Source organism: Argiope bruennichi, chromosome X2 (genome assembly GCF_947563725.1).
Source record: "Argiope bruennichi chromosome X2, qqArgBrue1.1, whole genome shotgun sequence".
NCBI classification, from domain to species: Eukaryota; Metazoa; Arthropoda; class Arachnida; order Araneae; family Araneidae; genus Argiope; species Argiope bruennichi.
Window position 1 is genome coordinate 101,744,119 of NC_079163.1, and position 144,179 is coordinate 101,888,297.

Below are 144,179 nucleotides of genomic sequence, written 5' to 3' on the forward strand. Positions count from 1 at the left end.
ACTGATTTAAATGTGAACACAAAGTGGTAATTAAATAAAAATCTGCAATATTTTAAAGACAAACAAAGATAAAACACAAAAAAAAAGAAGTTAAATAAGTTAAAGCAAGTACTCTAATTTAAAATTCGTGTTAATTATTTCTGATCTATTATATAAGAAAACATATAAAATCTGACACAAAGTTGTTATGAAACAAAGGATATCATAAAAAAGTCTAAGAAAACCAAAAATATATGGGCTGCATAAATGTGACCAAAAAATGAAGTTGAAAAACAAATAATAATGAAGGACCATTAATTAATATTGATGCCTATGAAGAGAAATAGTAAGTATATATAAAAATAGTCTATACAGCATTTGAAAAAAAATATGCTAAAAAAAAAAAAAAACAACTTTTGCTTTTACCTTAAGAATTTAGTCAAATAGACATAGTTTAAATAATATACACATAAAATAGTCAAATAGTTTAAAAATATATACATAAAAAAAAGAATGAGACTTTCAGAGAGTAACATTATTATCAATAAATAAGTTAAATTAAGAATAGAGTAAAAAGAAAAAAAGCTGAATATGGTACAAAATCAAAAGTAAACAAAAATGCTTTTGCACCATTTCTTCTATCTTCGACACAGTTTAACACTTTCTGAAACTTTTGAAACCAAACAAAAATAATTGAAAAGAGAGTGTGCACTGGATAAAAACTTTTAGCTTTAAAATAAAGAAGGGAAAATGTATGACGCAATCAGGATTTTATAATGAGAAATTCCAAGGCAGATACGATAGTGAAAACAAGCAGTCGTATTTAAAATCATTTCGTATTTTTACTGCTATTTGGTTTAAGATCATAATTTTGACATTAAAAGAAAACATTATTCAAGAATTACAATTTCCCAAAAGAATTCCAAAAATTATCATTAATTTTCTAAGAAGTTATTTGCCTTTGCATATGACTCTTTGAAAGGCTCGTGATCTACATGAAATGAATTAATAATTATTTACAAATCATGTTTACTTTATTTTAACAAAAATAAAATGAAATATATATATATATTGGTGAGCATTTGAAACTAACATCGGAAATGAAAGGAAAAAATAGGGAAAATATGCGTACGCTCATATGGCATTATGAAATCAAACAATTCTGTAATTCGATAACGAAAACGATAGGTTCTTCTCTATGTTAATCAAAACTCAGTCCAATATTGAAGAACTCATCTTTAAATCCCCAACCTTAATGGCAAACGATTGCCACAATTTTGGCGAACGTACTCTGTTTTGAAAGAAATATTAAGCAAACCCAATCTTAATATCACTGAGATATTAATTACTAAGCTAAAATTTATAACTGTCATAACTGCAAGATATAAAAATAATTTGAAATTGTAATTGTGTACAAGTAGTATTTTATTTTTCAGTTCAATTCACTATCCTGAAATGAATATGTTTGACCACAAATGTTGGTTACATATTTCTTTTCTTTTTTTTTATTCATCGCTTTGTACCGTATACATTTGTATAAATTTACTTATTATTTTTTTAGCTCATTCTCTTCAAGTTGCTGTTTCAAACTTCACCGTAAATTATTAGTGCTTATAAGAACCTTACAACTATGAAAAGTAATAACGACCTTTGTTGCTTTTCCCATATTTCACCATTTCAGGGAAACCACTGAGAATATGAGGGTATTCAGCTGTCTCCTTATTCCCCGATAAAACATTTAGAGGCTCTTAACTGGTAACGTAATTTTCTTGGGCCTTTGTTTTGGCAAATTCGAATCTCCTGGAAAGTTATAGATTAGACCTGACTAACTGAAATGGAAATCAGGTAATTTTTTTTATCTTTATTATTTGTGTGAGCTGTTTTATGTAGCAAATTCCCATAATCTGACAAAGCATTTTATTATTAATAGTTAATATAATAATGATATTTCAGTTGATAATCAATAAAAGAGTTTGTTAAAATATTAATAAAAAACAATATTATTATATTTAGATCGAAATTATTTGCATAATTTCGAACTAAATTTTGAAAACTTTAAAATGAAAAAAAAATTTAAATGCCCTCTTTGTTAAATAAATTTCAAATTATTTAAGGTGATTAAGGTTTCAGTCAGTTCCTATAATCAATATTAGCAGGTACTAATTGTTCTAATCTTCTTTCTAGTCAGATTATAGTTATTGGCATTTAGCAGGAACTTTCGTGCCGGAGCAAGAAAAGATTTTATTTCGTTTTTTACACATAAAACAATGAAAGGAGTTGCTTAGAGGGGGAAAAAATAGGAGGCCCAACTCACAAATATTCCTATTACTCTCGTTTTTAGATAACATTAAATAGTTATTTAGACCGTACAATATAATTTTCGATATTAATAAGTTCTCTATGAAGTGCGGTGTTCCTGTGGTATCGTTCTAATCATTTAATTACGGTTCAAAATTCCTATGTCCATATAACAACATACATAGGATCAATACTAAACGGGATGTTATATTTACTAAACGAATATAAATCCCTTTCTAAATCGCGAAATTTTCATAATCCTGTTCTGGTGAAAAAGAAAATAGTAGTCTCTGTGTCCTTTCTTTCTTTGGAGAATTTCTGATTAAAAATTTATTGAAATTTCAAGAGGATGATCCATCACTTACGGAAACATATATTTAAATTATTCAGTCCAAAATTTGTGATACCAAGACGCCTACTTTAAAGGTTGAGAACATTGCGAATCTGGGAAATAATTATTTCGCATTATCATATACTATTTAGTACTATTTGTTTCAGGTATGCTTTTGTTGTATGAAATTATATCAGTTTTGGCGAAAAAGAAATTATAAATTTTGCGATCCTTCTTGGTATTTGTACTTATAATTGAATAATCCCACATCTAATGAGTTAAATATCGGTTTGAATTGAAATTAATCATAAATGCTATAATTATGAAATTCAATTAAAAATAAATTTTTTTCTGAACCAAACTATAGTCTGTGTAATTTCTGTGGGCATTTCAAGGAAACTCGTTTGCCCTGCTATTCTCCCTTTCTCCTTGTCCGTTGCCATGGTTTGTTTGTTTTGCTTGTTTTTTTTTTACCCACACCAGTACGTTTCAGTAAGGACATTAAGCTGGCGGTGCCTTAACAGCTGTGGCAAGGAAAAAAAAAAAAGAGATACTGAAGAAAAAAGACACTGTTATCTGCCACAGCGTTGCGACGCAAACAATCAGTAACGAGGTAAAAAACGTGACCTTGAACCGCCTACAGAAAATACATAGACTATAAAAAATGATGCATTGTATATAAAGAGCGCTAATGCCTGAGGGTGATCCTTGAGGAAGTCTTCAGGCTGGATTCATCATTTCTTTCTTTTTGAATTAAACGTAATGTTTTTTCTAATCAGTTTGAATTGAGTGTTCTTAAAATGCGCAATCATTGAATTGAAGGTGTATTTTGTATTAAGATTATATTAACTTATAGATAGAAATTTTCACGGAGAAATTATTAGTTAAAACCTTGCTTTTCTGTGTAATGCAGCATTTTTTGAAAGAATTTTTTTTTTTTTTTTTTTTTCCAGTTGAAAGGAACGCTATTCGAAAAAAGAAAATGTTCATTGATTACATTTCTTTCCTTCATCATAGTAAATATTCTATTATTTGACTATGTTACTTTTCATCATTGTAATATTATATTACTTAAAGTTGAAAATGTTTGATTTTTTTTACCATATTCAGATAATTGAGATTTTAATTTTACCTAAGATTGGACGCAACTGCAACATTCTAGACAAATCCAAGGACAGAGTGTATTCTCTATGGATGCCAGTTATTACGTTGAAATAAATTCTACACTGTCGGTCCTAGAATGTTGAGTTTTGGACTGATTATTCGTGCATTAGCATGAGAGTAATTTAAAAATTAGCTAAAATATTAACTGAAATGATCCTGCTATATAATTCGTTCTGTAAACACAGTTACTAGAAGGATGCTAGTGATTCGAAAAACGATGATTATATTCTTCCACAACCAGGACGGCATGACGATTATATACAAAACAAATATTCAGCGTATCTAAACTTTCCTTATTACTGAATATATCATTGTTTTAGAGAGCAAGCAAATAATTTTATTTTCTTAGACGGCTTTCTAGTGCTTCTTCGAGATGTATTAAATGTTCAGTTTCCCAAGTTTTTCCACCTTTTTTTTTATAGAATCAAAGTTGCAACTAAAGACTAATTATAATGAGCAATCTTATGCATTATTAGTAAATTTCTTCTAGGTTATGATAGTTGGATGATGTACTACTAGAAAAATAATTGAATGTGACAATTTTTATTTCTTGAATAAATGTTTCAGAAACAAACGTTTTCATTGAAATTGCCGATTAGTCCTTCTAAAATTAAAAATGAGCATATCTCTGCAAATTTTGCATATAAAACTTAAAACTGTGCGTGGTTAGATGAATGAAAGAAACGTAATTTTCTCCTACAGTTAGTATTTTGGAAAATAAAAATAATTTCACTTTTCGTGGGTTATCATTGAATATATATATATATATATGTAATATTATTCGGGATCCTGTCGGCTTTTTAATATGTAATATTATTTTTGTGAAGCATGATGCAGTTTGAAGACATAGATGAAGCATTTTACATTTTTAAATTCTTTTTAATATCCATCGGGAAAGCATAATTATTTACAAGCAGAGACGCGGACAAGACGTCCGCCGCAGCGCAGACAAAAGCCGAAGTGGGGAAAAAAGGCCGAAATAAATTATCCCTCGCCTTATATAACCTTAGATTTTGATAGGGAAAATATTTCTTCACAGTGCCAATATATTAATAAGATTCTGATAGGGATTTCTGACTCATGTCGATCACATGTAAGGGAAACACAGGGATCTTTTAAGAAAGAATGTGCTTACTGGACATTTTTACCCCTTCACGCCGAGCGTGTGAAAGTATCTCGGTGTTTAGCTGACTAAGCAATTTTATGAAGCTTCTCTTGAATTAATTAAGTAGAAAAGTGGGATTGGATCACGAAATAAGAGAATATTTTTAGAATGAAGTTACTATGGGCTAAATTAAGATAAATTCTTGGAAATTAATTAAATTGAAATTGAGAGTTTAAAATATCATTACATTTCCCCCCCACTGCAAGACGTGAAAGTATGTCGGGCCCTTGACACACAGCCTTATCTTACAGTGGTGGTCAAGTAAGAAAAATTAAAATTTAAAAGCATATCATAACTGATACCAAAGTTTCCCTTACCTTCACATTATATAAACATTAATTCAGAAATCCCATTCATCATTTTACATTAGAAGTATAAAAAGATTTATATTTGTGAAAATAGTATATAGAAATCTTAATAATAAACAGTAATAACAAAATATTAAAATTTAAATGATTTAGTGCACAAATATGTTCTTGTTATTATTCTGAAGTTCACTTAATTTCGTGAAAATAATCCGACAGGCTTGCTTATATTATTCTTAAATTCTTGAAAGTCTAACTCAACAAAATTATTAATTTAGAGATAAATTATTAAATATAATATCAATCTTGTTATGATTTCACCCAATTGAAATATCAGTATAGTAATGATTTTAAATAAAGTAATTTAGCTTTAAATAAAACACAAGATTCAAAACTTTCAAATAAAACTTGGATATGAAATTAATACTTACAAAATTGAAATATTTCGTATTAAACAATTGGAATTGAAACCATAAACATAAGATTCAAAAATATGTAATGAAAATCTTGAAAATGAGAATAATACTTGTAAAATTGAATGGTTTCATATAAAACTTTTGAAAATGCAAATATATGTAAGATTTATATATTTCAAATAAATCATTTGGAAATGATAATAATAATTGCAAAATTAAAATATCAAACAAAACACTTGTGAATGAATGTAACAAACGCAAGACTCAAAATACTCTTATAGTATTTGAGAAAAGAAAAAAAAATATGTAATATAAAAAAATATTTGTATTTTGTAAAAAATAAGTATTTGGACACAGTGATAACAGACGGCAGCTCAATAACTGTCAGAGGTGCAAATATTTCCCCTGAGGTATTCACTACATTTGTCTAATTATCATGTGCCATTAATTATTAAGTATATAAGAATCTTGGTATGTTACTTTTTCCGTTCACAAGGTTTGTGAATTTAATTTGTGAATGAACATAATTTTTAAAAACCTTTGAGTTAGATAAATTTAAATTGGGGGAATCATTTTTTCTTAGTTAATAATTAGCAAGCATATAAATTTCAAATTCAACAAATTATAATATTATGAATAAATTTTGAATAATAGATATGAAAAAAATTTAAAAACACAATATTTTAAACTATAACTTATGATATTTTGAATAATAATATAAAAAGATTATTTGCAATTGTATTATAATAGAAAAATGCAATTTAAAATCAAATCAAAAATACAGTATATAAATTTTGAATTTCATTCGTTGAGTCAGATTATGGATGATTTTTTTTTCTTTAAACACTGACCACTTTTTGAAGAATAATCACTTTTTTAATTAATAACAAAATGCAATTTTGAGCACTGGAACTGGAGACTACGGCAGGTGACTATTATTTTGGTGATGACGTAAATCGCAAGTGATATTTTGAAAATCTGGTTGATTCACTTTAGCACTGGAGACCACTGACGAGTAAATCAGGCGATTATTATTGTGATGATGATATCGGAATTATTCAGCACAGGTAAGGAGTCAGGAATTTTTATGATGACCAGGGGAATCAACTCCTTGAAGATATAAGGAGCACGCACATGACGATATGGAGCACAAACACAAGGATATCTATTGAATAACAGAGCAGGAACGTCGGATGAGATCTCAGGTTATGGAATGCAGGAGATATTGCATCGGTTGACATGGAAAGACGCAGCGAAGCCATGCCACGGCAGACTGTAGACGGCTGGTCATTTCGAACCACGGCCACGGAGATACAGCAGACGGCTGGCCGGAACGAAGAGCGTCGGTGAAGAGCTATTGCACGATTCATTTTCCTTTCACGCGGATTTAATTTCAATTCTTTCAGTTCATTTGACTATTTTTCACAGGCAACTATCCTTGTCGACTTTTTTATATATGTAATGAATTTCGGGATCCTGTCGGCTTTTTAATATGTAATATTATTTTTGTGAAGCATGATGCAGTTTGAAGACATAGATGAAGCATTTTACATTTTTAAATTCTTTTTAATATCCATCGGGAAAGCATAATTATTTACAAGCAGAGACGCGGACAAGACGTCCGCCGCAGCGCAGACAAAAGCCGAAGTGGGGCAAAAAGGCCGAAATAAATTATCCCTCGCCTTATATAACCTTAGATTTTGATAGGGAAAATATTTCTTCACAGTGCCAATATATTAATAAGATTCTGATAGGGATTTCTGACGCATGTCGATCACATGTAAGGGAAACACAGGGATCTTTTAAGAAAGAATGTGCTTACTGGACATTTTTACCCCTTCACGCCGAGCGTGTGAAAGTATCTCGGTGTTTAGCTGACTAAGCAATTTTATGAAGCTTCTCTTGAATTAATTAAGTAGAAAAGTGGGATTGGATCACGAAATAAGAGAATATTTTTAGAATGAAGTTACTATGGGCTAAATTAAGATAAATTCTTGGAAATTAATTAAATTGAAATTGAGAGTTTAAAATATCATTACATATATATATATATATATATATATATATATATATATATATATATATATATATATATATATATATATATATATATATATATTCATTGATATCCCATAAAATTGCATTTGTTTGTGTGTGTGTATATATACGTACGCACAAGCAAATTTTACACTTACAAGACAAATCAAAATGTTCAACTGCATTTTGAAAATTCGTCATTTAGAGGAATAAAAAAAAAATAGTTTATCAATTCTGACTCTTAAGTTCGTCTCGATAAATAAATAATAATAATAAAAAGGACTGGGTTGTTTGTAATTTTCAGTTCACAAACTCGTTTCATGGATCCGATCTGCCGAGGCTGCTTAATCGTATTACGCAATTTCAGCTTTAAAGAGACTTAAGGATTAAAATTATTGAAATTAAAAGTAAAGAATTATTTTTAAATGCCCTGTTTAGAAGAATGAAATTAAATATTTTGCGGATTCTTTGTCTGAATATGTTACTGAATGCAACTCTCCTAAGACATTTTTATATTAACCCTTGTAGCACCCGCACTGTTATGCATCACCGGATGGGATGACAGATCTCTGCCTTAAGCGAACATTCTGGCAACCCCTGACACCGAAAACAGAGTATTTCCGGAGTTTTTCTTCAGTCTGTGTGCGGTTCCCTTGCTTGCATGTGAGGAACCCATGTTTACTTAAAGAATGTAATTTTTATAGAATTTTTTAATTAAAATTTCTTTCAAGTTATTACTTGACTAATTTCTATACCCTTTATTTATTGAAGAGACTCTTAAATCTCCTCATTTTTCTCATGGCATACAGCATTAATAGAAATATTTTGAGACCCGCTGGATTATTATAGTTCAGTTTCACAAAGCTTTATTTTCATTTCATGGATGGCGGCACAAGTGTGCGGCACTATTTGAAATATATGTCTCATTACGAGGAAGATATGAATGCTTTTAGGGAAGTTGAGCCAAAACAGCATTCAAAGTGTGTAGAATGTAATATATTCCTGCCTGTAAATGATATATATATATATATATATATATATATATATATATATATATATATATATATATATATATATATTTTCGAAAATCATAAGAAATCTGCTTTCTGATCACAAGAAAAAGTAATAAATAAAAAATATTAAAATTTTCTTTTCTATATTTTGAGCAAAATTATTGTGCAATTTATAATTAGTTAATGTTGATCTAATTTCTCATCAGAATGTTTGCTTCTATTTTACGCTGCTCTCCTGCTGCTAACAGATGCATGTATCTTTGCTCTAATTCTGCAATGGATCATGTTGAATAATTTTAACACAGGAAAGATGGTGAAAAATAATTTAAGACAAACAACAACAACAGCAAAAGAAAAACAAATAAATCAAGACGATTAAAAATTCTGGACATTGCTTTTCAAAGTGAAAATTAACATTCAGTTGAAGAAACAGAGTCCGAATTTGTTAATTAACTTGTCTCATTTTTTCCTTCATTGTCTTAAATCATTATCAAATCACATATTTGATCAAATATTTTGTGAATATTGTTTATATATTTAAAGAAACATGTACCGTGGTATCTTGCGTAATAAGTGTAATTCATTACAGAATCTTACTGGAAAGAACGCTACATCCTCGTTGCGCGCAAACCGGGGGGAAAAAAAATCCAGAGAAAACCATGCAAAATAGAACAATCTATTCCGTTTCAGAATATATATATATATATATATATATATATATATATATATATATATATATATATATATATATATATAATAAATATATATATATATATATATATTATATAAATTACTATTTTTATTGCATGGCTTTTATTACAAGAAATCTGTCTATAGACATTTGTCTTACGATACGCTTCGAAACTTGTCGAAAATGATGCACAGCATTATTCGTAAATTAATTAGGAGTGTGTATAGCTACTACCTTATCAGGGTGATAAGACAGTAGCTTTCAGCATCTCCCTTATTTCACTGGAAGGCTGCTGCTCTGTTGAAGCTATTATTTTCTTCTTTCCAGATCAAATATCCTCTGCAACTTCTTGCTGAGGTAAAGAATACATTTCCATAAGTTGTTCCGGAGTTCTTTCTATATTCTTCCGTCACCTCAATGATGTCGTTGCTATCCATCTTTGGCCACATAATCCTGACTTTTATTTTTCAGAAAGAAAGAAATTTAATGTGTATGCGCAAAATATAGTATATTTCTTCTTTCATAATTCAAAGTCAGATGTATAGGAAAATGCATAAAAATTACATCTGAATATCATTAAGACTCATAAGAATATCGGCATTGAAGTACGTTGAATTTAAGTACTTCACTAAAAGAAGCTAAAAGGCGAGAGGTTTTCTATAAAAATCTGTTCAGTTTTGATTTGCTACAAATTAGATTTTTTTTTTTGCACCATAATCCTATTTTTTTTTTTTGTTACATTTGGTCAATACCATAAAAAATACTTAATTATTATATCATAACTAAATCTTTCATTTATTGTCCATTTGGTGTCAAATCGTGCTTGGTTTTTAATTTCGCTAAAATTCAGCTTAATTCTATTGCAACATAAAGATATCTCTCTACATAGATTACATATTCATCTGAACTTGAAATAAAAACTGATCTTCAATACACATTTTCATTTTTCAATCATTGACAAAAATTACATTCTGCATTTTATTTACACAACTGTTTAATAATTGTGTGAATATTTAAAAAATTATTTGTAAACTGCTATAATTTCATTTTATTTACAGCATGATGAGTCTAATTTTTATTATTAAGAAGCTTTTTTTTTTTTTTTTTACATTTCATAGCTGTTTACTTTCATTTTGTTTTGTTAAATCCTCACTTTTTTTAATGGATTCGATTATTTGTCATATTTTATATGATACCAAGTATCATAAATGATCTACATAAATATTAAATTGGACTTTATGCCACTAAAAACTTAAACTAACTGATTGATTTTGCTCCTAGATCAACAGATTGGCCTAATGTTTTAAAATCTGTTTAATTTTGATTTACTAAGAATTTGGAATATTTAATTTTTAGCACAATAAGCTTGTTTCTTTGGTACATTTCGACAGATACCACATATCAAAGATAATTTACTTAATTATTATATAACACATTTTCAGTCAATGTCTCCTTAATTGTTCATTTGGTGACAAATCATGCTTAGTTTTGAATTCCACTAAAATTCAACTTCATTCCATTGCAATATAAAATTTCTCTCTATGCCGATTACATAATCATTTGATCTTGGAATAAAAACTGATGTTCAACACATATTTTTATTTTCCAATTATTGATTTAAATTACACATCATTGATGATCTCATTTATTGTTCATATGGTGTCAAAACTTCATTAGTTTTTAATTTTTGTTTTGAAAATTCAGTTTTATTCAATGGCAATATAAAGTTTTCTCTTTATGTAGATTACATATTCATTTGAAATTGTGTCAAATGAAACAAGTTCAAGCAAAATTCACTTACTTGTCGGGAAAAAAAAATTGATATTCAAGACACATTTCAGTTTTTAATTATTGACATCAATTACATTCTGCCTTTTTATTGCAACATTTGTTTAAAAGTTCTATGAATATTTAAGATATTATTTGCAAATTAATATTATTTCCTTTTATTTTAGCATGATGAGTGATTTTAATACTTGAAGACTAAATATTCTTATAATACTGCAAATATGGCTTCATTTAAATTTTGCTTTGCCAAATATTTAAATTCGTATATTCTCTATTTTAATGGATTTGTCTGTTATATTTTATACGATACTAAGAAACATAAATAATTTACATCAATATTAAAAATTAATATGAGAATGAAACTCAGATTATAGCAAAAATTCAAATTCAAATTGTAATAACAATTTGTCAAGCTTTTCTTAATCTCCCAATAACACTTTACATTTTTTAATATTAAGCAGTATAAGAATAAATATTTTCAGTTTTTAAATTTCAAAAAACGGAGAAAAAATGTACTCAAAGAAGAAACAGAATTTGCCTTAATATCGCAAAGGTATGATTGAACATTTGAAATAAAAACAAATAGACTTAGAAGTATTTTCTTTATTGCCAACATTTTAAGTAAAAAGTACAATTAGAAGTACAATATTAAACTGAGAATAATGAGATCTAATATTCTGCTGCAACAGCAACAAGAATAAAGAATGAAAATTACAAACAGAAAGTGTCAAGTAGCAAAAAACATTAATTTTATACCATAAATTCATGATTTGTTGTATCAAGACAAATTCTCGAATTCATGAACAAAAGTCCAATTTATAATTCATGTAACTTTTTTCTGGTCCCTTACATTAGAACACATTTAAAAATGAACAGAAAGTGCTAATTAAATAAAAAAAAAAATGGAAAATATGAAACACCAACAAAAATATACATACCTGATTAATGTCTTAAGATTAGTTTAGCTCCCTCTTTGCATTTCAACCAAGTCACTTTCATAACTTTTTATACCTATGAAAGGAAAGAAAAAACATTTTTAAATTCAACATGCAGTATTGTTAAAGAAATGTAAAACACATACACATCAGAACATAAATAATAATTTTTAAAAATTCAGAGACTTAAAAATTTACACATCAAATCCCATTCTCAGTTTTTCGAAATACAGATTAATTATTAAGTTTATCAGAGAGAAAGCAGATTTCATTCTGCATTGACATTAGTATGTAACAGAGATTTTAGATATAATTAAAATTCAAATGTAATAACAACTGAACATACTTTTCGTGATAGGCCAAAGTAATAAACTTTACATTTTCAAATACCTTACATCCTAAAAAAGCAATATTTTCAATTTCTTATTCTATAAAACGGTTGAGAAAAGTATATATTGGAATGAGAAACATAATCAACTTTAATAACACTTAGAAATTTTCCAATATTTGAAATAAAAGAAATAGTCTTAGAAGTATTTTCTTTGATACAAATATTTTAAGTGAACGGTACAATTAGAAGTAAAATATCAAAATGAGAATAATGAGATCGAATATTCTGTTGCAGCTGCAACAAGAATAAAGAATGAAAAATACAATTAGAAAGTGTCAAGAAGCAAAAAACATTGATTATATGCCATAAATTCATGATTTGTTGTATCAAGACACATTTCTCCAATTCAAGGTCAAATTTATAATTCATGTTACTTTTTATCATCCCTTACATTAGAACACATTTAAATATGAACACAAAGTGGTAATTCAATAAAAAAACCTTGAAAATATGAAAGACAAACAAAAATATACACACCTCATTCATGTCTTAAGATTAGTTTGCATTTCAACCAAGTCCCTTTCATAACTTTTTATACCTATGAAAGGAAAGAAAAAAATGTTTAAATTCAACATGCAGTATTGTTAAAGAAATGTAAAACACATACACATCAGGACATAAATAATTATTTTTAAAAATTCAGATACTTAAAAATTTATACATCAAATCCCATTCTCAGTTTTTCGAAATACAGATTAATTATTAAGTTTATCAGAGAGAAAGCAGATTTCATTCTGCATTGACATTAGTATGTAACAGAGATTTTAGATATAATTAAAATTCAAATGTAATAACAACTGAACATACTTTTCTTGATATGCCAAAAAATTAAGCTTTACATTTTCAAATACCTTATATGCTAAAAAAGCAATATTTTCAGTTTTTAATTTTATAAGAAGGTTCAGAAAAGAATATAGTGGAAGGAGAAACATAGTCAGTCTTACTAACACACAGAAATGCTCCAATATTTGAAATCAAAAGATATAGAATACAAACATTTTAAGTGAAATTTACACATCAAATCCCATTCTCAGTTTTTCGAAATACAGATTAATTATTAAGTTTATCAGAGAGAAAGCAGATTTCATTCTGCATTGACATTAGTATGTAACAGAGATTTTAGATATAATTAAAATTCAAATGTAATAACAACTGAACATACTTTTCTTGATATGCCAAAAAATTAAGCTTTACATTTTCAAATACCTTATATGCTAAAAAAGCAATATTTTCAGTTTTTAATTTTATAAGAAGGTTCAGAAAAGAATATAGTGGAATGAGAAACATAGTCAGTCTTACTAACACACAGAAATGCTCTAATATTTGAAATCAAAAGATATAGAATACAAACATTTTAAGTGAACAGTACAATTAGAAGTTAAATATTAAACTGAGAATAATGAGATCTAATATTCTGTTGCAGCTGCAACAAGAATAAAGAATGAAAAATACAATTAGAAAGTGTCAAGAAGCAAAAAACATTGATTATATGCCATAAATTCATGATTTGTTGTATCAAGACACATTTCTCCAATTCAAGGTCAAATTTATAATTCATGTTACTTTTTATCATCCCTTACATTAGAACACATTTAAATATGAACACAAAGTGGTAATTCAATAAAAAAACCTTGAAAATATGAAAGACAAACAAAAATATACACACCTCATTCATGTCTTAAGATTAGTTTGCATTTCAACCAAGTCCCTTTCATAACTTTTTATACCTATGAAAGGAAAGAAAAAAATGTTTAAATTCAACATGCAGTATTGTTAAAGAAATGTAAAACACATACACATCAGGACATAAATAATTATTTTTAAAAATTCAGAGACTTAAAAATTTACACATCAAATCCCATTCTCAGTTTTTCGAAATACAGATTAATTATTAAGTTTATCAGAGAGAAAGCAGATTTCATTCTGCATTGACATTACTATGTAACAGAGATTTTAGATATAATTAAAATTCAAATGTAATAACAACTGAACATACTTTTCTTGATATGCCAAAAAATTAAGCTTTACATTTTCAAATACCTTATATGCTAAAAAAGCAATATTTTCAGTTTTTAATTTTATAAGAAGGTTCAGAAAAGAATATAGTGGAATGAGAAACATAGTCAGTCTTACTAACACACAGAAATGCTCCAATATTTGAAATCAAAAGATATAGAATACAAACATTTTAAGTGAAATTTACACATCAAATCCCATTCTCAGTTTTTCGAAATACAGATTAATTATTAAGTTTATCAGAGAGAAAGCAGATTTCATTCTGCATTGACATTAGTATGTAACAGAGATTTTAGATATAATTAAAATTCAAATGTAATAACAACTGAACATACTTTTCTTGATATGCCAAAAAATTAAGCTTTACATTTTCAAATACCTTATATGCTAAAAAAGCAATATTTTCAGTTTTTAATTTTATAAGAAGGTTCAGAAAAGAATATAGTGGAATGAGAAACATAGTCAGTCTTACTAACACACAGAAATGCTCCAATATTTGAAATCAAAAGATATAGAATACAAACATTTTAAGTGAACAGTACAATTAGAAGTTAAATATTAAACTGAGAATAATGAGATCTAATATTCTGTTGCAGCTGCAACAAGAATAAAGAATGAAAAATGCAATTAGAAAGTGTCAAGAAGCAAAAAACATTGATTATATGCCATAAATTCATGATTTGTTGTATCAAGACACATTTCTCCAATTCAAGGTCAAATTTATAATTCATGTTACTTTTTATCATCCCTTACATTAGAACACATTTAAATATGAACACAAAGTGGTAATTCAATAAAAAAACCTTGAAAATATGAAAGACAAACAAAAATATACACACCTCATTCATGTCTTAAGATTAGTTTGCATTTCAACCAAGTCCCTTTCATAACTTTTTATACCTATGAAAGGAAAGAAAAAAATGTTTAAATTCAACATGCAGTATTGTTAAAGAAATGTAAAACACATACACATCAGGACATAAATAATTATTTTTAAAAATTCAGATACTTAAAAATTTACACATCAAATCCCATTCTCAGTTTTTCGAAATACAGATTAATTATTAAGTTTATCAGAGAGAAAGCAGATTTCATTCTGCATTGACATTAGTATGTAACAGAGATTTTAGATATAATTAAAATTCAAATGTAATAACAACTGAACATACTTTTCTTGATATGCCAAAAAATTAAGCTTTACATTTTCAAATACCTTATATGCTAAAAAAGCAATATTTTCAGTTTTTAATTTTATAAGAAGGTTCAGAAAAGAATATAGTGGAATGAGAAACATAGTCAGTCTTACTAACACACAGAAATGCTCTAATATTTGAAATCAAAAGATATAGAATACAAACATTTTAAGTGAACAGTACAATTAGAAGTTAAATATTAAACTGAGAATAATGAGATCTAATATTCTGTTGCAGCTGCAACAAGAATAAAGATTGAAAAATGCAATTAGAAAGTGTCAAGAAGCAAAAAACATTGATTATATGCCATAAATTCATGATTTGTTGTATCAAGACACATTTCTCCAATTCAAGGTCAAAGGACCAATTTATAATTCATGTTACTTTTTATCATCCCTTACATTAGAACACATTTAAATATGAACACAAAGTGGTAATTCAATAAAAAAACCTTGAAAATATGAAAGACAAACAAAAATATACACACCTCATTCATGTCTTAAGATTAGTTTGCATTTCAACCAAGTCCCTTTCATAACTTTTTATACCTATGAAAGGAAAGAAAAAAATGTTTAAATTCAACATGCAGTATTGTCAAAGAAATGTAAAACACATACACATCAGGACATAAATAATTATTTTTAAAAATTCAGATACTTAAAAATTTACACATCAAATCCCATTCTCAGTTTTTCGAAATACAGATTAATTATTAAGTTTATCAGAGAGAAAGCAGATTTCATTCTGCATTGACATTAGTATGTAACAGAGATTTTAGATATAATTAAAATTCAAATGTAATAACAACTGAACATACTTTTCTTGATATGCCAAAAAATTAAGCTTTACATTTTCAAATACCTTATATGCTAAAAAAGCAATATTTTCAGTTTTTAATTTTATAAGTTGTTCAGAAAAGAATATAGTGGAATGAGAAACATAGTCAGTCTTACTAACACACAGAAATGCTCCAATATTTGAAATCAAAAGATATAGAATACAAACATTTTAAGTGAAATTTACACATCAAATCCCATTCTCAGTTTTTCGAAATACAGATTAATTATTAAGTTTATAAGAGAGAAAGCAGATTTCATTCTGCATTGACATTAGTATGTAACAGAGATTTTAGATATAATTAAAATTCAAATGTAATAACAACTGAACATACTTTTCTTGATATGCCAAAAAATTAAGCTTTACATTTTCAAATACCTTATATGCTAAAAAAGCAATATTTTCAGTTTTTAATTTTATAAGAAGGTTCAGAAAAGAATATAGTGGAATGAGAAACATAGTCAGTCTTACTAACACACAGAAATGCTCTAATATTTGAAATCAAAAGATATAGAATACAAACATTTTAAGTGAACAGTACAATTAGAAGTTAAATATTAAACTGAGAATAATGAGATCTAATATTCTGTTGCAGCTGCAACAAGAATAAAGAATGAAAAATGCAATTAGAAAATGTCAAGAAGCAAAAAACATTGATTATATGCCATAAATTCATGATTTGTTGTATCAAGACACATTTCTCCAATTCAAGGTCAAATTTATAATTCATGTTACTTTTTATCATCCCTTACATTAGAACACATTTAAATATGAACACAAAGTGGTAATTCAATAAAAAAACCTTGAAAATATGAAAGACAAACAAAAATATACACACCTCATTCATGTCTTAAGATTAGTTTGCATTTCAACCAAATCCCTTTCATAACTTTTTATACCTATGAAAGGAAAGAAAAAAATGTTTAAATTCAACATGCAGTATTGTTAAAGAAATGTAAAACACATACACATCAGGACATAAATAATTATTTTTAAAAATTCAGATACTTAAAAATTTACACATCAAATCCCATTCTCAGTTTTTCGAAATACAGATTAATTATTAAGTTTATCAGAGAGAAAGCAGATTTCATTCTGCATTGACATTAGTATGTAACAGAGATTTTAGATATAATTAAAATTCAAATGTAATAACAACTGAACATACTTTTCTTGATATGCCAAAAAATTAAGCTTTACATTTTCAAATACCTTATATGCTAAAAAAGCAATATTTTCAGTTTTTAATTTTATAAGAAGGTTCAGAAAAGAATATAGTGGAATGAGAAACATAGTCAGTCTTACTAACACACAGAAATGCTCCAATATTTGAAATCAAAAGATATAGAATACAAACATTTTAAGTGAAATTTACACATCAAATCCCATTCTCAGTTTTTCGAAATACAGATTAATTATTAAGTTTATCAGAGAGAAAGCAGATTTCATTCTGCATTGACATTAGTATGTAACAGAGATTTTAGATATAATTAAAATTCAAATGTAATAACAACTGAACATACTTTTCTTGATATGCCAAAAAATTAAGCTTTACATTTTCAAATACCTTATATGCTAAAAAAGCAATATTTTCAGTTTTTAATTTTATAAGAAGGTTCAGAAAAGAATATAGTGGAATGAGAAACATAGTCAGTCTTACTAACACACAGAAATGCTCTAATATTTGAAATCAAAAGATATAGAATACAAACATTTTAAGTGAACAGTACAATTAGAAGTTAAATATTAAACTGAGAATAATGAGATCTAATATTCTGTTGCAGCTGCAACAAGAATAAAGAAATAAAAATACAATTAGAAAGTGTCAAGAAGCAAAAAACATTGATTATATGCCATAAATTCACGATTTGTTGTATCAAGACACATTTCTCCAATTCAAAGTCAAAGGACCAATTTATAATTCATGTTACTTTTTTCTCATCCCTTACATTGGAACACATTTAAATATGAACACAAAGTGGTAATTCAATAAAAAAACCTTGAAAATATGAAAGACAAACAAAAATATACACACCTCATTCATGTCTTAAGATTAGTTTGCATTTCAACCAAGTCCCTTTCATAACTTTTTATACCTATGAAAGGAAAGAAAAAAATGTTTAAATTCAACATGCAGTATTGTTAAAGAAATGTAAAACACATACACATCAGGGCATAAATAATTATTTTTAAAAATTCAGATACTTAAAAATTTACACATCAAATCCCATTCTCAGTTTTTCGAAATACAGATTAATTATTAAGTTTATCAGAGAGAAAGCAGATTTCATTCTGCATTGACATTAGTATGTAACAGAGATTTTAGATATATTTAAAATTCAAATGTAATAACAACTTAACATACTTTTCTTGATATGCCAAAAAATTAAGCTTTACATTTTCAAATACCTTATATGCTAAAAAAGCAATATTTTCAGTTTTTAATTTTATAAGAAGGTTCAGAAAAGAATATAGTGGAATGAGAAACATAGTCAGTCTTACTAACACACAGAAATGCTCCAATATATGAAATCAAAAGATATAGAATACAAACATTTTAAGTGAACAGTACAATTAGAAGTTAAATATTAAACTGAGAATAATGAGATCTAATATTCTGTTGCAGCTGCAACAAGAATAAAGAATGAAAAATGCAATTAGAAAGTGTCAAGAAGCAAAAAACATTGATTATATGCCATAAATTCATGATTTGTTGTATCAAGACACATTTCTCCAATTCAAGGTCAAATTTATAATTCATGTTACTTTTTATCATCCCTTACATTAGAACACATTTAAATATGAACACAAAGTGGTAATTCAATAAAAAAACCTTGAAAATATGAAAGACAAACAAAAATATACACACCTCATTCATGTCTTAAGATTAGTTTGCATTTCAACCAAGTCCCTTTCATAACTTTTTATACCTATGAAAGGAAAGAAAAAAATGTTTAAATTCAACATGCAGTATTGTTAAAGAAATGTAAAACACATACACATCAGGACATAAATAATTATTTTTAAAAATTCAGATACTTAAAAATTTACACATCAAATCCCATTCTCAGTTTTTCGAAATACAGATTAATTATTAAGTTTATCAGAGAGAAAGCAGATTTCATTCTGCATTGACATTAGTATGTAACAGAGATTTTAGATATAATTAAAATTCAAATGTAATAACAACTGAACATACTTTTCTTGATATGCCAAAAAATTAAGCTTTACATTTTCAAATACCTTATATGCTAAAAAAGCAATATTTTCAGTTTTTAATTTTATAAGTTGTTCAGAAAAGAATATAGTGGAATGAGAAACATAGTCAGTCTTACTAACACACAGAAATGCTCCAATATTTGAAATCAAAAGATATAGAATACAAACATTTTAAGTGAAATTTACACATCAAATCCCATTCTCAGTTTTTCGAAATACAGATTAATTATTAAGTTTATAAGAGAGAAAGCAGATTTCATTCTGCATTGACATTAGTATGTAACAGAGATTTTAGATATAATTAAAATTCAAATGTAATAACAACTGAACATACTTTTCTTGATATGCCAAAAAATTAAGCTTTACATTTTCAAATACCTTATATGCTAAAAAAGCAATATTTTCAGTTTTTAATTTTATAAGAAGGTTCAGAAAAGAATATAGTGGAATGAGAAACATAGTCAGTCTTACTAACACACAGAAATGCTCTAATATTTGAAATCAAAAGATATAGAATACAAACATTTTAAGTGAACAGTACAATTAGAAGTTAAATATTAAACTGAGAATAATGAGATCTAATATTCTGTTGCAGCTGCAACAAGAATAAAGAATGAAAAATGCAATTAGAAAGTGTCAAGAAGCAAAAAACATTGATTATATGCCATAAATTCATGATTTGTTGTATCAAGACACATTTCTCCAATTCAAGGTCAAATTTATAATTCATGTTACTTTTTATCATCCCTTACATTAGAACACATTTAAATATGAACACAAAGTGGTAATTCAATAAAAAAACCTTGAAAATATGAAAGACAAACAAAAATATACACACCTCATTCATGTCTTAAGATTAGTTTGCATTTCAACCAAGTCCCTTTCATAACTTTTTATACCTATGAAAGGAAAGAAAAAAATGTTTAAATTCAACATGCAGTATTGTTAAAGAAATGTAAAACACATACACATCAGGACATAAATAATTATTTTTAAAAATTCAGATACTTAAAAATTTACACATCAAATCCCATTCTCAGTTTTTCGAAATACAGATTAATTATTAAGTTTATCAGAGAGAAAGCAGATTTCATTCTGCATTGACATTAGTATGTAACAGAGATTTTAGATATAATTAAAATTCAAATGTAATAACAACTGAACATACTTTTCTTGATATGCCAAAAAATTAAGCTTTACATTTTCAAATACCTTATATGCTAAAAAAGCAATATTTTCAGTTTTTAATTTTATAAGAAGGTTCAGAAAAGAATATAGTGGAATGAGAAACATAGTCAGTCTTACTAACACACAGAAATGCTCCAATATTTGAAATCAAAAGATATAGAATACAAACATTTTAAGTGAAATTTACACATCAAATCCCATTCTCAGTTTTTCGAAATACAGATTAATTATTAAGTTTATCAGAGAGAAAGCAGATTTCATTCTGCATTGACATTAGTATGTAACAGAGATTTTAGATATAATTAAAATTCAAATGTAATAACAACTGAACATACTTTTCTTGATATGCCAAAAAATTAAGCTTTACATTTTCAAATACCTTATATGCTAAAAAAGCAATATTTTCAGTTTTTAATTTTATAAGAAGGTTCAGAAAAGAATATAGTGGAATGAGAAACATAGTCAGTCTTACTAACACACAGAAATGCTCTAATATTTGAAATCAAAAGATATAGAATACAAACATTTTAAGTGAACAGTACAATTAGAAGTTAAATATTAAACTGAGAATAATGAGATCTAATATTCTGTTGCAGCTGCAACAAGAATAAAGAAATAAAAATACAATTAGAAAGTGTCAAGAAGCAAAAAACATTGATTATATGCCATAAATTCACGATTTGTTGTATCAAGACACATTTCTCCAATTCAACGTCAAAGGACCAATTTATAATTCATGTTACTTTTTTCTCATCCCTTACATTGGAACACATTTAAATATGAACACAAAGTGGTAATTCAATAAAAAAACCTTGAAAATATGAAAGACAAACAAAAATATACACACCTCATTCATGTCTTAAGATTAGTTTGCATTTCAACCAAGTCCCTTTCATAACTTTTTATACCTATGAAAGGAAAGAAAAAAATGTTTAAATTCAACATGCAGTATTGTTAAAGAAATGTAAAACACATACACATCAGGGCATAAATAATTATTTTTAAAAATTCAGATACTTAAAAATTTACACATCAAATCCCATTCTCAGTTTTTCGAAATACAGATTAATTATTAAGTTTATCAGAGAGAAAGCAGATTTCATTCTGCATTGACATTAGTATGTAACAGAGATTTTAGATATATTTAAAATTCAAATGTAATAACAACTTAACATACTTTTCTTGATATGCCAAAAAATTAAGCTTTACATTTTCAAATACCTTATATGCTAAAAAAGCAATATTTTCAGTTTTTAATTTTATAAGAAGGTTCAGAAAAGAATATAGTGGAATGAGAAACATAGTCAGTCTTACTAACACACAGAAATGCTCCAATATATGAAATCAAAAGATATAGAATACAAACATTTTAAGTGAACAGTACAATTAGAAGTTAAATATTAAACTGAGAATAATGAGATCTAATATTCTGTTGCAGCTGCAACAAGAATAAAGAATGAAAAATACAATTAGAAAGTGTCAAGAAGCAAAAAACATTGATTATATGCCATAAATTCATGATTTGTTGTATCAAGACACATTTCTCCAATTCAAGGTCAAATTTATAATTCATGTTACTTTTTATCATCCCTTACATTAGAACACATTTAAATATGAACACAAAGTGGTAATTCAATAAAAAAACCTTGAAAATATGAAAGACAAACAAAAATATACACACCTCATTCATGTCTTAAGATTAGTTTGCATTTCAACCAAGTCCCTTTCATAACTTTTTATACCTATGAAAGGAAAGAAAAAAATGTTTAAATTCAACATGCAGTATTGTTAAAGAAATGTAAAACACATACACATCAGGACATAAATAATTATTTTTAAAAATTCAGATACTTAAAAATTTACACATCAAATCCCATTCTCAGTTTTTCGAAATACAGATTAATTATTAAGTTTATCAGAGAGAAAGCAGATTTCATTCTGCATTGACATTAGTATGTAACAGAGATTTTAGATATAATTAAAATTCAAATGTAATAACAAATGAACATACTTTTCTTGATATGCCAAAAAATTAAGCTTTACATTTTCAAATACCTTATATGCTAAAAAAGCAATATTTTCAGTTTTTAATTTTATAAGAAGGTTCAGAAAAGAATATAGTGGAATGAGAAACATAGTCAGTCTTACTAACACACAGAAATGCTCCAATATTTGAAATCAAAAGATATAGAATACAAACATTTTAAGTGAAATTTACACATCAAATCCCATTCTCAGTTTTTCGAAATACAGATTAATTATTAAGTTTATCAGAGAGAAAGCAGATTTCATTCTGCATTGACATTAGTATGTAACAGAGATTTTAGATATATTTAAAATTCAAATGTAATAACAACTTAACATACTTTTCTTGATATGCCAAAAAATTAAGCTTTACATTTTCAAATACCTTATATGCTAAAAAAGCAATATTTTCAGTTTTTAATTTTATAAGAAGGTTCAGAAAAGAATATAGTGGAATGAGAAACATAGTCAGTCTTACTAACACACAGAAATGCTCCAATATATGAAATCAAAAGATATAGAATACAAACATTTTAAGTGAACAGTACAATTAGAAGTTAAATATTAAACTGAGAATAATGAGATCTAATATTCTGTTGCAGCTGCAACAAGAATAAAGAATGAAAAATACAATTAGAAAGTGTCAAGAAGCAAAAAACATTGATTATATGCCATAAATTCATGATTTGTTGTATCAAGACACATTTCTCCAATTCAAGGTCAAATTTATAATTCATGTTACTTTTTATCATCCCTTACATTAGAACACATTTAAATATGAACACAAAGTGGTAATTCAATAAAAAAACCTTGAAAATATGAAAGACAAACAAAAATATACACACCTCATTCATGTCTTAAGATTAGTTTGCATTTCAACCAAGTCCCTTTCATAACTTTTTATACCTATGAAAGGAAAGAAAAAAATGTTTAAATTCAACATGCAGTATTGTCAAAGAAATGTAAAACACATACACATCAGGACATAAATAATTATTTTTAAAAATTCAGATACTTAAAAATTTACACATCAAATCCCATTCTCAGTTTTTCGAAATACAGATTAATTATTAAGTTTATCAGAGAGAAAGCAGATTTCATTCTGCATTGACATTAGTATGTAACAGAGATTTTAGATATAATTAAAATTCAAATGTAATAACAACTGAACATACTTTTCTTGATATGCCAAAAAATTAAGCTTTACATTTTCAAATACCTTATATGCTAAAAAAGCAATATTTTCAGTTTTTAATTTTATAAGAAGGTTCAGAAAAGAATATAGTGGAATGAGAATCATAGTCAGTCTTACTAACACACAGAAATGCTCTAATATTTGAAATCAAAAGATATAGAATACAAACATTTTAAGTGAACAGTACAATTAGAAGTTAAATATTAAACTGAGAATAATGAGATCTAATATTCTGTTGCAGCTGCAACAAGAATAAAGAATGAAAAATGCAATTAGAAAGTGTCAAGAAGCAAAAAACATTGATTATATGCCATAAATTCATGATTTGTTGTATCAAGACACATTTCTCCAATTCAAGGTCAAATTTATAATTCATGTTACTTTTTATCATCCCTTACATTAGAACACATTTAAATATGAACACAAAGTGGTAATTCAATAAAAAAACCTTGAAAATATGAAAGACAAACAAAAATATACACACCTCATTCATGTCTTAAGATTAGTTTGCATTTCAACCAAGTCCCTTTCATAACTTTTTATACCTATGAAAGGAAAGAAAAAAATGTTTAAATTCAACATGCAGTATTGTTAAAGAAATGTAAAACACATACACATCAGGACATAAATAATTATTTTTAAAAATTCAGATACTTAAAAATTTACACATCAAATCCCATTCTCAGTTTTTCGAAATACAGATTAATTATTAAGTTTATCAGAGAGAAAGCAGATTTCATTCTGCATTGACATTAGTATGTAACAGAGATTTTAGATATAATTAAAATTCAAATGTAATAACAAATGAACATACTTTTCTTGATATGCCAAAAAATTAAGCTTTACATTTTCAAATACCTTATATGCTAAAAAAGCAATATTTTCAGTTTTTAATTTTATAAGAAGGTTCAGAAAAGAATATAGTGGAATGAGAAACATAGTCAGTCTTACTAACACACAGAAATGCTCTAATATTTGAAATCAAAAGATATAGAATACAAACATTTTAAGTGAAATTTACACATCAAATCCCATTCTCAGTTTTTCGAAATACAGATTAATTATTAAGTTTATCAGAGAGAAAGCAGATTTCATTCTGCATTGACATTAGTATGTAACAGAGATTTTAGATATAATTAAAATTCAAATGTAATAACAACTGAACATACTTTTCTTGATATGCCAAAAAATTAAGCTTTACATTTTAAAACACCTTATATGCTAAAAAAGCAATATTTTCAGTTTTTAATTTTATAAGAAGGTTCAGAAAAGAATATAGTGGAATGAGAAACATAGTCAGTCTTACTAACACACAGAAATGCTCTAATATTTGAAATCAAAAGATATAGAATACAAACATTTTAAGTGAACAGTACAATTAGAAGTTAAATATTAAACTGAGAATAATGAGATCTAATATTCTGTTGCAGCTGCAACAAGAATAAAGAAATAAAAATACAATTAGAAAGTGTCAAGAAGCAAAAAACATTGATTATATGCCATAAATTCACGATTTGTTGTATCAAGTCACATTTCTCCAATTCAACGTCAAAGGACCAATTTATAATTCATGTTACTTTTTTCTCATCCCTTACATTGGAACACATTTAAATATGAACACAAAGTGGTAATTCAATAAAAAAAACCTTGAAAATATGAAAGACAAACAAAAATATACACACCTCATTCATGTCTTAAGATTAGTTTGCATTTCAACCAAGTCCCTTTCATAACTTTTTATACCTATGAAAGGAAAGAAAAAAATGTTTAAATTAAACATGCAATATTGTTAAAGAAATGTAAAACACATACACATCAGGACATAAATAATTAATTTTAAAAATTCAGAGACTTAAAAATTTACACATCAAATCCCATTCTCAGTTTTTCGAAATACAGATTAATTATTAAGTTTATCAGAGAGAAAGCAGATTTCATTCTGCATTGACATTAGTATGTAACAGAGATTTTAGATATATTTAAAATTCAAATGTAATAACAACTTAACATACTTTTCTTGATATGCCAAAAAATTAAGCTTTACATTTTCAAATACCTTATATGCTAAAAAAGCAATATTTTCAGTTTTTAATTTTATAAGAAGGTTCAGAAAAGAATATAGTGGAATGAGAAACATAGTCAGTCTTGCTAACACACAGAAATGCTCCAATATATGAAATCAAAAGATATAGAATACAAACATTTTAAGTGAACAGTACAATTAGAAGTTAAATATTAAACTGAGAATAATGAGATCTAATATTCTGTTGCAGCTGCAACAAGAATAAAGAATGAAAAATACAATTAGAAAGTGTCAAGAAGCAAAAAACATTGATTATATGCCATAAATTCATGATTTGTTGTATCAAGACACATTTCTCCAATTCAAGGTCAAATTTATAATTCATGTTACTTTTTATCATCCCTTACATTAGAACACATTTAAATATGAACACAAAGTGGTAATTCAATAAAAAAACCTTGAAAATATGAAAGACAAACAAAAATATACACACCTCATTCATGTCTTAAGATTAGTTTGCATTTCAACCAAGTCCCTTTCATAACTTTTTATACCTATGAAAGGAAAGAAAAAAATGTTTAAATTCAACATGCAGTATTGTCAAAGAAATGTAAAACACATACACATCAGGACATAAATAATTATTTTTAAAAATTCAGATACTTAAAAATTTACACATCAAATCCCATTCTCAGTTTTTCGAAATACAGATTAATTATTAAGTTTATCAGAGAGAAAGCAGATTTCATTCTGCATTGACATTAGTATGTAACAGAGATTTTAGATATAATTAAAATTCAAATGTAATAACAACTGAACATACTTTTCTTGATATGCCAAAAAATTAAGCTTTACATTTTCAAATACCTTATATGCTAAAAAAGCAATATTTTAAGTTTTTAATTTTATAAGAAGGTTCAGAAAAGAATATAGTGGAATGAGAAACATAGTCAGTCTTACTAACACACAGAAATGCTCCAATATTTGAAATCAAAAAATATAGAATACAAACATTTTAAGTGAAATTTACACATCAAATCCCATTCTCAGTTTTTCGAAATACAGATTAATTATTAAGTTTATAAGAGAGAAAGCAGATTTCATTCTGCATTGACATTAGTATGTAACAGAGATTTTAGATATAATTAAAATTCAAATGTAATAACAACTGAACATACTTTTCTTGATATGCCAAAAAATTAAGCTTTACATTTTCAAATACCTTATATGCTAAAAAAGCAATATTTTCAGTTTTTAATTTTATAAGAAGGTTCAGAAAAGAATATAGTGGAATGAGAAACATAGTCAGTCTTACTAACACACAGAAATGCTCTAATATTTGAAATCAAAAGATATAGAATACAAACATTTTAAGTGAACAGTACAATTAGAAGTTAAATATTAAACTGAGAATAATGAGATCTAATATTCTGTTGCAGCTGCAACAAGAATAAAGAATGAAAAATACAATTAGAAAGTGTCAAGAAGCAAAAAACATTGATTATATGCCATAAATTCATGATTTGTTGTATCAAGACACATTTCTCCAATTCAAGGTCAAATTTATAATTCATGTTACTTTTTATCATCCCTTACATTAGAACACATTTAAATATGAACACAAAGTGGTAATTCAATAAAAAAACCTTGAAAATATGAAAGACAAACAAAAATATACACACCTCATTCATGTCTTAAGATTAGTTTGCATTTCAACCAAGTCCCTTTCATAACTTTTTATACCTATGAAAGGAAAGAAAAAAATGTTTAAATTAAACATGCAGTATTGTTAAAGAAATGTAAAACACATACACATCAGGACATAAATAATTATTTTTAAAAATTCAGAGACTTAAAAATTTACACATCAAATCCCATTCTCAGTTTTTCGAAATACAGATTAATTATTAAGTTTATCAGAGAGAAAGCAGATTTCATTCTGCATTGACATTAGTACGTAACAGAGATTTTAGATATAATTAAAATTCAAATGTAATAACAACTTAACATACTTTTCTTGATATGCCAAAAAATTAAGCTTTACATTTTCAAATACCTTATATGCTAAAAAAGCAATATTTTCAGTTTTTAATTTTATAAGAAGGTTCAGAAAAGAATATAGTGGAATGAGAAACATAGTCAGTCTTACTAACACACAGAAATGCTCTAATATTTGAAATCAAAAGATATAGAATACAAACATTTTAAGTGAACAGTACAATTAGAAGTTAAATATTAAACTGAGAATAATGAGATCTAATATTCTGTTGCAGCTGCAACAAGAATAAAGAATGAAAAATACAATTAGAAAGTGTCAAGAAGCAAAAAACATTGATTATATGCCATAAATTCATGATTTGTTGTATCAAGACACATTTCTCCAATTCAAGGTCAAATTTATAATTCATGTTACTTTTTATCATCCCTTACATTAGAACACATTTAAATATGAACACAAAGTGGTAATTCAATAAAAAAACCTTGAAAATATGAAAGACAAACAAAAATATACACACCTCATTCATGTCTTAAGATTAGTTTGCATTTCAACCAAGTCCCTTTCATAACTTTTTATACCTATGAAAGGAAAGAAAAAAATGTTTAAATTAAACATGCAGTATTGTTAAAGAAATGTAAAACACATACACATCAGGACATAAATAATTATTTTTAAAAATTCAGAGACTTAAAAATTTACACATCAAATCCCATTCTCAGTTTTTCGAAATACAGATTAATTATTAAGTTTATCAGAGAGAAAGCAGATTTCATTCTGCATTGACATTAGTACGTAACAGAGATTTTAGATATAATTAAAATTCAAATGTAATAACAACTTAACATACTTTTCTTGATATGCCAAAAAATTAAGCTTTACATTTTCAAATACCTTATATGCTAAAAAAGCAATATTTTCAGTTTTTAATTTTATAAGAAGGTTCAGAAAAGAATATAGTGGAATGAGAAACATAGTCAGTCTTACTAACACACAGAAATGCTCCAATATTTGAAATCAAAAGATATAGAATACAAACATTTTAAGTGAAATTTACACATCAAATCCCATTCTCAGTTTTTCGAAATACAGATTAATTATTAAGTTTATAAGAGAGAAAGCAGATTTCATTCTGCATTGACATTAGTATGTAACAGAGATTTTAGATATAATTAAAATTCAAATGTAATAACAACTGAACATACTTTTCTTGATATGCCAAAAAATTAAGCTTTACATTTTCAAATACCTTATATGCTAAAAAAGCAATATTTTCAGTTTTTAATTTTATAAGAAGGTTCAAAAAAGAATATAGTGGAATGAGAAACATAGTCAGTCTTACTAACACACAGAAATGCTCTAATATTTGAAATCAAAAGATATAGAATACAAACATTTTAAGTGAACAGTACAATTAGAAGTTAAATATTAAACTGAGAATAATGAGATCTAATATTCTGTTGCAGCTGCAACAAGAATAAAGAATGAAAAATACAATTAGAAAGTGTCAAGAAGCAAAAAACATTGATTATATGCCATAAATTCATGATTTGTTGTATCAAGACACATTTCTCCAATTCAAGGTCAAATTTATAATTCATGTTACTTTTTATCATCCCTTACATTAGAACACATTTAAATATGAACACAAAGTGGTAATTCAATAAAAAAACCTTGAAAATATGAAAGACAAACAAAAATATACACACCTCATTCATGTCTTAAGATTAGTTTGCATTTCAACCAAGTCCCTTTCATAACTTTTTATACCTATGAAAGGAAAGAAAAAAATGTTTAAATTCAACATGCAGTATTGTTAAAGAAATGAAAAATACATACACATCAGGACATAAATAATTATTTTTAAAAATTCAGAGACTGAAAAATTTACACATCAAATCCCATTCTCAGTTTTTCGAAATACAGATTAATTATTAAGTTTATCAGAGAGAAAGCAGATTTCATTCTGCATTGACATTAGTACGTAACAGAGATTTTAGATATAATTAAATTCAAATGTAATAACAACTTAACATACTTTTCTTGATATGCCAAAAAATTAAGCTTTACATTTTCAAATACCTTATATGCTAAAAAAGCAATATTTTCAGTTTTTAATTTTATAAGAAGGTTCAGAAAAGAATATAGTGGAATGAGAAACATAGTCAGTCTTACTAACACACAGAAATGCTCCAATATTTGAAATCAAAAGATATAGAATACAAACATTTTAAGTGAAATTTACACATCAAATCCCATTCTCAGTTTTTCGAAATACAGATTAATTATTAAGTTTATAAGAGAGAAAGCAGATTTCATTCTGCATTGACATTAGTATGTAACAGAGATTTTAGATATAATTAAAATTCAAATGTAATAACAACTGAACATACTTTTCTTGATATGCCAAAAAATTAAGCTTTACATTTTCAAATACCTTATATGCTAAAAAAGCAATATTTTCAGTTTTTAATTTTATAAGAAGGTTCAAAAAAGAATATAGTGGAATGAGAAACATAGTCAGTCTTACTAACACACAGAAATGCTCTAATATTTGAAATCAAAAGATATAGAATACAAACATTTTAAGTGAACAGTACAATTAGAAGTTAAATATTAAACTGAGAATAATGAGATCTAATATTCTGTTGCAGCTGCAACAAGAATAAAGAATGAAAAATACAATTAGAAAGTGTCAAGAAGCAAAAAACATTGATTATATGCCATAAATTCATGATTTGTTGTATCAAGACACATTTCTCCAATTCAAGGTCAAATTTATAATTCATGTTACTTTTTATCATCCCTTACATTAGAACACATTTAAATATGAACACAAAGTGGTAATTCAATAAAAAAACCTTGAAAATATGAAAGACAAACAAAAATATACACACCTCATTCATGTCTTAAGATTAGTTTGCATTTCAACCAAGTCCCTTTCATAACTTTTTATACCTATGAAAGGAAAGAAAAAAATGTTTAAATTCAACATGCAGTATTGTTAAAGAAATGTAAAAACATACACATCAGGACATAAATAATTATTTTTAAAAATTCAGAGACTTAAAAATTTACACATCAAATCCCATTCTCAGTTTTTCGAAATACAGATTAATTATTAAGTTTATCAGAGAGAAAGCAGATTTCATTCTGCATTGACATTAGTATGTAACAGAGATTTTAGATATAATTAAAATTCAAATGTAATAACAACTGAACATACTTTTCTTGATATGGCAAAAAATTAAGCTTTACATTTTCAAATACCTTATATGCTAAAAAAGCAATATTTTCAGTTTTTAATTTTATAAGAAGGTTCAGAAAAGAATATAGTGGAATGAGAAACATAGTCAGTCTTACTAACACACAGAAATGCTCTAATATTTGAAATCAAAAGATATAGAATACAAACATTTTAAGTGAACAGTACAATTAGAAGTTAAATATTAAACTGAGAATAATGAGATCTAATATTCTGTTGCAGCTGCAACAAGAATAAAGAATGAAAAATACAATTAGAAAGTGTCAAGAAGCAAAAAACATTGATTATATGCCATAAATTCATGATTTGTTGTATCAAGACACATTTCTCCAATTCAAGGTCAAATTTATAATTCATGTTACTTTTTATCATCCCTTACATTAGAACACATTTAAATATGAACACAAAGTGGTAATTCAATAAAAAAACCTTGAAAATATGAAAGACAAACAAAAATATACACACCTCATTCATGTCTTAAGATTAGTTTGCATTTCAACCAAGTCCCTTTCATAACTTTTTATACCTATGAAAGGAAAGAAAAAAATGTTTAAATTCAACATGCAGTATTGTTAAAGAAATGTAAAATACATACACATCAGGACATAAATAATTATTTTTAAAAATTCAGATACTTAAAAATTTACACATCAAATCCCATTCTCAGTTTTTCGAAATACAGATTAATTATTAAGTTTATCAGAGAGAAAGCAGATTTCATTCTGCATTGACATTAGTATGTAACAGAGATTTTAGATATAATTAAAATTCAAATGTAATAACAACTGAACATACTTTTCTTGATATGCCACAAAATTAAGCTTTACATTTTCAAATACCTTATATGCTAAAAAAGCAATATTTTCAGTTTTTAATTTTATAAGAAGGTTCAGAAAAGAATATAGTGGAATGAGAAACATAGTCAGTCTTACTAACACACAGAAATGCTCCAATATTTGAAATCAAAAGATATAGAATACAAACATTTTAAGTGAAATTTACACATCAAATCCCATTCTCAGTTTTTCGAAATACAGATTAATTATTAAGTTTATAAGAGAGAAAGCAGATTTCATTCTGCATTGACATTAGTATGTAACAGAGATTTTAGATATAATTAAAATTCAAATGTAATAACAACTGAACATACTTTTCTTGATATGCCAAAAAATTAAGCTTTACATTTTCAAATACCTTATATGCTAAAAAAGCAATATTTTCAGTTTTTAATTTTATAAGAAGGTTCAAAAAAGAATATAGTGGAATGAGAAACATAGTCAGTCTTACTAACACACAGAAATGCTCTAATATTTGAAATCAAAAGATATAGAATACAAACATTTTAAGTGAACAGTACAATTAGAAGTTAAATATTAAACTGAGAATAATGAGATCTAATATTCTGTTGCAGCTGCAACAAGAATAAAGAATGAAAAATACAATTAGAAAGTGTCAAGAAGCAAAAAACATTGATTATATGCCATAAATTCATGATTTGTTGTATCAAGACACATTTCTCCAATTCAAGGTCAAATTTATAATTCATGTTACTTTTTATCATCCCTTACATTAGAACACATTTAAATATGAACACAAAGTGGTAATTCAATAAAAAAACCTTGAAAATATGAAAGACAAACAAAAATATACACACCTCATTCATGTCTTAAGATTAGTTTGCATTTCAACCAAGTCCCTTTCATAACTTTTTATACCTATGAAAGGAAAGAAAAAAATGTTTAAATTCAACATGCAGTATTGTTAAAGAAATGAAAAATACATACACATCAGGACATAAATAATTATTTTTAAAAATTCAGAGACTGAAAAATTTACACATCAAATCCCATTCTCAGTTTTTCGAAATACAGATTAATTATTAAGTTTATCAGAGAGAAAGCAGATTTCATTCTGCATTGACATTAGTACGTAACAGAGATTTTAGATATAATTAAAATTCAAATGTAATAACAACTTAACATACTTTTCTTGATATGCCAAAAAATTAAGCTTTACATTTTCAAATACCTTATATGCTAAAAAAGCAATATTTTCAGTTTTTAATTTTATAAGAAGGTTCAGAAAAGAATATAGTGGAATGAGAAACATAGTCAGTCTTACTAACACACAGAAATGCTCCAATATTTGAAATCAAAAGATATAGAATACAAACATTTTAAGTGAAATTTACACATCAAATCCCATTCTCAGTTTTTCGAAATACAGATTAATTATTAAGTTTATAAGAGAGAAAGCAGATTTCATTCTGCATTGACATTAGTATGTAACAGAGATTTTAGATATAATTAAAATTCAAATGTAATAACAACTGAACATACTTTTCTTGATATGCCAAAAAATTAAGCTTTACATTTTCAAATACCTTATATGCTAAAAAAGCAATATTTTCAGTTTTTAATTTTATAAGAAGGTTCAAAAAAGAATATAGTGGAATGAGAAACATAGTCAGTCTTACTAACACACAGAAATGCTCTAATATTTGAAATCAAAAGATATAGAATACAAACATTTTAAGTGAACAGTACAATTAGAAGTTAAATATTAAACTGAGAATAATGAGATCTAATATTCTGTTGCAGCTGCAACAAGAATAAAGAATGAAAAATACAATTAGAAAGTGTCAAGAAGCAAAAAACATTGATTATATGCCATAAATTCATGATTTGTTGTATCAAGACACATTTCTCCAATTCAAGGTCAAATTTATAATTCATGTTACTTTTTATCATCCCTTACATTAGAACACATTTAAATATGAACACAAAGTGGTAATTCAATAAAAAAACCTTGAAAATATGAAAGACAAACAAAAATATACACACCTCATTCATGTCTTAAGATTAGTTTGCATTTCAACCAAGTCCCTTTCATAACTTTTTATACCTATGAAAGGAAAGAAAAAAATGTTTAAATTCAACATGCAGTATTGTTAAAGAAATGTAAAAACATACACATCAGGACATAAATAATTATTTTTAAAAATTCAGAGACTTAAAAATTTACACATCAAATCCCATTCTCAGTTTTTCGAAATACAGATTAATTATTAAGTTTATCAGAGAGAAAGCAGATTTCATTCTGCATTGACATTAGTATGTAACAGAGATTTTAGATATAATTAAAATTCAAATGTAATAACAACTGAACATACTTTTCTTGATATGGCAAAAAATTAAGCTTTACATTTTCAAATACCTTATATGCTAAAAAAGCAATATTTTCAGTTTTTAATTTTATAAGAAGGTTCAGAAAAGAATATAGTGGAATGAGAAACATAGTCAGTCTTACTAACACACAGAAATGCTCTAATATTTGAAATCAAAAGATATAGAATACAAACATTTTAAGTGAACAGTACAATTAGAAGTTAAATATTAAACTGAGAATAATGAGATCTAATATTCTGTTGCAGCTGCAACAAGAATAAAGAATGAAAAATACAATTAGAAAGTGTCAAGAAGCAAAAAACATTGATTATATGCCATAAATTCATGATTTGTTGTATCAAGACACATTTCTCCAATTCAAGGTCAAATTTATAATTCATGTTACTTTTTATCATCCCTTACATTAGAACACATTTAAATATGAACACAAAGTGGTAATTCAATAAAAAAACCTTGAAAATATGAAAGACAAACAAAAATATACACACCTCATTCATGTCTTAAGATTAGTTTGCATTTCAACCAAGTCCCTTTCATAACTTTTTATACCTATGAAAGGAAAGAAAAAAATGTTTAAATTCAACATGCAGTATTGTTAAAGAAATGTAAAATACATACACATCAGGACATAAATAATTATTTTTAAAAATTCAGATACTTAAAAATTTACACATCAAATCCCATTCTCAGTTTTTCGAAATACAGATTAATTATTAAGTTTATCAGAGAGAAAGCAGATTTCATTCTGCATTGACATTAGTATGTAACAGAGATTTTAGATATAATTAAAATTCAAATGTAATAACAACTGAACATACTTTTCTTGATATGCCACAAAATTAAGCTTTACATTTTCAAATACCTTATATGCTAAAAAAGCAATATTTTCAGTTTTTAATTTTATAAGAAGGTTCAGAAAAGAATATAGTGGAATGAGAAACATAGTCAGTCTTACTAACACACAGAAATGCTCCAATATTTGAAATCAAAAGATATAGAATACAAACATTTTAAGTGAACAGTACAATTAGAAGTTAAATATTAAACTGAGAATAATGAGATCTAATATTCTGTTGCAGCTGCAACAAGAATAAAGAATGAAAAATACAGTTAGAAAGTGTCAAGAAGCAAAAAACATTGATTATATGCCATAAATTCATGATTTGTTGTATCAAGACACATTTCTCCAATTCAAGGTCAAATTTATAATTCATGTTACTTTTTATCATCCCTTACATTAGAACACATTTAAATATGAACACAAAGTGGTAATTCAATAAAAAAACCTTGAAAATATGAAAGACAAACAAAAATATACACACCTCATTCATGTCTTAAGATTAGTTTGCATTTCAACCAAGTCCCTTTCATAACTTTTTATACCTATGAAAGGAAAGAAAAAAATGTTTAAATTCAACATGCAGTATTGTTAAAGAAATGTAAAACACATACACATCAGGACATAAACAATTATTTTTAAAAAATCAGAGACTAAAAAATTTACACATCAAATCCCATTCTCAGTTTTTCGAAATACAGATTAATTATTAAGTTTATCAGAGAGAAAGCAGATTTCATTCTGCATTGACATTAGTATGTAACAGAGATTTTAGATATAATTAAAATTCAAATGTAATAACAACTGAACATACTTTTCTTGATATGCCACAAAATTAAGCTTTACATTTTCAAATACCTTATATGCTAAAAAAGCAATATTTTCAGTTTTTAATTTTATAAGAAGGTTCAGAAAAGAATATAGTGGAATGAGAAACATAGTCAGTCTTACTAACACACAGAAATGCTCCAATATTTGAAATCAAAAGATATAGAATACAAACATTTTAAGTGAACAGTACAATTAGAAGTTAAATATTAAACTGAGAATAATGAGATCTAATATTCTGTTGCAGCTGCAACAAGAATAAAGAATGAAAAATACAGTTAGAAAGTGTCAAGAAGCAAAAAACATTGATTATATGCCATAAATTCATGATTTGTTGTATCAAGACACATTTCTCCAATTCAAGGTCAAATTTATAATTCATGTTACATTTTATCATCCCTTACATTAGAACACATTTAAATATGAACACAAAGTGGTAATTCAATAAAAAAACCTTGAAAATATGAAAGACAAACAAAAATATACACACCTCATTCATGTCTTAAGATTAGTTTGCATTTCAACCAAGTCCCTTTCATAACTTTTTATACCTATGAAAGGAAAGAAAAAAATGTTTAAATTCAACATGCAGTATTGTTAAAGAAATGTAAAACACATACACATCAGGACATAAACAATTATTTTTAAAAAATCAGAGACTAAAAAATTTACACATCAAATCCCATTCTCAGTTTTTCGAAATACAGATTAATTATTAAGTTTATCAGAGAGAAAGCAGATTTCATTCTGCATTGACATTAGTATGTAACAGAGATTTTAGATATAATTAGAATTCAAATGTAGTAACAACTGATCATACTTTTCTTGATAGGCCAAAGAAATAAACTTTACATTTTCAAATACCTTAGATCATAAAAAAGCAATATTTTCAATTTCTAATTCTATAAAACGGCTGAGAAAAGTATATATTGGAATGAGAAACATAATCAACTTTAATAACACTTAGAAATTTTCCAATATTTGAAATTAAAAGAAATAGTCTTAGAAGTATTTTCTTTAATACAAACATTTTAAGTGAACGGTACAATCAGAAGTAAAATATTAAACTGAGAATAATGATATCTAATATTCTGTTGCAGCAGCAACAAGCAAAAAGAATAAAATATACAAACAGAAAGTGGCAAGAAGCAAAAAATATTGATTTCATACCATAAGTTCATTATTTGTTGTATCAAGATACATTTCTCGACTTTATGAACAAAGGCCCACTTTATAATTCATGTTATTTTTTTTCTGATTCCTTGCATTAGAACTGATTTAAATGTGAACACAAAGTGGTAATTAAATAAAAATCTGCAATATTTTAAAGACAAACAAAGATAAAACACAAAAAAAAAGAAGTTAAATAAGTTAAAGCAAGTACTCTAATTTAAAATTCGTGTTAATTATTTCTGATCTATTATATAAGAAAACATATAAAATCTGACACAAAGTTGTTATGAAACAAAGGATATCATAAAAAAGTCTAAGAAAACCAAAAATATATGGGCTGCATAAATGTGACCAAAAAATGAAGTTGAAAAACAAATAATAATGAAGGACCATTAATTAATATTGATGCCTATGAAGAGAAATAGTAAGTATATATAAAAATAGTCTATACAGCATTTGAAAAAAAATATGCTAAAAAAAAAAAAAAAAAAAACTTTTGCTTTTACCTTAAGAATTTAGTCAAATAGACATAGTTTAAATAATATACACATAAAATAGTCAAATAGTTTAAAAATATATACATAAAAAAAAGAATGAGACTTTCAGAGAGTAACATTATTATCAATAAATAAGTTAAATTAAGAATAGAGTAAAAAGAAAAAAAGCTGAATATGGTACAAAATCAAAAGTAAACAAAAATGCTTTTGCACCATTTCTTCTATCTTCGACACAGTTTAACACTTTCTGAAACTTTTGAAACCAAACAAAAATAATTGAAAAGAGAGTGTGCACTGGATAAAAACTTTTAGCTTTAAAATAAAGAAGGGAAAATGTATGACGCAATCAGGATTTTATAATGAGAAATTCCAAGGCAGATACGATAGTGAAAACAAGCAGTCGTATTTAAAATCATTTCGTATTTTTACTGCTATTTGGTTTAAGATCATAATTTTGACATTAAAAGAAAACATTATTCAAAGAATTACAATTTCCCAAAAGAATTCCAAAAATTATCATTAATTTTCTAAGAAGTTATTTGCCTTTGCATATGACTCTTTGAAAGGCTCGTGATCTACATGAAATGAATTAATAATTATTTACAAATCATGTTTACTTTATTTTAACAAAAATAAAATGAAATATATATATATATTGGTGAGCATTTGAAACTAACATCGGAAATGAAAGGAAAAAATAGGGAAAATATGCGTACGCTCATATGGCATTATGAAATCAAACAATTCTGTAATTCGATAACGAAAACGATAGGTTCTTCTCTATGTTAATCAAAACTCAGTCCAATATTGAAGAACTCATCTTTAAATCCCCAACCTTAATGGCAAACGATTGCCACAATTTTGGCGAACGTACTCTGTTTTGAAAGAAATATTAAGCAAACCCAATCTTAATATCACTGAGATATTAATTACTAAGATAAAATTTATAACTGTCATAACTGCAAGATATAAAAATAATTTGAAATTGTAATTGTGTACAAGTAGTATTTTATTTTTCAGTTCAATTCACTATCCTGAAATGAATACGTTTGACCACAAATGTTGGTTACATATTTCTTTTCTTTTTTTTTTATTCATCGCTTTGTACCGTAACATTTGTATAAATTTACTTATTATTTTTTTAGCTCATTCTCTTCAAGCTGCTGTTTCAAACTTCGCCGTAAATTATTAGTGCTTATAAGAACCTTACAACTATGAAAGGTAATAACGACCTTTGTTGCTTTTCCCATATTTCACCATTTTAGGGAAACCACTGAGAATATGAGGGTATTCAGCTGTCTCCTTATTCCCCGATAAAACATTTAGAGGCTCTTAACTGGTAACGTAATTTTCTTGGGCCTTTGTTTTGGCAAATTCGAACCTCCTGAAAAGTTATAGATTAGACCTGACTAACTGAAATGGAAATCAGGTAATTTTTTTTATCTTTATTATTTGTGTGAGCTGTTTTATGTAGCAAATTCCCATAATCTGACAAAGCATTTTATTATTAATAGTTAATATAATAATGATATTTCAGTTGATAATCAATAAAAGAGTTTGTTAAAATATTAATAAAAAACAATATTATTATATTTAGATCGAAATTATTTCCATAATTTCGAACTAAATTTTGAAAACTTTAAAATGAAAAAAAAATTTAAATGCCCTCTTTGTTAAATAAATTTAAATTATTTAAGGTGATTAAGGTTTCAGTCAGTTCCTATAATCAATATTAGCAGGTACTAATTGTTCTAATGTTCTTTCTAGTCAGATTATAGTTATTGGCATTTAGCAGGAACTTTCGTGCCGGAGCAAGAAAAGATTTTATTTCGTTTTTTACACATAAAACAATGAAAGGAGTCGCTTAGAGGGGGAAAAAATAGGAGGCCCAACTCACAAATATTCCTATTACTCTCGTTTTTAGATAACATTAAATAGTTATTTAGACCGTACAATATAATTTTCGATATTAATAAGTTCTCTATGAAGTGCGGTGTTCCTGTGGTATCGTTCTAATCATTTAATTACGGTTCAAAATTCCTATGTCCATATAACAACATACATAGGATCAATTCTAAACGGGATGTTATATTTACTAAACGAATATAAATCCCTTTCTAAATCGCGAAATTTTCATAATCCTGTTCTGGTGGAAAAGAAAATAGTAGTCTCTGTGTCCTTTCTTTCTTTGGAGAATTTCTGATTAAAAATTTATTGAAATTTCAAGAAGATGATCCATCACTTACGGAAACATATATTTAAATTATTCAGTCCAAAATTTGTGATACCAAGACGCCTACTTTAAAGGTTGAGAACATTGCGAATCTGGGAAATAATTATTTCGCATTATCATATACTATTTAGTACCATTTGTTTCAGGTATGCTTTTGTTGTATGAAATTATATCAGTTTTGGCGAAAAAGAAATTATAAATTTTGCGATCCTTCTTGGTATTTGTACTTATAATTGAATAATCCCACATCTAATGAGTTAAATATCGGTTTGAATTGAAATTAATCATAAATGCTATAATTATGAAATTCAATTAAAAATAAATTTTTTTCTGAACCAAACTATAGTCTGTGTAATTTCTGTGGGCATTTCAAGGAAACTCGTTTGCTCTGCTATTCTCCCTTTCTCCTTGTCCGTTGCCATGGTTTCGACAAAGCTTGTTTTTTTTTTACCCACACCAGTACGTTTCAGTAAGGACATTAAGCTGGCGGTGCCTTAACAGCTGTGGCAAGGAAAAAAAAAAAAAAAGAGATACTGAAGAAAACAGACACTGTTATCTGCCACAGCTGTGCGACGCAAACAATCAGTAACGAGGTAAAAAACGTGACCTTGAACCGCCTACAGAAAATACATAGACTATAAAAAATGATGCATTGTATATAAAGAGCGCTAATGCCTGAGGGTGATCCTTGAGGAAGTCTTCAGGCTGGATTCATCATTTCTTTCTTTTTGAATTAAACGTAATGTTTTTTCTAATCAGTTTGAATTGAGTGTTCTTAAAATGCGCAATCATTGAATTGAAGGTGTATTTTGTATTAAGATTATATTAACTTATAGATAGAAATTTTCACGGAGAAATTATTAGTTAAAACCTTGCTTTTCTGTGTAATGCAGCATTTTTTGAAAGAATTTTTTTTTTTTTTTTTCTCCAGTTGAAAGGAACGCTATTCGAAAAAAGAAAATGTTCATTGATTACATTTCTTTCCTTCATCATAGTAAATATTCTATTATTTGACTATGTTACTTTTCATCATTGTAATATTATATTACTTAAAGTTGAAAATGTTTGATTTTTTTTACCATATTCAGATAATTGAGATTTTAATTTTACCTAAGATTGGACGCAACTGCAACATTCTAGACAAATCCAAGGACAGAGTGTATTCTCTATGGATGCCAGTTATTACGTTGAAATAAATTCTACACTGTCGGTCCTAGAATGTTGAGTTTTGGACTGATTATTCGTGCATTAGCATGAGAGTAATTTAAAAATTAGCCAAAATATAAACTGAAATGATCCTGCTATATAATTCGTTCTGTAAACACAGTTACTAGAAGGATGCTAGTGATTCGAAAAACGATGATTATATTCTTCCACAACCAGGACGGCATGACGATTATATACAAAACAAATATTCAGCGTATCTAAACTTTCCTTATTACTGAATATATCATTGTTTTAGAGAGCAAGCAAATAATTTTATTTTCTTAGACGGCTTTCTAGTGCTTCTTCGAGATGTATTAAATGTTCAGTTTCCCAAGTTTTTCCACCTTTTTTTTTTATAGAATCAAAGTTGCAACTAAAGACTAATTATAATGAGCAATCTTATGCATTATTAGTAAATTTCTTCTAGGTTATGATAGTTGGATGATGTACTACTAGAAAAATAATTGAATGTGACAATTTTTATTTCTTGAATAAATGTTTCAGAAACAAACGTTTTCATTGAAATTGCCGATTAGTCCTTCTAAAATTAAAAATGAGCATATCTCTGCAAATTTTGCATATAAAACTTAAAACTGTGCGTGGTTAGATGAATGAAAGAAACGTAATTTTCTCCTACAGTTAGTATTTTGGAAAATAAAAATAATTTCACTTTTCGTGGGTTATCATTGAATATATATATATATTCATTGATATCCCATAAAATTGCATTTGTTTGTGTGTGTGTATATATACGTACGCACAAGCAAATTTTACACTTACAAGACAAATCAAAATGTTCAACTGCATTTTGAAAATTCGTCATTTAGAGGAATAAAAAAAAAAAAAATAGTTTATCAATTCTGACTCTTAAGTTCGTCTCGATAAATAAATAATAATAATAAAAAGGACTGGGTTGTTTGTAATTTTCAGTTCACAAACTCGTTTCATGGATCCGATCTGCCGAGGCTGCTTAATCGTATTACGCAATTTCAGCTTTAAAGAGACTTAAGGATTAAAATTATTGAAATTAAAAGTAAAGAATTATTTTTAAATGCCCTGTTTAGAAGAATGAAATTAAATATTTTGCGGATTCTTTGTCTGAATATGTTACTGAATGCAACTCTCCTAAGACATTTTTATATTAACCCTTGTAGCACCCGCACTGTTATGCATCACCGGATGGGATGACAGATCTCTGCCTTAAGCGAACATTCTGGCAACCCCTGACACCGAAAACAGAGTATTTCCGGAGTTTTTCTTCAGTCTGTGTGCGGTTCCCTTGCTTGCATGTGAGGAACCCATGTTTACTTAAAGAATGTAATTTTTATAGAATTTTTTAATTAAAATTTCTTTCAAGTTATTACTTGACTAATTTCTATACCCTTTATTTATTGAAGAGACTCTTAAATCTCCTCATTTTTCTCATGGCATACAGCATTAATAGAAATATTTTGAGACCCGCTGGATTATTATAGTTCAGTTTCACAAAGCTTTATTTTCATTTCATGGATGGCGGCACAAGTGTGCGGCACTATTTGAAATATATGTCTCATTACGAGGAAGATATGAATGCTTTTAGGGAAGTTGAGCCAAAACAGCATTCAAAGTGTGTAGAATGTAATATATTCCTGCCTGTAAATGATATATATATATATTTTTTTTTCGAAAATCATAAGAAATCTGCTTTCTGATCACAAGAAAAAGTAATAAATAAAAAATATTAAAATTTTCTTTTCTATATTTTGAGCAAAATTATTGTGCAATTTATAATTAGTTAATGTTGATCTAATTTCTCATCAGAATGTTTGCTTCTATTTTACGCTGCTCTCCTGCTGCTAACAGATGCATGTATCTTTGCTCTAATTCTGCAATGGATCATGTTGAATAATTTTAACACAGGAAAGATGGTGAAAAATAATTTAAGACAAACAACAACAACAGCAAAAGAAAAACAAATAAATCAAGACGATTAAAAATTCTGGACATTGCTTTTCAAAGTGAAAATTAACATTCAGTTGAAGAAACAGAGTCCGAATTTGTTAATTAACTTGTCTCATTTTTTCCTTCATTGTCTTAAATCATTATCAAATCACATATTTGATCAAATATTTTGTGAATATTGTTTATATATTTAAAGAAACATGTACCGTGGTATCTTGCGTAATAAGTGTAATTCATTACAGAATCTTACTGGAAAGAACGCTACATCCTCGTTGCGCGCAAACCGGGGGGAAAAAAAATCCAGAGAAAACCATGCAAAATAGAACAATCTATTCCGTTTCAGAATATATATATATATATATATATATATATATATATATATATATATATATATATATATATATAATAAATATATATATATATATATATATATATATATATATATAATAAATATATATATATATATATATATTATATAAATTACTATTTTTATTGCATGGCTTTTATTACAAGAAACCTACCTATTTTTTTTGTTACATTTGGTCAATACCATAAAAAATACTTAATTATTATATCATAACTAAATCTTTCATTTATTGTCCATTTGGTGTCAAATCGTGCTTGGTTTTTAATTTCGCTAAAATTCAGCTTAATTCTATTGCAACATAAAGATATCTCTCTACATAGATTACATATTCATCTGAACTTGAAATAAAAACTGATCTTCAATACACATTTTCATTTTTCAATCATTGACAAAAATTACATTCTGCATTTTATTTACACAACTGTTTAATAATTGTGTGAATATTTAAAAAATTATTTGTAAACTGCTATAATTTCATTTTATTTACAGCATGATGAGTCTAATTTTTATTATTAAGAAGCTTTTTTTTTTTTTTTTTTACATTTCATAGCTGTTTACTTTCATTTTGTTTTGTTAAATCCTCACTTTTTTTAATGGATTCGATTATTTGTCATATTTTATATGATACCAAGTATCATAAATGATCTACATAAATATTAAATTGGACTTTATGCCACTAAAAACTTAAACTAACTGATTGATTTTGCTCCTAGATCAACAGATTGGCCTAATGTTTTAAAATCTGTTTAATTTTGATTTACTAAGAATTTGGAATATTTAATTTTTAGCACAATAAGCTTGTTTCTTTGGTACATTTCGACAGATACCACATATCAAAGATAATTTACTTAATTATTATATAACACATTTTCAGTCAATGTCTCCTTAATTGTTCATTTGGTGACAAATCATGCTTAGTTTTGAATTCCACTAAAATTCAACTTCATTCCATTGCAATATAAAATTTCTCTCTATGCCGATTACATAATCATTTGATCTTGGAATAAAAACTGATGTTCAACACATATTTTTATTTTCCAATTATTGATTTAAATTACACATCATTGATGATCTCATTTATTGTTCATATGGTGTCAAAACTTCATTAGTTTTTAATTTTTGTTTTGAAAATTCAGTTTTATTCAATGGCAATATAAAGTTTTCTCTTTATGTAGATTACATATTCATTTGAAATTGTGTCAAATGAAACAAGTTCAAGCAAAATTCACTTACTTGTCGGAAAAAAAAAAATTGATATTCAAGACACATTTCAGTTTTTAATTATTGACATCAATTACATTCTGCCTTTTTATTGCAACATTTGTTTAAAAGTTCTATGAATATTTAAGATATTATTTGCAAATTAATATTATTTCCTTTTATTTTAGCATGATGAGTGATTTTAATACTTGAAGACTAAATATTCTTATAATACTGCAAATATGGCTTCATTTAAATTTTGCTTTGCCAAATATTTAAATTCGTATATTCTCTATTTTAATGGATTTGTCTGTTATATTTTATACGATACTAAGAAACATAAATAATTTACATCAATATTAAAAATTAATATGAGAATGAAACTCAGATTATAGCAAAAATTCAAATTCAAATTGTAATAACAATTTGTCAAGCTTTTCTTAATCTCCCAATAACACTTTACATTTTTTAATATTAAGCAGTATAAGAATAAATATTTTCAGTTTTTAAATTTCAAAAAACGGAGAAAAAATGTACTCAAAGAAGAAACAGAATTTGCCTTAATATCGCAAAGGTATGATTGAACAATTGAAATAAAAACAAATAGACTTAGAAGTATTTTCTTTATTGCCAACATTTTAAGTAAAAAGTACAATTAGAAGTACAATATTAAACTGAGAATAATGAGATCTAATATTCTGCTGCAACAGCAACAAGAATAAAGAATGAAAATTACAAACAGAAAGTGTCAAGTAGCAAAAAACATTAATTTTATACCATAAATTCATGATTTGTTGTATCAAGACAAATTCTCGAATTCATGAACAAAAGTCCAATTTATAATTCATGTAACTTTTTTCTGGTCCCTTACATTAGAACACATTTAAAAATGAACAGAAAGTGCTAATTAAATAAAAAAAAAATGGAAAATATGAAACACCAACAAAAATATACATACCTGATTAATGTCTTAAGATTAGTTTAGCTCCCTCTTTGCATTTCAACCAAGTCACTTTCATAACTTTTTATACCTATGAAAGGAAAGAAAAAACATTTTTAAATTCAACATGCAGTATTGTTAAAGAAATGTAAAACACATACACATCAGAACATAAATAATAATTTTTAAAAATTCAGAGACTTAAAAATTTACACATCAAATCCCATTCTCAGTTTTTCGAAATACAGATTAATTATTAAGTTTATCAGAGAGTAAGTAGATTTCATTCTGCATTGACATTAATATGTAACACAGATTTTAGATATAATTAAATTTCAAATGTAATAACAACTGATCATACTTTTTGTGATAGGCCAAAGTAATAAACTTTACATTTTCAAATACAGTAGATCCTAAAAAAGCAATATTTTCAATTTCTAATTCTATAAAACGGTTGAGAAAAGTATATATTGGAATGAGAAACATAATCAACTTTAATAACACTTAAAAATTTTCCAATATTTGAAATTAAAAGAAATAGTCTTAGAAGTATTTTCTTTGATACAAATATTTTAAGTGAACGGTACAATTAGAAGTAAAATATCAAAATAAGAATAATGAGATCGAATATTCTGTTGCAGCTGCAACAAAAATAAAGAATGAAAAATACAATTAGAAAGTGTCAAGAAGCAAAAAACATTGATTATATGCCTTAAATTCATGATTTGTTGTATCAAGACACATTTCTCCAATTCAAGGTCAAAGGACCAATTTATAATTCGTGTTACTTTTTATCATCCCTTACATTAGAACACATTTAAATATGAACACAAAGTTGTAATTCAATACAAAAAAACCATGAAAATATGAAAGACAAACAAAAATATACACACCTCATTCATGTCTTAAGATTAGTTTGCATTTCAACCAAGTCCCTTTCATAACTTTTTATAAATATGAAAGGAAAGAAAAAAATGTTTAAATTCAACATGCAGTATAGTTAAAGAAATGTAAAACACATACACATCAGGACAATAAATAATTATTTTTAAAAATTCAGAGACCTAAAATTTACACACCAAATCCCATTCTCAGTTTTTCGAAATACAGATTAATTATTAAGTTTATCAGAGAGAAAGCAGATTTCATTCTGCATTGACATTAGTATGTAACAGAGATTTTAGATATAATTAAAATTCAAATGTAATAACAACTGAACATACTTTTCTTGATATGCCAAAAAATTAAGCTTTACATTTTCAAATACCTTATATGCTAAAAAAGCAATATTTTCAGTTTTTAATTTTATAAGAAGGTTCAGAAAAGAATATAGTGGAATGAGAAACATAGTCAGTCTTACTAACACACAGAAATGCTCCAATATTTGAAATCAAAAGATATAGAATACAAACATTTTAAGTGAACAGTACAATTAGAAGTTAAATATTAAACTGAGAATAATGAGATCTAATATTCTGTTGCAGCTGCAACAAGAATAAAGAATGAAAAATACAGTTAGAAAGTGTCAAGAAGCAAAAAACATTGATTATATGCCATAAATTCATGATTTGTTGTATCAAGACACATTTCTCCAATTCAAGGTCAAAGGACCAATTTATAATTCATGTTACTTTTTATCATCCCTTACATTAGAATACATTTAAATATGAACACAAAGTGGTAATTCAATAAAAAAACCTTGAAAATATGAAAGACAAACAAAAATATACACACCTCATTCATGTCTTAAGATTAGTTTGCATTTCAACCAAGTCCCTTTCATAACTTTTTATACCTATGAAAGGAAAGAAAAAAATGTTTAAATTCAACATGCAGTATAGTTAAAGAAATGTAAAACACATACACATCAGGACAATAAATAATTATTTTTAAAAATTCAGTGACTTAATAATTTACACATCAAATCCCATTCTTAGTTTTTCGAAATACAGATTAATTATTAAGTTTATCAGAGAGAAAGCAGATTTCATTCTGCATTGACATTAGTATGTAACAGAGATTTTAGATATAATTAAAATTCAAATGTAATAACAACTGAACATACTTTTCTTGATATGCCAAAAAATTAAGCTTTACATTTTCAAATACCTTATATGCTAAAAAAGCAATATTTTCAGTTTTTAATTTTATAAGAAGGTTCAGAAAAGAATATAGTGGAATGAGAAACATAGTCAGTCTTACTAACACACAGAAATGCTCCAATATTTGAAATCAAAAGATATAGAATACAAACATTTTAAGTGAACAGTACAATTAGAAGTTAAATATTAAACTGAGAATAATGAGATCTAATATTCTGTTGCAGCTGCAACAAGAATAAAGAATGAAAAATACAATTAGAAAGTGTCAAGAAGCAAAAAACATTGATTATATGCCTTAAATTCATGATTTGTTGTATCAAGACACATTTCTCCAATTCAAGGTCAAAGGACCAATTTATAATTCATGTTACTTTTTATAATCCCTTACATTAGAACACATTTAAATATGAACACAAAGTTGTAATTCAATACAAAAAAACCATGAAAATATGAAAGACAAACAAAAATATACACACCTCATTCATGTCTTAAGATTAGTTTGCATTTCAACCAAGTCATTTTCATAACTTTTTATACCTATGAAAGGAAAGAAAAAAATGTTTAAATTCAACATGCAGTATTGTTAAAGAAATGTAAAACACATACACATCAGGACAATAAATAATTATTTTTAAAAATTCAGAGACCTAAAATTTACACACCAAATCCCATTCTCAGTTTTTCGAAATACAGATTAATTATTAAGTTTATCAGAGAGAAAGCAGATTTCATTCTGCATTGACATTAGTATGTAACAGAGATTTTAGATATAATTAAAATTCAAATGTAATAACAACTGAACATACTTTTCTTGATATGCCAAAAAATTAAGCTTTACATTTTCAAATACCTTATATGCTAAAAAAGCAATATTTTCAGTTTTTAATTTTATAAGAAGGTTCAGAAAAGAATATAGTGGAATGAGAAACATAGTCAGTCTTACTAACACACAGAAATGCTCCAATATTTGAAATCAAAAGATATAGAATACAAACATTTTAAGTGAACAGTACAATTAGAAGTTAAATATTAAACTGAGAATAATGAGATCTAATATTCTGTTGCAGCTGCAACAAGAATAAAGAATGAAAAATACAATTAGAAAGTGTCAAGAAGCAAAAAACATTGATTATATGCCTTAAATTCATGATTTGTTGTATCAAGACACATTTCTCCAATTCAAGGTCAAAGGACCAATTTATAATTCATGTTACTTTTTATAATCCCTTACATTAGAACACATTTAAATATGAACACAAAGTTGTAATTCAATACAAAAAAACCATGAAAATATGAAAGACAAACAAAAATATACACACCTCATTCATGTCTTAAGATTAGTTTGCATTTCAACCAAGTCCCTTTCATAACTTTTTATACCTATGAAAGGAAAGAAAAAAATGTTTAAATTCAACATGCAGTATTGTTAAAGAAATGTAAAACACATACACATCAGGACATAAATAATTATTTTTAAAAATTCAGAGACTTAAAAATTTACACATCAAATCCCATTCTCAGTTTTTCGAAATACAGATTAATTATTAAGTTTATCAGAGAGAAAGCAGATTTCATTCTGCATTGACATTACTATGTAACAGAGATTTTAGATATAATTAAAATTCAAATGTAATAACAACTGAACATACTTTTCATGATATGCCAAAAAATTAAGCTTTACATTTTCAAATACCTTATATGCTAAAAAAGCAATATTTTCAGTTTTTAATTTTATAAGAAGGTTCAGAAAAGAATATAGTGGAATGAGAAACATAGTCAGTCTTACTAACACACAGAAATGCTCCAATATTTGAAATCAAAAGATATAGAATACAAACATTTTAAGTGAACAGTACAATTAGAAGTTAAATATTAAACTGAGAATAATGAGATCTAATATTCTGTTGCAGCTGCAACAAGAATAAAGAATGAAAAATACAGTAATAAAGTGTCAAGAAGCAAAAAACATTGATTATATGCCATAAATTCATGATTTGTTGTATCAAGACACATTTCTCCAATTCAAGGTCAAAGGACCAATTTATAATTCATGTTACTTTTTATCATCCCTTACATTAGAATATATTTAAATATGAACACAAAGTGGTAATTCAATAAAAAACCCTTGAAAATATGAAAGACACACAAAAATATACACACCTCATTCATGTCTTAAGATTAGTTTGCATTTCAACCAAGTCCCTTTCATAACTTTTTATACCTATGAAAGGAAAGAAAAAAATGTTTAAATTCAACATGCAGTACAGTTAAAGAAATGTAAAACACATACACATCAGGACAATAAATAATTATTTTTAAAAATTCAGAGACCTAAAATTTACACACCAAATCCCATTCTCAGTTTTTCGAAATACAGATTAATTATTAAGTTTATCAGAGAGAAAGCAGATTTCATTCTGCATTAACATTAGTATGTAACAGAGATTTTAGATATAATTAAAATTCAAAAGTAATAACAACTGAACATACTTTTCTTGATATGCCAAAAAATTAAGCTTTACATTTTCAAATACCTTATATGCTAAAAAAGCAATATTTTCAGTTTTTAATTTTATAAGAAGGTTCAGAAAAGAATATAGTGGAATGAGAAACATAGTCAGTCTTACTAACACACAGAAATGCTCCAATATTTGAAATCAAAAGATATAGAATACAAACATTTTAAGTGAACAGTACAATTAGAAGTTAAATATTAAACTGAGAATAATGAGATCTAATATTCTGTTGCAGCTGCAACAAGAATAAAGAATGAAAAATACAGTTAGAAAGTGTCAAGAAGCAAAAAACATTGATTATATGCCATTAATTCATGATTTGTTGTATCAAGACACATTTCTCGAATTCAAGGTCAAAGGACCAATTTATAATTCATGTTACTTTTTATCATCCCTTACATTAGAACACATTTAAATATGAACACAAAGTTGTAATTCAATACAAAAAAACCATGAAAATATGAAAGACAAACAAAAATATACACACCTCATTCATGTCTTAAGATTAGTTTGCATTTCAACCAAGTCCCTTTCATAACTTTTTATACCTATGAAAGGAAAGAAAAAAATGTTTAAATTCAACATGCAGTATAGTTAAAGAAATGTAAAACACATACACATCAGGACAATAAATAATTATTTTTAAAAATTCAGAGACCTAAAATTTACACACCAAATCCCATTCTCAGTTTTTCGAAATACAGATTAATTATTAAGTTTATCAGAGAGAAAGCAGATTTCATTCTGCATTGACATTAGTATGTAACAGAGATTTTAGATATAATTAAAATTCAAATGTAATAACAACTGAACATACTTTTCTTGATATGCCAAAAAATTAAGCTTTACATTTTCAAATACCTTATATGCTAAAAAAGCAATATTTTCAGTTTTTAATTTTATAAGAAGGTTCAGAAAAGAATATAGTGGAATGAGAAACATAGTCAGTCTTACTAACACACAGAAATGCTCCAATATTTGAAATCAAAAGATATAGAATACAAACATTTTAAGTGAACAGTACAATTAGAAGTTAAATATTAAACTGAGAATAATGAGATCTAATATTCTGTTGCAGCTGCAACAAGAATAAAGAATGAAAAATACAATTAGAAAGTGTCAAGAAGCAAAAAACATTGATTATATGCCTTAAATTCATGATTTGTTGTATCAAGACACATTTCTCCAATTCAAGGTCAAAGGACCAATTTATAATTCATGTTACTTTTTATAATCCCTTACATTAGAACACATTTAAATATGAACACAAAGTTGTAATTCAATACAAAAAAACCATGAAAATATGAAAGACAAACAAAAATATACACACCTCATTCATGTCTTAAGATTAGTTTGCATTTCAACCAAGTCCCTTTCATAACTTTTTATACCTATGAAAGGAAAGAAAAAAATGTTTAAATTCAACATGCAGTATTGTTAAAGAAATGTAAAACACATACACATCAGGACAATAAATAATTATTTTTAAAAATTCAGAGACCTAAAATTTACACACCAAATCCCATTCTCAGTTTTTCGAAATACAGATTAATTATTAAGTTTATCAGAGAGAAAGCAGATTTCATTCTGCATTGACATTAGTATGTAACAGAGATTTTAGATATAATTAAAATTCAAATGTAATAACAACTGAACATACTTTTCTTGATATGCCAAAAAATTAAGCTTTACATTTTCAAATACCTTATATGCTAAAAAAGCAATATTTTCAGTTTTTAATTTTATAAGAAGGTTCAGAAAAGAATATAGTGGAATGAGAAACATAGTCAGTCTTACTAACACACAGAAATGCTCCAATATTTGAAATCAAAAGATATAGAATACAAACATTTTAAGTGAACAGTACAATTAGAAGTTAAATATTAAACTGAGAATAATGAGATCTAATATTCTGTTGCAGCTGCAAGAAGAATAAAGAATGAAAAATACAATTAGAAAGTGTCAAGAAGCAAAAAACATTGATTATATGCCTTAAATTCATGATTTGTTGTATCAAGACACATTTCTCCAATTCAAGGTCAAAGGACCAATTTATAATTCATGTTACTTTTTATCATCAATTACATTAGAACACATTTAAATATGAACACAAAGTTGTAATTCAATAAAAAAAAAACCATGAAAATATGAAAGACAAACAAAAATATACACACCTCATTCATGTCTTAAGATTAGTGTGCATTTCAACCAAGTCCCTTTCATAACTTTTTATACCTATGAAAGGAAAAAAAAAAAATGTTTAAATTCAACATGCAGTATTGTTAAAGAAATGTAAAACACATACACATCAGGACATAAATAATTATTTTTAAAAATTCAGAGACTTAAAAATTTACACATCAAATCCCATTCTCAGTTTTTCGAAATACAGATTAATTATTAAGTTTATCAGAGAGAAAGCAGATTTCATTCTGCATTGACATTAGTATGTAACAGAGATTTTAGATATAATTAAAATTCAAAAGTAATAACAACTGAACATACTTTTCTTGATATGCCAAAAAATTAAGCTTTACATTTTCAAATACCTTATATGCTAAAAAAGCAATATTTTCAGTTTTTAATTTTATAAGAAGGTTCAGAAAAGAATATAGTGGAATGAGAAACATAGTCAGTCTTACTAACACACAGAAATGCTCCAATATTTGAAATCAAAAGATATAGAATACAAACATTTTAAGTGAACAGTACAATTAGAAGTTAAATATTAAACTGAGAATAATGAGATCTAATATTCTGTTGCAGCTGCAACAAGAATAAAGAATGAAAAATACAATTGGAAAGTGTCAAGAAGCAAAAAACATTGATTATATGCCTTAAATTCATGATTTGTTGTATCAAGACACATTTCTCCAATTCAAGGTCAAAGGACCAATTTATAATTCATGTTACTTTTTATCATCAATTACATTAGAACACATTTAAATATGAACACAAAGTTGTAATTCAATAAAAAAAAACCCATGAAAATATGAAAGACAAACAAAAATATAAACACCTCATTCATGTCTTAAGATTAGTTTGCATTTCAACCAAGTCCCTTTCATAACTTTTTATACCTATGAAAGGAAAGAAAAAAATGTTTAAATTCAACATGCAGTATTGTTAAAGAAATGTAAAACACATACACATCAGGACATAAATAATTATTTTTAAAAATTCAGAGACTTAAAAATTTACACATCAAATCCCATTCTCAGTTTTTCGAAATACAGATTAATTATTAAGTTTATCAGAGAGAAAGCAGATTTCATTCTGCATTGACATTACTATGTAACAGAGATTTTAGATATAATTAAAATTCAAATGTAATAACAACTGAACATACTTTTCATGATATGCCAAAAAATTAAGCTTTACATTTTCAAATACCTTATATGCTAAAAAAGCAATATTTTCAGTTTTTAATTTTATAAGAAGGTTCAGAAAAGAATATAGTGGAATGAGAAACATAGTCAGTCTTACTAACACACAGAAATGCTCCAATATTTGAAATCAAAAGATATAGAATACAAACATTTTAAGTGAACAGTACAATTAGAAGTTAAATATTAAACTGAGAATAATGAGATCTAATATTCTGTTGCAGCTGCAACAAGAATAAAGAATGAAAAATACAATTAGAAAGTGTCAAGAAGCAAAAAACATTGATTATATGCCTTAAATTCATGATTTGTTGTATCAAGACACATTTCTCCAATTCAAGGTCAAAGGACCAATTTATAATTCATGTTACTTTTTATAATCCCTTACATTAGAACACATTTAAATATAAACACAAAGTTGTAATTCAATACAAAAAAACCATGAAAATATGAAAGACAAACAAAAATATACACACCTTATTCATGTCTTAAGATTAGCTTGCATTTCAACCAAGTCCCTTTCATAACTTTTTATACCTATGAAAGGAAAGAAAAAAATGTTTAAATTCAACATGCAGTATTGTTAAAGAAATGTAAAACACATACACATCAGGACAATAAATAATTATTTTTAAAAATTCAGAGACCTAAAATTTACACACCAAATCCCATTCTCAGTTTTTCGAAATACAGATTAATTATTAAGTTTATCAGAGAGAAAGCAGATTTCATTCTGCATTGACATTAGTATGTAACAGAGATTTTAGATATAATTAAAATTCAAATGTAATAACAACTGAACATACTTTTCTTGATATGCCAAAAAATTAAGCTTTACATTTTCAAATACCTTATATGCTAAAAAAGCAATATTTTCAGTTTTTAATTTTATAAGAAGGTTCAGAAAAGAATATAGTGGAATGAGAAACATAGTCAGTCTTACTAACACACAGAAATGCTCCAATATTTGAAATCAAAAGATATAGAATACAAACATTTTAAGTGAACAGTACAATTAGAAGTTAAATATTAAACTGAGAATAATGAGATCTAATATTCTGTTGCAGCTGCAACAAGAATAAAGAATGAAAAATACAATTAGAAAGTGTCAAGAAGCAAAAAACATTGATTATATGCCTTAAATTCATGATTTGTTGTATCAAGACACATTTCTCCAATTCAAGGTCAAAGGACCAATTTATAATTCATGTTACTTTTTATAATCCCTTACATTAGAACACATTTAAATATGAACACAAAGTTGTAATTCAATACAAAAAAACCATGAAAATATGAAAGACAAACAAAAATATACACACCTCATTCATGTCTGAAGATTAGTTTGCATTTCAACCAAGTCCCTTTCATAACTTTTTATACCTATGAAAGGAAAGAAAAAAATGTTTAAATTCAACATGCAGTATTGTTAAAGAAATGTAAAACACATACACATCAGGACAATAAATAATTATTTTTAAAAATTCAGAGACCTAAAATTTACACACCAAATCCCATTCTCAGTTTTTGGAAATACAGATTAATTATTAAGTTTATCAGAGAGAAAGCAGATTTCATTCTGCATTGACATTAGTATGTAACAGAGATTTTAGATATAATTAAAATTCAAATGTAATAACAACTGAACATACTTTTCTTGATATGCCAAAAAATTAAGCTTTACATTTTCAAACACCTTATATGCTAAAAAAGCAATATTTTCAGTTTTTAATTTTATAAGAAGGTTCAGAAAAGAATATAGTGGAATGAGAAACATAGTCAGTCTTACTAACACACAGAAATGCTCCAATATTTGAAATCAAAAGATATAGAATACAAACATTTTAAGTGAACAGTACAATTAGAAGTTAAATATTAAACTGAGAATAATGAGATCTAATATTCTGTTTCAGCTGCAACAAGAATAAAGAATGAAAAATACAATTAGAAAGTGTCAAGAAGCAAAAAACATTGATTATATGCCTTAAATTCATGATTTGTTGTATCAAGACACATTTCTCCAATTCAAGGTCAAAGGACCAATTCATAATTCATGTGTCTTTATCATCCCTTACATTAGAACACATTTAAATATGAACACAAAGTTGTAATTCAATACAAAAAAACCATGAAAATATGAAAGACAAACAAAAATATACACACCTCATTCATGTCTTAAGATTAGTTTGCATTTCAACCAAGTCCCTTTCATAACTTTTTATAAATATGAAAGGAAAGAAAAAAATGTTTAAATTCAACATGCAGTATTGTTAAAGAAATGTAAAACACATACACATCAGGACATAAATAATTATTTTTAAAAATTTAGAGACTTAATAATTTACACATCAAATCCCATTCTCAGTTTTTCGAAATACAGATTAATTATTAAGTTTATCAGAGAGAAAGCAGATTTCATTCTGCATTGATATTAGTATGTAACAGAGATTTTAGATATAATTAAAATTCAAATGTAATAACAACTGAACATACTTTCCTTGATATGCCAAAAAATTAAGCTTTACATTTTCAAATACCTTATATGCTAAAAAAGCAATATTTTCAGTTTTTAATTTTATAAGAAGGTTCAGAAAAGAATATAGTGGAATGAGAAACATAGCCAGTCTTACTAACACACAGAAATGCTCCAATATTTGAAATCAAAAGATATAGAATACAAACATTTTAAGTGAACAGTACAATTAGAAGTTAAATATTAAACTGAGAATAATGAGATCTAATATTCTGTTGCAGCTGCAACAAGAATAAAGAATGAAAAATACAATTAGAAAGTGTCAAGAAGCAAAAAACATTGATTATATGCCTTAAATTCATGATTTGTTGTATCAAGACACATTTCTCCAATTCAAGGTCAAAGGACCAATTTATAATTCATGTTACTTTTTATCATCAATTACATTAGAACACATTTAAATATGAACACAAAGTTGTAATTCAATAAAAAAAAAAAACCCCATGAAAATATGAAAGACAAACAAAAATATACACACCTCATTCATGTCTTAAGATTAGTTTGCATTTCAACCAAGTCCCTTTCATAACTTTTTATACCTATGAAAGGAAAGAAAAAAATGTTTAAATTCAACATGCAGTATTGTTAAAGAAATGTAAAACACATACACATCAGGACATAAATAATTATTTTTAAAAATTCAGAGACTTAAAAATTTACACATCAAATCCCATTCTCAGTTTTTCGAAATACAGATTAATTATTAAGTTTATCAGAGAGAAAGCAGATTTCATTCTGCATTGACATTACTATGTAACAGAGATTTTAGATATAATTAAAATTCAAATGTAATAACAACTGAACATACTTTTCATGATATGCCAAAAAATTAAGCTTTACATTTTCAAATACCTTATATGCTAAAAAAGCAATATTTTCAGTTTTTAATTTTATAAGAAGGTTCAGAAAAGAATATAGTGGAATGAGAAACATAGTCAGTCTTACTAACACACAGAAATGCTCCAATATTTGAAATCAAAAGATATAGAATACAAACATTTTAAGTGAACAGTACAATTAGAAGTTAAATATTAAACTGAGAATAATGAGATCTAATATTCTGTTGCAGCTGCAACAAGAATAAAGAATGAAAAATACAATTGGAGTCAAGAAGCAAAAAACATTGATTATATGCCTTAAATTCATGATTTGTTGTATCAAGACACATTTCTCCAATTCAAGGTCAAAGGACCAATTTATAATTCATGTTACTTTTTATCATCAATTACATTAGAACACATTTAAATATGAACACAAAGTTGTAATTCAATAAAAAAAAACCATGAAAAGATGAAAGACAAACAAAAATATACACACCTCATTCATGTCTTAAGATTAGTTTGCATTTCAACCAAGTCCCTTTCATAACTTTTTACACCTATGAAAGGAAAGAAAAAAATGTTTAAATTCAACATGCAGTATTGTTAAAGAAATGTAAAACACATACACATCAGGACATAAATAATTATTTTTAAAAATTCAGTGACTTAATAATTTACACATCAAATCCCATTCTCAGTTTTTCGAAATACAGATTAATTATTAAGTTTATCAGAGAGAAAGCAGATTTCATTCTGCATTGACATTAGTATGTAACAGAGATTTTAGATATAATTAAAATTCAAATGTAATAACAACTGAACATACTTTCCTTGATATGCCAAAAAATTAAGCTTTACATTTTCAAATACCTTATATGCTAAAAAAGCAATATTTTCAGTTTTTAATTTTATAAGAAGGTTCAGAAAAGAATATAGTGGAATGAGAAACATAGTCAGTCTTACTAACACACAGAAATGCTCCAATATTTGAAATCAAAAGATATAGAATACAAACATTTTAAGTGAACAGTACAATTAGAAGTTAAATATTAAACTGAGAATAATGAGATCTAATATTCTGTTGCAGCTGCAACAAGAATAAAGAATGAAAAATACAATTAGAAAGTGTCAAGAAGCAAAAAACATTGATTATATGCCTTAAATTCATGATTTGTTGTATCAAGACACATTTCTCCAATTCAAGGTCAAAGGACCAATTTATAATTCATGTTACTTTTTATAATCCCTTACATTAGAACACATTTAAATATGAACACAAAGTTGTAATTCAATACAAAAAAACCATGAAAATATGAAAGACAAACAAAAATATACACACCTCATTCATGTCTGAAGATTAGTTTGCATTTCAACCAAGTCCCTTTCATAACTTTTTATACCTATGAAAGGAAAGAAAAAAATGTTTAAATTCAACATGCAGTATTGTTAAAGAAATGTAAAACACATACACATCAGGACAATAAATAATTATTTTTAAAAATTCAGAGACCTAAAATTTACACACCAAATCCCATTCTCAGTTTTTGGAAATACAAATTAATTATTAAGTTTATCAGAGAGAAAGCAGATTTCATTCTGCATTGACATTAGTATGTAACAGAGATTTTAGATATAATTAAAATTCAAATGTAATAACAACTGAACATACTTTTCTTGATATGCCAAAAAATTAAGCTTTACATTTTCAAACACCTTATATGCTAAAAAAGCAATATTTTCAGTTTTTAATTTTATAAGAAGGTTCAGAAAAGAATATAGTGGAATGAGAAACATAGTCAGTCTTACTAACACACAGAAATGCTCCAATATTTGAAATCAAAAGATATAGAATACAAACATTTTAAGTGAACAGTACAATTAGAAGTTAAATATTAAACTGAGAATAATGAGATCTAATATTCTGTTTCAGCTGCAACAAGAATAAAGAATGAAAAATACAATTAGAAAGTGTCAAGAAGCAAAAAACATTGATTATATGCCTTAAATTCATGATTTGTTGTATCAAGACACATTTCTCCAATTCAAGGTCAAAGGACCAATTCATAATTCATGTGTCTTTATCATCCCTTACATTAGAACACATTTAAATATGAACACAAAGTTGTAATTCAATACAAAAAAACCATGAAAATATGAAAGACAAACAAAAATATACACACCTCATTCATGTCTTAAGATTAGTTTGCATTTCAACCAAGTCCCTTTCATAACTTTTTATAAATATGAAAGGAAAGAAAAAAATGTTTAAATTCAACATGCAGTATTGTTAAAGAAATGTAAAACACATACACATCTGGACATAAATAATTATTTTTAAAAATTCAGAGACTTAATAATTTACACATCAAATCCCATTCTCAGTTTTTCGAAATACAGATTAATTATTAAGTTTATCAGAGAGAAAGCAGATTTCATTCTGCATTGATATTAGTATGTAACAGAGATTTTAGATATAATTAAAATTCAAATGTAATAACAACTGAACATACTTTCCTTGATATGCCAAAAAATTAAGCTTTACATTTTCAAATACCTTATATGCTAAAAAAGCAATATTTTCAGTTTTTAATTTTATAAGAAGGTTCAGAAAAGAATATAGTGGAATGAGAAACATAGCCAGTCTTACTAACACACAGAAATGCTCCAATATTTGAAATCAAAAGATATAGAATACAAACATTTTAAGTGAACAGTACAATTAGAAGTTAAATATTAAACTGAGAATAATGAGATCTAATATTCTGTTGCAGCTGCAACAAGAATAAAGAATGAAAAATACAATTAGAAAGTGTCAAGAAGCAAAAAACATTGATTATATGCCTTAAATTCATGATTTGTTGTATCAAGACACATTTCTCCAATTCAAGGTCAAAGGACCAATTTATAATTCATGTTACTTTTTATCATCAATTACATTAGAACACATTTAAATATGAACACAAAGTTGTAATTCAATAAAAAAAAAAACCCATGAAAATATGAAAGACAAACAAAAATATACACACCTCATTCATGTCTTAAGATTAGTTTGCATTTCAACCAAGTCCCTTTCATAACTTTTTATACCTATGAAAGGAAAGAAAAAAATGTTTAAATTCAACATGCAGTATTGTTAAAGAAATGTAAAACACATACACATCAGGACATAAATAATTATTTTTAAAAATTCAGAGACTTAAAAATTTACACATCAAATCCCATTCTCAGTTTTTCGAAATACAGATTAATTATTAAGTTTATCAGAGAGAAAGCAGATTTCATTCTGCATTGACATTACTATGTAACAGAGATTTTAGATATAATTAAAATTCAAATGTAATAACAACTGAACATACTTTTCATGATATGCCAAAAAATTAAGCTTTACATTTTCAAATACCTTATATGCTAAAAAAGCAATATTTTCAGTTTTTAATTTTATAAGAAGGTTCAGAAAAGAATATAGTGGAATGAGAAACATAGTCAGTCTTACTAACACACAGAAATGCTCCAATATTTGAAATCAAAAGATATAGAATACAAACATTTTAAGTGAACAGTACAATTAGAAGTTAAATATTAAACTGAGAATAATGAGATCTAATATTCTGTTGCAGCTGCAACAAGAATAAAGAATGAAAAATACAATTGGAAAGTGTCAAGAAGCAAAAAACATTGATTATATGCCTTAAATTCATGATTTGTTGTATCAAGACACATTTCTCCAATTCAAGGTCAAAGGACCAATTTATAATTCATGTTACTTTTTATCATCAATTACATTAGAACACATTTAAATATGAACACAAAGTTGTAATTCAATAAAAAAAAACCATGAAAAGATGAAAGACAAACAAAAATATACACACCTCATTCATGTCTTAAGATTAGTTTGCATTTCAACCAAGTCCCTTTCATAACTTTTTACACCTATGAAAGGAAAGAAAAAAATGTTTAAATTCAACATGCAGTATTGTTAAAGTAATGTAAAACACATACACATCAGGACATAAATAATTATTTTTAAAAATTCAGTGACTTAATAATTTACACATCAAATCCCATTCTCAGTTTTTCGAAATACAGATTAATTATTAAGTTTATCAGAGAGAAAGCAGATTTCATTCTGCATTGACATTAGTATGTAACAGAGATTTTAGATATAATTAAAATTCAAATGTAATAACAACTGAACATACTTTCCTTGATATGCCAAAAAATTAAGCTTTACATTTTCAAATACCTTATATGCTAAAAAAGCAATATTTTCAGTTTTTAATTTTATAAGAAGGTTCAGAAAAGAATATAGTGGAATGAGAAACATAGTCAGTCTTACTAACACACAGAAATGCTCCAATATTTGAAATCAAAAGATATAGAATACAAACATTTTAAGTGAACAGTACAATTAGAAGTTAAATATTAAACTGAGAATAATGAGATCTAATATTCTGTTGCAGCTGCAACAAGAATAAAGAATGAAAAATACAATTGGAAAGTGTCAAGAAGCAAAAAACATTGATTATATGCCTTAAATTCATGATTTGTTGTATCAAGACACATTTCTCCAATTCAAGGTCAAAGGACCAATTTATAATTCATGTTACTTTTTATCATCAATTACATTAGAACACATTTAAATATGAACACAAAGTTGTAATTCAATAAAAAAAAACCATGAAAATATGAAAGACAAACAAAAATATACACACCTCATTCATGTCTTAAGATTAGTTTGCATTTCAACCAAGTCCCTTTCATAACTTTTTATACCTATGAAAGGAAAGAAAAAAATGTTTAAATTCAACATGCAGTATTGTTAAAGAAATGTAAAACACATACACATCAGGACATAAATAATTATTTTTAAAAATTCAGAGACTTAAAAATTTACACATCAAATCCCATTCTCAGTTTTTCGAAATACAGATTAATTATTAAGTTTATCAGAGAGAAAGCAGATTTCATTCTGCATTGACATTACTATGTAACAGAGATTTTAGATATAATTAAAATTCAAATGTAATAACAACTGAACATACTTTTCATGATATGCCAAAAAATTAAGCTTTACATTTTCAAATACCTTATATGCTAAAAAAGCAATATTTTCAGTTTTTAATTTTATAAGAAGGTTCAGAAAAGAATATAGTGGAATGAGAAACATAGTCAGTCTTACTAACACACAGAAATGCTCCAATATTTGAAATCAAAAGATATAGAATACAAACATTTTAAGTGAACAGTACAATTAGAAGTTAAATATTAAACTGAGAATAATGAGATCTAATATTCTGTTGCAGCTGCAACAAGAATAAAGAATGAAAAATACAATTGGAAAGTGTCAAGAAGCAAAAAACATTGATTATATGCCTTAAATTCATGATTTGTTGTATCAAGACACATTTCTCCAATTCAAGGTCAAAGGACCAATTTATAATTCATGTTACTTTTTATCATCAATTACATTAGAACACATTTAAATATGAACACAAAGTTGCAATTCAATACAAAAAAACCATGAAAATATGAAAGACCAACAAAAATATACACACCTCATTCATGTCTTAAGATTAGTTTGCATTTCAACCAAGTCCCTTTCATAACTTTTTATAAATATGAAAGGAAAGAAAAAAATGTTTAAATTCAACATGCAGTATTGTTAAAGAAATGTAAAACACATACACATCAGGACATAAATAATTATTTTTAAAAATTCAGAGACTTAATAATTTACACATCAAATCCCATTCTCAGTTTTTCGAAATACAGATTAATTATTAAGTTTATCAGAGAGAAAGCAGATTTCATTCTGCATTGACATTAGTATGTAACAGAGATTTTAGATATAATTAAAATTCAAATGTAATAACCACTGAACATACTTTTCTTGATATGCCAAAAAATTAAGCTTTACATTTTCAAATACCTTATATGCTAAAAAAGCAATATTTTCAGTTTTTAATTTTATAAGAAGGTTCAGAAAAGAATATAGTGGAATGAGAAACATAGTCAGTCTTACTAACACACAGAAATGCTCCAATATTTGAAATCAAAAGATATAGAATACAAACATTTTAAGTGAACAGTACAATTAGAAGTTAAATATTAAACTGAGAATAATGGGATCTAATATTCTGTTGCAGCTGCAACAAGAATAAAGAATGAAAAATACAATTGGAAAGTGTCAAGAAGCAAAAAACATTGATTATATGCCTTAAATTCATGATTTGTTGTATCAAGACACATTTCTCCAATTCAAGGTCAAAGGACCAATTTATAAATCATGTTACTTTTTATCATCAATTACATTAGAACACATTTAAATATGAACACAAAGTTGTAATTCAATAAAAAAAACCCATGAAAATATGAAAGACAAACAAAAATATAAACACCTCATTCATGTCTTAAGATTAGTTTGCATTTCAACCAAGTCCCTTTCATAACTTTTTATACCTATGAAAGGAAAGAAAAAAATGTTTAAATTCAACATGCAGTATTGTTAAAGAAATGTAAAACACATACACATCAGGACATAAATAATTATTTTTAAAAATTCAGAGACTTAAAAATTTACACATCAAATCCCATTCTCAGTTTTTCGAAATACAGATTAATTATTAAGTTTATCAGAGAGAAAGCAGATTTCATTCTGCATTGACATTACTATGTAACAGAGATTTTAGATATAATTAAAATTCAAATGTAATAACAACTGAACATACTTTTCATGATATGCCAAAAAATTAAGCTTTACATTTTCAAATACCTTATATGCTAAAAAAGCAATATTTTCAGTTTTTAATTTTATAAGAAGGTTCAGAAAAGAATATAGTGGAATGAGAAACATAGTCAGTCTTACTAACACACAGAAATGCTCCAATATTTGAAATCAAAAGATATAGAATACAAACATTTTAAGTGAACAGTACAATTAGAAGTTAAATATTAAACTGAGAATAATGAGATCTAATATTCTGTTGCAGCTGCAACAAGAATAAAGAATGAAAAATACAATTAGAAAGTGTCAAGAAGCAAAAAACATTGATTATATGCCTTAAATTCATGATTTGTTGTATCAAGACACATTTCTCCAATTCAAGGTCAAAGGACCAATTTATAATTCATGTTACTTTTTATCATCAATTACATTAGAACACATTTAAATATGAACACAAAGTTGTAATTCAATAAAAAAAAACCATGAAAAGATGAAAGACAAACAAAAATATACACACCTCATTCATGTCTGAAGATTAGTTTGCATTTCAACCAAGTCCCTTTCATAACTTTTTATACCTATGAAAGGAAAGAAAAAAATGTTTAAATTCAACATGCAGTATTGTTAAAGAAATGTAAAACACATACACATCAGGACAATAAATAATTATTTTTAAAAATTCAGAGACCTAAAATTTACACACCAAATCCCATTCTCAGTTTTTGGAAATACAAATTAATTATTAAGTTTATCAGAGAGAAAGCAGATTTCATTCTGCATTGACATTAGTATGTAACAGAGATTTTAGATATAATTAAAATTCAAATGTAATAACAACTGAACATACTTTTCTTGATATGCCAAAAAATTAAGCTTTACATTTTCAAACACCTTATATGCTAAAAAAGCAATATTTTCAGTTTTTAATTTTATAAGAAGGTTCAGAAAAGAATATAGTGGAATGAGAAACATAGTCAGTCTTACTAACACACAGAAATGCTCCAATATTTGAAATCAAAAGATATAGAATACAAACATTTTAAGTGAACAGTACAATTAGAAGTTAAATATTAAACTGAGAATAATGAGATCTAATATTCTGTTTCAGCTGCAACAAGAATAAAGAATGAAAAATACAATTAGAAAGTGTCAAGAAGCAAAAAACATTGATTATATGCCTTAAATTCATGATTTGTTGTATCAAGACACATTTCTCCAATTCAAGGTCAAAGGACCAATTTATAATTCATGTTACTTTTTATCATCAATTACATTAGAACACATTTAAATATGAACACAAAGTTGTAATTCAATAAAAAAAAAAACCCATGAAAATATGAAAGACAAACAAAAATATACACACCTCATTCATGTCTTAAGATTAGTTTGCATTTCAACCAAGTCCCTTTCATAACTTTTTATACCTATGAAAGGAAAGAAAAAAATGTTTAAATTAAACATGCAGTATTGTTAAAGAAATGTAAAACACATACACATCAGGACATAAATAATTATTTTTAAAAATTCAGAGACTTAAAAATTTACACATCAAATCCCATTCTCAGTTTTTCGAAATACAGATTAATTATTAAGTTTATCAGAGAGAAAGCAGATTTCATTCTGCATTGACATTACTATGTAACAGAGATTTTAGATATAATTAAAATTCAAATGTAATAACAACTGAACATACTTTTCATGATATGCCAAAAAATTAAGCTTTACATTTTCAAATACCTTATATGCTAAAAAAGCAATATTTTCAGTTTTTAATTTTATAAGAAGGTTCAGAAAAGAATATAGTGGAATGAGAAACATAGTCAGTCTTACTAACACACAGAAATGCTCCAATATTTGAAATCAAAAGATATAGAATACAAACATTTTAAGTGAACAGTACAATTAGAAGTTAAATATTAAACTGAGAATAATGAGATCTAATATTCTGTTGCAGCTGCAACAAGAATAAAGAATGAAAAATACAATTGGAAAGTGTCAAGAAGCAAAAAACATTGATTATATGCCTTAAATTCATGATTTGTTGTATCAAGACACATTTCTCCAATTCAAGGTCAAAGGACCAATTTATAATTCATGTTACTTTTTATCATCAATTACATTAGAACACATTTAAATATGAACACAAAGTTGTAATTCAATAAAAAAAAACCATGAAAAGATGAAAGACAAACAAAAATATACACACCTCATTCATGTCTTAAGATTAGTTTGCATTTCAACCAAGTCCCTTTCATAACTTTTTACACCTATGAAAGGAAAGAAAAAAATGTTTAAATTCAACATGCAGTATTGTTAAAGTAATGTAAAACACATACACATCAGGACATAAATAATTATTTTTAAAAATTCAGTGACTTAATAATTTACACATCAAATCCCATTCTCAGTTTTTCGAAATACAGATTAATTATTAAGTTTATCAGAGAGAAAGCAGATTTCATTCTGCATTGACATTAGTATGTAACAGAGATTTTAGATATAATTAAAATTCAAATGTAATAACAACTGAACATACTTTCCTTGATATGCCAAAAAATTAAGCTTTACATTTTCAAATACCTTATATGCTAAAAAAGCAATATTTTCAGTTTTTAATTTTATAAGAAGGTTCAGAAAAGAATATAGTGGAATGAGAAACATAGTCAGTCTTACTAACACACAGAAATGCTCCAATATTTGAAATCAAAAGATATAGAATACAAACATTTTAAGTGAACAGTACAATTAGAAGTTAAATATTAAACTGAGAATAATGAGATCTAATATTCTGTTGCAGCTGCAACAAGAATAAAGAATGAAAAATACAATTGGAAAGTGTCAAGAAGCAAAAAACATTGATTATATGCCTTAAATTCATGATTTGTTGTATCAAGACACATTTCTCCAATTCAAGGTCAAAGGACCAATTTATAATTCATGTTACTTTTTATCATCAATTACATTAGAACACATTTAAATATGAACACAAAGTTGTAATTCAATAAAAAAAAACCATGAAAATATGAAAGACAAACAAAAATATACACACCTCATTCATGTCTTAAGATTAGTTTGCATTTCAACCAAGTCCCTTTCATAACTTTTTATACCTATGAAAGGAAAGAAAAAAATGTTTAAATTCAACATGCAGTATTGTTAAAGAAATGTAAAACACATACACATCAGGACATAAATAATTATTTTTAAAAATTCAGAGACTTAAAAATTTACACATCAAATCCCATTCTCAGTTTTTCGAAATACAGATTAATTATTAAGTTTATCAGAGAGAAAGCAGATTTCATTCTGCATTGACATTACTATGTAACAGAGATTTTAGATATAATTAAAATTCAAATGTAATAACAACTGAACATACTTTTCATGATATGCCAAAAAATTAAGCTTTACATTTTCAAATACCTTATATGCTAAAAAAGCAATATTTTCAGTTTTTAATTTTATAAGAAGGTTCAGAAAAGAATATAGTGGAATGAGAAACATAGTCAGTCTTACTAACACACAGAAATGCTCCAATATTTGAAATCAAAAGATATAGAATACAAACATTTTAAGTGAACAGTACAATTAGAAGTTAAATATTAAACTGAGAATAATGAGATCTAATATTCTGTTGCAGCTGCAACAAGAATAAAGAATGAAAAATACAATTGGAAAGTGTCAAGAAGCAAAAAACATTGATTATATGCCTTAAATTCATGATTTGTTGTATCAAGACACATTTCTCCAATTCAAGGTCAAAGGACCAATTTATAATTCATGTTACTTTTTATCATCAATTACATTAGAACACATTTAAATATGAACACAAAGTTGCAATTCAATACAAAAAAACCATGAAAATATGAAAGACCAACAAAAATATACACACCTCATTCATGTCTTAAGATTAGTTTGCATTTCAACCAAGTCCCTTTCATAACTTTTTATAAATATGAAAGGAAAGAAAAAAATGTTTAAATTCAACATGCAGTATTGTTAAAGAAATGTAAAACACATACACATCAGGACATAAATAATTATTTTTAAAAATTCAGAGACTTAATAATTTACACATCAAATCCCATTCTCAGTTTTTCGAAATACAGATTAATTATTAAGTTTATCAGAGAGAAAGCAGATTTCATTCTGCATTGACATTAGTATGTAACAGAGATTTTAGATATAATTAAAATTCAAATGTAATAACCACTGAACATACTTTTCTTGATATGCCAAAAAATTAAGCTTTACATTTTCAAATACCTTATATGCTAAAAAAGCAATATTTTCAGTTTTTAATTTTATAAGAAGGTTCAGAAAAGAATATAGTGGAATGAGAAACATAGTCAGTCTTACTAACACACAGAAATGCTCCAATATTTGAAATCAAAAGATATAGAATACAAACATTTTAAGTGAACAGTACAATTAGAAGTTAAATATTAAACTGAGAATAATGGGATCTAATATTCTGTTGCAGCTGCAACAAGAATAAAGAATGAAAAATACAATTGGAAAGTGTCAAGAAGCAAAAAACATTGATTATATGCCTTAAATTCATGATTTGTTGTATCAAGACACATTTCTCCAATTCAAGGTCAAAGGACCAATTTATAAATCATGTTACTTTTTATCATCAATTACATTAGAACACATTTAAATATGAACACAAAGTTGTAATTCAATAAAAAAAACCCATGAAAATATGAAAGACAAACAAAAATATAAACACCTCATTCATGTCTTAAGATTAGTTTGCATTTCAACCAAGTCCCTTTCATAACTTTTTATACCTATGAAAGGAAAGAAAAAAATGTTTAAATTCAACATGCAGTATTGTTAAAGAAATGTAAAACACATACACATCAGGACATAAATAATTATTTTTAAAAATTCAGAGACTTAATAATTTACACATCAAATCCCATTCTCAGTTTTTCGAAATACAGATTAATTATTAAGTTTATCAGAGAGAAAGCAGATTTCATTCTGCATTGACATTACTATGTAACAGAGATTTTAGATATAATTAAAATTCAAATGTAATAACAACTGAACATACTTTTCATGATATGCCAAAAAATTAAGCTTTACATTTTCAAATACCTTATATGCTAAAAAAGCAATATTTTCAGTTTTTAATTTTATAAGAAGGTTCAGAAAAGAATATAGTGGAATGAGAAACATAGTCAGTCTTACTAACACACAGAAATGCTCCAATATTTGAAATCAAAAGATATAGAATACAAACATTTTAAGTGAACAGTACAATTAGAAGTTAAATATTAAACTGAGAATAATGAGATCTAATATTCTGTTGCAGCTGCAACAAGAATAAAGAATGAAAAATACAATTGGAAAGTGTCAAGAAGCAAAAAACATTGATTATATGCCTTAAATTCATGATTTGTTGTATCAAGACACATTTCTCCAATTCAAGGTCAAAGGACCAATTTATAATTCATGTTACTTTTTATCATCAATTACATTAGAACACATTTAAATATGAACACAAAGTTGCAATTCAATACAAAAAAACCATGAAAATATGAAAGACCAACAAAAATATACACACCTCATTCATGTCTTAAGATTAGTTTGCATTTCAACCAAGTCCCTTTCATAACTTTTTATAAATATGAAAGGAAAGAAAAAAATGTTTAAATTCAACATGCAGTATTGTTAAAGAAATGTAAAACACATACACATCAGGACATAAATAATTATTTTTAAAAATTCAGAGACTTAATAATTTACACATCAAATCCCATTCTCAGTTTTTCGAAATACAGATTAATTATTAAGTTTATCAGAGAGAAAGCAGATTTCATTCTGCATTGACATTAGTATGTAACAGAGATTTTAGATATAATTAAAATTCAAATGTAATAACCACTGAACATACTTTTCTTGATATGCCAAAAAATTAAGCTTTACATTTTCAAATACCTTATATGCTAAAAAAGCAATATTTTCAGTTTTTAATTTTATAAGAAGGTTCAGAAAAGAATATAGTGGAATGAGAAACATAGTCAGTCTTACTAACACACAGAAATGCTCCAATATTTGAAATCAAAAGATATAGAATACAAACATTTTAAGTGAACAGTACAATTAGAAGTTAAATATTAAACTGAGAATAATGGGATCTAATATTCTGTTGCAGCTGCAACAAGAATAAAGAATGAAAAATACAATTGGAAAGTGTCAAGAAGCAAAAAACATTGATTATATGCCTTAAATTCATGATTTGTTGTATCAAGACACATTTCTCCAATTCAAGGTCAAAGGACCAATTTATAAATCATGTTACTTTTTATCATCAATTACATTAGAACACATTTAAATATGAACACAAAGTTGTAATTCAATAAAAAAAACCCATGAAAATATGAAAGACAAACAAAAATATAAACACCTCATTCATGTCTTAAGATTAGTTTGCATTTCAACCAAGTCCCTTTCATAACTTTTTATACCTATGAAAGGAAAGAAAAAAATGTTTAAATTCAACATGCAGTATTGTTAAAGAAATGTAAAACACATACACATCAGGACATAAATAATTATTTTTAAAAATTCAGAGACTTAAAAATTTACACATCAAATCCCATTCTCAGTTTTTCGAAATACAGATTAATTATTAAGTTTATCAGAGAGAAAGCAGATTTCATTCTGCATTGACATTACTATGTAACAGAGATTTTAGATATAATTAAAATTCAAATGTAATAACAACTGAACATACTTTTCATGATATGCCAAAAAATTAAGCTTTACATTTTCAAATACCTTATATGCTAAAAAAGCAATATTTTCAGTTTTTAATTTTATAAGAAGGTTCAGAAAAGAATATAGTGGAATGAGAAACATAGTCAGTCTTACTAACACACAGAAATGCTCCAATATTTGAAATCAAAAGATATAGAATACAAACATTTTAAGTGAACAGTACAATTAGAAGTTAAATATTAAACTGAGAATAATGGGATCTAATATTCTGTTGCAGCTGCAACAAGAATAAAGAATGAAAAATACAATTGGAAAGTGTCAAGAAGCAAAAAACATTGATTATATGCCTTAAATTCATGATTTGTTGTATCAAGACACATTTCTCCAATTCAAGGTCAAAGGACCAATTTATAAATCATGTTACTTTTTATCATCAATTACATTAGAACACATTTAAATATGAACACAAAGTTGTAATTCAATAAAAAAAACCCATGAAAATATGAAAGACAAACAAAAATATAAACACCTCATTCATGTCTTAAGATTAGTTTGCATTTCAACCAAGTCCCTTTCATAACTTTTTATACCTATGAAAGGAAAGAAAAAAATGTTTAAATTCAACATGCAGTATTGTTAAAGAAATGTAAAACACATACACATCAGGACATAAATAATTATTTTTAAAAATTCAGAGACTTAAAAATTTACACATCAAATCCCATTCTCAGTTTTTCGAAATACAGATTAATTATTAAGTTTATCAGAGAGAAAGCAGATTTCATTCTGCATTGACATTACTATGTAACAGAGATTTTAGATATAATTAAAATTCAAATGTAATAACAACTGAACATACTTTTCATGATATGCCAAAAAATTAAGCTTTACATTTTCAAATACCTTATATGCTAAAAAAGCAATATTTTCAGTTTTTAATTTTATAAGAAGGTTCAGAAAAGAATATAGTGGAATGAGAAACATAGTCAGTCTTACTAACACACAGAAATGCTCCAATATTTGAAATCAAAAGATATAGAATACAAACATTTTAAGTGAACAGTACAATTAGAAGTTAAATATTAAACTGAGAATAATGAGATCTAATATTCTGTTGCAGCTGCAACAAGAATAAAGAATGAAAAATACAATTGGAAAGTGTCAAGAAGCAAAAAACATTGATTATATGCCTTAAATTCATGATTTGTTGTATCAAGACACATTTCTCCAATTCAAGGTCAAAGGACCAATTTATAATTCATGTTACTTTTTATCATCAATTACATTAGAACACATTTAAATATGAACACAAAGTTGCAATTCAATACAAAAAAACCATGAAAATATGAAAGACCAACAAAAATATACACACCTCATTCATGTCTTAAGATTAGTTTGCATTTCAACCAAGTCCCTTTCATAACTTTTTATAAATATGAAAGGAAAGAAAAAAATGTTTAAATTCAACATGCAGTATTGTTAAAGAAATGTAAAACACATACACATCAGGACATAAATAATTATTTTTAAAAATTCAGAGACTTAATAATTTACACATCAAATCCCATTCTCAGTTTTTCGAAATACAGATTAATTATTAAGTTTATCAGAGAGAAAGCAGATTTCATTCTGCATTGACATTAGTATGTAACAGAGATTTTAGATATAATTAAAATTCAAATGTAATAACCACTGAACATACTTTTCTTGATATGCCAAAAAATTAAGCTTTACATTTTCAAATACCTTATATGCTAAAAAAGCAATATTTTCAGTTTTTAATTTTATAAGAAGGTTTAGAAAAGAATATAGTGGAATGAGAAACATAGTCAGTCTTACTAACACACAGAAATGCTCCAATATTTGAAATCAAAAGATATAGAATACAAACATTTTAAGTGAACAGTACAATTAGAAGTTAAATATTAAACTGAGAATAATGAGATCTAATATTCTGTTGCAGCTGCAACAAGAATAAAGAATGAAAAATACAATTGGAAAGTGTCAAGAAGCAAAAAACACTGATTATATGCCTTAAATTCATGATTTGTTGTATCAAGACACATTTCTCCAATTCAAGGTCAAAGGACCAATTTATAATTCATGTTACTTTTTATCATCAATTACATTAGAACACATTTAAATATGAACACAAAGTTGTAATTCAATAAAAAAAACCCATGAAAATATGAAAGACAAACAAAAATATAAACACCTCATTCATGTCTTAAGATTAGTTTGCATTTCAACCAAGTCCCTTTCATAACTTTTTATACCTATGAAAGGAAAGAAAAAAATGTTTAAATTCAACATGCAGTATTGTTAAAGAAATGTAAAACACATACACATCAGGACATAAATAATTATTTTTAAAAATTCAGAGACTTAAAAATTTACACATCAAATCCCATTCTCAGTTTTTCGAAATACAGATTAATTATTAAGTTTATCAGAGAGAAAGCAGATTTCATTCTGCATTGACATTACTATGTAACAGAGATTTTAGATATAATTAAAATTCAAATGTAATAACAACTGAACATACTTTTCATGATATGCCAAAAAATTAAGCTTTACATTTTCAAATACCTTATATGCTAAAAAAGCAATATTTTCAGTTTTTAATTTTATAAGAAGGTTCAGAAAAGAATATAGTGGAATGAGAAACATAGTCAGTCTTACTAACACACAGAAATGCTCCAATATTTGAAATCAAAAGATATAGAATACAAACATTTTAAGTGAACAGTACAATTAGAAGTTAAATATTAAACTGAGAATAATGAGATCTAATATTCTGTTGCAGCTGCAACAAGAATAAAGAATGAAAAATACAATTAGAAAGTGTCAAGAAGCAAAAAACATTGATTATATGCCTTAAATTCATGATTTGTTGTATCAAGACACATTTCTCCAATTCAAGGTCAAAGGACCAATTTATAATTCATGTTACTTTTTATCATCAATTACATTAGAACACATTTAAATATGAACACAAAGTTGTAATTCAATAAAAAAAAAAAAAAACCCATGAAAATATGAAAGACAAACAAAAATATACACACCTCATTCATGTCTTAAGATTAGTTTGCATTTCAACCAAGTCCCTTTCATAACTTTTTATACCTATGAAAGGAAAGAAAAAAATGTTTAAATTCAACATGCAGTATTGTTAAAGAAATGTAAAACACATACACATCAGGACATAAATAATTATTTTTAAAAATTCAGAGACTTAAAAATTTACACATCAAATCCCATTCTCAGTTTTTCGAAATACAGATTAATTATTAAGTTTATCAGAGAGAAAGCAGATTTCATTCTGCATTGACATTACTATGTAACAGAGATTTTAGATATAATTAAAATTCAAATGTAATAACAACTGAACATACTTTTCATGATATGCCAAAAAATTAAGCTTTACATTTTCAAATACCTTATATGCTAAAAAAGCAATATTTTCAGTTTTTAATTTTATAAGAAGGTTCAGAAAAGAATATAGTGGAATGAGAAACATAGTCAGTCTTACTAACACACAGAAATGCTCCAATATTTGAAATCAAAAGATATAGAATACAAACATTTTAAGTGAACAGTACAATTAGAAGTTAAATATTAAACTGAGAATAATGAGATCTAATATTCTGTTGCAGCTGCAACAAGAATAAAGAATGAAAAATACAATTGGAAAGTGTCAAGAAGCAAAAAACATTGATTATATGCCTTAAATTCATGATTTGTTGTATCAAGACACATTTCTCCAATTCAAGGTCAAAGGACCAATTTATAATTCATGTTACTTTTTATCATCAATTACATTAGAACACATTTAAATATGAACACAAAGTTGTAATTCAATAAAAAAAAACCATGAAAATATGAAAGACAAACAAAAATATACACACCTCATTCATGTCTTAAGATTAGTTTGCATTTCAACCAAGTCCCTTTCATAACTTTTTATACCTATGAAAGGAAAGAAAAAAATGTTTAAATTCAACATGCAGTATTGTTAAAGAAATGTAAAACACATACACATCAGGACATAAATAATTATTTTTAAAAATTCAGAGACTTAAAAATTTACACATCAAATCCCATTCTCAGTTTTTCGAAATACAGATTAATTATTAAGTTTATCAGAGAGAAAGCAGATTTCATTCTGCATTGACATTACTATGTAACAGAGATTTTAGATATAATTAAAATTCAAATGTAATAACAACTGAACATACTTTTCATGATATGCCAAAAAATTAAGCTTTACATTTTCAAATACCTTATATGCTAAAAAAGCAATATTTTCAGTTTTTAATTTTATAAGAAGGTTCAGAAAAGAATATAGTGGAATGAGAAACATAGTCAGTCTTACTAACACACAGAAATGCTCCAATATTTGAAATCAAAAGATATAGAATACAAACATTTTAAGTGAACAGTACAATTAGAAGTTAAATATTAAACTGAGAATAATGAGATCTAATATTCTGTTGCAGCTGCAACAAGAATAAAGAATGAAAAATACAATTGGAAAGTGTCAAGAAGCAAAAAACATTGATTATATGCCTTAAATTCATGATTTGTTGTATCAAGACACATTTCTCCAATTCAAGGTCAAAGGACCAATTTATAATTCATGTTACTTTTTATCATCAATTACATTAGAACACATTTAAATATGAACACAAAGTTGCAATTCAATACAAAAAAACCATGAAAATATGAAAGACCAACAAAAATATACACACCTCATTCATGTCTTAAGATTAGTTTGCATTTCAACCAAGTCCCTTTCATAACTTTTTATAAATATGAAAGGAAAGAAAAAAATGTTTAAATTCAACATGCAGTATTGTTAAAGAAATGTAAAACACATACACATCAGGACATAAATAATTATTTTTAAAAATTCAGAGACTTAATAATTTACACATCAAATCCCATTCTCAGTTTTTCGAAATACAGATTAATTATTAAGTTTATCAGAGAGAAAGCAGATTTCATTCTGCATTGACATTAGTATGTAACAGAGATTTTAGATATAATTAAAATTCAAATGTAATAACCACTGAACATACTTTTCTTGATATGCCAAAAAATTAAGCTTTACATTTTATAATACCTTATATGCTAAAAAAGCAATATTTTCAGTTTTTAATTTTATAAGAAGGTTCAGAAAAGAATATAGTGGAATGAGAAACATAGTCAGTCTTACTAACACACAGAAATGCTCCAATATTTGAAATCAAAAGATATAGAATACAAACATTTTAAGTGAACAGTACAATTAGAAGTTAAATATTAAACTGAGAATAATGAGATCTAATATTCTGTTGCAGCTGCAACAAGAATAAAGAATGAAAAATACAATTGGAAAGTGTCAAGAAGCAAAAAACATTGATTATATGCCTTAAATTCATGATTTGTTGTATCAAGACACATTTCTCCAATTCAAGGTCAAAGGACCAATTTATAAATCATGTTACTTTTTATCATCAATTACATTAGAACACATTTAAATATGAACACAAAGTTGTAATTCAATAAAAAAAACCCATGAAAATATGAAAGACAAACAAAAATATAAACACCTCATTTATGTCTTAAGATTAGTTTGCATTTCAACCAAGTCCCTTTCATAACTTTTTATACCTATGAAAGGAAAGAAAAAAATGTTTAAATTCAACATGCAGTATTGTTAAAGAAATGTAAAACACATACACATCAGGACATAAATAATTATTTTTAAAAATTCAGAGACTTAAAAATTTACACATCAAATCCCATTCTCAGTTTTTCGAAATACAGATTAATTATTAAGTTTATCAGAGAGAAAGCAGATTTCATTCTGCATTGACATTACTATGTAACAGAGATTTTAGATATAATTAAAATTCAAATGTAATAACAACTGAACATACTTTTCATGATATGCCAAAAAATTAAGCTTTACATTTTCAAATACCTTATATGCTAAAAAAGCAATATTTTCAGTTTTTAATTTTATAAGAAGGTTCAGAAAAGAATATAGTGGAATGAGAAACATAGTCAGTCTTACTAACACACAGAAATGCTCCAATATTTGAAATCAAAAGATATAGAATACAAACATTTTAAGTGAACAGTACAATTAGAAGTTAAATATTAAACTGAGAATAATGAGATCTAATATTCTGTTGCAGCTGCAACAAGAATAAAGAATGAAAAATACAATTGGAAAGTGTCAAGAAGCAAAAAACATTGATTATATGCCTTAAATTCATGATTTGTTGTATCAAGACACATTTCTCCAATTCAAGGTCAAAGGACCAATTTATAATTCATGTTACTTTTTATCATCAATTACATTAGAACACATTTAAATATGAACACAAAGTTGCAATTCAATACAAAAAAACCATGAAAATATGAAAGACCAACAAAAATATACACACCTCATTCATGTCTTAAGATTAGTTTGCATTTCAACCAAGTCCCTTTCATAACTTTTTATAAATATGAAAGGAAAGAAAAAAATGTTTAAATTCAACATGCAGTATTGTTAAAGAAATGTAAAACACATACACATCAGGACATAAATAATTATTTTTAAAAATTCAGAGACTTAATAATTTACACATCAAATCCCATTCTCAGTTTTTCGAAATACAGATTAATTATTAAGTTTATCAGAGAGAAAGCAGATTTCATTCTGCATTGACATTAGTATGTAACAGAGATTTTAGATATAATTAAAATTCAAATGTAATAACCACTGAACATACTTTTCTTGATATGCCAAAAAATTAAGCTTTACATTTTCAAATACCTTATATGCTAAAAAAGCAATATTTTCAGTTTTTAATTTTATAAGAAGGTTCAGAAAAGAATATAGTGGAATGAGAAACATAGTCAGTCTTACTAACACACAGAAATGCTCCAATATTTGAAATCAAAAGATATAGAATACAAACATTTTAAGTGAACAGTACAATTAGAAGTTAAATATTAAACTGAGAATAATGGGATCTAATATTCTGTTGCAGCTGCAACAAGAATAAAGAATGAAAAATACAATTGGAAAGTGTCAAGAAGCAAAAAACATTGATTATATGCCTTAAATTCATGATTTGTTGTATCAAGACACATTTCTCCAATTCAAGGTCAAAGGACCAATTTATAAATCATGTTACTTTTTATCATCAATTACATTAGAACACATTTAAATATGAACACAAAGTTGTAATTCAATAAAAAAAACCCATGAAAATATGAAAGACAAACAAAAATATAAACACCTCATTCATGTCTTAAGATTAGTTTGCATTTCAACCAAGTCCCTTTCATAACTTTTTATACCTATGAAAGGAAAGAAAAAAATGTTTAAATTCAACATGCAGTATTGTTAAAGAAATGTAAAACACATACACATCAGGACATAAATAATTATTTTTAAAAATTCAGAGACTTAAAAATTTACACATCAAATCCCATTCTCAGTTTTTCGAAATACAGATTAATTATTAAGTTTATCAGAGAGAAAGCAGATTTCATTCTGCATTGACATTACTATGTAACAGAGATTTTAGATATAATTAAAATTCAAATGTAATAACAACTGAACATACTTTTCATGATATGCCAAAAAATTAAGCTTTACATTTTCAAATACCTTATATGCTAAAAAAGCAATATTTTCAGTTTTTAATTTTATAAGAAGGTTCAGAAAAGAATATAGTGGAATGAGAAACATAGTCAGTCTTACTAACACACAGAAATGCTCCAATATTTGAAATCAAAAGATATAGAATACAAACATTTTAAGTGAACAGTACAATTAGAAGTTAAATATTAAACTGAGAATAATGAGATCTAATATTCTGTTGCAGCTGCAACAAGAATAAAGAATGAAAAATACAATTGGAAAGTGTCAAGAAGCAAAAAACATTGATTATATGCCTTAAATTCATGATTTGTTGTATCAAGACACATTTCTCCAATTCAAGGTCAAAGGACCAATTTATAATTCATGTTACTTTTTATCATCAATTACATTAGAACACATTTAAATATGAACACAAAGTTGCAATTCAATACAAAAAAACCATGAAAATATGAAAGACCAACAAAAATATACACACCTCATTCATGTCTTAAGATTAGTTTGCATTTCAACCAAGTCCCTTTCATAACTTTTTATAAATATGAAAGGAAAGAAAAAAATGTTTAAATTCAACATGCAGTATTGTTAAAGAAATGTAAAACACATACACATCAGGACATAAATAATTATTTTTAAAAATTCAGAGACTTAATAATTTACACATCAAATCCCATTCTCAGTTTTTCGAAATACAGATTAATTATTAAGTTTATCAGAGAGAAAGCAGATTTCATTCTGCATTGACATTAGTATGTAACAGAGATTTTAGATATAATTAAAATTCAAATGTAATAACCACTGAACATACTTTTCTTGATATGCCAAAAAATTAAGCTTTACATTTTCAAATACCTTATATGCTAAAAAAGCAATATTTTCAGTTTTTAATTTTATAAGAAGGTTCAGAAAAGAATATAGTGGAATGAGAAACATAGTCAGTCTTACTAACACACAGAAATGCTCCAATATTTGAAATCAAAAGATATAGAATACAAACATTTTAAGTGAACAGTACAATTAGAAGTTAAATATTAAACTGAGAATAATGAGATCTAATATTCTGTTGCAGCTGCAACAAGAATAAAGAATGAAAAATACAATTGGAAAGTGTCAAGAAGCAAAAAACATTGATTATATGCCTTAAATTCATGATTTGTTGTATCAAGACACATTTCTCCAATTCAAGGTCAAAGGACCAATTTATAATTCATGTTACTTTTTATCATCAATTACATTAGAACACATTTAAATATGAACACAAAGTTGTAATTCAATAAAAAAAACCCATGAAAATATGAAAGACAAACAAAAATATAAACACCTCATTCATGTCTTAAGATTAGTTTGCATTTCAACCAAGTCCCTTTCATAACTTTTTATACCTATGAAAGGAAAGAAAAAAATGTTTAAATTCAACATGCAGTATTGTTAAAGAAATGTAAAACACATACACATCAGGACATAAATAATTATTTTTAAAAATTCAGAGACTTAAAAATTTACACATCAAATCCCATTCTCAGTTTTTCGAAATACAGATTAATTATTAAGTTTATCAGAGAGAAAGCAGATTTCATTCTGCATTGACATTACTATGTAACAGAGATTTTAGATATAATTAAAATTCAAATGTAATAACAACTGAACATACTTTTCATGATATGCCAAAAAATTAAGCTTTACATTTTCAAATACCTTATATGCTAAAAAAGCAATATTTTCAGTTTTTAATTTTATAAGAAGGTTCAGAAAAGAATATAGTGGAATGAGAAACATAGTCAGTCTTACTAACACACAGAAATGCTCCAATATTTGAAATCAAAAGATATAGAATACAAACATTTTAAGTGAACAGTACAATTAGAAGTTAAATATTAAACTGAGAATAATGAGATCTAATATTCTGTTGCAGCTGCAACAAGAATAAAGAATGAAAAATACAATTGGAAAGTGTCAAGAAGCAAAAAACATTGATTATATGCCTTAAATTCATGATTTGTTGTATCAAGACACATTTCTCCAATTCAAGGTCAAAGGACCAATTTATAATTCATGTTACTTTTTATCATCAATTACATTAGAACACATTCAAATATGAACACAAAGTTGTAATTCAATAAAAAAAAACCATGAAAATATGAAAGACAAACAAAAATATACACACCTCATTCATGTCTTAAGATTAGTTTGCATTTCAACCAAGTCCCTTTCATAACTTTTTATACCTATGAAAGGAAAGAAAAAAATGTTTAAATTCAACATGCAGTATTGTTAAAGAAATATAAAACACATACACATCAGGACATAAATAATTATTTTTAAAAATTCAGAGACTTAAAAATTTACACATCAAATCCCATTCTCAGTTTTTCGAAATACAGATTAATTATTAAGTTTATCAGAGAGAAAGCAGATTTCATTCTGCATTGACATTACTATGTAACAGAGATTTTAGATATAATTAAAATTCAAATGTAATAACAACTGAACATACTTTTCATGATATGCCAAAAAATTAAGCTTTACATTTTCAAATACCTTATATGCTAAAAAAGCAATATTTTCAGTTTTTAATTTTATAAGAAGGTTCAGAAAAGAATATAGTGGAATGAGAAACATAGTCAGTCTTACTAACACACAGAAATGCTCCAATATTTGAAATCAAAAGATATAGAATACAAACATTTTAAGTGAACAGTACAATTAGAAGTTAAATATTAAACTGAGAATAATGAGATCTAATATTCTGTTGCAGCTGCAACAAGAATAAAGAATGAAAAATACAATTGGAAAGTGTCAAGAAGCAAAAAACATTGATTATATGCCTTAAATTCATGATTTGTTGTATCAAGACACATTTCTCCAATTCAAGGTCAAAGGACCAATTTATAATTCATGTTACTTTTTATCATCAATTACATTAGAACACATTTAAATATGAACACAAAGTTGTAATTCAATACAAAAAAACCACGAAAATATGAAAGACAAACCAAAATATACACACCTCATTCATGTCTTAAGATTAGTTTGCATTTCAACCAAGTCCCTTTCATAACTTTTTATAAATATGAAAGGAAAGAAAAAAATGTTTAAATTCAACATGCAGTATTGTTAAAGAAATGTAAAACACATACACATCAGGACATAAATAATTATTTTTAAAAATTCAGAGACTTAATAATTTACACATCAAATCCCATTCTCAGTTTTTCGAAATACAGATTAATTATTAAGTTTATCAGAGAGAAAGCAGATTTCATTCTGCATTGACATTAGTATGTAACAGAGATTTTAGATATAATTAAAATTCAAATGTAATAACCACTGAACATACTTTTCTTGATATGCCAAAAAATTAAGCTTTACATTTTCAAATACCTTATATGCTAAAAAAGCAATATTTTCAGTTTTTAATTTTATAAGAAGGTTCAGAAAAGAATATAGTGGAATGAGAAACATAGTCAGTCTTACTAACACACAGAAATGCTCCAATATTTGAAATCAAAAGATATAGAATACAAACATTTTAAGTGAACAGTACAATTAGAAGTTAAATATTAAACTGAGAATAATGAGATCTAATATTCTGTTGCAGCTGCAACAAGAATAAAGAATAAAAAATACAATTGGAAAGTGTCAAGAAGCAAAAAACATTGATTATATGCCTTAAATTCATGATTTGTTGTATCAAGACACATTTCTCCAATTCAAGGTCAAAGGACCAATTTATAATTCATGTTACTTTTTATCATCAATTACATTAGAACACATTTAAATATGAACACAAAGTTGTAATTCAATAAAAAAAACCCATGAAAATATGAAAGACAAACAAAAATATAAACACCTCATTCATGTCTTAAGATTAGTTTGCATTTCAACCAAGTCCCTTTCATAACTTTTTATACCTATGAAAGGAAAGAAAAAAACGTTTAAATTCAACATGCAGTATTGTTAAAGAAATGTAAAACACATACACATCAGGACATAAATAATTATTTTTAAAAATTCAGAGACTTAAAAATTTACACATCAAATCCCATTCTCAGTTTTTCGAAATACAGATTAATTATTAAGTTTATCAGAGAGAAAGCAGATTTCATTCTGCATTGACATTACTATGTAACAGAGATTTTAGATATAATTAAAATTCAAATGTAATAACAACTGAACATACTTTTCATGATATGCCAAAAAATTAAGCTTTACATTTTCAAATACCTTATATGCTAAAAAAGCAATATTTTCAGTTTTTAATTTTATAAGAAGGTTCAGAAAAGAATATAGTGGAATGAGAAACATAGTCAGTCTTACTAACACACAGAAATGCTCCAATATTTGAAATCAAAAGATATAGAATACAAACATTTTAAGTGAACAGTACAATTAGAAGTTAAATATTAAACTGAGAATAATGAGATCTAATATTCTGTTGCAGCTGCAACAAGAATAAAGAATGAAAAATACAATTGGAAAGTGTCAAGAAGCAAAAAACATTGATTATATGCCTTAAATTCATGATTTGTTGTATCAAGACACATTTCTCCAATTCAAGGTCAAAGGACCAATTTATAATTCATGTTACTTTTTATCATCAATTACATTAGAACACATTTAAATATGAACACAAAGTTGTAATTCAATAAAAAAAAACCATGAAAATATGAAAGACAAACAAAAATATACACACCTCATTCATGTCTTAAGATTAGTTTGCATTTCAACCAAGTCCCTTTCATAACTTTTTATACCTATGAAAGGAAAGAAAAAAATGTTTAAATTCAACATGCAGTATTGTTAAAGAAATATAAAACACATACACATCAGGACATAAATAATTATTTTTAAAAATTCAGAGACTTAAAAATTTACACATCAAATCCCATTCTCAGTTTTTTGAAATACAGATTAATTATTAAGTTTATCAGAGAGAAAGCAGATTTCATTCTGCATTGACATTACTATGTAACAGAGATTTTAGATATAATGAAAATTCAAATGTAATAACAACTGAACATACTTTTCATGATATGCCAAAAAATTAAGCTTTACATTTTCAAATACCTTATATGCTAAAAAAGCAATATTTTCAGTTTTTAATTTTATAAGAAGGTTCAGAAAAGAATATAGTGGAATGAGAAACATAGTCAGTCTTACTAACACACAGAAATGCTCCAATATTTGAAATCAAAAGATATAGAATACAAACATTTTAAGTGAACAGTACAATTAGAAGTTAAATATTAAACTGAGAATAATGAGATCTAATATTCTGTTGCAGCTGCAACAAGAATAAAGAATGAAAAATACAATTGGAAAGTGTCAAGAAGCAAAAAACATTGATTATATGCCTTAAATTCATGATTTGTTGTATCAAGACACATTTCTCCAATTCAAGGTCAAAGGACCAATTTATAATTCATGTTACTTTTTATCATCAATTACATTAGAACACATTTAAATATGAACACAAAGTTGCAATTCAATACAAAAAAAACCATGAAAATATGAAAGACAAACAAAAATATACACACCTCATTCATGTCTTAAGATTAGTTTGCATTTCAACCAAGTCCCTTTCATAACTTTTTATACCTATGAAAGGAAAGAAAAAAATGTTTAAATTCAACATGCAGTATAGTTAAAGAAATGTAAAACACATACACATCAGGACAATAAATAATTATTTTTAAAAATTCAGAGACCTAAAATTTACACACCAAATCCCATTCTCAGTTTTTCAAAATACAGATTAATTATTAAGTTTATCAGAGAGAAAGCAGATTTCATTCTGCATTGACATTACTATGTAACAGAGATTTTAGATATAATTAAAATTCAAATGTAATAACAACTGAACATACTTTTCATGATATGCCAAAAAATTAAGCTTTACATTTTCAAATACCTTATATGCTAAAAAAGCAATATTTTCAGTTTTTAATTTTATAAGAAGGTTCAGAAAAGAATATAGTGGAATGAGAAACATAGTCAGTCTTACTAACACACAGAAATGCTCCAATATTTGAAATCAAAAGATATAGAATACAAACATTTTAAGTGAACAGTACAATTAGAAGTTCAATATTAAACTGAGAATAATGAGATCTAATATTCTGTTGCAGCTGCAACAAGAATAAAGAATGAAAAATACAATTGGAAAGTGTCAAGAAGCAAAAAACATTGATTATATGCCTTAAATTCATGATTTGTTGTATCAAGACACATTTCTCCAATTCAAGGTCAAAGGACCAATTTATAATTCATGTTACTTTTTATCATCAATTACATTAGAACACATTTAAATATGAACACAAAGTTGTAATTCAATAAAAAAAAACCATGAAAATATGAAAGACAAACAAAAATATACACACCTCATTCATGTCTTAAGATTAGTTTGCATTTCAACCAAGTCCCTTTCATAACTTTTTATACCTATGAAAGGAAAGAAAAAAATGTTTAAATTCAACATGCAGTATTGTTAAAGAAATGTAAAACACATACACATCAGGACAATAAATAATTATTTTTAAAAATTCAGAGACCTAAAATTTACACACCAAATCCCATTCTCAGTTTTTCGAAATACAGATTAATTATTAAGTTTATCAGAGAGAAAGCAGATTTCATTCTGTATTGACATTACTATGTAACAGAGATTTTAGATATAATTAAAATTCAAATGTAATAACAACTGAACATACTTTTCATGATATGCCAAAAAATTAAGCTTTACATTTTCAAATACCTTATATGCTAAAAAAGCAATATTTTCAGTTTTTAATTTTATAAGAAGGTTCAGAAAAGAATATAGTGGAATGAGAAACATAGTCAGTCTTACTAACACACAGAAATGCTCCAATATTTGAAATCAAAAGATATAGAATACAAACATTTTAAGTGAACAGTACAATTAGAAGTTAAATATTAAACTGAGAATAATGAGATCTAATATTCTGTTGCAGCTGCAACAAGAATAAAGAATGAAAAATACAATTGGAAAGTGTCAAGAAGCAAAAAACATTGATTATATGCCTTAAATTCATGATTTGTTGTATCAAGACACATTTCTCCAATTCAAGGTCAAAGGACCAATTTATAATTCATGTTACTTTTTATCATCAATTACATTAGAACACATTTAAATATGAACACAAAGTTGCAATTCAATACAAAAAAAAACCATGAAAATATGAAAGACAAACAAAAATATACACACCTCATTCATGTCTTAAGATTAGTTTGCATTTCAACCAAGTCCCTTTCATAACTTTTTATACCTATGAAAGGAAAGAAAAAAATGTTTAAATTCAACATGCAGTATAGTTAAAGAAATGTAAAACACATACACATCAGGACAATAAATAATTATTTTTAAAAATTCAGAGACCTAAAATTTACACACCAAATCCCATTCTCAGTTTTTCAAAATACAGATTAATTATTAAGTTTATCAGAGAGAAAGCAGATTTCATTCTGCATTGACATTACTATGTAACAGAGATTTTAGATATAATTAAAATTCAAATGTAATAACAACTGAACATACTTTTCATGATATGCCAAAAAATTAAGCTTTACATTTTCAAATACCTTATATGCTAAAAAAGCAATATTTTCAGTTTTTAATTTTATAAGAAGGTTCAGAAAAGAATATAGTGGAATGAGAAACATAGTCAGTCTTACTAACACACAGAAATGCTCCAATATTTGAAATCAAAAGATATAGAATACAAACATTTTAAGTGAACAGTACAATTAGAAGTTCAATATTAAACTGAGAATAATGAGATCTAATATTCTGTTGCAGCTGCAACAAGAATAAAGAATGAAAAATACAATTGGAAAGTGTCAAGAAGCAAAAAACATTGATTATATGCCTTAAATTCATGATTTGTTGTATCAAGACACATTTCTCCAATTCAAGGTCAAAGGACCAATTTATAATTCATGTTACTTTTTATCATCAATTACATTAGAACACATTTAAATATGAACACAAAGTTGTAATTCAATAAAAAAAAACCATGAAAATATGAAAGACAAACAAAAATATACACACCTCATTCATGTCTTAAGATTAGTTTGCATTTCAACCAAGTCCCTTTCATAACTTTTTATACCTATGAAAGGAAAGAAAAAAATGTTTAAATTCAACATGCAGTATTGTTAAAGAAATGTAAAACACATACACATCAGGACAATAAATAATTATTTTTAAAAATTCAGAGACCTAAAATTTACACACCAAATCCCATTCTCAGTTTTTCGAAATACAGATTAATTATTAAGTTTATCAGAGAGAAAGCAGATTTCATTCTGTATTGACATTACTATGTAACAGAGATTTTAGATATAATTAAAATTCAAATGTAATAACAACTGAACATACTTTTCATGATATGCCAAAAAATTAAGCTTTACATTTTCAAATACCTTATATGCTAAAAAAGCAATATTTTCAGTTTTTAATTTTATAAGAAGGTTCAGAAAAGAATATAGTGGAATGAGAAACATAGTCAGTCTTACTAACACACAGAAATGCTCCAATATTTGAAATCAAAAGATATAGAATACAAACATTTTAAGTGAACAGTACAATTAGAAGTTAAATATTAAACTGAGAATAATGAGATCTAATATTCTGTTGCAGCTGCAACAAGAATAAAGAATGAAAAATACAATTAGAAAGTGTCAAGAAGCAAAAAACATTGATTATATGCCTTAAATTCATGATTTGTTGTATCAAGACACATTTCTCCAATTCAAGGTCAAAGGACCAATTTATAATTCATGTTACTTTTTATCATCCCTTACATTAGAATACATTTAAATATGAACACAAAGTTGTAATTCAATAAAAAAAAACCATGAAAATATGAAAGACAAACAAAAATATACACACCTCATTCATGTCTTAAGATTAGTTTGCATTTCAACCAAGTCCCTTTCATAACTTTTTATACCTATGAAAGGAAAGAAAAAAATGTTTAAATTCAACATGCAGTATTGTTAAAGAAATGTAAAACACATACACATCAGGACAATAAATAATTATTTTTAAAAATTCAGAGACCTAAAATTTACACACCAAATCCCATTCTCAGTTTTTCGAAATACAGATTAATTATTAAGTTTATCAGAGAGAAAGCAGATTTCATTCTGCATTGACATTACTATGTAACAGAGATTTTAGATATAATTAAAATTCAAATGTAATAACAACTGAACATACTTTTCATGATATGCCAAAAAATTAAGCTTTACATTTTCAAATACCTTATATGCTAAAAAAGCAATATTTTCAGTTTTTAATTTTATAAGAAGGTTCAGAAAAGAATATAGTGGAATGAGAAACATAGTCAGTCTTACTAACACACAGAAATGCTCCAATATTTGAAATCAAAAGATATAGAATACAAACATTTTAAGTGAACAGTACAATTAGAAGTTAAATATTAAACTGAGAATAATGAGATCTAATATTCTGTTGCAGCTGCAACAAGAATAAAGAATGAAAAATACAATTAGAAAGTGTCAAGAAGCAAAAAACATTGATTATATGCCTTAAATTCATGATTTGTTGTATCAAGACACATTTCTCCAATTCAAGGTCAAAGGACCAATTTATAATTCATGTTACTTTTTATCATCCCTTACATTAGAATACATTTAAATATGAACACAAAGTTGTAATTCAATAAAAAAAAACCATGAAAATATGAAAGACAAACAAAAATATACACACCTCATTCATGTCTTAAGATTAGTTTGCATTTCAACCAAGTCCCTTTCATAACTTTTTATACCTATGAAAGGAAAGAAAAAAATGTTTAAATTCAACATGCAGTATTGTTAAAGAAATGTAAAACACATACTCATCAGGACAATAAATAATTATTTTTAAAAATTCAGAGACCTAAAATTTACACACCAAATCCCATTCTCAGTTTTTCGAAATACAGATTAATTATTAAGTTTATCAGAGAGAAAGCAGATTTCATTCTGCATTGACATTAGTATGTAACAGAGATTTTAGATATAATTAAAATTCAAATGTAATAACAACTGAACATACTTTTCATGATATGCCAAAAAATTAAGCTTTACATTTTCAAATACCTTATATGCTAAAAAAGCAATATTTTCAGTTTTTAATTTTATAAGAAGGTTCAGAAAAGAATATAGTGGAATGAGAAACATAGTCAGTCTTACTAACACACAGAAATGCTCCAATATTTGAAATCAAAAGATATAGAATACAAACATTTTAAGTGAACAGTACAATTAGAAGTTAAATATTAAACTGAGAATAATGAGATCTAATATTCTGTTGCAGCTGCAACAAGAATAAAGAATGAAAAATACAATTAGAAAGTGTCAAGAAGCAAAAAACATTGATTATATGCCTTAAATTCATGATTTGTTGTATCAAGACACATTTCTCCAATTCAAGGTCAAAGGACCAATTTATAATTCATGTTACTTTTTATCATCCCTTACATTAGAATACATTTAAATATGAACACAAAGTTGTAATTCAATAAAAAAAAACCATGAAAATATGAAAGACAAACAAAAATATACACACCTCATTCATGTCTTAAGATTAGTTTGCATTTCAACCAAGTCCCTTTCATAACTTTTTATACCTATGAAAGGAAAGAAAAAAATGTTTAAATTCAACATGCAGTATTGTTAAAGAAATGTAAAACACATACACATCAGGACAATAAATAATTATTTTTAAAAATTCAGAGACCTAAAATTTACACACCAAATCCCATTCTCAGTTTTTCGAAATACAGATTAATTATTAAGTTTATCAGAGAGAAAGCAGATTTCATTCTGCATTCACATTACTATGTAACAGAGATTTTAGATATAATTAAAATTCAAATGTAATAACAACTGAACATACTTTTCATGATATGCCAAAAAATTAAGCTTTACATTTTCAAATACCTTATATGCTAAAAAAGCAATATTTTCAGTTTTTAATTTTATAAGAAGGTTCAGAAAAGAATATAGTGGAATGAGAAACATAGTCAGTCTTACTAACACACAGAAATGCTCCAATATTTGAAATCAAAAGATATAGAATACAAACATTTTAAGTGAACAGTACAATTAGAAGTTAAATATTAAACTGAGAATAATGAGATCTAATATTCTGTTGCAGCTGCAACAAGAATAAAGAATGAAAAATACAATTAGAAAGTGTCAAGAAGCAAAAAACATTGATTATATGCCTTAAATTCATGATTTGTTGTATCAAGACACATTTCTCCAATTCAAGGTCAAAGGACCAATTTATAATTCATGTTACTTTTTATCATCCCTTACATTAGAATACATTTAAATATGAACACAAAGTTGTAATTCAATAAAAAAAAACCATGAAAATATGAAAGACAAACAAAAATATACACACCTCATTCATGTCTTAAGATTAGTTTGCATTTCAACCAAGTCCCTTTCATAACTTTTTATACCTATGAAAGGAAAGAAAAAAATGTTTAAATTCAACATGCAGTATTGTTAAAGAAATGTAAAACACATACTCATCAGGACAATAAATAATTATTTTTAAAAATTCAGAGACCTAAAATTTACACACCAAATCCCATTCTCAGTTTTTCGAAATACAGATTAATTATTAAGTTTATCAGAGAGAAAGCAGATTTCATTCTGCATTGACATTAGTATGTAACAGAGATTTTAGATATAATTAAAATTCAAATGAAATAACAACTGAACATACTTTTCTTGATATGCCAAAAAATTAAGCTTTACATTTTCAAATACCTTATATGCTAAAAAAGCAATATTTTCAGTTTTTAATTTTATAAGAAGGTTCAGAAAAGAATATAGTGGAATGAGAAACATAGTCAGTCTTACTAACACACAGAAATGCTCCAATATTTGAAATCAAAAGATATAGAATACAAACATTTTAAGTGAACAGTACAATTAGAAGTTAAATATTAAACTGAGAATAATGAGATCTAATATTCTGTTGCAGCTGCAACAAGAATAAAGAATGAAAAATACAATTAGAAAGTGTCAAGAAGCAAAAAACATTGATTATATGCCTTAAATTCATGATTTGTTGTATCAAGACACATTTCTCCAATTCAAGGTCAAAGGACCAATTTATAATTCATGTTACTTTTTATAATCCCTTACATTAGAACACATTTAAATATGAACACAAAGTTGTAATTCAATACAAAAAAACCATGAAAATATGAAAGACAAACAAAAATATACACACCTCATTCATGTCTTAAGATTAGTTTGCATTACAACCAAGTCCCTTTCATAACTTTTTATACCTATGAAAGGAAAGAAAAAAATGTTTAAATTCAACATGCAGTATTGTTAAAGAAATGTAAAACACATACACATCAGGACATAAATAATTATTTTTTAAAATTCAGAGACTGAAAAATTTACACATCAAATCCCATTCTCAGTTTTTCGAAATACAGATTAATTATTAAGTTTATCAGAGAGAAAGCAGATTACATTCTGCATTGACATTACTATGTAACAGAGATTTTAGATATAATTAAAATTCAAATGTAATAACAACTGAACATACTTTTCTTGATATGCCAAAAAATTAAGCTTTACATTTTCAAATACCTTATATGCTAAAAAAGCAATATTTTCAGTTTTTAATTTTATAAGAAGGTTCAGAAAAGAATATAGTGGAATGAGAAACATAGTCAGTCTTACTAACACGCAGAAATGCTCCAATATTTGAAATCAAAAGATATAGAATACAAACATTTTAAGTGAACAGTACAATTAGAAGTTAAATATTAAACTGAGAATAATGAGATCTAATATTCTGTTTCAGCTGCAACAAGAATAAAGAATGAAAAATACAATTAGAAAGTGTCAAGAAGCAAAAAACATTGATTATATGCCTTAAATTCATGATTTGTTGTATCAAGACACATTTCTTCAATTCAAGGTCAAAGGACCAATTTATAATTCATGTTACTTTTTATAATCCCTTACATTAGAACACATTTAAATATGAACACAAAGTTGTAATTCAATACAAAAAAACCATGAAAATATGAAAGACAAACAAAAATATACACACCTCATTCATGTCTTAAGATTAGTTTGCATTTCAACCAAGTCCCTTTCATAACTTTTTATACCTATGAAAGGAAAGAAAAAAATGTTTAAATTCAACATGCAGTATTGTTAAAGAAATGTAAAACACATACACATCAGGACAATAAATAATTATTTTTAAAAATTCAGAGACCTAAAATTTACACACCAAATCCCATTCTCAGTTTTTCGAAATACAGATTAATTATTAAGTTTATCAGAGAGAAAGCAGATTTCATTCTGTATTGACATTACTATGTAACAGAGATTTTAGATATAATTAAAATTCAAATGTAATAACAACTGAACATACTTTTCATGATATGCCAAAAAATTAAGCTTTACATTTTCAAATACCTTATATGCTAAAAAAGCAATATTTTCAGTTTTTAATTTTATAAGAAGGTTCAGAAAAGAATATAGTGGAATGAGAAACATAGTCAGTCTTACTAACACACAGAAATGCTCCAATATTTGAAATCAAAAGATATAGAATACAAACATTTTAAGTGAACAGTACAATTAGAAGTTAAATATTAAACTGAGAATAATGAGATCTAATATTCTGTTGCAGCTGCAACAAGAATAAAGAATGAAAAATACAATTAGAAAGTGTCAAGAAGCAAAAAACATTGATTATATGCCTTAAATTCATGATTTGTTGTATCAAGACACATTTCTCCAATTCAAGGTCAAAGGACCAATTTATAATTCATGTTACTTTTTATCATCCCTTACATTAGAATACATTTAAATATGAACACAAAGTTGTAATTCAATAAAAAAAAACCATGAAAATATGAAAGACAAACAAAAATATACACACCTCATTCATGTCTTAAGATTAGTTTGCATTTCAACCAAGTCCCTTTCATAACTTTTTATACCTATGAAAGGAAAGAAAAAAATGTTTAAATTCAACATGCAGTATTGTTAAAGAAATGTAAAACACATACACATCAGGACAATAAATAATTATTTTTAAAAATTCAGAGACCTAAAATTTACACACCAAATCCCATTCTCAGTTTTTCGAAATACAGATTAATTATTAAGTTTATCAGAGAGAAAGCAGATTTCATTCTGCATTGACATTACTATGTAACAGAGATTTTAGATATAATTAAAATTCAAATGTAATAACAACTGAACATACTTTTCATGATATGCCAAAAAATTAAGCTTTACATTTTCAAATACCTTATATGCTAAAAAAGCAATATTTTCAGTTTTTAATTTTATAAGAAGGTTCGGAAAAGAATATAGTGGAATGAGAAACATAGTCAGTCTTACTAACACACAGAAATGCTCCAATATTTGAAATCAAAAGATATAGAATACAAACATTTTAAGTGAACAGTACAATTAGAAGTTAAATATTAAACTGAGAATAATGAGATCTAATATTCTGTTGCAGCTGCAACAAGAATAAAGAATGAAAAATACAATTAGAAAGTGTCAAGAAGCAAAAAACATTGATTATATGCCTTAAATTCATGATTTGTTGTATCAAGACACATTTCTCCAATTCAAGGTCAAAGGACCAATTTATAATTCATGTTACTTTTTATCATCCCTTACATTAGAATACATTTAAATATGAACACAAAGTTGTAATTCAATAAAAAAAAACCATGAAAATATGAAAGACAAACAAAAATATACACACCTCATTCATGTCTTAAGATTAGTTTGCATTTCAACCAAGTCCCTTTCATAACTTTTTATACCTATGAAAGGAAAGAAAAAAATGTTTAAATTCAACATGCAGTATTGTTAAAGAAATGTAAAACACATACTCATCAGGACAATAAATAATTATTTTTAAAAATTCAGAGACCTAAAATTTACACACCAAATCCCATTCTCAGTTTTTCGAAATACAGATTAATTATTAAGTTTATCAGAGAGAAAGCAGATTTCATTCTGCATTGACATTAGTATGTAACAGAGATTTTAGATATAATTAAAATTCAAATGAAATAACAACTGAACATACTTTTCTTGATATGCCAAAAAATTAAGCTTTACATTTTCAAATACCTTATATGCTAAAAAAGCAATATTTTCAGTTTTTAATTTTATAAGAAGGTTCAGAAAAGAATATAGTGGAATGAGAAACATAGTCAGTCTTACTAACACACAGAAATGCTCCAATATTTGAAATCAAAAGATATAGAATACAAACATTTTAAGTGAACAGTACAATTAGAAGTTAAATATTAAACTGAGAATAATGAGATCTAATATTCTGTTGCAGCTGCAACAAGAATAAAGAATGAAAAATACAATTAGAAAGTGTCAAGAAGCAAAAAACATTGATTATATGCCTTAAATTCATGATTTGTTGTATCAAGACACATTTCTCCAATTCAAGGTCAAAGGACCAATTTATAATTCATGTTACTTTTTATAATCCCTTACATTAGAACACATTTAAATATGAACACAAAGTTGTAATTCAATACAAAAAAACCATGAAAATATTAAAGACAAACAAAAATATACACACCTCATTCATGTCTTAAGATTAGTTTGCATTTCAACCAAGTCCCTTTCATAACTTTTTATACCTATGAAAGGAAAGAAAAAAATGTTTAAATTCAACATGCAGTATTGTTAAAGAAATGTAAAACACATACACATCAGGACAATAAATAATTATTTTTAAAAATTCAGAGACCTAAAATTTACACACCAAATCCCATTCTCAGTTTTTCGAAATACAGATTAATTATTAAGTTTATCAGAGAGAAAGCAGATTTCATTCTGCATTGACATTAGTATGTAACAGAGATTTTAGATATAATTAAAATTCAAATGTAATAACAACTGAACATACTTTTCTTGATATGCCAAAAAATTAAGCTTTACATTTTCAAATACCTTATATGCTAAAAAAGCAATATTTTCAGTTTTTAATTTTATAAGAAGGTTCAGAAAAGAATATAGTGGAATGAGAAACATAGTCAGTCTTACTAACACACAGAAATGCTCCAATATTTGAAATCAAAAGATATAGAATACAAACATTTTAAGTGAACAGTACAATTAGAAGTTAAATATTAAACTGAGAATAATGAGATCTAATATTCTGTTGCAGCTGCAACAAGAATAAAGAATGAAAAATACAATTAGAAAGTGTCAAGAAGCAAAAAACATTGATTATATGCCTTAAATTCATGATTTGTTGTATCAAGACACATTTCTCCAATTCAAGGTCAAAGGACCAATTTATAATTCATGTTACTTTTTATCATCCCTTACATTAGAATACATTTAAATATGAACACAAAGTTGTAATTCAATAAAAAAAAACCATGAAAATATGAAAGACAAACAAAAATATACACACCTCATTCATGTCTTAAGATTAGTTTGCATTTCAACCAAGTCCCTTTCATAACTTTTTATACCTATGAAAGGAAAGAAAAAAATGTTTAAATTCAACATGCAGTATTGTTAAAGAAATGTAAAACACATACACATCAGGACAATAAATAATTATTTTTAAAAATTCAGAGACCTAAAATTTACACACCAAATCCCATTCTCAGTTTTTCGAAATACAGATTAATTATTAAGTTTATCAGAGAGAAAGCAGATTTCATTCTGCATTGACATTACTATGTAACAGAGATTTTAGATATAATTAAAATTCAAATGTAATAACAACTGAACATACTTTTCATGATATGCCAAAAAATTAAGCTTTACATTTTCAAATACCTTATATGCTAAAAAAGCAATATTTTCAGTTTTTAATTTTATAAGAAGGTTCGGAAAAGAATATAGTGGAATGAGAAACATAGTCAGTCTTACTAACACACAGAAATGCTCCAATATTTGAAATCAAAAGATATAGAATACAAACATTTTAAGTGAACAGTACAATTAGAAGTTAAATATTAAACTGAGAATAATGAGATCTAATATTCTGTTGCAGCTGCAACAAGAATAAAGAATGAAAAATACAATTAGAAAGTGTCAAGAAGCAAAAAACATTGATTATATGCCTTAAATTCATGATTTGTTGTATCAAGACACATTTCTCCAATTCAAGGTCAAAGGACCAATTTATAATTCATGTTACTTTTTATCATCCCTTACATTAGAATACATTTAAATATGAACACAAAGTTGTAATTCAATAAAAAAAAACCATGAAAATATGAAAGACAAACAAAAATATACACACCTCATTCATGTCTTAAGATTAGTTTGCATTTCAACCAAGTCCCTTTCATAACTTTTTATACCTATGAAAGGAAAGAAAAAAATGTTTAAATTCAACATGCAGTATTGTTAAAGAAATGTAAAACACATACTCATCAGGACAATAAATAATTATTTTTAAAAATTCAGAGACCTAAAATTTACACACCAAATCCCATTCTCAGTTTTTCGAAATACAGATTAATTATTAAGTTTATCAGAGAGAAAGCAGATTTCATTCTGCATTGACATTAGTATGTAACAGAGATTTTAGATATAATTAAAATTCAAATGAAATAACAACTGAACATACTTTTCTTGATATGCCAAAAAATTAAGCTTTACATTTTCAAATACCTTATATGCTAAAAAAGCAATATTTTCAGTTTTTAATTTTATAAGAAGGTTCAGAAAAGAATATAGTGGAATGAGAAACATAGTCAGTCTTACTAACACACAGAAATGCTCCAATATTTGAAATCAAAAGATATAGAATACAAACATTTTAAGTGAACAGTACAATTAGAAGTTAAATATTAAACTGAGAATAATGAGATCTAATATTCTGTTGCAGCTGCAACAAGAATAAAGAATGAAAAATACAATTAGAAAGTGTCAAGAAGCAAAAAACATTGATTATATGCCTTAAATTCATGATTTGTTGTATCAAGACACATTTCTCCAATTCAAGGTCAAAGGACCAATTTATAATTCATGTTACTTTTTATAATCCCTTACATTAGAACACATTTAAATATGAACACAAAGTTGTAATTCAATACAAAAAAACCATGAAAATATGAAAGACAAACAAAAATATACACACCTCATTCATGTCTTAAGATTAGTTTGCATTACAACCAAGTCCCTTTCATAACTTTTTATACCTATGAAAGGAAAGAAAAAAATGTTTAAATTCAACATGCAGTATTGTTAAAGAAATGTAAAACACATACACATCAGGACATAAATAATTATTTTTTAAAATTCAGAGACTGAAAAATTTACACATCAAATCCCATTCTCAGTTTTTCGAAATACAGATTAATTATTAAGTTTATCAGAGAGAAAGCAGATTACATTCTGCATTGACATTACTATGTAACAGAGATTTTAGATATAATTAAAATTCAAATGTAATAACAACTGAACATACTTTTCTTGATATGCCAAAAAATTAAACTTTACATTTTCAAATACCTTATATGCTAAAAAAGCAATATTTTCAGTTTTTAATTTTATAAGAAGGTTCAGAAAAGAATATAGTGGAATGAGAAACATAGTCAGTCTTACTAACACGCAGAAATGCTCCAATATTTGAAATCAAAAGATATAGAATACAAACATTTTAAGTGAACAGTACAATTAGAAGTTAAATATTAAACTGAGAATAATGAGATCTAATATTCTGTTTCAGCTGCAACAAGAATAAAGAATGAAAAATACAATTAGAAAGTGTCAAGAAGCAAAAAACATTGATTATATGCCTTAAATTCATGATTTGTTGTATCAAGACACAATTCTTCAATTCAAGGTCAAAGGACCAATTTATAATTCATGTTACTTTTTATAATCCCTTACATTAGAACACATTTAAATATGAACACAAAGTTGTAATTCAATACAAAAAAACCATGAAAATATGAAAGACAAACAAAAATATACACACCTCATTCATGTCTTAAGATTAGTTTGCATTTCAACCAAGTCCCTTTCATAACTTTTTATACCTATGAAAGGAAAGAAAAAAATGTTTAAATTCAACATGCAGTATTGTTAAAGAAATGCAAAACACATACACATCAGGACATAAATAATTATTTTTAAAAATTCAGAGACCTAAAATTTACACACCAAATCCCATTCTCAGTTTTTCGAAATACAGATTAATTATTAAGTTTATCAGAGAGAAAGCAGATTTCATTCTGCATTGACATTAGTATGTAACAGAGATTTTAGATATAATTAAAATTCAAATGAAATAACAACTGAACATACTTTTCTTGATATGCCAAAAAATTAAGCTTTACATTTTCAAATACCTTATATGCTAAAAAAGCAATATTTTCAGTTTTTAATTTTATAAGAAGGTTCAGAAAAGAATATAGTGGAATGAGAAACATAGTCAGTCTTACTAACACACAGAAATGCTCCAATATTTGAAATCAAAAGATATAGAATACAAACATTTTAAGTGAACAGTACAATTAGAAGTTAAATATTAAACTGAGAATAATGAGATCTAATATTCTGTTGCAGCTGCAACAAGAATAAAGAATGAAAAATACAATTAGAAAGTGTCAAGAAGCAAAAAACATTGATTATATGCCTTAAATTCATGATTTGTTGTATCAAGACACATTTCTCCAATTCAAGGTCAAAGGACCAATTTATAATTCATGTTACTTTTTATAATCCCTTACATTAGAACACATTTAAATATGAACACAAAGTTGTAATTCAATACAAAAAAACCATGAAAATATGAAAGACAAACAAAAATATACACACCTCATTCATGTCTTAAGATTAGTTTGCATTACAACCAAGTCCCTTTCATAACTTTTTATACCTATGAAAGGAAAGAAAAAAATGTTTAAATTCAACATGCAGTATTGTTAAAGAAATGTAAAACACATACACATCAGGACATAAATAATTATTTTTTAAAATTCAGAGACTGAAAAATTTACACATCAAATCCCATTCTCAGTTTTTCGAAATACAGATTAATTATTAAGTTTATCAGAGAGAAAGCAGATTACATTCTGCATTGACATTACTATGTAACAGAGATTTTAGATATAATTAAAATTCAAATGTAATAACAACTGAACATACTTTTCTTGATATGCCAAAAAATTAAGCTTTACATTTTCAAATACCTTATATGCTAAAAAAGCAATATTTTCAGTTTTTAATTTTATAAGAAGGTTCAGAAAAGAATATAGTGGAATGAGAAACATAGTCAGTCTTACTAACACGCAGAAATGCTCCAATATTTGAAATCAAAAGATATAGAATACAAACATTTTAAGTGAACAGTACAATTAGAAGTTAAATATTAAACTGAGAATAATGAGATCTAATATTCTGTTTCAGCTGCAACAAGAATAAAGAATGAAAAATACAATTAGAAAGTGTCAAGAAGCAAAAAACATTGATTATATGCCTTAAATTCATGATTTGTTGTATCAAGACACATTTCTTCAATTCAAGGTCAAAGGACCAATTTATAATTCATGTTACTTTTTATAATCCCTTACATTAGAACACATTTAAATATGAACACAAAGTTGTAATTCAATACAAAAAAACCATGAAAATATGAAAGACAAACAAAAATATACACACCTCATTCATGTCTTAAGATTAGTTTGCATTTCAACCAAGTCCCTTTCATAACTTTTTATACCTATGAAAGGAAAGAAAAAAAATGTTTAAATTCAACATGCAGTATTGTTAAAGAAATGCAAAACACATACACATCAGGACATAAATAATTATTTTTAAAAATTCAGAGACTTAAAAATTTACACATCAAATCCCATTCTCAGTTTTTCGAAATACAGATTAATTATTAAGTTTATCAGAGAGAAAGCAGATTGCATTCTGCATTGACATTACTATGTAACAGAGATTTTAGATATAATTAAAATTCAAATGTAATAACAACTGAACATACTTTTCTTGATATGCCAAAAAATTAAGCTTTACATTTTCAAATACCTTATATGCTAAAAAAGCAATATTTTCAGTTTTTAATTTTATAAGAAGGTTCAGAAAAGAATATAGTGGAGTGAGAAACATAGTCAGTCTTACTAACACACAGAAATGCTCCAATATTTGAAATCAAAAGATATAGAATACAAACATTTTAAGTGAACAGTACAATTAGAAGTTAAATATTAAACTCAGAATAATGAGATCTAATATTCTGTTTCAGCTGCAACAAGAATAAAGAATGAAAAATACAATTAGAAAGTGTCAAGAAGCAAAAAACATTGATTATATGCCTTAAATTCATGATTTGTTGTATCAAGACACATTTCTCCAATTCAAGGTCAAAGGACCAATTTATAATTCATGTTTCTTTATCATCCCTTACATTAGAACACATTTAAATATGAACACAAAGTTGTAATTCAATACAAAAAAACCATGAAAATATGAAAGACAAACAAAAATATACACACCTCATTCATGTCTTAAGATTAGTTTGCATTTCAACCAAGTCCCTTTCATAACTTTTTATAAATATGAAAGGAAAGAAAAAAAATGTTTAAATTCAACATGCAGTATTGTTAAAGAAATGTAAAACACATACACATCAGGACATAAATAATTATTTTTAAAAATTCAGAGACTTAATAATTTACACATCAAATCCCATTCACAGTTTTTCGAAATACAGATTAATTATTAAGTTTATCAGAGAGAAAGCAGATTTCATTCTGCATTGACATTACTATGTAACAAAGATTTTAGATATAATTAAAATTCAAATGTAATAACAACTGAACATACTTTTCTTGATATGCCAAAAAATTAAGCTTTACATTTTCAAATACCTTATATGCTAAAAAAGCAATATTTTCAGTTTTTAATTTTATAAGAAGGTTCAGAAAAGAATATAGTGGAGTGAGAAACATAGTCAGTCTTACTAACACACAGAAATGCTCCAATATTTGAAATCAAAAGATATAGAATACAAACATTTTAAGTGAACAGTACAATTAGAAGTTAAATATTAAACTGAGAATAATGAGATCTAATATTCTGTTTCAGCTGCAACAAGAATAAAGAATGAAAAATACAATTAGAAAGTGTCAAGAAGCAAAAAACATTGATTATATGCCTTAAATTCATGATTTGTTGTATCAAGACACATTTCTCCAATTCAAGGTCAAAGGACCAATTTATAATTCATGTTTCTTTATCATCCCTTACATTAGAACACATTTAAATATGAACACAAAGTTGTAATTCAATACAAATAACCATGAAAATATGAAAGACAAACAAAAATATACACACCTCATTCATGTCTTAAGATTAGTTTGCATTTCAACCAAGTCCCTTTCATAACTTTTTATAAATATGAAAGGAAAGAAAAAAATGTTTAAATTCAACATGCAGTATTGTTAAAGAAATGTAAAACACATACACATCAGGACATAAATAATTATTTTTAAAAATTCAGAGACTTAATAATTTACACATCAAATCCCATTCACAGTTTTTCGAAATACAGATTAATTTTTAAGTTTATCAGAGAGAAAGCAGATTTCATTCTGCATTGACATTAGTATGTAACAGAGATTTTAGATATAATTAAAATTCAAATGTAATAACAACTGAACATACTTTCCTTGATATGCCAAAAAATTAAGCTTTACATTTTCAAATACCTTATATGCTAAAAAAGCAATATTTTCAGTTTTTAATTTTATAAGAAGGTTCAGAAAAGAATATAGTGGAATGAGAAACATAGTCAGTCTTACTAACACACAGAAATGCTCCAATATTTGAAATCAAAAGATATAGAATACAAACATTTTAAGTGAACAGTACAATTAGAAGTTAAATATTAAACTGAGAATAATGAGATCTAATATTCTGTTGCAGCTGCAACAAGAATAAAGAATGAAAAATACAATTAGAAAGTGTCAAGAAGCAAAAAACATTGATTATATGCCTTAAATTCATGATTTGTTGTATCAAGACACATTTCTCCAATTCAAGGTCAAAGGACCAATTTATAATTCATGTTTCTTTATCATCCCTTACATTAGAACACATTTAAATATGAACACAAAGTTGTAATTCAATACAAAAAAACCATGAAAATATGAAAGACAAACAAAAATATACACACCTCATTCATGTCTTAAGATTAGTTTGCATTTCAACCAAGTCCCTTTCATAACTTTTTATAAATATGAAAGGAAAGAAAAAAAATGTTTAAATTCAACATGCAGTATTGTTAAAGAAATGTAAAACACATACACATCAGGACATAAATAATTATTTTTAAAAATTCAGAGACTTAATAATTTACACATCAAATCCCATTCACAGTTTTTCGAAATACAGATTAATTATTAAGTTTATCAGAGAGAAAGCAGATTTCATTCTGCATTGACATTAGTATGTAACAGAGATTTTAGATATAATTAAAATTCAAATGTAATAACAACTGAACATACTTTCCTTGATATGCCAAAAAATTAAGCTTTACATTTTCAAATACCTTATATGCTAAAAAAGCAATATTTTTAGTTTTTAATTTTATAAGAAGGTTCAGAAAAGAATATAGTGGAATGAGAAACATAGTCAGTCTTACTAACACACAGAAATGCTCCAATATTTGAAATCAAAAGATATAGAATACAAACATTTTAAGTGAACAGTACAATTAGAAGTTAAATATTAAACTGAGAATAATGAGATCTAATATTCTGTTGCAGCTGCAACAAGAATAAAGAATGAAAAATACAATTAGAAAGTGTCAAGAAGCAAAAAACATTGATTATATGCCTTAAATTCATGATTTGTTGTATCAAGACACATTTCTCCAATTCAAGGTCAAAGGACCAATTTATAATTCATGTTTCTTTATCATCCCTTACATTAGAACACATTTAAATATGAACACAAAGTTGTAATTCAATACAAAAAAACCATGAAAATATGAAAGACAAACAAAAATATACACACCTCATTCATGTCTTAAGATTAGTTTGCATTTCAACCAAGTCCCTTTCATAACTTTTTAAAAATATGAAAGGAAAGAAAAAAAATGTTTAAATTCAACATGCAGTATTGTTAAAGAAATGTAAAACACATACACATCAGGACATAAATAATTATTTTTAAAAATTCAGAGACTTAATAATTTACACATCAAATCTCATTCACAGTTTTTCGAAATACAGATTAATTATTAAGTTTATCAGAGAGAAAGCAGATTTCATTCTGCATTGACATTAGTATGTAACAGAGATTTTAGATATAATTAAAATTCAAATGTAATAACAACTGAACATACTTTCCTTGATATGCCAAAAAATTAAGCTTTACATTTTCAAATACCTTATATGCTAAAAAAGCAATATTTTCAGTTTTTAATTTTATAAGAAGGTTCAGAAAAGAATATAGTGGAATGAGAAACATAGTCAGTCTTACTAACACACAGAAATGCTCCAATATTTGAAATCAAAAGATATAGAATACAAACATTTTAAGTGAACAGTACAATTAGAAGTTAAATATTAAACTGAGAATAATGAGATCTAATATTCTGTTGCAGCTGCAACAAGAATAAAGAATGAAAAATACAATTAGAAAGTGTCAAGAAGCAAAAAACATTGATTATATGCCTTAAATTCATGATTTGTTGTATCAAGACACATTTCTCCAATTCAAGGTCAAAGGACCAATTTATAATTCATGTTTCTTTATCATCCCTTACATTAGAACACATTTAAATATGAACACAAAGTTGTAATTCAATACAAAAAAACCATGAAAATATGAAAGACAAACAAAAATATACACACCTCATTCATGTCTTAAGATTAGTTTGCATTTCAACCAAGTCCCTTTCATAACTTTTTATAAATATGAAAGGAAAGAAAAAAAATGTTTAAATTCAACATGCAGTATTGTTAAAGAAATGTAAAACACATACACATCAGGACATAAATAATTATTTTTAAAAATTCAGAGACTTAATAATTTACACATCAAATCCCATTCACAGTTTTTCGAAATACAGATTAATTATTAAGTTTATCAGAGAGAAAGCAGATTTCATTCTGCATTGACATTAGTATGTAACAGAGATTTTAGATATAATTAAAATTCAAATGTAATAACAACTGAACATACTTTCCTTGATATGCCAAAAAATTAAGCTTTACATTTTCAAATACCTTATATGCTAAAAAAGCAATATTTTTAGTTTTTAATTTTATAAGAAGGTTCAGAAAAGAATATAGTGGAATGAGAAACATAGTCAGTCTTACTAACACACAGAAATGCTCCAATATTTGAAATCAAAAGATATAGAATACAAACATTTTAAGTGAACAGTACAATTAGAAGTTAAATATTAAACTGAGAATAATGAGATCTAATATTCTGTTGCAGCTGCAACAAGAATAAAGAATGAAAAATACAATTAGAAAGTGTCAAGAAGCAAAAAACATTGATTATATGCCTTAAATTCATGATTTGTTGTATCAAGACACATTTCTCCAATTCAAGGTCAAAGGACCAATTTATAATTCATGTTTCTTTATCATCCCTTACATTAGAACACATTTAAATATGAACACAAAGTTGTAATTCAATACAAAAAAACCATGAAAATATGAAAGACAAACAAAAATATACACACCTCATTCATGTCTTAAGATTAGTTTGCATTTCAACCAAGTCCCTTTCATAACTTTTTAAAAATATGAAAGGAAAGAAAAAAAATGTTTAAATTCAACATGCAGTATTGTTAAAGAAATGTAAAACACATACACATCAGGACATAAATAATTATTTTTAAAAATTCAGAGACTTAATAATTTACACATCAAATCTCATTCACAGTTTTTCGAAATACAGATTAATTATTAAGTTTATCAGAGAGAAAGCAGATTTCATTCTGCATTGACATTACTATGTAACAGAGATTTTAGATATAATTAAAATTCAAATGTAATAACAACTGAACATACTTTTCTTGATATGCCAAAAAATTAAGCTTTACATTTTCAAATACCTTATATGCTAAAAAAGCAATATTTTCAGTTTTTAATTTTATAAGAAGGTTCAGAAAAGAATATAGTGGAGTGAGAAACATAGTCAGTCTTACTAACACACAGAAATGCTCCAATATTTGAAATCAAAAGATATAGAATACAAACATTTTAAGTGAACAGTACAATTAGAAGTTAAATATTAAACTGAGAATAATGAGATCTAATATTCTGTTTCAGCTGCAACAAGAATAAAGAATGAAAAATACAATTAGAAAGTGTCAAGAAGCAAAAAACATTGATTATATGCCTTAAATTCATGATTTGTTGTATCAAGACACATTTCTCCAATTCAAGGTCAAAGGACCAATTTATAATTCATGTTTCTTTATCATCCCTTACATTAGAACACATTTAAATATGAACACAAAGTTGTAATTCAATACAAATAACCATGAAAATATGAAAGACAAACAAAAATATACACACCTCATTCATGTCTTAAGATTAGTTTGCATTTCAACCAAGTCCCTTTCATCACTTTTTATAAATATGAAAGGAAAGAAAAAAATGTTTAAATTCAACATGCAGTATTGTTAAAGAAATGTAAAACACATACACATCAGGACATAAATAATTATTTTTAAAAATTCAGAGACTTAATAATTTACACATCAAATCCCATTCACAGTTTTTCGAAATACAGATTAATTATTAAGTTTATCAGAGAGAAAGCAGATTTCATTCTGCATTGACATTAGTATGTAACAGAGATTTTAGATATAATTAAAATTCAAATGTAATAACAACTGAACATACTTTCCTTGATATGCCAAAAAATTAAGCTTTACATTTTCAAATACCTTATATGCTAAAAAAGCAATATTTTCAGTTTTTAATTTTATAAGAAGGTTCAGAAAAGAATATAGTGGAGTGAGAAACATAGTCAGTCTTACTAACACACAGAAATGCTCCAATATTTGAAATCAAAAGATATAGAATACAAACATTTTAAGTGAACAGTACAATTAGAAGTTAAATATTAAACTGAGAATAATGAGATCTAATATTCTGTTTCAGCTGCAACAAGAATAAAGAATGAAAAATACAATTAGAAAGTGTCAAGAAGCAAAAAACATTGATTATATGCCTTAAATTCTTGATTTGTTGTATCAAGACACATTTCTCCAATTCAAGGTCAAAGGACCAATTTATAATTCATGTTTCTTTATCATCCCTTACATTAGAACACATTTAAATATGAACACAAAGTTGTAATTCAATACAAATAACCATGAAAATATGAAAGACAAACAAAAATATACACACCTCATTCATGTCTTAAGATTAGTTTGCATTTCAACCAAGTCCCTTTCATAACTTTTTATAAATATGAAAGGAAAGAAAAAAATGTTTAAATTCAACATGCAGTATTGTTAAAGAAATGTAAAACACATACACATCAGGACATAAATAATTATTTTTAAAAATTCAGAGACTTAATAATTTACACATCAAATCCCATTCACAGTTTTTCGAAATACAGATTAATTATTAAGTTTATCAGAGAGAAAGCAGATTTCATTCTGCATTGACATTAGTATGTAACAGAGATTTTAGATATAATTAAAATTCAAATGTAATAACAACTGAACATACTTTCCTTGATATGCCAAAAAATTAAGCTTTACATTTTCAAATACCTTATATGCTAAAAAAGCAATATTTTCAGTTTTTAATTTTATAAGAAGGTTCAGAAAAGAATATAGTGGAATGAGAAACATAGTCAGTCTTACTAACACACAGAAATGCTCCAATATTTGAAATCAAAAGATATAGAATACAAACATTTTAAGTGAACAGTACAATTAGAAGTTAAATATTAAAGTGAGAATAATGAGATCTAATATTCTGTTGCAGCTGCAACAAGAATAAAGAATGAAAAATACAATTAGAAAGTGTCAAGAAGCAAAAAACATTGATTATATGCCTTAAATTCATGATTTGTTGTATCAAGACACATTTCTCCAATTCAAGGTCAAAGGACCAATTTATAATTCATGTTTCTTTATCATCCCTTACATTAGAACACATTTAAATATGAACACAAAGTTGTAATTCAATACAAAAAAACCATGAAAATATGAAAGACAAACAAAAATATACACACCTCATTCATGTCTTAAGATTAGTTTGCATTTCAACCAAGTCCCTTTCATAACTTTTTATAAATATGAAAGGAAAGAAAAAAAATGTTTAAATTCAACATGCAGTATTGTTAAAGAAATGTAAAACACATACACATCAGGACATAAATAATTATTTTTAAAAATTCAGAGACTTAATAATTTACACATCAAATCCCATTCACAGTTTTTCGAAATACAGATTAATTATTAAGTTTATCAGAGAGAAAGCAGATTTCATTCTGCATTGACATTAGTATGTAACAGAGATTTTAGATATAATTAAAATTCAAATGTAATAACAACTGAACATACTTTCCTTGATATGCCAAAAAATTAAGCTTTACATTTTCAAATACCTTATATGCTAAAAAAGCAATATTTTCAGTTTTTAATTTTATAAGAAGGTTCAGAAAAGAATATAGTGGAATGAGAAACATAGTCAGTCTTACTAACACACAGAAATGCTCCAATATTTGAAATCAAAAGATATAGAATACAAACATTTTAAGTGAACAGTACAATTAGAAGTTAAATATTAAACTGAGAATAATGAGATCTAATATTCTGTTGCAGCTGCAACAAGAATAAAGAATGAAAAATACAGTTAGAAAGTGTCAAGAAGCAAAAAACATTGATTATATGCCATAAATTCATGATTTGTTGTATCAAGACACATTTCTCCAATTCAAGGTCAAAGGACCAATTTATAATTCATGTTACTTTTTATCATCTCTTACATTAGAATACATTTAAATATGAACACAAAGTGGTAATTCAATAAAAAAGCCTTGAAAATATGAAAGACAAACAAAAATATACACACCTCATTCATGTCTTAAGATTAGTTTGCATTTCAACCAAGTCCCTTTCATAACTTTTTATACCTATGAAAGGAAAGAAAAAAATGTTTAAATTCAACATGCAGTATAGTTAAAGAAATGTAAAACACATACACATCAGGACAATAAATAATTATTTTTAAAAATTCAGAGACCTAAAATTTACACACCAAATCCCATTCTCAGTTTTTCGAAATACAGATTAATTATTAAGTTTATCAGAGAGAAAGCAGATTTCATTCTGCATTGACATTAGTATGTAACAGAGATTTTAGATATAATTAAAATTCAAATGTAATAACAACTGAACATACTTTTCTTGATATGCCAAAAAATTAAGCTTTACATTTTCAAATACCTTATATGCTAAAAAAGCAATATTTTCAGTTTTTAATTTTATAAGAAGGTTCAGAAAAGAATATAGTGGAATGAGAAACATAGTCAGTCTTACTAACACACAGAAATGCTCCAATATTTGAAATCAAAAGATATAGAATACAAACATTTTAAGTGAACAGTACAATTAGAAGTTAAATATTAAACTGAGAATAATGGGATCTAATATTCTGTTGCAGCTGCAACAAGAATAAAGAATGAAAAATACAATTGGAAAGTGTCAAGAAGCAAAAAACATTGATTATATGCCTTAAATTCATGATTTGTTGTATCAAGACACATTTCTCCAATTCAAGGTCAAAGGACCAATTTATAAATCATGTTACTTTTTATCATCAATTACATTAGAACACATTTAAATATGAACACAAAGTTGTAATTCAATAAAAAAAACCCATGAAAATATGAAAGACAAACAAAAATATAAACACCTCATTCATGTCTTAAGATTAGTTTGCATTTCAACCAAGTCCCTTTCATAACTTTTTATACCTATGAAAGGAAAGAAAAAAATGTTTAAATTCAACATGCAGTATTGTTAAAGAAATGTAAAACACATACACATCAGGACATAAATAATTATTTTTAAAAATTCAGAGACTTAAAAATTTACACATCAAATCCCATTCTCAGTTTTTCGAAATACAGATTAATTATTAAGTTTATCAGAGAGAAAGCAGATTTCATTCTGCATTGACATTACTATGTAACAGAGATTTTAGATATAATTAAAATTCAAATGTAATAACAACTGAACATACTTTTCATGATATGCCAAAAAATTAAGCTTTACATTTTCAAATACCTTATATGCTAAAAAAGCAATATTTTCAGTTTTTAATTTTATAAGAAGGTTCAGAAAAGAATATAGTGGAATGAGAAACATAGTCAGTCTTACTAACACACAGAAATGCTCCAATATTTGAAATCAAAAGATATAGAATACAAACATTTTAAGTGAACAGTACAATTAGAAGTTAAATATTAAACTGAGAATAATGAGATCTAATATTCTGTTGCAGCTGCAACAAGAATAAAGAATGAAAAATACAATTAGAAAGTGTCAAGAAGCAAAAAACATTGATTATATGCCTTAAATTCATGATTTGTTGTATCAAGACACATTTCTCCAATTCAAGGTCAAAGGACCAATTTATAATTCATGTTACTTTTTATAATCCCTTACATTAGAACACATTTAAATATGAACACAAAGTTGTAATTCAATACAAAAAAACCATGAAAATATGAAAGACAAACAAAAATATACACACCTCATTCATGTCTTAAGATTAGTTTGCATTTCAACCAAGTCCCTTTCATAACTTTTTATAAATATGAAAGGAAAGAAAAAAAATGTTTAAATTCAACATGCAGTATTGTTAAAGAAATGTAAAACACATACACATCAGGACATAAATAATTATTTTTAAAAATTCAGAGACTTAATAATTTACACATCAAATCCCATTCACAGTTTTTCGAAATACAGATTAATTATTAAGTTTATCAGAGAGAAAGCAGATTTCATTCTGCATTGACATTACTATGTAACAGAGATTTTAGATATAATTAAAATTCAAATGTAATAACAACTGAACATACTTTCCTTGATATGCCAAAAAATTAAGCTTTACATTTTCAAATACCTTATATGCTAAAAAAGCAATATTTTCAGTTTTTAATTTTATAAGAAGGTTCAGAAAAGAATATAGTGGAATGAGAAACATAGTCAGTCTAACTAACACACAGATATGCTCCAAAATTTGAAATCAAAAGATATAGAATACAAACATTTTAAGTGAACAGTACAATTAGAAGTTAAATATTAAACTGAGAATAATGAGATCTAATATTCTGTTGCAGCTGCAACAAGAATAAAGAATGAAAAATACAGTTAGAAAGTGTCAAGAAGCAAAAAACATTGATTATATGCCATAAATTCATGATTTGTTGTATCAAGACACATTTCTCCAATTCAAGGTCAAAGGACCAATTTATAATTCATGTTACTTTTTATCATCCCTTACATTAGAATACATTTAAATATGAACACAAAGTGGTAATTCAATAAAAAAACCTTGAAAATATGAAAGACAAACAAAAATATACACACCTCATTCATGTCTTAAGATTAGTTTGCATTTCAACCAAGTCCCTTTCATAACTTTTTATACCTATGAAAGGAAAGAAAAAAATGTTTAAATTCAACATGCAGTATAGTTAAAGAAATGTAAAACACATACACATCAGGACAATAAATAATTATTTTTAAAAATTCAGAGACCTAAAATTTACACACCAAATCCCATTCTCAGTTTTTCGAAATACAGATTAATTATTAAGTTTATCAGAGAGAAAGCAGATTTCATTCTGCATTGACATTAGTATGTAACAGAGATTTTAGATATAATTAAAATTCAAATGTAATAACAACTGAACATACTTTTCTTGATATGCCAAAAAATTAAGCTTTACATTTTCAAATACCTTATATGCTAAAAAAGCAATATTTTCAGTTTTTAATTTTATAAGAAGGTTCAGAAAAGAATATAGTGGAATGAGAAACATAGTCAGTCTTACTAACACACAGAAATGCTCCAATATTTGAAATCAAAAGATATAGAATACAAACATTTTAAGTGAACAGTACAATTAGAAGTTAAATATTAAACTGAGAATAATGAGATCTAATATTCTGTTGCAGCTGCAACAAGAATAAAGAATGAAAAATACAATTAGAAAGTGTCAAGAAGCAAAAAACATTGATTATATGCCTTAAATTCATGATTTGTTGTATCAAGACACATTTCTCCAATTCAAGGTCAGAGGACCAATTTATAATTCATGTTACTTTTTATAATCCCTTACATTAGAACACATTTAAATATGAACACAAAGTTGTAATTCAATAAAAAAAAAACCATGAAAATATGAAAGACAAACAAAAATATACACACCTCATTCATGTCTTAAGATTAGTTTGCATTTCAACCAAGTCCCTTTCATAACTTTTTATACCTATGAAAGGAAAGAAAAAAATGTTTAAATTCAACATGCAGTATTGTTAAAGAAATGTAAAACACATACACATCAGGACAATAAATAATTATTTTTAAAAATTCAGAGACCTAAAATTTACACACCAAATCCCATTCTCAGTTTTTCGAAATACAGATTAATTATTAAGTTTATCAGAGAGAAAGCAGATTTCATTCTGCATTGACATTAGTATGTAACAGAGATTTTAGATATAATTAAAATTCAAATGTAATAACAACTGAACATACTTTTCTTGATATGCCAAAAAATTAAGCTTTACATTTTCAAATACCTTATATGCTAAAAAAGCAATATTTTCAGTTTTTAATTTTATAAGAAGGTTCAGAAAAGAATATAGTGGAATGAGAAACATAGTCAGTCTTACTAACACACAGAAATGCTCCAATATTTGAAATCAAAAGATATAGAATACAAACATTTTAAGTGAACAGTACAATTAGAAGTTAAATATTAAACTGAGAATAATGAAATCTAATATTCTGTTGCAGCTGCAACAAGAATAAAGAATGAAAAATACAATTAGAAAGTGTCAAGAAGCAAAAAACATTGATTATATGCCTTAAATTCATGATTTGTTGTATCAAGACACATTTCTCCAATTCAAGGTCAAAGGACCAATTTATAATTCATGTTACTTTTTACAATCCCTTACATTAGAACACATTTAAATATGAACACAAAGTTGTAATTCAATACAAAAAAACCATGAAAATATGAAAGACAAACAAAAATATACACACCTCATTCATGTCTTAAGATTAGTTTGCATTTCAACCAAGTCCCTTTCATAACTTTTTATAAATATGAAAGGAAAGAAAAAAAATGTTTAAATTCAACATGCAGTATTGTTAAAGAAATGTAAAACACATACACATCAGGACATAAATAATTATTTTTAAAAATTCAGAGACTTAATAATTTACACATCAAATCCCATTCACAGTTTTTCGAAATACAGATTAATTATTAAGTTTATCAGAGAGAAAGCAGATTTCATTCTGCATTGACATTAGTATGTAACAGAGATTTTAGATATAATTAAAATTCAAATGTAATAACAACTGAACATACTTTCCTTGATATGCCAAAAAATTAAGCTTTACATTTTCAAATACCTTATATGCTAAAAAAGCAATATTTTCAGTTTTTAATTTTATAAGAAGGTTCAGAAAAGAATATAGTGGAATGAGAAACATAGTCAGTCTTACTAACACACAGAAATGCTCCAATATTTGAAATCAAAAGATATAGAATACAAACATTTTAAGTGAACAGTACAATTAGAAGTTAAATATTAAACTGAGAATAATGAGATCTAATATTCTGTTGCAGCTGCAACAAGAATAAAGAATGAAAAATACAGTTAGAAAGTGTCAAGAAGCAAAAAACATTGATTATATGCCATAAATTCATGATTTGTTGTATCAAGACACATTTCTCCAATTCAAGGTCAAAGGACCAATTTATAATTCATGTTACTTTTTATCATCTCTTACATTAGAATACATTTAAATATGAACACAAAGTGGTAATTCAATAAAAAAGCCTTGAAAATATGAAAGACAAACAAAAATATACACACCTCATTCATGTCTTAAGATTAGTTTGCATTTCAACCAAGTCCCTTTCATAACTTTTTATACCTATGAAAGGAAAGAAAAAAATGTTTAAATTCAACATGCAGTATAGTTAAAGAAATGTAAAACACATACACATCAGGACAATAAATAATTATTTTTAAAAATTCAGAGACCTAAAATTTACACACCAAATCCCATTCTCAGTTTTTCGAAATACAGATTAATTATTAAGTTTATCAGAGAGAAAGCAGATTTCATTCTGCATTGACATTAGTATGTAACAGAGATTTTAGATATAATTAAAATTCAAATGTAATAACAACTGAACATACTTTTCTTGATATGCCAAAAAATTAAGCTTTACATTTTCAAATACCTTATATGCTAAAAAAGCAATATTTTCAGTTTTTAATTTTATAAGAAGGTTCAGAAAAGAATATAGTGGAATGAGAAACATAGTCAGTCTTACTAACACACAGAAATGCTCCAATATTTGAAATCAAAAGATATAGAATACAAACATTTTAAGTGAACAGTACAATTAGAAGTTAAATATTAAACTGAGAATAATGAGATCTAATATTCTGTTGCAGCTGCAACAAGAATAAAGAATGAAAAATACAATTAGAAAGTGTCAAGAAGCAAAAAACATTGATTATATGCCTTAAATTCATGATTTGTTGTATCAAGACACATTTCTCCAATTCAAGGTCAGAGGACCAATTTATAATTCATGTTACTTTTTATAATCCCTTACATTAGAACACATTTAAATATGAACACAAAGTTGTAATTCAATAAAAAAAAAAAATCATGAAAATATGAAAGACAAACAAAAATATACACACCTCATTCATGTCTTAAGATTAGTTTGCATTTCAACCAAGTCCCTTTCATAACTTTTTATACCTATGAAAGGAAAGAAAAAAATGTTTAAATTCAACATGCAGTATTGTTAAAGAAATGTAAAACACATACACATCAGGACAATAAATAATTATTTTTAAAAATTCAGGTACCTAAAATTTACACACCAAATCCCATTCTCAGTTTTTCGAAATACAGATTAATTATTAAGTTTATAAGAGAGAAAGCAGATTTCATTCTGCATTGACATTAGTATGTAACAGAGATTTTAGATATAATTAAAATTCAAATGTAATAACAACTGAACATACTTTTCTTGATATGCCAAAAAATTAAGCTTTACATTTTCAAATACCTTATATGCTAAAAAAGCAATATTTTCAGTTTTTAATTTTATAAGAAGGTTCAGAAAAGAATATAGTGGAATGAGAAACATAGTCAGTCTTACTAACACACAGAAATGCTCCAATATTTGAAATCAAAAGATATAGAATACAAACATTTTAAGTGAACAGTACAATTAGAAGTTAAATATTAAACTGAGAATAATGAGATCTAATATTCTGTTGCAGCTGCAACAAGAATAAAGAATGAAAAATACAATTAGAAAGTGTCAAGAAGCAAAAAACATTGATTATATGCCTTAAATTCATGATTTGTTGTATCAAGACACATTTCTCCAATTCAAGGTCAAAGGACCAATTTATAATTCATGTTACTTTTTATAATCCCTTACATTAGAACACATTTAAATATGAACACAAAGTTGTAATTCAATACAAAAAAACCATGAAAATATGAAAGACAAACAAAAATATACACACCTCATTCATGTCTTAAGATTAGTTTGCATTTCAACCAAGTCCCTTTCATAACTTTTTATAAATATGAAAGGAAAGAAAAAAAATGTTTAAATTCAACATGCAGTATTGTTAAAGAAATGTAAAACACATACACATCAGGACATAAATAATTATTTTTAAAAATTCAGAGACTTAATAATTTACACATCAAATCCCATTCACAGTTTTTCGAAATACAGATTAATTATTAAGTTTATCAGAGAGAAAGCAGATTTCATTCTGCATTGACATTACTATGTAACAGAGATTTTAGATATAATTAAAATTCAAATGTAATAACAACTGAACATACTTTCCTTGATATGCCAAAAAATTAAGCTTTACATTTTCAAATGCCTTATATGCTAAAAAAGCAATATTTTCAGTTTTTAATTTTATAAGAAGGTTCAGAAAAGAATATAGTGGAATGAGAAACATAGTCAGTCTAACTAACACACAGATATGCTCCAAAATTTGAAATCAAAAGATATAGAATACAAACATTTTAAGTGAACAGTACAATTAGAAGTTAAATATTAAACTGAGAATAATGAGATCTAATATTCTGTTGCAGCTGCAACAAGAATAAAGAATGAAAAATACAGTTAGAAAGTGTCAAGAAGCAAAAAACATTGATTATATGCCATAAATTCATGATTTGTTGTATCAAGACACATTTCTCCAATTCAAGGTCAAAGGACCAATTTATAATTCATGTTACTTTTTATCATCCCTTACATTAGAATACATTTAAATATGAACACAAAGTGGTAATTCAATAAAAAAACCTTGAAAATATGAAAGACAAACAAAAATATACACACCTCATTCATGTCTTAAGATTAGTTTGCATTTCAACCAAGTCCCTTTCATAACTTTTTATACCTATGAAAGGAAAGAAAAAAATGTTTAAATTCAACATGCAGTATAGTTAAAGAAATGTAAAACACATACACATCAGGACAATAAATAATTATTTTTAAAAATTCAGAGACCTAAAATTTACACACCAAATCCCATTCTCAGTTTTTCGAAATACAGATTAATTATTAAGTTTATCAGAGAGAAAGCAGATTTCATTCTGCATTGACATTAGTATGTAACAGAGATTTTAGATATAATTAAAATTCAAATGTAATAACAACTGAACATACTTTTCTTGATATGCCAAAAAATTAAGCTTTACATTTTCAAATACCTTATATGCTAAAAAAGCAATATTTTCAGTTTTTAATTTTATAAGAAGGTTCAGAAAAGAATATAGTGGAATGAGAAACATAGTCAGTCTTACTAACACACAGAAATGCTCCAATATTTGAAATCAAAAGATATAGAATACAAACATTTTAAGTGAACAGTACAATTAGAAGTTAAATATTAAACTGAGAATAATGAGATCTAATATTCTGTTGCAGCTGCAACAAGAATAAAGAATGAAAAATACAATTAGAAAGTGTCAAGAAGCAAAAAACATTGATTATATGCCTTAAATTCATGATTTGTTGTATCAAGACACATTTCTCCAATTCAAGGTCAGAGGACCAATTTATAATTCATGTTACTTTTTATAATCCCTTACATTAGAACACATTTAAATATGAACACAAAGTTGTAATTCAATAAAAAAAAAACCATGAAAATATGAAAGACAAACAAAAATATACACACCTCATTCATGTCTTAAGATTAGTTTGCATTTCAACCAAGTCCCTTTCATAACTTTTTATACCTATGAAAGGAAAGAAAAAAATGTTTAAATTCAACATGCAGTATTGTTAAAGAAATGTAAAACACATACACATCAGGACAATAAATAATTATTTTTAAAAATTCAGAGACCTAAAATTTACACACCAAATCCCATTCTCAGTTTTTCGAAATACAGATTAATTATTAAGTTTATCAGAGAGAAAGCAGATTTCATTCTGCATTGACATTAGTATGTAACAGAGATTTTAGATATAATTAAAATTCAAATGTAATAACAACTGAACATACTTTTCTTGATATGCCAAAAAATTAAGCTTTACATTTTCAAATACCTTATATGCTAAAAAAGCAATATTTTCAGTTTTTAATTTTATAAGAAGGTTCAGAAAAGAATATAGTGGAATGAGAAACATAGTCAGTCTTACTAACACACAGAAATGCTCCAATATTTGAAATCAAAAGATATAGAATACAAACATTTTAAGTGAACAGTACAATTAGAAGTTAAATATTAAACTGAGAATAATGAAATCTAATATTCTGTTGCAGCTGCAACAAGAATAAAGAATGAAAAATACAATTAGAAAGTGTCAAGAAGCAAAAAACATTGATTATATGCCTTGAATTCATGATTTGTTGTATCAAGACACATTTCTCCAATTCAAGGTCAAAGGACCAATTTATAATTCATGTTACTTTTTACAATCCCTTACATTAGAACACATTTAAATATGAACACAAAGTTGTAATTCAATACAAAAAAACCATGAAAATATGAAAGACAAACAAAAATATACACACCTCATTCATGTCTTAAGATTAGTTTGCATTTCAACCAAGTCCCTTTCATAACTTTTTATAAATATGAAAGGAAAGAAAAAAAATGTTTAAATTCAACATGCAGTATTGTTAAAGAAATGTAAAACACACACACATCAGGACATAAATAATTATTTTTAAAAATTCAGAGACTTAATAATTTACACATCAAATCCCATTCACAGTTTTTCGAAATACAGATTAATTATTAAGTTTATCAGAGAGAAAGCAGATTTCATTCTGCATTGACATTAGTATGTAACAGAGATTTTAGATATAATTAAAATTCAAATGTAATAACAACTGAACATACTTTCCTTGATATGCCAAAAAATTAAGCTTTACATTTTCAAATACCTTATATGCTAAAAAAGCAATATTTTCAGTTTTTAATTTTATAAGAAGGTTCAGAAAAGAATATAGTGGAATGAGAAACATAGTCAGTCTTACTAACACACAGAAATGCTCCAATATTTGAAATCAAAAGATATAGAATACAAACGTTTTAAGTGAACAGTACAATTAGAAGTTAAATATTAAACTGAGAATAATGAAATCTAATATTCTGTTGCAGCTGCAACAAGAATAAAGAATGAAAAATACAATTAGAAAGTGTCAAGAAGCAAAAAACATTGATTATATGCCTTAAATTCATGATTTGTTGTATCAAGACACATTTCTCCAATTCAAGGTCAAAGGACCAATTTATAATTCATGTTACTTTTTACAATCCCTTACATTAGAACACATTTAAATATGAACACAAAGTTGTAATTCAATACAAAAAAACCATGAAAATATGAAAGACAAACAAAAATATACACACCTCATTCATGTCTTAAGATTAGTTTGCATTTCAACCAAGTCCCTTTCATAACTTTTTATAAATATGAAAGGAAAGAAAAAAAATGTTTAAATTCAACATGCAGTATTGTTAAAGAAATGTAAAACACATACACATCAGGACATAAATAATTATTTTTAAAAATTCAGAGACTTAATAATTTACACATCAAATCCCATTCACAGTTTTTCGAAATACAGATTAATTATTAAGTTTATCAGAGAGAAAGCAGATTTCATTCTGCATTGACATTACTATGTAACAGAGATTTTAGATATAATTAAAATTCAAATGTAATAACAACTGAACATACTTTCCTTGATATGCCAAAAAATTAAGCTTTACATTTTCAAATACCTTATATGCTAAAAAAGCAATATTTTCAGTTTTTAATTTTATAAGAAGGTTCAGAAAAGAATATAGTGGAATGAGAAACATAGTCAGTCTAACTAACACACAGATATGCTCCAAAATTTGAAATCAAAAGATATAGAATACAAACATTTTAAGTGAACAGTACAATTAGAAGTTAAATATTAAACTGAGAATAATGAGATCTAATATTCTGTTGCAGCTGCAACAAGAATAAAGAATGAAAAATACAGTTAGAAAGTGTCAAGAAGCAAAAAACATTGATTATATGCCATAAATTCATGATTTGTTGTATCAAGACACATTTCTCCAATTCAAGGTCAAAGGACCAATTTATAATTCATGTTACTTTTTATCATCCCTTACATTAGAATACATTTAAATATGAACACAAAGTGGTAATTCAATAAAAAAACCTTGAAAATATGAAAGACAAACAAAAATATACACACCTCATTCATGTCTTAAGATTAGTTTGCATTTCAACCAAGTCCCTTTCATAACTTTTTATACCTATGAAAGGAAAGAAAAAAATGTTTAAATTCAACATGCAGTATAGTTAAAGAAATGTAAAACACATACACATCAGGACAATAAATAATTATTTTTAAAAATTCAGAGACCTAAAATTTACACACCAAATCCCATTCTCAGTTTTTCGAAATACAGATTAATTATTAAGTTTATCAGAGAGAAAGCAGATTTCATTCTGCATTGACATTAGTATGTAACAGAGATTTTAGATATAATTAAAATTCAAATGTAATAACAACTGAACATACTTTTCTTGATATGCCAAAAAATTAAGCTTTACATTTTCAAATACCTTATATGCTAAAAAAGCAATATTTTCAGTTTTTAATTTTATAAGAAGGTTCAGAAAAGAATATAGTGGAATGAGAAACATAGTCAGTCTTACTAACACACAGAAATGCTCCAATATTTGAAATCAAAAGATATAGAATACAAACATTTTAAGTGAACAGTACAATTAGAAGTTAAATATTAAACTGAGAATAATGAGATCTAATATTCTGTTGCAGCTGCAACAAGAATAAAGAATGAAAAATACAATTAGAAAGTGTCAAGAAGCAAAAAACATTGATTATATGCCTTAAATTCATGATTTGTTGTATCAAGACACATTTCTCCAATTCAAGGTCAGAGGACCAATTTATAATTCATGTTACTTTTTATAATCCCTTACATTAGAACACATTTAAATATGAACACAAAGTTGTAATTCAATAAAAAAAAAACCATGAAAATATGAAAGACAAACAAAAATATACACACCTCATTCATGTCTTAAGATTAGTTTGCATTTCAACCAAGTCCCTTTCATAACTTTTTATACCTATGAAAGGAAAGAAAAAAATGTTTAAATTCAACATGCAGTATTGTTAAAGAAATGTAAAACACATACACATCAGGACAATAAATAATTATTTTTAAAAATTCAGAGACCTAAAATTTACACACCAAATCCCATTCTCAGTTTTTCGAAATACAGATTAATTATTAAGTTTATCAGAGAGAAAGCAGATTTCATTCTGCATTGACATTAGTATGTAACAGAGATTTTAGATATAATTAAAATTCAAATGTAATAACAACTGAACATACTTTTCTTGATATGCCAAAAAATTAAGCTTTACATTTTCAAATACCTTATATGCTAAAAAAGCAATATTTTCAGTTTTTAATTTTATAAGAAGGTTCAGAAAAGAATATAGTGGAATGAGAAACATAGTCAGTCTTACTAACACACAGAAATGCTCCAATATTTGAAATCAAAAGATATAGAATACAAACATTTTAAGTGAACAGTACAATTAGAAGTTAAATATTAAACTGAGAATAATGAAATCTAATATTCTGTTGCAGCTGCAACAAGAATAAAGAATGAAAAATACAATTAGAAAGTGTCAAGAAGCAAAAAACATTGATTATATGCCTTAAATTCATGATTTGTTGTATCAAGACACATTTCTCCAATTCAAGGTCAAAGGACCAATTTATAATTCATGTTACTTTTTACAATCCCTTACATTAGAACACATTTAAATATGAACACAAAGTTGTAATTCAATACAAAAAAACCATGAAAATATGAAAGACAAACAAAAATATACACACCTCATTCATGTCTTAAGATTAGTTTGCATTTCAACCAAGTCCCTTTCATAACTTTTTATAAATATGAAAGGAAAGAAAAAAAATGTTTAAATTCAACATGCAGTATTGTTAAAGAAATGTAAAACACACACACATCAGGACATAAATAATTATTTTTAAAAATTCAGAGACTTAATAATTTACACATCAAATCCCATTCACAGTTTTTCGAAATACAGATTAATTATTAAGTTTATCAGAGAGAAAGCAGATTTCATTCTGCATTGACATTAGTATGTAACAGAGATTTTAGATATAATTAAAATTCAAATGTAATAACAACTGAACATACTTTTCTTGATATGCCAAAAAATTAAGCTTTACATTTTCAAATACCTTATATGCTAAAAAAGCAATATTTTCAGTTTTTAATTTTATAAGAAGGTTCAGAAAAGAATATAGTGGAATGAGAAACATAGTCAGTCTTACTAACACACAGAAATGCTCCAATATTTGAAATCAAAAGATATAGAATACAAACATTTTAAGTGAACAGTACAATTAGAAGTTAAATATTAAACTGAGAATAATGAGATCTAATATTCTGTTGCAGCTGCAACAAGAATAAAGAATGAAAAATACAATTAGAAAGTGTCAAGAAGCAAAAAACATTGATTATATGCCTTAAATTCATGATTTGTTGTATCAAGACACATTTCTCCAATTCAAGGTCAGAGGACCAATTTATAATTCATGTTACTTTTTATAATCCCTTACATTAGAACACATTTAAATATGAACACAAAGTTGTAATTCAATAAAAAAAAAACCATGAAAATATGAAAGACAAACAAAAATATACACACCTCATTCATGTCTTAAGATTAGTTTGCATTTCAACCAAGTCCCTTTCATAACTTTTTATACCTATGAAAGGAAAGAAAAAAATGTTTAAATTCAACATGCAGTATTGTTAAAGAAATGTAAAACACATACACATCAGGACAATAAATAATTATTTTTAAAAATTCAGAGACCTAAAATTTACACACCAAATCCCATTCTCAGTTTTTCGAAATACAGATTAATTATTAAGTTTATCAGAGAGAAAGCAGATTTCATTCTGCATTGACATTAGTATGTAACAGAGATTTTAGATATAATTAAAATTCAAATGTAATAACAACTGAACATACTTTTCTTGATATGCCAAAAAATTAAGCTTTACATTTTCAAATACCTTATATGCTAAAAAAGCAATATTTTCAGTTTTTAATTTTATAAGAAGGTTCAGAAAAGAATATAGTGGAATGAGAAACATAGTCAGTCTTACTAACACACAGAAATGCTCCAATATTTGAAATCAAAAGATATAGAATACAAACATTTTAAGTGAACAGTACAATTAGAAGTTAAATATTAAACTGAGAATAATGAAATCTAATATTCTGTTGCAGCTGCAACAAGAATAAAGAATGAAAAATACAATTAGAAAGTGTCAAGAAGCAAAAAACATTGATTATATGCCTTAAATTCATGATTTGTTGTATCAAGACACATTTCTCCAATTCAAGGTCAAAGGACCAATTTATAATTCATGTTACTTTTTACAATCCCTTACATTAGAACACATTTAAATATGAACACAAAGTTGTAATTCAATACAAAAAAACCATGAAAATATGAAAGACAAACAAAAATATACACACCTCATTCATGTCTTAAGATTAGTTTGCATTTCAACCAAGTCCCTTTCATAACTTTTTATAAATATGAAAGGAAAGAAAAAAAATGTTTAAATTCAACATGCAGTATTGTTAAAGAAATGTAAAACACACACACATCAGGACATAAATAATTATTTTTAAAAATTCAGAGACTTAATAATTTACACATCAAATCCCATTCACAGTTTTTCGAAATACAGATTAATTATTAAGTTTATCAGAGAGAAAGCAGATTTCATTCTGCATTGACATTAGTATGTAACAGAGATTTTAGATATAATTAAAATTCAAATGTAATAACAACTGAACATACTTTCCTTGATATGCCAAAAAATTAAGCTTTACATTTTCAAATACCTTATATGCTAAAAAAGCAATATTTTCAGTTTTTAATTTTATAAGAAGGTTCAGAAAAGAATATAGTGGAATGAGAAACATAGTCAGTCTTACTAACACACAGAAATGCTCCAATATTTGAAATCAAAAGATATAGAATACAAACATTTTAAGTGAACCGTACAATTAGAAGTTAAATATTAAACTGAGAATAATGAGATCTAATATTCTGTTGCAGCTGCAACAAGAATAAAGAATGAAAAATACAATTAGAAAGTGTCAAGAAACAAAAAACATTGATTATATGCCTTAAATTCATGATTTGTTGTATCAAGACACATTTCTCCAATTCAAGGTCAAAGGACCAATTTATAATTCATGTTACTTTTTACAATCCCTTACATTAGAATACATTTAAATATGAACACAAAGTGGTAATTCAATAAAAAAACCTTGAAAATATGAAAGACAAACAAAAATATACACACCTCATTCATGTCTTAAGATTAGTTTGCATTTCAACCAAGTCCCTTTCATAACTTTTTATACCTATGAAAGGAAAGAAAAAAATGTTTAAATTCAACATGCAGTATAGTTAAAGAAATGTAAAACACATACACATCAGGACAATAAATAATTATTTTTAAAAATTCAGAGACCTAAAATTTACACACCAAATCCCATTCTCAGTTTTTCGAAATACAGATTAATTATTAAGTTTATCAGAGAGAAAGCAGATTTCATTCTGCATTGACATTAGTATGTAACAGAGATTTTAGATATAATTAAAATTCAAATGTAATAACAACTGAACATACTTTTCTTGATATGCCAAAAAATTAAGCTTTACATTTTCAAATACCTTATATGCTAAAAAAGCAATATTTTCAGTTTTTAATTTTATAAGAAGGTTCAGAAAAGAATATAGTGGAATGAGAAACATAGTCAGTCTTACTAACACACAGAAATGCTCCAATATTTGAAATCAAAAGATATAGAATACAAACATTTTAAGTGAACAGTACAATTAGAAGTTAAATATTAAACTGAGAATAATGAGATCTAATATTCTGTTGCAGCTGCAACAAGAATAAAGAATGAAAAATACAATTAGAAAGTGTCAAGAAGCAAAAAACATTGATTATATGCCTTAAATTCATGATTTGTTGTATCAAGACACATTTCTCCAATTCAAGGTCAGAGGACCAATTTATAATTCATGTTACTTTTTATAATCCCTTACATTAGAACACATTTAAATATGAACACAAAGTTGTAATTCAATAAAAAAAAAACCATGAAAATATGAAAGACAAACAAAAATATACACACCTCATTCATGTCTTAAGATTAGTTTGCATTTCAACCAAGTCCCTTTCATAACTTTTTATACCTATGAAAGGAAAGAAAAAAATGTTTAAATTCAACATGCAGTATTGTTAAAGAAATGTAAAACACATACACATCAGGACAATAAATAATTATTTTTAAAAATTCAGAGACCTAAAATTTACACACCAAATCCCATTCTCAGTTTTTCGAAATACAGATTAATTATTAAGTTTATCAGAGAGAAAGCAGATTTCATTCTGCATTGACATTAGTATGTAACAGAGATTTTAGATATAATTAAAATTCAAATGTAATAACAACTGAACATACTTTTCTTGATATGCCAAAAAATTAAGCTTTACATTTTCAAATACCTTATATGCTAAAAAAGCAATATTTTCAGTTTTTAATTTTATAAGAAGGTTCAGAAAAGAATATAGTGGAATGAGAAACATAGTCAGTCTTACTAACACACAGAAATGCTCCAATATTTGAAATCAAAAGATATAGAATACAAACATTTTAAGTGAACAGTACAATTAGAAGTTAAATATTAAACTGAGAATAATGAAATCTAATATTCTGTTGCAGCTGCAACAAGAATAAAGAATGAAAAATACAATTAGAAAGTGTCAAGAAGCAAAAAACATTGATTATATGCCTTAAATTCATGATTTGTTGTATCAAGACACATTTCTCCAATTCAAGGTCAAAGGACCAATTTATAATTCATGTTACTTTTTACAATCCCTTACATTAGAACACATTTAAATATGAACACAAAGTTGTAATTCAATACAAAAAAACCATGAAAATATGAAAGACAAACAAAAATATACACACCTCATTCATGTCTTAAGATTAGTTTGCATTTCAACCAAGTCCCTTTCATAACTTTTTATAAATATGAAAGGAAAGAAAAAAAATGTTTAAATTCAACATGCAGTATTGTTAAAGAAATGTAAAACACACACACATCAGGACATAAATAATTATTTTTAAAAATTCAGAGACTTAATAATTTACACATCAAATCCCATTCACAGTTTTTCGAAATACAGATTAATTATTAAGTTTATCAGAGAGAAAGCAGATTTCATTCTGCATTGACATTAGTATGTAACAGAGATTTTAGATATAATTAAAATTCAAATGTAATAACAACTGAACATACTTTCCTTGATATGCCAAAAAATTAAGCTTTACATTTTCAAATACCTTATATGCTAAAAAAGCAATATTTTCAGTTTTTAATTTTATAAGAAGGTTCAGAAAAGAATATAGTGGAATGAGAAACATAGTCAGTCTTACTAACACACAGAAATGCTCCAATATTTGAAATCAAAAGATATAGAATACAAACATTTTAAGTGAACCGTACAATTAGAAGTTAAATATTAAACTGAGAATAATGAGATCTAATATTCTGTTGCAGCTGCAACAAGAATAAAGAATGAAAAATACAATTAGAAAGTGTCAAGAAACAAAAAACATTGATTATATGCCTTAAATTCATGATTTGTTGTATCAAGACACATTTCTCCAATTCAAGGTCAAAGGACCAATTTATAATTCATGTTTCTTTATCATCCCTTACATTAGAACACATTTAAATATGAACACAAAGTTGTAATTCAATACAAAAAAACCATGAAAATATGAAAGACAAACAAAAATATACACACCTCATTCATGTCTTAAGATTAGTTTGCATTTCAACCAAGTCCCTTTCATAACTTTTTATAAATATGAAAGGAAAGAAAAAAAATGTTTAAATTCAACATGCAGTATTGTTAAAGAAATGTAAAACACATACACATCAGGAAATAAATAATTATTTTTAAAAATTCAGAGACTTAATAATTTACACATCAAATCCCATTCACAGTTTTTCGAAATACAGATTAATTATTAAGTTTATCAGAGAGAAAGCAGATTTCATTCTGCATTGACATTAGTATGTAACAGAGATTTTAGATATAATTAAAATTCAAATGTAATAACAACTGAACATACTTTCCTTGATATGCCAAAAAATTAAGCTTTACATTTTCAAATACCTTATATGCTAAAAAAGCAATATTTTCAGTTTTTAATTTTATAAGAAGGTTCAGAAAAGAATATAGTGGAATGAGAAACATAGTCAGTCTTACTAACACACAGAAATGCTCCAATATTTGAAATCAAAAGATATAGAATACAAACATTTTAAGTGAACAGTACAATTAGAAGTTAAATATTAAACTGAGAATAATGAGATCTAATATTCTGTTGCAGCTGCAACAAGAATAAAGAATGAAAAATACAATTAGAAAGTGTCAAGAAGCAAAAAACATTGATTATATGCCATAAATTCATGATTTGTTGTATCAAGACACATTTCTCCAATTCAAGGTCAAATTTATAATTCATGTTACTTTTTATCATCCCTTACATTAGAACACATTTAAATATGAACACAAAGTGGTAATTCAATAAAAAAACCTTGAAAATATGAAAGACTAACAAAAATATACACACCTCATTCATGTCTTAAGATTAGTTTGCATTTCAACCAAGTCCCTTTCATAACTTTTTATACCTATGAAAGGAAAGAAAAAAATGTTTAAATTCAACATGCAGTATTGTTAAAGAAATGTAAAACACATACACATCAGGACCTAAATAATTATTTTTAAAAATTCAGAGACTTAAAAATTTACACATCAAATCCCATTCTCAGTTTTTCGAAATACAGATTAATTATTAAGTTTATCAGAGAGAAAGCAGATTTCATTCTGCATTGACATTACTATGTAACAGAGATTTTAGATATAATTAAAATTCAAATGTAATAACAACTGAACATACTTTTCATGATATGCCAAAAAATTAAGCTTTACATTTTCAAATACCTTATATGCTAAAAAAGCAATATTTTCAGTTTTTAATTTTATAAGAAGGTTCAGAAAAGAATATAGTGGAATGAGAAACATAGTCAGTCTTACTAACACACAGAAATGATCCAATATTTGAAATCAAAAGATATAGAATACAAACATTTTAAGTGAACAGTACAATTAGAAGTTAAATATTAAACTGAGAATAATGAGATCTAATATTCTGTTGCAGCTGCAACAAGAATAAAGAATGAAAAATACAATTAGAAAGTGTCAAGAAGCAAAAAACATTGATTATATGCCATAAATTCATGATTTGTTGTATCAAGACACATTTCTCCAATTCAAGGTCAAATTTATAATTCATGTTACTTTTTATCATCCCTTACATTAGAACACATTTAAATATGAACACAAAGTGGTAATTCAATAAAAAAACCTTGAAAATATGAAAGACAAACAAAAATATACACACCTCATTCATGTCTTAAGATTAGTTTGCATTTCAACCAAGTCCCTTTCATAACTTTTTATACCTATGAAAGGAAAGAAAAAAATGTTTAAATTCAACATGCAGTATTGTTAAAGAAATGTAAAACACATACACATCAGGACCTAAATAATTATTTTTAAAAATTCAGAGACTTAAAAATTTACACATCAAATCCCATTCTCAGTTTTTCGAAATACAGATTAATTATTAAGTTTATCAGAGAGAAAGCAGATTTCATTCTGCATTGACATTACTATGTAACAGAGATTTTAGATATAATTAAAATTCAAATGTAATAACAACTGAACATACTTTTCATGATATGCCAAAAAATTAAGCTTTACATTTTCAAATACCTTATATGCTAAAAAAGCAATATTTTCAGTTTTTAATTTTATAAGAAGGTTCAGAAAAGAATATAGTGGAATGAGAAACATAGTCAGTCTTACTAACACACAGAAATGCTCCAATATTTGAAATCAAAAGATATAGAATACAAACATTTTAAGTGAACAGTACAATTAGAAGTTAAATATTAAACTGAGAATAATGAGATCTAATATTCTGTTGCAGCTGCAACAAGAATAAAGAATGAAAAATACAATTAGAAAGTGTCAAGAAGCAAAAAACATTGATTATATGCCATAAATTCATGATTTGTTGTATCAAGACACATTTCTCCAATTCAAGGTCAAATTTATAATTCATGTTACTTTTTATCATCCCTTACATTAGAACACATTTAAATATGAACACAAAGTGGTAATTCAATAAAAAAACCTTGAAAATATGAAAGACAAACAAAAATATACACACCTCATTCATGTCTTAAGATTAGTTTGCATTTCAACCAAGTCCCTTTCATAACTTTTTATACCTATGAAAGGAAAGAAAAAAATGTTTAAATTCAACATGCAGTATTGTTAAAGAAATGTAAAACACATACACATCAGGACCTAAATAATTATTTTTAAAAATTCAGAGACTTAGAAATTTACACATCAAATCCCATTCTCAGTTTTTCGAAATACAGATTAATTATTAAGTTTATCAGAGAGAAAGCAGATTTCATTCTGCATTGACATTACTATGTAACAGAGATTTTAGATATAATTAAAATTCAAATGTAATAACAACTGAACATACTTTTCATGATATGCCAAAAAATTAAGCTTTACATTTTCAAATACCTTATATGCTAAAAAAGCAATATTTTCAGTTTTTAATTTTATAAGAAGGTTCAGAAAAGAATATAGTGGAATGAGAAACATAGTCAGTCTTACTAACACACAGAAATGCTCCAATATTTGAAATCAAAAGATATAGAATACAAACATTTTAAGTGAACAGTACAATTAGAAGTTAAATATTAAACTGAGAATAATGAGATCTAATATTCTGTTGCAGCTGCAACAAGAATAAAGAATGAAAAATACAATTAGAAAGTGTCAAGAAGCAAAAAACATTGATTATATGCCTTAAATTCATGATTGGTTGTATCAAGACACATTTCTCCAATTCAAGGTCAAAGGACCAATTTATAATTCATGTTACTTTTTATCATCCCTTACATTAGAACACATTTAAATATGAACACAAAGTTGTAATTCAATACAAAAAAACCATGAAAATATGAAAGACAAACAAAAATATACACACCTCATTCATGTCTTAAGATTAGTTTGCATTTCAACCAAGTCCCTTTCATAACTTTTTATAAATATGAAAGGAAAGAAAAAAATGTTTAAATTGAACATGCAGTATTGTTAAAGAAATGTAAAAAACATACACATCAGGACATAAATAATTATTTTTAAAAATTCAGTGACTTAATAATTTACACATCAAATCCCATTCACAGTTTTTCGAAATACAGATTAATTATTAAGTTTATCAGAGAGAAAGCAGATTTCATTGTGCATTGACATTAGTATGTAACAGAGATTTTAGATATAATTAAAATTCAAATGTAATAACAACTGAACATACTTTCCTTGATATGCCAAAAAATTAAGCTTTACATTTTCAAATACCTTATATGCTAAAAAAGCAATATTTTCAGTTTTTAATTTTATAAGAAGGTTCAGAAAAGAATATAGTGGAATGAGAAACATAGTCAGTCTTACTAACACACAGAAATGCTCCAATATTTGAAATCAAAAGATATAGAATACAAACATTTTAAGTGAACAGTACAATTAGAAGTTAAATATTAAACTGAGAATAATGAGATCTAATATTCTGTTGCAGCTGCAACAAGAAAAAAGAATGAAAAATACAATTAGAAAGTGTCAAGAAGCAAAAAACATTGATTATATGCCATAAATTCATGATTTGTTGTATCAAGACACATTTCTCCAATTCAAGGTCAAATTTATAATTCATGTTACTTTTTATCATCCCTTACATTAGAACACATTTAAATATGAACACAAAGTGGTAATTCAATAAAAAAACCTTGAAAATATGAAAGACAAACAAAAATATACACACCTCATTCATGTCTTAAGATTAGTTTGCATTTCAACCAAGTCCCTTTCATAACTTTTTATACCTATGAAAGGAAAGAAAAAAATGTTTAAATTCAACATGCAGTATTGTTAAAGAAATGTAAAACACATACACATCAGGACATAAATAATTATTTTTAAAAATTCAGAGACTTAATAATTTACACATCAAATCCCATTCTCAGTTTTTCGAAATACAGATTAATAATTAAGTTTATCAGAGATAAAGCAGATTTCATTCTGCATTGACATTAGTATGTAACAGAGATTTTAGATATAATTAAAATTCAAATGTAATAACAACTGAACATACTTTTCTTGATATGCCAAAAAATTAAGTTTTACATTTTCAAATACCTTACATGCTAAAAAAGCAATATTTTCAGTTTTTAATTTTATAAGAAGGTTCAGAAAAGAATATAGTGGAATGAGAAACATAGTCAGTCTTACTAACACACAGAAATGCTCCAATATTTGAAATCAAAAGATATAGAATACAAACATTTTAAGTGAACAGTACAATTAGAAGTTAAATATTAAACTGAGAATAATGAGATCTAATCTTCTGTTGCAACTGCAACAAGAATAAAGAATGAAAAATACAATTAGAAAGTGTCAAGAAGAAAAAAACATTGATTATATGCCTTAAGTTCATGATTGGTTGTTTCAAGACACATTTCTCCAATTCAAGGTCAAAGGACGAATTTATAATTCATGTTACTTTTTATCATCAATTACATTAGAACACATTTAAATATGAACACAAAGTTGTAATTCAATAAAAAAAAACCATGAAAATATGAAAGACAAACAAAAATATACACACCTCATTCAAGTCTTAAGATTAGTTTGCATTTCAACCAAGTCCCTTTCATAACTTTTTATACCTATGAAAGGAAAGAAAAAAATGTTTAAATTCAACATGCAGTATAGTTAAAGAAATGTAAAACACATACACATCAGGACAATAAATAATTATTTTTAAAAATTCAGAGACCTAAAATTTACACACCAAATCCCATTCTCAGTTTTTCGAAATACAGATTAATTATTAAGTTTATAAGAGAGAAAGCAGATTTCATTCTGCATTGACATTAGTATGTAACACAGATTTTAGATATAATTAAAATTCAAATGTAATAACAACTGAACATACTTTTCTTGATATGCCAAAAAATTAAGCTTTACATTTTCAAATACCTTATATGCTAAAAAGCAATATTTTCAGTTTTTAATTTTATAAGAAGGTTCAGAAAAGAATATAGTGGAATGAGAAACATAGTCAGTCTTACTAACACACAGAAATGCTCCAATATTTGAAATCAAAAGATATAGAATACAAACATTTTAAGTGAACAGTACAATTAGAAGTTAAATATTAAACTGAGAATAATGAGATCTAATATTCTGTTGCAGCTGCAACAAGAATAAAGAATGAAAAATACAAATAGAAAGTGTCAAGAAGCAAAAAACATTGATTTTATGCCATAAATTCATGATTTGTTGTATCAAAACACATTTCTCCAATTCAAGGTCAAAGGACCAATTTATAATTCATGTTACTTTTTTCTCATCCCTTACATTGGAACACATTTAAATATGAACACAAAGTGGTAATTCAATAAAAAAACTTGAAAATATGAAAGACAAACAAAAATATACACACCTCATTCATGTCTTAAGATTAGTTTGCATTTCAACCAAGTCCCTTTCATAACTTTTTATAAATATGAAAGGAAAGAAAAAAATGTTTAAATTCAACATGCAGTATTGTTAAAGAAATATAAAACACATACACATCAGGACATAAATAATTATTTTTAAAAATTCAGAGACTTAATAATTTACACATCAAATCCCATTCTCAGTTTTTCGAAATACAGATTAATTATTAAGTTTATCAGAGAGAAAGCAGATTTCATTCTGCATTGACATTAGTATGTAACAGAGATTTTAGATATAATTAAAATTCAAATGTAATAACAACTGAACATACTTTTCTTGATATGCCAAAAAATTAAGTTTTACATTTTCAAATACCTTATATGCTAAAAAAGCAATATTTTCAGTTTTTAATTTTATAAGAAGGTTCAGAAAAGAATATAGTGAAATGAGAAACATAGTCAGTCTTACTAACACACAGAAATGCTCCAATATTTGAAATCAAAAGATATAGAATACAAACATTTTAAGTGAACAGTACAATTAGAAGTTAAATATTAAACTGAGAATAATGAGATCTAATATTCTGTTGCAGCTGCAACAAGAATAAAGAATGAAAAATACAGTTAGAAAGTGTCAAGAAGCAAAAAACATTGATTATATGCCATAAATTCATGATTTGTTGTATCAAGACACATTTCTCCAATTCAAGGTCAAAGGACCAATTTATAATTCATGTTTCTTTATCATCCCTTACATTAGAACACATTTAAATATGAACACAAAGTGGTAATTCAATAAAAAAACCTTGAAAATATGAAAGACAAACAAAAATATACACACCTCATTCATGTCTTAAGATTAGTTTGCATTTCAACCAAGTCCCTTTCATAACTTTTTATACCTATGAAAGGAAAGAAAAAAATGTTTAAATTCAACATGCAGTATTGTTAAAGAAATGTAAAACACATACACATCAGGACATAAATAATTATTTTTAAAAATTCAGAGACTTAAAAATTTACACATCAAATCCCATTCTCAGTTTTTCGAAATACAGATTAATTATTAAGTTTATCAGAGAGAAAGCAGATTTCATTCTGCATTGACATTACTATGTAACAGAGATTTTAGATATAATTAAAATTCAAATGTAATAACAACTGAACATACTTTTCATGATATGCCAAAAAATTAAGCTTTACATTTTCAAATACCTTATATGCTAAAAAAGCAATATTTTCAGTTTTTAATTTTATAAGAAGGTTCAGAAAAGAATATAGTGGAATGAGAAACATAGTCAGTCTTACTAACACACAGAAATGCTCCAATATTTGAAATCAAAAGATATAGAATACAAACATTTTAAGTGAACAGTACAATTAGAAGTTAAATATTAAACTGAGAATAATGAGATCTAATATTCTGTTGCAGCTGCAACAAGAATAAAGAATGAAAAATACAATTGGAAAGTGTCAAGAAGCAAAAAACATTGATTATATGACTTAAATTCATGATTTGTTGTATCAAGACACATTTCTCCAATTCAAGGTCAAAGGACCAATTTATAATTCATGTTACTTTTTATCATCAATTACATTAGAACACATTTAAATATGAACACAAAGTTGTAATTCAATAAAAAAAAACCATGAAAATATGAAAGACAAACAAAAATATACACACCTCATTCATGTCTTAAGATTAGTTTGCATTTCAACCAAGTCCCTTTCATAACTTTTTATAAATATGAAAGGAAAGAAAAAAATGTTTAAATTCAACATGCAGTATTGTTAAAGAAATGTAAAACACATACACATCAGGACATAAATAATTATTTTTAAAAATTCAGAGACTTAATAATTTACACATCAAATCCCATTCTCAGTTTTTCGAAATACAGATTAATTATTAAGTTTATCAGAGAGAAAGCAGATTTCATTCTGCATTGACATTACTATGTAACAGAGATTTTAGATATAATTAAAATTCAAATGTAATAACAACTGAACATACTTTTCTTGATATGCCAAAAAATTAAGCTGTACATTTTCAAATACCTTATATGCTAAAAAAGCAATATTTTCAGTTTTTAATTTTATAAGAAGGTTCAGAAAAGAATATAGTGGAATGAGAAACATAGTCAGTCTTACTAACACACAGAAATGCTCCAATATTTGAAATCAAAAGATATAGAATACAAACATTTTAAGTGAACAGTACAATTAGAAGTTAAATATTAAACTGAGAATAATGAGATCTAATATTCTGTTGCAGCTGCAACAAGAATAAAGAATGAAAAATACAGTTAGAAAGTGTCAAGAAGCAAAAAACATTGATTATATGCCATAAATTCATGATTTGTTGTATCAAGACACATTTCTCCAATTCAAGGTCAAAGGACCAATTTATAATTCATGTTACTTTTTATCATCCCTTACATTAGAACATATTTAAATATGAACACAAAGAGGTAATTCAATAAAAAAAACCATGAAAATATGAAAGACAAACAAAAATATACACACCTCATTCATGTCTTAAGATTAGTTTGCATTTCAACCAAGTCCCTTTCATAACTTTTTATAAATATGAAAGGAAAGAAAAAAATGTTTAAATTCAACATGCAGTATTGTTAAAGAAATGTAAAACACATACACATCAGGACATAAATAATTATTTTTAAAATTTCAGAGACTTAATAATTTACACATCAAATCACATTCTCAGTTTTTCGAAATACAGATTAATTATTAAGTTTATCAGAGAGAAAGCAGATTTCATTCTGCATTGACATTACTATGTAACAGAGATTTTAGATATAATTAAAATTCAAATGTAATAACAACTGAACATACTTTTCTTGATATGCCAAAAAATTAAGCTTTACATTTTCAAATACCTTATATGCTAAAAAAGCAATATTTTCAGTTTTTAATTTTATAAGAAGGTTCAGAAAAGAATATAGTGGAATGAGAAACATAGTCAGTCTTACTAACACACAGAAATGCTCCAATATTTGAAATCAAAAGATATAGAATACAAACATTTTAAGTGAACAGTACAATTAGAAGTTAAATATTAAACTGAGAATAATGAGATCTAATCTTCTGTTGCAGCTGCAACAAGAATAAAGAATGAAAAATACAATTAGAAAGTGTCAAGAAGCAAAAAACATTGATTATATGCCTTAAGTTCATGATTTGTTGTATCAAGACACATTTCTCCAATTCAAGGTCAAAGGACCAATTTATAATTCATGTTACTTTTTTCTCATCCCTTACATTAGAACATATTTAAATATGAACACAAAGAGGTAATTCAATAAAAAAAACCATGAAAATATGAAAGACAAACAAAAATATACACACCTCATTCATGTCTTAAGATTAGTTTGCATTTCAACCAAGTCCCTTTCATAACTTTTTATAAATATGAAAGGAAAGAAAAAAATGATTAAATTCAACATGCAGTATTGTTAAAGAAATGTAAAACACATACACATCAGGACATAAATAATTATTTTTAAAAATTCAGAGACTTAATAATTTACACATCAAATCACATTCTCAGTTTTTCGAAATACAGATTAATTATTAAGTTTATCAGAGAGAAAGCAGATTTCATTCTGCATTGACATTACTATGTAACAGAGATTTTAGATATAATTAAAATTCAAATGTAATAACAACTGAACATACTTTTCTTGATATGCCAAAAAATTAAGCTTTACATTTTCAAATACCTTATATGCTAAAAAAGCAATATTTTCAATTTTTAATTTCATAAGAAGGTTCAGAAAAGAATATAGTGGAATGAGAAACATAGTCAGTCTTACTAACACACAGAAATGCTCCAATATTTGAAATCAAAAGATATAGAATACAAACATTTTAAGTGAACAGTACAATTAGAAGTTAAATATTAAACTGAGAATAATGAGATCTAATCTTCTGTTGCAGCTGCAACAAGAATAAAGAATGAAAAATACAATTAGAAAGTGTCAAGAAGCAAAAAACATTGATTATATGCCTTAAATTCATGATTTGTTGTATCAAGAAACATTTCTCCAATTCAAGGTCAAAGGACCAATTTATAATTCGTGTTACTTTTTATCATCAATTACATTAGAACACATTTAAATATGAACACAAAGTTGTAATTCAATAAAAAAAACCCATGAAAATATGAAAGACAAACAAAAATATACACACCTCATTCATGTCTTAAGATTAGTTTGCATTTCAACCAAGTCCCTTTCATAACTTTTTATAAATATGAAAGGAAAGAAAAAAATGTTTAAATTCAACATGCAGTATTGTTAAAGAAATGTAAAACACATACACATCAGGACATAAATAATTATTTTTAAAAATTCAGAGACTTAATAATTTACACATCAAATCCCATTCTCAGTTTTTCGAAATACAGATTAATTATTAAGTTTATCAGAGAGAAAGCAGATTTCATTCTGCATTGACATTAGTATGTAACAGAGATTTTAGATATAATTAAAATTCAAATGTAATAACAACTGAACATACTTTTCTTGATATGCCAAAAAATTAAGTTTTACATTTTCAAATACCTTATATGCTAAAAAAGCAATATTTTCAGTTTTTAATTTTATAAGAAGGTTCAGAAAAGAATATAGTGGAATGAGAAACATAGTCAGTCTTACTAACACACAGAAATGCTCCAATATTTGAAATCAAAAGATATAGAATACAAACATTTTAAGTGAACAGTACAATTAGAAGTTAAATATTAAACTGAGAATAATGAGATCTAATCTTCTGTTGCAGCTGCAACAAGAAAAAAGAATGAAAAATACAATTAGAAAGTGTCAAGAAGTAAAAAACATTGATTATATGCCTTAAGTTCATGATTTGTTGTATCAAGACACATTTCTCCAATTCAAGGTCAAAGGACCAATTTATAATTCATGTTACTTTTTATCATCCCTTACATTAGAACATATTTAAATATGAACACAAAGAGGTAATTCAATAAAAAAAACCATGAAAATATGAAAGACAAACAAAAATATACACACCTCATTCATGTCTTAAGATTAGTTTGCATTTCAACCAAGTCCCTTTCATAACTTTTTATAAATATGAAAGGAAAGAAAAAAATGTTTAAATTCAACATGCAGTATTGTTAAAGAAATGTAAAACACATACACATCAGGACATAAATAATTATTTTTAAAAATTCAGAGACTTAATAATTTACACATCAAATCCCATTCTCAGTTTTTCGAAATACAGATTAATTATTAAGTTTATCAGAGAGAAAGCAGATTTCATTCTGCATTGACATTACTATGTAACAGAGATTTTAGATATAATTAAAATTCAAATGTAATAACAACTGAACATACTTTTCTTGATATGCCAAAAAATTAAGCTTTACATTTTCAAATACCTTATATGCTAAAAAAGCAATATTTTCAGTTTTTAATTTTATAAGAAGGTTCAGAAAAGAATATAGTGGAATGAGAAACATAGTCAGTCTTACTAACACACAGAAATGCTCCAATATTTGAAATCAAAAGATATAGAATACAAACATTTTAAGTGAACAGTACAATTAGAAGTTAAATATTAAACTGAGAATAATGAGATCTAATCTTCTGTTGCAGCTGCAACAAGAATAAAGAATGAAAAATACAATTAGAAAGTGTCAAGAAGCAAAAAACATTGATTATATGCCTTAAGTTCATGATTTGTTGTATCAAGACACATTTCTCCAATTCAAGGTCAAAGGACCAATTTATAATTCATGTTACTTTTTTCTCATCCCTTACATTAGAACATATTTAAATATGAACACAAAGAGGTAATTCAATAAAAAAAACCATGAAAATATGAAAGACAAACAAAAATATACACACCTCATTCATGTCTTAAGATTAGTTTGCATTTCAACCAAGTCCCTTTCATAACTTTTTATAAATATGAAAGGAAAGAAAAAAATGATTAAATTCAACATGCAGTATTGTTAAAGAAATGTAAAACACATACACATCAGGACATAAATAATTATTTTTAAAAATTCAGAGACTTAATAATTTACACATCAAATCACATTCTCAGTTTTTCGAAATACAGATTAATTATTAAGTTTATCAGAGAGAAAGCAGATTTCATTCTGCATTGACATTACTATGTAACAGAGATTTTAGATATAATTAAAATTCAAATGTAATAACAACTGAACATACTTTTCTTGATATGCCAAAAAATTAAGCTTTACATTTTCAAATACCTTATATGCTAAAAAAGCAATATTTTCAATTTTTAATTTCATAAGAAGGTTCAGAAAAGAATATAGTGGAATGAGAAACATAGTCAGTCTTACTAACACACAGAAATGCTCCAATATTTGAAATCAAAAGATATAGAATACAAACATTTTAAGTGAACAGTACAATTAGAAGTTAAATATTAAACTGAGAATAATGAGATCTAATCTTCTGTTGCAGCTGCAACAAGAATAAAGAATGAAAAATACAATTAGAAAGTGTCAAGAAGCAAAAAACATTGATTATATGCCTTAAATTCATGATTTGTTGTATCAAGAAACATTTCTCCAATTCAAGGTCAAAGGACCAATTTATAATTCGTGTTACTTTTTATCATCAATTACATTAGAACACATTTAAATATGAACACAAAGTTGTAATTCAATAAAAAAAACCCATGAAAATATGAAAGACAAACAAAAATATACACACCTCATTCATGTCTTAAGATTAGTTTGCATTTCAACCAAGTCCCTTTCATAACTTTTTATAAATATGAAAGGAAAGAAAAAAATGTTTAAATTCAACATGCAGTATTGTTAAAGAAATGTAAAACACATACACATCAGGACATAAATAATTATTTTTAAAAATTCAGAGACTTAATAATTTACACATCAAATCCCATTCTCAGTTTTTCGAAATACAGATTAATTATTAAGTTTATCAGAGAGAAAGCAGATTTCATTCTGCATTGACATTAGTATGTAACAGAGATTTTAGATATAATTAAAATTCAAATGTAATAACAACTGAACATACTTTTCTTGATATGCCAAAAAATTAAGTTTTACATTTTCAAATACCTTATATGCTAAAAAAGCAATATTTTCAGTTTTTAATTTTATAAGAAGGTTCAGAAAAGAATATAGTGGAATGAGAAACATAGTCAGTCTTACTAACACACAGAAATGCTCCAATATTTGAAATCAAAAGATATAGAATACAAACATTTTAAGTGAACAGAACAATTAGAAGTTAAATATTAAACTGAGAATAATGAGATCTAATCTTCTGTTGCAGCTGCAACAAGAAAAAAGAATGAAAAATACAATTAGAAAGTGTCAAGAAGTAAAAAACATTGATTATATGCCTTAAGTTCATGATTTGTTGTATCAAGACACATTTCTCCAATTCAAGGTCAAAGGACCAATTTATAATTCATGTTACTTTTTATCATCCCTTACATTAGAACATATTTAAATATGAACACAAAGAGGTAATTCAATAAAAAAACCCATGAAAATATGAAAGACAAACAAAAATATACACACCTCATTCATGTCTTAAGATTAGTTTGCATTTCAACCAAGTCCCTTTCATAACTTTTTATAAATATGAAAGGAAAGAAAAAAATGTTTAAATTCAACATGCAGTATTGTTAAAGAAATGTAAAACACATACACATCAGGACATAAATAATTATTTTTAAAAATTCAGAGACTTAATAATTTACACATCAAATCCCATTCTCAGTTTTTCGAAATACAGATTAATTATTAAGTTTATCAGAGAGAAAGCAGATTTCATTCTGCATTGACATTACTATGTAACAGAGATTTTAGATATAATTAAAATTCAAATGTAATAACAACTGAACATACTTTTCTTGATATGCCAAAAAATTAAGCTTTACATTTTCAAATACCTTATATGCTAAAAAAGCAATATTTTCAGTTTTTAATTTTATAAGAAGGTTCAGAAAAGAATATAGTGGAATGAGAAACATAGTCAGTCTTACTAACACACAGAAATGCTCCAATATTTGAAATCAAAAGATATAGAATACAAACATTTTAAGTGAACAGTACAATTAGAAGTTAAATATTAAACTGAGAATAATGAGATCTAATCTTCTGTTGCAGCTGCAACAAGAATAAAGAATGAAAAATACAATTAGAAAGTGTCAAGAAGAAAAAAACATTGATTATATGCCTTAAGTTCATGATTGGTTGTATCAAGACACATTTCTCCAATTCAAGGTCAAAGGACCAATTTATAATTCATGTTACTTTTTATCATCAATTACATTAGAACACATTTAAATATGAACACAAAGTTGTAATTCAATAAAAAAAAAACCATGAAAATATGAAAGACAAACAAAAATATACACACCTCATTCAAGTCTTAAGATTAGTTTGCATTTCAACCAAGTCCCTTTCATAACTTTTTATACCTATGAAAGGAAAGAAAAAAATGTTTAAATTCAACATGCAGTATAGTTAAAGGAATGTAAAACAGATACACATCAGGACAATAAATAATTATTTTTAAAAATTCAGAGACCTAAAATTTACACACAAAATCCCATTCTCAGTTTTTCGAAATACAGATTAATTATTAAGTTTATAAGAGAGAAAGCAGATTTCATTCTGCATTGACATTAGTATGTAACACAGATTTTAGATATAATTAAAATTCAAATGTAATAACAACTGAACATACTTTTCTTGATATGCCAAAAAATTAAGCTTTACATTTTCAAATACCTTATATGCTAAAAAAGCAATATTTTCAGTTTTTAATTTTATAAGAAGGTTCAGAAAAGAATATAGTGGAATGAGAAACATAGTCAGTCTTACTAACACACAGAAATGCTCCAATATTTGAAATCAAAAGATATAGAATACAAACATTTTAAGTGAACAGTACAATTAGAAGTTAAATATTAAACTGAGAATAATGAGATCTAATATTCTGTTGCAGCTGCAACAAGAATAAAGAATGAAAAATACAAATAGAAAGTGTCAAGAAGCAAAAAACATTGATTTTATGCCATAAATTCATGATTTGTTGTATCAAAACACATTTCTCCAATTCAAGGTCAAAGGACCAATTTATAATTCATGTTACTTTTTTCTCATCCCTTACATTGGAACACATTTAAATATGAACACAAAGAGGTAATTCAATAAAAAAAACCATGAAAATAAGAAAGACAAACAAAAATATACACACCTCATTCATGTCTTAAGATTAGTTTGCATTTCAACCAAGTCCCTTTCATAACTTTTTATAAATATGAAAGGAAAGAAAAAAATGTTTAAATTCAACATGCAGTATTGTTAAAGAAATGTAAAACACATACACATCAGGACATAAATAATTATTTTTAAAAATTCAGAGACTTAATAATTTACACATCAAATCCCATTCTCAGTTTTTCGAAATACAGATTAATTATTAAGTTTATCAGAGAGAAAGCAGATTTCATTCTGCATTGACATTACTATGTAACAGAGATTTTAGATATAATTAAAATTCAAATGTAATAACAACTGAACATACTTTTCTTGATATGCCAAAAAATTAAGCTTTACATTTTCAAATACCTTATATGCTAAAAAAGCAATATTTTCAGTTTTTAATTTTATAAGAAGGTTCAGAAAAGAATATAGTGAAATGAGAAACATAGTCAGTCTTACTAACACACAGAAATGCTCCAATATTTGAAATCAAAAGATATAGAATACAAACATTTTAAGTGAACAGTACAATTAGAAGTTAAATATTAAACTGAGAATAATGAGATCTAATATTCTATTGCAGCTGCAACAAGAATAAAGAATGAAAAATACAATTAGAAAGTGTCAAGAAGCAAAAAACATTGATTATATGCCATAAATTCATGATTTGTTGTATCAAGACACATTTCTCCAATTCAAGGTCAAAGGACCAATTTATAATTCATGTTACTTTTTATCATCAATTACATTAGAACACATTTAAATATGAACACAAAGTTGTAATTCAATAAAAAAAACCCATGAAAATATGAAAGACAAACAAAAATATACACACCTCATTCAAGTCTTAAGATTAGTTTGCATTTCAACCAAGTCCCTTTCATAACTTTTTATACCTATGAAAGGAAAGAAAAAAATGTTTAAATTCAACATGATGGTATAGTTAAAGAAATGTAAAACACATACACATCAGGACAATAAATAATTATTTTTAAAAATTCAGAGACCTAAAATTTACACACCAAATCCCATTCTCAGTTTTTCGAAATACAGATTAATTATTAAGTTTATAAGAGAGAAAGCAGATTTCATTCTGCATTGACATTAGTATGTAACACAGATTTTAGATATAATTAAAATTCAAATGTAATAACAACTGAACATACTTTTCTTGATATGCCAAAAAATTAAGCTTTACATTTTCAAATACCTTATATGCTAAAAAGCAATATTTTCAGTTTTTAATTTTATAAGAAGGTTCAGAAAAGAATATAGCGGAATGAGAAACATAGTCAGTCTTACTAACACACAGAAATGCTCCAATATTTGAAATCAAAAGATATAGAATACAAACATTTTAAGTGAACAGTACAATTAGAAGTTAAATATTAAACTGAGAATAAGGAGATCTAATATTCTGTTGCAGCTGCAACAAGAATAAAGAATGAAAAATACAAATAGAAAGTGTCAAGAAGCAAAAAACATTGATTTTATGCCATAAATTCATGATTTGTTGTATCAAAACACATTTCTCCAATTCAAGGTCAAAGGACCAATTTATAATTCATGTTACTTTTTTCTCATCCCTTACATTGGAACACATTTAAATATGAACACAAAGTGGTAATTCAATAAAAAAAACTTGAAAATATGAAAGACAAACAAAAATATACACACCTCATTCATGTCTTAAGATTAGTTTGCATTTCAACCAAGTCCCTTTCATAACTTTTTATAAATATGAAAGGAAAGAAAAAAATGTTTAAATTCAACATGCAGTATAGTTAAAGAAATGTAAAACACATACACATGAGGACATAAATAATTATTTTTAAAAATTCAGAGACTTAATAATTTACACATCAAATCCCATTCTCAGTTTTTCGAAATACAGATTAATTATTAAGTTTATCAGAGAGAAAGCAGATTTCATTCTGCATTGACATTAGTATGTAACAGAGATTTTAGATATAATTAAAATTCAAATGTAATAACAACTGAACATACTTTTCTTGATATGCCAAAAAATTAAGTTTTACATTTTCAAATACCTTATATGCTAAAAAAGCAATATTTTCAGTTTTTAATTTTATAAGAAGGTTCAGAAAAGAATATAGTGGAATGAGAAACATAGTCAGTCTTACTAACACACAGAAATGCTCCAATATTTGAAATCAAAAGATATAGAATACAAACATTTTAAGTGAACAGTACAATTAGAAGTTAAATATTAAACTGAGAATAATGAGATCTAATATTCTGTTGCAGCTGCAACAAGAATAAAGAATGAAAAATACAAATAGAAAGTGTCAAGAAGCAAAAAACATTGATTTTATGCCATAAATTCATGATTTGTTGTATCAAAACACATTTCTCCAATTCAAGGTCAAAGGACCAATTTATAATTCATGTTACTTTTTTCTCATCCCTTACATTGGAACACATTTAAATATGAACACAAAGTGGTAATTCAATAAAAAAACTTGAAAATATGAAAGACAAACAAAAATATACACACCTCATTCATGTCTTAAGATTAGTTTGCATTTCAACCAAGTCCCTTTCATAACTTTTTATAAATATGAAAGGAAAGAAAAAAATGTTTAAATTCAACATGCAGTATTGTTAAAGAAATGTAAAACACATACACATCAGGACATAAATAATTATTTTTAAAAATTCAGAGACTTAATAATTTACACATCAAATCCCATTCTCAGTTTTTCGAAATACAGATTAATTATTAAGTTTATCAGAGAGAAAGCAGTTTCATTCTGCATTGACATTAGTATGTAACAGAGATTTTAGATATAATTAAAATTCAAATGTAATAACAACTGAACATACTTTTCTTGATATGCCAAAAAATTAAGTTTTACATTTTCAAATACCTTATATGCTAAAAAAGCAATATTTTCAGTTTTTAATTTTATAAGAAGGTTCAGAAAAGAATATATTGGAATGAGAAACATAGTCAGTCTTACTAACACACAGAAATGCTCCAATATTTGAAATCAAAAGATATAGAATACAAACATTTTAAGTGAACAGTACAATTAGAAGTTAAATATTAAACTGAGAATAATGAGATCTAATATTCTGTTGCAGCTGCAACAAGAATAAAGAATGAAAAATACAGTTAGAAAGTGTCAAGAAGCAAAAAACATTGATTATATGCCATAAATTCATGATTTGTTGTATCAAGACACATTTCTCCAATTCAAGGTCAAAGGACCAATTTATAATTCATTTTACTTTTTATCATCCCTTACATTAGAATACATTTAAATATGAACACAAAGTGGTAATTCAATAAAAAAACCTTGAAAATATGAAAGACAAACAAAAATATACACACCTCATTCATGTCTTAAGATTAGTTTGCATTTCAACCAAGTCCCTTTCATAACTTTTTATACCTATGAAAGGAAAGAAAAAAATGTTTAAATTCAACATGCAGTATTGTTAAAGAAATGTAAAACACATACACATCAGGACATAAATAATTATTTTTAAAAATTCAGAGACTTAAAAATTTACACATCAAATCCCATTCGCAGTTTTTCGAAATACAGATTAATTATTAAGTTTATCAGAGAGAAAGCAGATTTCATTCTGCATTGACATTAGTATGTAACAGAGATTTTAGATATAATTAAAATTCAAATGTAATACAAATGAACATACTTTTCTTGATATGCCAAAAAATTAAGCTTTACATTTTCAAATACCTTACATGCTAAAAAAGCAATATTTTCAGTTTTTAATTTTATAAGAAGGTTCAGAAAAGAATATAGTGGAATGAGAAACATAGTCAGTCTTACTAACACACAGAAATGCTCCAATATTTGAAATCAAAAGATATAGA